We start from the raw sequence: 115063 nt of genomic DNA on the forward strand, positions 1-115063 counted from the left end.
TATTATGAATATGCCTCTTTGTCCTTTTTTACATCCTCATCAAAAGATTGTTTCTGATACTTATCTGGTTAATTAAAGTTTGTAAATTATTTCCTTTAACGTATTGAGTTCTTCAAAGATTCATGTTGTCCTACCTCTTAATTCATTGTGATTGTTGCAAACAAGATACATCAAATATCTTCACCTTTATCCAAAGCCACTTAACTAAAAATTACAAGAATTACATAATAGCAAGTTTGTAAGCCGATGAGTAATGGACAAGTTGAGTTTGTAACAGATAATGTCATCTACCACATTTTCACTGGATCATCTTTAACATAACAAGTGGTTGTAAAATGGACGAGACACAAATATTATTGGGGGAGTTAATCTAAGAATGGTGTTGCATTGTCAATTATTTTGCTATGAAACTTTGCTATTTTGCATTTTCTTTTTGGATTGCATCTCATTTTTTTTTAGTGAAACATGTCTTTTCTACCTCTTTATTATCGAAGAAAGCAAATCACAAAAAAAAATAAAGATGAAGCTCAATTTCTAATAAACTCAATGTTAAAGGAAAAAACTAAAAAAATCAATTACAAAAAAGAACTTAAAAAAATAACTCGAGTCAACTTGAATTAACCTACTAAATCCGTAACCCGGATCATAAGACCGGAATAACCCAACGGAATGCAAATTAAAAAAAATTATAAAATTCAATTCTCAATCAACCTAGTATTGAAAGATGAAATAAAACAGTCAATTAGAATAGGTGCACAAAAAAACAACTTGAGACAACCAGGGTTAATTCACCAAACTTATGACCCAAGTTATAAGATTAGAATAACCTCATAAAAAGTAGCCAAAACAAATCACAAAGTCTAATTCTCAATCAAACTAATGTTGAAAGATAAAATTAAGAAGAAAAAAGTCAATTAGAAAAAAAAAAACTTGAGTCAACTGAATTAACCCATCAAACTTACGATTCAGGTCATAAGTCTGGAATAATTTTATAAAAAGTAAATTGAAAAAAATAATGAAGTTTAATCCTCAATAAATCTCACATTAAATGATAAAATTGAAATTGAAAAAAAAATTATTCAAGTAAATAGTGTAATGTGAGGAGAAGTACAATAAAACCTCTTCTCCTTTAATTTTTTGTTAATGAAACTATAAAACATAAAGTTAATTAGAAAAAAAAATGATTTAATCAATTAAACTCCTGATCCGGATCACGAGTTTAAAAGAATAAAAATTATTAAGTTTCATAACTAATAAAGTTTAATATTAAATGATAAAAATATATATATAATGGGAAGAAGAGTTTGGTAAAACCCTAGTTTTCTGTTAATGCCAATTAAGTTTGCTGTTCTTGTAGGCCTGCCACGTCTCTAACAATCCACTCCTAGTTCTACATTCCCTTGCTCTGCTGTGACCAAAATCTGTATATTAACATACAAGCTCCAACGCTATATGAGCAAACAACCGTGGATTACAGGACTGTAATTGCTAATTCTATGCCATATCATCATCCCCGCTTCTCCAGAACAACATTCAAAAGCTCCAGACAAAGTCGAGTTTGATGATCTCTTCCTTTCTATTCCCCCATTCAAATACATCTTTCAAAAAAATGTGGAGTGATAATTATTAAGCACCAAGGATACTCTGCATCCCAACCTTAGAGAGCAAAAAGCACAAATTGCAGAGAACTACGAGAGTGAATACACAGACAAGAATGATTTGAAAGAAGCCTCAAGCAAAAGTGAAAAATGGAATAGTTTAAGCATGTATAAATTCGAACGGGTGCTCTTCAAGCATGATTTTACAATGAAAGCAAGAAACTCTGCCATTCTACAGCTTTTGAGACTCAGGGTAAAAGATACTTAAGAACTGAAATAAAAGAATATACTTCCACCCCACAAAACCCTTACAAATTGAGGGTGTAAAACTGGGGATCAACGGAACAACATACAAGTAACTACAAATACAACTGACGATACATCCCTGTACGAATTGCACATTCCCAAACGCCTTCCTTACTTTCCAAACCAGCAGAACCTCACCAAAGCGCCATTAGAGACATACTTTACACATTAGTTGAGGATGGAAACAATCACGAATCCATGACCCAGCTCAGTCCCTTTGGCAAACAAAAGCAGCTGAATTCAACAACAACCTCGCTCGCTAAGAGATTTTTGGTAAAACCACCAGCTTAGAGACAGTGGATTGCCAGGTACACAACATGTGATTAGCCTAAGATACACGTTATGATGCTTCTATTATGGAAAATCAATGCTATGTATCAAAGCTCTTTAATATACACAGGCGAGTGAGAGGGGTACCTTACCAACCCCCACCACGAGTTCCACCGGATCCCAAGAGCTCCTTCGCCTCTTGCGAGGTAAAAGAAATGCTATATATCAACAATCTGCCAATTTCATTCACTCTATCGTTCTGGAAAGCTTACACTTGGAAATAAATATAGTAGCCGTGTAATTTAGACTACACAGTTTCAGGAGCTCAACTGACCGCTGCTTCAACACAGGATTGCAGCCACTCTGTATTACAAGAAGTAGTTTCGCTGCCAAACCTGCCTCCACAGCAAGTGCTGCACATTCTTCTGGTGCAAGATTGCAAACCGCCCACAGTATTGATAATGCAAGCTGAGTACAGCTCTCTGATTTGCTCATCAAAAACTTGACCACATTAGGGATTGTGTTGGCACAGTCCTTCAAAGCCAATCTACCCTCCGGAATGGTCGACAGAACCTCCAAAATATGAAGTGCTAATTCCAAGCACTCATTATTCAAACCGGGCAATAGCTCCACTAATGGAGGAACTGCCCCAATGCTCACAACTGAGTTCCTAACGGATTCATCTAAACATATGGTATTTAACAAACCGAGTCCAGCCAATACTCCATTGGGGTGTCTCTTATCTTTCACCAACCTCAACAAACCCGCCAAAAGACTCAAACTTGACACATTTTCTGATCCCAAATCTTTTCTTCCCATCAACATTTCGATCAATTTCGTACAATTAATCTTGGTCTCAATCGAACCCTCATTCAACATATCCACAACTAAGGAAATCTTTGCAGGCTGCCTCAAATTTGCCTTGGATGGCAAATCAAGATCCAAATTCACAAGAATACCAATTACCTCAGACCCCACAGCATGAGTCGTAAAAGGACCCAATAAAGTAGAAATCAAGGCAACTCCACCCTTATCCATCACTGTTTTCTTCGCCATTGAATGGGCAACCACAACATGCCTTAGCTCCTTCAAAGTTTGCACTCTAGCTTGACCCTTAACCTTCTTTAAAGAATCCAAAAGCTCAGTGGCCCTCCCTAACACGTCCTCTGATCTCTTCTTCATAGCCAAATACTTCTGCGAGAACCAGCTATAAATCAGCTGCTGCAAAGTCCTGTTTGGCGTCACCGTATCATCCCAAAGCTCTTGCATTGTAGTGGGGCACGTGCAATGACCCAAAGAGAACCATTTGAGAATGTTGGATCTCTCGTAAGTCTGTCCAGTGCAGAGAGTCACTGGGTCTTGCATAGGGTCCAATGAAATTGGACATATAAACACGGATGGCACTTCTATTGATTCAAGCTCCTCAATCATCTTCTTCAGATCCAATTTCTCCGTCACGCCAGCACAAACTAAACCGCCGCCGCCGCCCAAAATGCCATCTTTAATGGCTGTTTCTAGATCCAGGATTTGTCCACCAGCACCCACATCTAGCCTTAAATTTCTATGGCTATTTGGCTGATACATCGGCATTTTGCGATACCCTTTTGGAAAGAAAACACTACCCACTATCCAACAAAAGAAGCTAAATCTAAATCTAATTCAAGAGGAAAAGAATAATAGTAGAAGAAGACCCGTCAAATCCACGGGACAAGCAACGTGCGGGAAAGGAAAAGAGAAAAGGAGAGAAGGCATAAAGAGTCTCTGGTCAAAACAGTAACAGTCTTTCCCATCATTATCATCATCAACATGTAATCCTCTTCTCTAATACCAAAGTGGTGAGTAAACTAACTTCATCTTTAAGTTCAAAGAAAAGGGTGGAATCATCAACAACCCAACTTCACATAAAAAGTGAGGAAAGAGCAATCAAAACGGAGTGAAAAAAAACAATGATGATGAACAGAGCCTCCACAACTCAAATCCACCGCATAGATAAAATAAAAAATATTTGAAAAGAGAAATTTGGACATGAACATACCTAGCAGAGTACGAGCATTTGAGGTCGAGAAAAATGAAAGAGTTATCTAGCAAGTATGGAGTCTCTTCTAATGGAGGCCCCAGAAAAGAGAAAGGAAAAAAAAGTGTGTGTTGAATGGAATGGAATGGAATCATTCATGTACTGTTGTCATTAAGATGAGATGCCTGATTTTTATTTACTTTTTAGACGAGGAAGGAAAAAAAAAAAGATAAAGAGAGGAGCTTAGTGGGAGTGACCGGCTATAGCCAGTGTTTCAAACCATTGGCAACTGTGCACCACACGTGCAGTCGTATAGTCAATCACCTTAATATCCGGTCTCTGGATCATGGAAATCCAAAGAAATGGGTATCTGAGAATTTGTAGATAAAAAAATAAAAAAAAATGATTAAATATTTAGCAATTATCTGGTAATTTCAATTGAGTGAAATATTGCATAAATAAAGTATCTGCAGTTCTTCTTTCTGAAAATAGAATAACTAATATCTTTTCAAAATACTTCATGGTAACTTATTCAATTATTAATCTCTGTAATAAATTAAGAACTAGATGGATCAGGGAACTGGAAGTCCCGTGGGGGCGGGGCCCGCTGAGAGCGTGCCTTTCGTAAAGTGCCAGCTCAACTCTTGACCGGTTATCTTGGGTCTTGACTGTATACGTACGCCTTGGGTTGCCTTTCCGGTCTCTTGTTTGACCACTTTGATGCACTTTTGCTTGCTTTTTGGGCGAACTAGAAAGTGACACGTGCCCGATGGGAATCGTGCGTCCCCTCTCTCCGTGCCATCCTCTACCTCGAAGTTAATTATTGCTTGTTTAATTAATTGTTTAAACTCTGTCTAAAACAAAAGTTAATGCAAGCAGCAGCTGTAGCAATGGTAGCAGTGGAAGAATTGGCAAGTAGAGATTTGACCATTATTCTTTTGAGGCGGTGTACAGGTTGTCTTTTCTGTTGTTGCCTCCTCGCTTTTATTTATTTTTTTTAATTAATGGATCAGAAATTCAGAATTCAGAGCTAAATTATTGTTCCCAAGTGTTGCACAGGGAATAGAGATCCTGCTATTTTCATTAAAAAAGAAAAATACCGCAAGGGAAACGCCATGTATTTCTACCCCCATTTACATTCTCCATGGAAGAAGACATGACGTTGGACAAGGTGACCACACAAATCACATCACATCAGGCGGAATCAGGGATTTCAAGCGCTCTGAAAACTCACCTATGTAATCTATCCATGATAATAAAACTCTCTACACAACTGTGCTGATAGCATCAGAATTAATACTAGAAATTTCTCGTGTTATTTCACCAAGTGCCGTATCATTCTGGAGAATTGACGTGTGAGAAATCCCACCAATTCTTTCTGCCCTTGAGAGGTTGATTTTTTTCCATAATTTCTCCATTGCTACAATGCTTGCCATCCTCGCTGTGCCATCTCTGTCCCCATAAACAATATCTAGTTGCTCGTCAAAACCATTTTCCCCATGGAATGAAGTTTCTGGTGTCCTAATAGCACCCCCAATTATACAAGTGATAGGAAACTCTGGCGCCATCAGCTGTTCAATTAGAGGTAAAAGCCGGGTAGGATAAGGATTGATGACGTAAGGTGCTCAGGAGCAAGGCTCTTATAGGAGGGTAAATTGGTTAGTCATTTGGTCCTCCACCATGCTCCCTTCTTCGTGGCTAGGATGGCCAAAATAAGCGTGGTTTGATGTAGAAAGCCAAGTACATATAAAATGAATTTCATAGTATGTTAGGGAACACTCAGGTATTTAAAAAAATATTTTTATAGTGAGAGAAAATACAATAATATTTAAAAAAATATTAAAAAAATATGTATGTAATAGAGTATAAAAATAGTGAATTATTTACCTTAGTAGTCCAAGGTGTATTTATACTCCTTAAACCTTGTCTTTTTGTTGGGGATAGAGGGATTGTAGAGTAATTTCTATTTTAGTGAGTTGTGGGTTATGTTCTACTCAGCTAGGGGTAAGCAAAACAACCAAAAAACTGATAAAATCAAAAAAATATAACCGAGAAAAAAAACAAATTAACCGATTAGAAAAATAAAAAAAATTCAGTTTGGTTTGGTTTGGTTTTGTTTTTCAAAGTTTGAAATCGATTAAACCGGACTAAACCAGTTCAAATACAACTGGACCAAGTTGAAAATTAGGTATAAATACTAACTTTTCTTCTAACCTTAAAGCCTAAATCAAACCAGACGCCCCTAAGCTTTCTCTCAATCTCTTTGTCAACCCTAAGCTTTTCCATCCTTAAATCATAAATATTTCATTTGTTTTGTATCTTCATTATTCTGGCTACATTCAAATGGATAATAACATTTTCCTTTATCATTTTTCATCCTTGTAAGATAGTATCTTGAAGCTGCTTCTCGCTTATCTTTAGCAACTTCAAGCCATCATTGGTTTTAATGAAGAAAGCTTAAGGTCTTAAACACCAAGCCCCAAATACTCTGAACAAAATCTCTATATCATAATTAAACATTTCAACATCAACATTATGAAACTTCACAGTGCTCATAAGAAGGCCATTAAAAAGCAAATGGTCCACCTTTGCTGTCAAAGTTCTTCGAACACCAACAAAATCTATTTGGTTCAAATTTTCTTTTTCTACTACCATCTTTCCTTGTAAACAATCTAGAGCCCCAACTAAATTTTTAGAGATTGTCCAATTTTCTTTATATTTTTCTTGTTAATGCCTCGTCTTCTTCATATATTCTCAACACCTAGCATCAAATCCCTTCAAAACAACAACTGATATCCTTTAAACCCATTCTTTCTAATTTTTTCCAACATTTTTATACCCTTATAAAAAATGCAACAACCAGATCCATCAATTCACCCTTCAATTGATTCTTTTTTATTTCAGTTTTTATTTTTAAAAAAACAAATTTAGTTTGGTTATTCGTTTAGGAGAAAATCGAAACGAACAAAAATGCTCACCCCTACACTCAATACACCTAGGACACCATGGCCATACACCTGTCTTCCATTAAAATTATTTAGTTGAGAGATAGAGATGTGGTAGGCCATAAGAGACTTTAATGCACTTAATGGTGCCGGTGTGTATATTTGTTAAATTAAATTTAATTATTAAGAAATAATCCATTTTAAGATTTATGTAAAAATATGTGGTGTGGCATTAGATTTGGGCATTATGTTTGAATCTATAGGTGTAGTGGACTCTGCCATGCGTTAGGTCACGGCGAGCAAAGAGTGCCCGACCATGCCGGGGGTACGATTGAAAAAAATCCTCGGGCTCGACACCCCTAGACAATGCATGTCAGGCCTAATTGTTGGGTCTGATAACTCTTGTCAAACCCAAGCATTGGGTTTGGTAGGGGCCGAACCTAGTTGCTTCTGGGCCTAGTGATGTGTTAAGCCTAACATGCCTGTTTGAGGCTTGTTTTTTAGCTGGTGCATACCAACCCAGCATAATCGAGGGTTCAGAAAAATTATACTAGCGTGTTTGCTTTGATCATGATATTTTTAGAATATATATATAGTTAATAATAAAATATCAGTCCATTAATAGCCCTTGGTCTTTGCAATATAATAATACATGAAGACTTTAAATAATTACCCTTTAAGCATAATGATAAGTTTTACTCGTATAAAAAAAAGGGTGTATATATTGGGGCATATAGCTGGAAACAAAATACGCAGAAAGATAAAGAGATTTGGGAGGCACGCGTGAAGCCCAAGAGCCCCATTAGGAGCTGTGCCAATCTAAGACTACTCTAGAGAAGGGGAGGCTCGTGGTCATCACTGGAGATTTCATGAGGCTTGGGAGTCCCACTAGAGAGTCATGCAAGTTTGAGACTGCATTTGAGAGATAGGAGACTCATGGTCATCCTTAGAAATAGTAAAGGCCTAAGAGCCCCACCAGAGAGTCGCGTCAGTTTAAAACTGCACTGAAGACATAGAAGGTTTATGGTCATCCTTTGAAATAGTATGAGGTCCGAAGGCCCCACTAGAAAGTCGTGTTAATTTAAGAATGCACAGGAGAAACTAAAATAGAAAATTTATTTCAGAGATATAAATTGTACTTTAATTATTTTTTGTTTAATTAATTATTTAAACTTTGTCTAAAACAAAAGTTAATATGAACAATAATTGTAGCAATGGTAGTAGTGGAAGAATTGACAAGTAGAGATTTGACCATTATTCTTTTAAGGTGGTGTATAAGTTTTCTTTAATCTTTACATCTTTTAGAAAAAATGTATACATAAGATCAATGATAAAATATTGGTTCATCGAGGATAAACCGCTTCCGAGAGTCCAATATCCTTAAGGATTTGAATAATTCATGTGCTGAATAAGTAGAAGCATCTGGAGTCATAACAAGTTTTCTTTCACCAAATATTTTTGCATTAGGCAAAAGCAACGACTTGCTTTTTCAAGTTCATTTCTCTCCTCTTACAAGCGATGGATCAATAATGTAGCCACGCCATATCGAAAAATGTATGAAGCTCCAAATAGTGTTTTCTCATCAATGTATCAAATTTCTTCTAAAGATTCCATTACTAGAGCCATATATTATATGCCATACCTCTAATGTGAAGCATTGTAAATGAATGATACTTATTTAATTTATGAACAATACATATAGAATTTATGTGTATTAAGCAAATCATATTGCATGAATATATTAATTATAAAGCCAAAAGGTGTGATATCAAGTAAAACATTGTTTTCTCGCACTCATTAATATTAATATTGTAGACTACAATAATAATTCATAATGTTTATTTTATTTTGCATTTTGATTCTTTTTGTCTTTAGTTATTGATTTTTGTAATATAGTTTTATATGATGTATTTATAGGGATTTAATGTTGAAAATTTATTTTAATTTGTCTTTTATATGATCAATGTGATATCAAAAAAATATCTCAATATTAGGTTAGTATTAGACAAATATAAAGCTAAAAGGTGGAGGGAAAACATTGTTTCCCCACACCCATTAGCATTGTGGATTACAATAATAATCCGTAATGGTTTTTTTTTTTTTTTGATGCATTTTGGCTCCTTTTTTCCCTTGGTTATTGATATTTTTTTTTATTTAGCCCTTATATGATGTGTTTATAGGTATCTAGAGTTAATAGTTTATTTTAATTTGCTTTTTATATGGTTATCGTGAAATCAAAAAAATATCTCAGCATCAGATTTGTATAAAAAAAATACCCCAGCATCATTGCATGATTTATTTTTTTTTTTTAAATTATTAAAAAAAACTAGGATATTAAACCATGTAGAGTCAATGATCCCGATTTACAAGTTTATCCTACAATTTTGGCATTAACTTCCAGATTTTTCCTCCAATAAATAAAAAAACTTGCCAAATTTCGTTAGAGCACGCTCCCACATTGTAATCTCGGTCCATTGAAGGCCCGACCCAAACTAACCATGGCCTGGACCAATCCACAACCAGCTATTGTTTGGGCATCATCTAGTTCTGTTTATGGGCTTAATACTAAAGTGCCTTTCTCTGAGAAAGATAGAACTGATCAACCTGCTAGTTTATACGCTGCTACTAAGAAAGCTGGTGAGGAAATTGCACACTTACAATCATATTTACGGACTTTCCCTTACTGGGTTGCGATGTTTTACGGTCTATGGACCCTGGGGGAGGCCGGATATGGCATATTTCTTTTTTACCAAGGATATTTGGAAAGGGAAGAGTATTCCGATTTTTGAGGCTGCGAATCACGGGATTGTTGCTAGGGATTTTACCTACATTGATGATATTGTGAAGGGTTGTTTGGGTTCGTTGGATACAGCAGAGAAGAGTACCGGGAGTGGAGGGAAGAAGAAAGGGCCGGCACAATTGAGGGTTTTCAATTTGGGGAATACATCTTCTGTGCCAGTTACTGATCTTGTCAGTATTTTGGAAAGGCTTTTGAAGGTTAAGGCTAAAAGGAATGTTATGAAGTTTCCACGCAACGGGGATGTTCCATATACACACGCAAATATTAGTTATGCTCAGAAGGAATTTGGATATAAGCCTACCACGGATCTACAGACAGGGTTGAAGAAATTCGTGCGGTGCTACCTCAGTTACTATGGAGACAAGAAGGCTGTTGCAAGATGAGTTTAATTTTTTTTGGTTCAGTACTTGTAAAACATTCCTTGTTCATTATGATTCTTATAATTGCTTTCTTAACATTTCTGTGTTGTTCACTGCATGAAAATTGTCTTTCATGTATGTTTAATTGATGCTGTACAAGGAGGAATATCGTGTCCTATGTTGAATATTGTTTGGTCGGTGGATTTTGTTTTGTTGGGCACTTCCTGCACTGTATCAAAACAAAGCCAGAACCATCTTTCTCTTTTGTTTCCTATTTTTTGGAATATGTAATTGTTGTAGTTTCGGCATTGTAGAATTCATGACCGATAGAGCATATGCTGATTGTTGGAATTTGTATCATTTAATAAAATAGCACACGTGAATTTCACATTTATTTCTTCGTACTGAACCAATTGAATTCATTTGACTACTGTATAGTTGTGTTTTTTTTGTACAAAGGCTCGGTGTGGTAATGATATCCATGACAATTTCAGCTGCAGCTATTTCTTTCTTGCTTGTTGTGAATGATCTTGATGGTTAGTTTCTATTAGACCAGCTTGTGTCTGTGTTGTGGCATATATTCTTGATTCAGAAGTCCACCATGCCCCTCACTTTGTTTTTGCTGTTCTGAGTGAACAATGGATATTAGTTATGCGTTGCATTTGACCTAGAGTTTTATCCTTTCTTCTCCATACATGATATATTCCAGGATGTTGTAACGTTCTGTTGATGAATGTGATGCTGAAGGACACATTTCTGCCAGAGCTGATTAAATTTATTAAGCTCCCAACTCTCCGAAACTAAATTTTGCCACTGTGGTCTTGGCCCAACCTTCTGTTCCTTTTTTCATTTCTGGATATGCAATTTTTGGTAATTTCTAGTTCAATGCATGTTTGTCGGGTTTCTTCATTGGAATTTGATTTTTACTCATCAGACAGAATATGCAAGAGTTAGTTATTAAGCAATGAATTTGGAGGAGGTAAACCATCATTGTTTATTTTGATCTTTCCCTGAGACTTTGAAGTATTTTCTTGAAAACATGGCAATTTTACTCTCCATTTCCATTGCTGTGTTCTGTCTATATCTTCTCATCATGCAGGGGACTTGTTTTGGTTCCTTGACTTAAACTTCGAGAATTGCTCTCTGTGCAATTATATTCCATTCCATATAATCCTAACTTATGCGCTGGAATAGCCTTTATTCCCTTTCTGGAAAGTTTATAATTTAATATTATTCCAAATGGCATGGATGATCTCAGCTTGTTGGATATGATTCTTTGAGTTGGAAGGCAAGAAACTTTCTTGGATGCCAATGAAAGGTATCCCGGCTTGTGCGTGTGCGTGTCTGTATAGATGCACTTGCTTTGTGTTTGAAGCATATGCTTTGCTGATTAGTTTGATTCCCCATTTCATCTTCTATAAATCCTTACTGTCTGCTGTAAATTGCTCAGTGATTAATAGTTTCTTCTCATCAAATATTTGAGCATTTTGGATAAACTAGCATGCAGTAAGCTGTTGCAATTAGCTGTTTTTTTTCTATCTTCCAATTCTAGAAGAGCTACTTCTCGATGACACCCTCGTTTGTTACGTGGTTTCAGGGATTGTAGAAGACTGCAATCCCTGGTGGCATCCCAGCAAAGAGAAATCATCAACTCGATGTCCATGGGATTAAATGTAACCTTTTCAGGACAAGGCATGGTTGGATTCCTAGACCATACTGAACGATGAATCGTAGCAGTGATCCAGCCATAAAATTGAAATGGAGGTGGCAGTGTCAGCTTCATAAGTTGAGGTCGAGGAGGGTAACCCCAACTTGAACACCGCTCACTGCAGCGCGGAAGCCCCCTTGGCTCCAACTCTGGACTCGCTTAAGCTAACAGCCGAAAACTGGACTGCACAAACTCCAATTGTGAAATAACTCTTTACTCGCTGGACACTGCCAGGACATTCAATTCCATTCTAACAGCTAGGTGCAAAGAAAGCATCGACACATCTTGCACGTGACTCGCATTTAAATTCCTCTTGAAGCATATTGCATCTTCTGCAAAAACATCATCCATATATACTAATTTCTTGTTTTCAAATGCAGGGAGCTGGAATATACATGCTGCATACTGACAAAAGCAGTAAATGAACATGACCCTTTTTGCCTCCATCTCGTTCTATTCTTTGAATCGCTAAATGCTCTTCTCGAAAAGGGAAGGAAAAAATAAAATTACTAAAATGTAAGAGGTTAAATCCTTTTTTTTTCTTTTGTTCACTCCCTTCTCTGTAGGCTCTAGCAAAAAGTTGAAAAGGGCTTGGTCTTTGACAACTTGGGGTAATTGAGGCAGTAAATATAGAGTCAATAACCAGAAAGACGAAGTGTAAACAAGCTATATATACATGCTAATAACTTAAATTGAAAACCGACTGTTCAAATTAATTATATTTCTCATAAAATGATTTAACGTGGCTAACAATTCCGCTAGGAGTTTGAATGCAAAATGCTTTCACCCATTTTTGGAGAACCTGGTGCAAGTTTCAAAAGGCCCTAGGAATTTGAGAGCAATTAAATCTAGAGATTGTCATGAAGGAGACTAGCTGTAAATATAAATACATCCCACGCACCCTTAAAATTTCTGTCAAAATCCCATCCATCATGATAAACAAAGCTGATAAAAATCAACAGAAATATGGCATAATTTGAAAGGAAAAAAAAACCCTTCAAGATTCACCAAATAGTTCATCGAAGAGAACAATTAAATATAGGAAATTGAAATCCAATGTAGCTAATCAAACTTGTTCCAAAAAGAAACAAAAAACCATTGCAAGAACCAGAATTTCTAGACTTCATTCTGCAATTCATAAGAAAATCATTAATAAAAAACAGATCCTTTAGCTTGCAAGTGTAACCTCAACCTCCACGCCAGGTTCAATGGTAATGGAAGTTATCTGTTTCACCACATCAGTTGAGCTGAAAAGATCAATCACTCGTTTATGAATACGGAGCTCAAACCTATCCCAAGTGTTTGTTCCTGAAAATTAATAAATAAAATTATTGAACATTTATATACACATTGATCCTGTCATGATCGATCCAATATAAAGAAACAAATTTTATTTTTAAAATTCTAATGGCAATTAACATACAAACTACTCAATTAAATCTGAATTTTGAATCAATACCTTCACCACATGGAGCTTTTCTAGTGGTAATTCGGAGAACTTTGGTTGGTATCCTCACAGGTCCTTTGATTTTCAAGCTTTTATCCTTAGCACCACGGATTAAATCAGCACACACTACATAAAATAATAAAAATTTCACCCAATAAAATAAGAATAAGCAAACAAAAATAAACAAAACATCATAAAACCTTAATTGATAAAAAAGAACACACCTTTCTCAAGGTTTTTGACATTCTTTGAAGAAAGAGTAATCCTAACACGGTGAACTTGATCATGATATTCCTCTAAACCAATTTTCATAGGTTTCATTGCAGCCAAAGCCATGATTTTAGCTAGTGTTGCTAGGGTTGAACGACTGATGTTGCTGTTAAAGCAGAGGAGGTAAAAAAAAGAGTGATGTGTTTTTTATTAGGGTTTCGTGTTTAACAAACTATATATAAGTTTTGGGTTTTTTTTTAGGTTTTCATAAATACCCTTAACTCTTAAGGTACTCTCCCACTCGGAAACATATTTTTTTAAATAATAATAATAATAATAATAATAATAATAAATAAAACCATATTTTCCAGTATTTTATGCCATGCAATCCCTCAACTATTTTTATTTAAAATTTATTGTTGAAAAACATAAATGAGGAAAACTTGATTATAAAGGGCACAAAATTTCTTGTATTTAGTCTGGCCTACCAGAACAGAGAAGAAACCTAGAATAGAAGAACTGAAACTAGCAACAGGAGATAAAAACAGACCACCAACATAAAGCACAAACTGAGGAGATCCTAGGAAGCCAACCGGGAGATCAAAATAACGCGGATCAGGGCGGAAGCCGTCGGTAACCCAAGGCGGAGCAAACACGAAAGCAAGACAACAGGGACAGGGCAGGAGAAAAAAGGCGACAAAACAAATTTGCATTTGGACAATAGTAAATATTTTGATCATATTTTTTTTTCCTTTGCTTGACCATCACCTTAAACAAACTTCATCAAGCCTTAAGGACACTCTTGCATAATAATGGTTCTTCAATGAACAAAAATTGAAGTGGTTTAAGAATTTCGTGGAATAACGGTGAACCATAATAATAATGGTTCTTACCAAGTCGACTATTTTGGCTTCTATGCGATAAACATCTTTAGTTATCTCATGGAATAAAGGTTCAACAGGGCCGGTAACGGTGATCCATCCATAAGTCCATTGACAAAGGACACGACTGCTCCGTTCTGCCTGCTAGTCATCATAATTGACTGAGACTGAGAGTAACGGTGATCTCGCGGGCTGACGGGCATCGCTCTTGGAGGGTGAGATAACTGTTCATCACCAACATAAAGGCTTATGATCTTTGCCGCTCACTGTCCATCATTGTTTGACGCTGGATGTACTGTTGATCACCAACATAATAGGCCGATTCCTGTTGCCCACTGAACATCATTGACTGGGGATAAGAGAAGCGGCAATCACCAAACTGTGACCGTGGAACTGAGGGTAGCGGTGATCTCCACAAGATAAGAACAGTTCCCGTTGCTCGCAGTTTATTACTGGCTAAGATTGAGGGTGTTGCTCCACACTGACTGGTTCCAGCCGCCAGCTTGATTGTCTTGTAATTGTTGCAAGATCAACCATTTGCCAAGAATTAGCATTGAGATCAACAAATGCTTTCAGATTGTAGATCTAGACCCTAGCAGTTGCTCACAATACAAGAGATTAAAGAAAGCTCTCATCACTAACCAATCTTTCCTTCCACCCCATTATTTATTTTGGATTCAATGGAAGGAATTAGGGTTTTTAACTATAGACAATGGGGCAAGGCAAGAGACTTGTTCTTTATTGTTGGGTTCTGGCTTTTCTACTCTCCATCGCATTGAGAGGCTTTTAGAGGTTGGTTTGGGCTGAGAAGAATCTCAATTAATGCCGATTCAAACCTAATTATCAATCTGAAATAACTAAGCAATTCAGTTCCAGTTCAGTTTGGTTAAAAATTGATTTTTTTTTTAATTTTCATTGTGTATTTATATGACATGATAATTCAAATTGTCGTTTGAAGGTTTACAATTCCTGTTTTTGTCTAAAAACAATTAGCATATCATTCATCACAGTTTCATACCATTGACAAGCAAATATAAACATAACACAATACCTCACATTCACATTTAAATGATGAGAATGTTTAGAATTGGAGTAGATATTTTTTAAAATATTTTTTATTTCAGAATATATTAAAATAGTATATATTTTTTATTTTAAAAAAATTATTTTTAATATAAACACATTAAAATGATCTTAAAAAATAAAAAAATTAAAATTTTGCCTAATCACATTTGAAGCGCAATTCCAATTCCAAATAGGGCGAAAGCTTCAGCTTGGTATTTTTCATCACCTTCCTTGCAACATACTAACTTACAATAGCGTCAGCTGAATATGTGCCAAGCTTGCATGCCATGGCAGCTGAAGAACCACGCCTCATCAAATGTAAACTACCATCTTTATGGGTCAAAAGGAGGACCACCTACAATCAAATTTAGGTCGTCTGGAAGGGTATAGGCCGTCTATCAGGCCAAGATTCTATTCTTTCAAAATACTTGACAGGTACGGTGCCGTCAAAACCTTCTGTCAAAATCACCCTATTGTCTGAAATGTAAAGCTTCATTCCCTCTGAAATCAAACATAATTGCAAACACAGAACAAGGAATCAGTTATCACCCATGCTTGTCCGCCATTATACTAAATTTTGTACTCAAGATGTATACATATTTTATCCAACTTGTTATCTGGTTGAAAAGATCAGAGGTGTTGATGTTTATACCTTCAAGTGCTTTTCTGACATCAAGAAATATCAAAACATTAACATCCCGTCTCATACCTGAAAGATGAAAAGTCAAATATATCATACAAAGCCATCAACAATCTTAAAAAGTATGCTAAGTGATATATCAATTAGAAAGCCTTGCTTCATTGAACATGAGCTAATCAAGGTTCAGATTTGAGAAACAATTGCAAAAGGCACCAACAAAAGATACTCCCAGCTGGCAACTAAAGCACTCCCTCCCTTCTTCCATCATTGGCTTTCTTTCAAATTAGGGCTACAAAAAGGTGTTCTTGTAAACATTGGAGCACTCAAGTAAAATCTATTGAAATGACCTGCTATTCGTTACCATGGGCAATTTTTCTTTCTAGTCATGTAGATGCTGACGAGTAAAATTCAGATCCACAAAATTTTGGTAAAGGCTTGCTATTTTGGGAAGAGTTCTTACTAAACAGATAAGCAGACTCTATTGTCCCCCAACCCCCAACCCATAGAAAAAAAACATGCACTCTACATTTTGACTCTTCCTTCAAATCTTAAAAGACAATGATCGCATGATATCTCTAGAACATGAAGCCATGAATGTCAAAAGAACAACTTAAAAGCAAGTTTCCTTATGTATCATACCACTAATCACTTCAACATCTGTTGGCAAACCACTGGAGAAGTGAACATGCAATCTTTGCATTCTCTTTAAACCAGATTCCAAAATTGAGTCTAGATTCTTCTTATAGGTCCCATGTACACACACTGCATTAGGGAAGGAGGTAATGAACCAAATAATAAACTAAAAAAAGAGGGGAAATAGAAAAGTCCTATTTGAGAGGATGGAAATATAGCATAGTAGTAACTTTTACCTGTAATTTCCTCGGGCGAAAGAATTGCTTTTAACAGACTTTCAGATTCAACTGTCTGCACAAGCATAAGAAACCCGTTCAGACTAAACTAATGCACATCCTTCTTCTTTTGAGAAAACATCATAGTGAATGACACAACACCCTAGTATACAGAGAACTGAGACGTAGACTAGTTTTAACATAAATTCAAGTGGTACAAAGAAAAATGGTGAGACCTGTGTAGTTCTGTAACAAACAGTTTGATGGTCACAAGTATAAGGAACATATATGTCAAAGTTAACAAAGCATAAAATTTGTAAGTAAACATAAATTTCATAAACAGCATAAAATCTTCTCATTTTCTGTTTCTTTAATCCTGAAGTGAATATTACAAATACATCAAAGTTTCTAACTTGACAAGATTAAAATTTTCATCCAGATTGATATTCAGATATTTTCCAGATAAGTTAAGCTAATTATTTTGCTTTGCTACTAGTGCCCTAAGCAATCATTAAAGGCATAAATATATCAAGAATTATCAAACATGTTGGGGCAGCAAAAGCATGAGAACCAATTTTGTTATGTTATTATTGCAAAATCTCACTCTTAAGACACAGTTGAATGTCCAAGTTTTACTCATAATCACAAAGATAACCTACTGGGATGAATAGATTGTTGCTTCACAGTAAATATCTATCACCTTTATCGAGTGGCCTTGGTTAGCACGTATCAGAAGCTCCTCGCCTTCTTCCAGGAGGCTAAGTCGCTGCTTATTATCTTTTCTAACAGCCTGAATTTGCAATAAAAAAAGATGTTATCTCTAGGAAGTTTATTCATAAACAAAAATAAATAAAGGTATAGAACTTCATTGTGCAGAGTGACGACAAGTTTCAATAATATGAGCTCCAGGTGTGAGTAAGTTTTACAGAGAAGCCAAACCTTTTGTTATAAATTTAGCAATTTTAAAAATCATATTTCATTAACAGCCAGATAAGAACATGGTGAAATAGAATATAAATACATGTATCTTTTATCCATCATAAATGTTCTTACCTTGTACATAGACATACATTAGCCATCAACATTGTAGGAGTAAGAAAGTAAATAAACATGCCCCCAAACATCACAACTTACTATTTAATGGTACTTCTATGGTTGGAAAATGTGTATTCCAGAAGAAGTATGATAAGAAACCAAGTCTAAAAAGGGAAATAAAGTTATAAGATCATGTCCTACAAATTTACAAACATCCTTGGCAATCATTCGTCAATCTCTGTCAGACAGTCTTTGAAACATCAAAGCAAGTAAGTTTTCTATCAATGCAGGAAAAAAATGATGCAATACGCATAACGTGAGCTATATTCTCCCTCACCCCACATTGCTTTCCTAGAGAAATCAATGCTCAATCAAATAGTACCAGGAAAATCATTTGCCTAACAGGAACAAAGATGCAAATGTATATAAAGAAAAGTATTTACTGAACCAACCTCTTTAACATCATCATCAGTATGTGATCTTAACGGAACATTAGCAAATGTTTTCATATTGAGCTTTAGTAAATCCTCAACTTTGACAAACCCATCACTTCGCATATTCAAGTTCAACTCTGAAGCCTTGTGACGCAAGATCCGCGTCCTGAAAATATTCAATTATGTCAAAAAAATTATTTTAACCTAAAAACTTAAACAGTTAAGAAAAATCTTAAAATATGATTTACATTATTCTCTAACATATCTTTTTTTAACTTGAAACTTGTACAGGTTAACACTAATTTGTGCTTAAATTTATTAGTTATAAAGGGATAATAAGATTCAAAACCGTTACCGGTTGGTTAACAAGTCACTAATAATATGTCAAAAAACAATATAAACCCAAAAACTTAAGTTAACACCTAGATATCATTTATATTATTACGTGACAAATTAGACACAAAATCAACAAAATTGTTTCACATCATTCATAAAATGCTTCAACTAAAAATTAATAATATCAACAAAAATTCAAAACATAACGACAAAAAAAAGTGTAATGTTCAAGGTTGTGCTTACAATAATCTGCCAAGTGCATCAATTTTATCCTTACTAGATCCCCCTCTGCCACGGCCTCGGCCTCCAGACCCTTCTCTATCGTTTTGCATCTCCAAACCTCTTCCTCTGCCATCAAAGCCCAATTTTGTATTTCAGAAAAAAATCAAACAAAACCAAGTGAAAAGGGGAAATTATATCAGGTGAGAAGAATAAGAAACGTACCCTCTATTGGAATGAGAAAAAGAAGAGCTCATGTTGTTGTTTGTATTGTTTTTTATGGAAGCAGCAAAAGCAAAAGGAGGAGACCCCTTATGGAAAGTAGAGGAGGTCGCAAGATAGACACGACAGCAGCCTGGAATTCGAACACTACTTATAAAAGCCCACATATGTCATATCATATGGAACTCTGAAACCTATAAACGAAACAAAATATGATTCGGTCCTCCTCCAAGAAAAGAATCGGTACACAGATATATATAGTATTTCAAAAAAATATCAAACAAAACCAAATGAAAAGGGGAAATTATATTAGGTGAGAAGAATAAGAAACGTACCCTCTATTGGAATGAGAAAAAGAAGAGCTCATGTTGTTGTTTGTATTGTTTTTTTATGGAAGCAGCAAAAGCAAAAGGAGGAGACCGTTTATGTAAAGTACAGGAGGTTGCAAGATAGACACGACAGCAGCCCAGAATTCGAACACTGCTTATAAAAGCCCACGTATCAAGGTTGTTAAAAACTTTTTTTTTAACGGAATATATAATATAAATTCAAATTCTAAACTTAAATTATAAAATGGTAAATAAAATATTTTAACTAATTATATATTAATAATTATAGTAAAGTATTAATTAATAATATAACATAATTAAAATAAAAATAAAATAAAAAATAAAAAAATCCAAACATCTTAAAATATATAATTCAAATAAAAATTTATACATGATTTAAATAACTTAAATTCATAAAAATGTTTTAACTAATTACTTAGAATTGATGACACCCTGTAACTGCAAGTTTAGACCACAGTGACAACAGAGAGCACCAATCATACAAAGTATGTCATAAATCATAGTTTTGTCATGTGTTACAATTAGTATTGTATTGTTTCATAAATCCTTGTTCTCGACTAAGAGCATCCAAAATTCCATCTTACAAGGACATTTGTCAGGAATATTTCCACATAAAGAAGGTAAAAAGTTGTTTTGATAATTCTATAACCTAGCATCATTTCTATTAAGTAAGATAGTGATACTATATACAAGTAACAATTAGGTGAACATACATTTAATACAGTGCTGTTTAAATGCTTCAAATCATATTATTGTACACAAGTTACATTTGAAACTTTTTTAAAATGTCTGTTGCATGTGATGAACTATAATAAAGTGATATCACTGCCATAAGATTGTTCATGTTGGCATATGAAAGCATCAGCCTCCAGGAAAAAAAAAAGGATACAGATATCAGAGTAGCTTGGCCAAGCTATACGGTTGTACCAGGAAAAGGACTTTGATTTATTAGCATGTAAATGTCAAAAACATGGAAAAGAAACTTCTACTGGAACAAAAATACACACCATTCCAGAACAATTTTGAATGTAGGCACTTCAACTCAGAGACTTGAGTTCTTTTGATGCAGAATGAAGCATTTTTTGGCATAATTTACATTGCATTTCAAGATAATAAAGCAGTGACATAAAAGACAATCCAAAAAATCACAACTTGATTCGATTTGCAGCACAGTAAAGGCCAACTTAGTGCAAGCACTAAGCATTCTAAAAAGATTGTCATTGACTTATTAGAGCGGCTAAAGCCAATGTTTTATAGAGGGTTCACTATGGGCGCCTGCAGATTTAGGTAAACTGACAAGTCGTTACTTTTCCTTCTTAAATCCATAGGCTCCTCTCTGGACCCAACTCAAAACAATTGGGCTTGCAAAATTTCATTAAAATAATCTATGCAGGTGGTAGGGCACCGCCCCATAACTAGCCACTTCGGTTTCTTCGGTAATTCAGTTTCCGGCTTTGGAAGTAAATCCAGCTATTTGACATTCCTTTTTAATAATAATAATAATAATAATAAGCTTTATTTATTCAGCACCAATGCTCTCCCCATCGTTTACAAGGTTTTCTAACCCTGTGTGCTAGTTGAAAAACTAAAAAAAGACGTCCAAATCCAACGACTGCCTGCCTTGTTTTAGTTCATACCTATAACCTAATCGGCGTCATTTTCTCCTCTACTTATAACCCACAAACCTAACCCCATCACCTCATCTCCTTCTTTCTGTCTCTCAACAGTAGTATCGAATTTCTTATTTTCAAATATCCCATTTCAATTCACACTCTTGATCACTTTCCAAAACCCTCTTTTGTTAGCTAGCCAGCTAGAATCCAGCATGAAGACAAAAGCACACAACCAAAGCAAGTTCATGCGAGTCGTTGCAATCCCAGTAAGACTTTTGTGTAAAGCAAGGGACGTTTATGTTAAAAGCATAATAGACTGCTCGACGAGGATAGGTTATGGCCACTCCATGGCCTGGCCAACAGGACAATACCCTCCCTTGCCCTGGAGTTTCAGTATTGACTCGTCAAGGTGCAACGACAATGAAGATTACAGAAAGCTTGTTAGAGCTGCTTCTGCCAGGAGCTTAGGTCAAAGAAATGAAATTGAGATGTTCATACAGCAATTGAGGCAGCAGCAATCATCGATAATGGTGGTATCCAAAGTGTTTTTGCCAAAGAGTTGCGGTTTTGGAATGGGTGTCATGGGAAGGATTGATGGAGACAAAACATGTGATTTTTTGAAACGGGCGCAGCTGCCGTTGTAAAGCCACAGTTGGGGCCAAGAAGCAGAAGCTTTGCTGTTGGAAGGAATGGTTAATTAATTGAAATTCATAGAGAGAGAGAGAGAGAGAGAGAGAGAGGCTGCCTTCTGATTTTTTGAGAGAGATTCACCATGGGGAGAGTTAAGGAAAGAGCCCTCCCTCGTGGTTAATTTGGTTTAATTCTTTCTGTTGTTCTTGGATAATGGTTGGGCTGTAATGGAGCTTAGTTTGGGAATCTTTGATTTCTGTGCTTAAGGCGTTTAGGCTTTTGGAGTGTGATAATATATACTTAATGAGAGCATTTGCATATTTGGATATCAAATATTGGAGTTAAGATAGCAAATTATTTGTTTCAATAGATAGTTAACAAAACCTGATCTAATCACGGTAGTTATATTAAGATGTTTCCCTTTTAATAGAAACACATGGAGAAAATATAATCATGGATTATATTTTTAGTTCTAAAAAAATCAAATAAGAATTTAGTTTTAAAACTTTTTTTGAACTAGTATATAAATATTATTCAAGGAATAAATTAATCTTTTAATAATTTATAGATTTTTTAGATTTTTCTATAAATAATACATCGTGGCTTTTATTTTTGTGTAGTTGTTTGTTATATAAAAAAATTACATAAGTCATAAAACATAAAGTTGATAATTTAGATATGAAAATTCTTTTCTATTAAGTAAGGATTTAGAAGATTTTTCACTCGAGATTCGTGTAGGTTACCGTTACAGACCAAACAATTGAGTGACTTGTAATTTGTAACAACTCAATCTTTAAAGTATTATTTAAAGTCGAAAAAGATTAGATCTTTAAGTAAGAAATCTTTAGACAACTCTAAATCTATCTAACAGGATTTTAAAAACTCTTGAATAATTTTTTTTATTATTTTCACTACATATATGATATTTGGGAACCAACAATGATATTAGAGTCATCGTTAGATAATTAGAGTTATTGTTTACATGTTTTAATTGTTCAAAATGATTTTATGTGTATGAAATATTTTCTTAAAAATTGATTTTTCTCCTGATTTATTTTTTAAATTTGGCTACTGTTATGGCATATTTAACATTGGTACACCAACACTTTTTCATGTAATTATTTCTTAACTATTATTTTTCATTTTTATTTTCATTATAACTCCTTGAAATTAATTTTTCATTCTCAAAACATGTTTATTTTAAATTTCTATGACTTTTTTATTCATCAAAACCCATTACTGATTTTGTCCTCGTTATAAATTTTAAACTAAAATTATAAATCATGTTGAAACCTCATCCATACTTGAAGACTATTTTCTCCATTTCACATTATATTCCCTATTATTTATATAGTTTACTCATTTTTCTTTTCATCCCAAGTTCCTATTACTCCATTTATTTCTACACTTGTCCTACATTTACATTTACGCAGGGGTTTATATTTTCTATCAACGAGTCACATGGCACAACAGTAACTACCATTTCTTAATCATGGCAATAAATCCTATTTAAATAAAAATATCAGTATTAATAGCAAAACCAACCCGAAAAGGTAAAATCATGGCTTAAAAGTAAGAAACTAGCAGAGAAGAAAAATAATGAAAAAATAAATAAATCTAAAGCAATAAACAAAAAACATCAGAAAGAGATAAATTTGATTTACCTCTAGAGAGATTGAGAGTGTTGTTGGGTTTCGTTTTGGCTTATTGGTGTGGTTTTCATTGGAATGGGTTGCGGGCCGCTACTGTGATGTGGAGGAGGAGGTTATTATCGTGTCTGTGGTGGTAGAGGATGGAGAGAAAGGTTTTTCGTGTGAGGGATTTGGTGGTGGAAGAAGGAGATCGAGAGAGAATGAGAGAGTAGTGATTTGAATGACGGAGAGAGGTTGCTAGCTATGTATGGCTTTGTTGGATTTTAGGTGGAGAATTGGTGATCAAGAAAGAACGAAAGAGCAGTGAGAAAGGAGAGGAGAAAATTGTGATTTGGGAGAGAGGGGGCGGGTTTGTGAGGAGTGAGGACTAAGGAGAGGCTTAGTTTTAAGGTTTTTCATTTATACTTGTAACCTTTTCATAGTAGAATTTAATGTTCGGTTTGAGGGTTTTTTTTTAATGAGTTTTCAAATGTTTTTTATTTGAAAATATATTAAAATATTATTTTTTATTTTTTAAAAATTATTTTTATATTAACATATTAAAATAATAAAAAAATATTAATTTAAAACAAATAAAAATTAAAAAAAATTAAAATTTTTTAAAAGCACTTTTAAAACATAAAAATAAAAAGAATTTAAAATTTTGAGACTGAAATTGAACCAAACTATCAATTTTTTAGGATTTTTCAATTGAATAATTTTTTTTTTCAATTTGATTTTTTTAGTTAAATTATTTTAATTTTCTTAATTTAATTGATTTTTTTCTCACGCCTACACATAATTCATTTTAAATATTTATGTGCAAAATTTTACTTTTGAAAACAAATCCATTTAAAAAACATAATTCACATATATACTGATTGGTTGAAATGCATATGTAAAATACGACGCTTGACATTTTTAAAAAGATTTTGACCATTAAAGTATTTGATACAAAGCCAACTTTGCTTGAAATTCAATCAACAAAATATTCTTTATATAATTTTTCCATTTTAGAAAAATAAAATAAAATAAACAAAGTCAACACATTAAATAAGTTAACTTTATTTGATTTGGTTGCAACGAGTAAGTAAGAAAGGTTGAGTTGAGAGTTGATAACGTGAGAGGCATCGAGTTTTGTTATGGGTTGTATACATTACTAGCTATTTGATACATGTTTTGTTATGAGTTGAATAGTTTTATTTTTTTAGAAAAAAAAAAGCTCTTTTAATGTGTTTTTTATTATAAAAAAATTATCAATAAAAATAAAAAAAATTTATTCATGTATTTAATTAAATAAATTAATAACTATTTATATCAATATTTCCCCCCATGTTTTAGAATGTTTTTATAATATTGATTTTCAATCAATAAGATTAGACGTGTTAGCTTTTATATTCATATGATGATAATACCAAAAAAATAAAATTATACTAAACAAAATGCAACAAAGAAGGTAAAAGAACAGAACAAAGCATGTGCATATAGATTTTGTTTTGACATTACTTTTTTTTCAATGTGTAAAAATTAGTTTATTTAGCAAGTTGATATTTTTCTTCTTATTTTTTTTAAATTAAATTAAATGAAACATATGTATTTTTTTTCACTAATTGGATTTTAAGGGAATCTCACATTGTATTATTCACACTTTTATTTTTATGTTTTTATTGATTCAAATTGTTTTAGTTTTCTTTTTAAGAGAACTTGGCTTTATATTTTTTTTATTACATTTCATATTTATTATATTTTTATAGATTAAAAAAATTCAATCGTTAAATCACGCGAAAACTTTTTTTTATTGAAGCTTACAAAATATAAAAGCATGGATAATAAAACTTTTTTTTTAAGTACACGATGGTAATATTTAAAGTAATTTGCAAGGAAAAAATAATTATATTTTAGATCGTTTTAATATGTTAATTTTAAAAATAATTTTTAAAAAATAAAAAAATATTATTTTAATATAAAAAATATTTCAAACAGGATGGAAGTGTGAGCTCAAGACATTCAATTTTGCCTACACATATACGTATTTAATTTATAAAATAAATAAATAAATAAAAGGTAAAAACAGATTTACCTGGCCTATCAGAGGCCATGTTTCAAATTAGAGTCCAAACCCATTCCAAGACAAGATCCTAGAGAGAGATCACGTAAGAATATACGATGGACCTCGAAGGTGACGTGGCAGAAAACAGAATTCGAACTCTGTCAACGAATTCTCACCATAGAGCTGTGCCACATCTACCATCTTTTCTTAAGAAGACCGTATATATATATATATATATAACAACATGCAATTTTATTGTTTGAAATCTACTGTTCACGCTCTCGTAAAAAATAAAATCTTCATTCACAAAGCTTTTTTGTCCCTGAAAATTTGCATGTTTTTCAATTTGATCACTTATACTTTATTTGTTTTTAAATGACATTCTTTAAAGTTGTGTTTTCATTGTTTTATAAGTTCAAATTTGTTTTGTTCTCTCTTCTCTTGCGTTTTTTTTTATGTGTATTTAAATATTTCAATGTTAAATTAGCTACTGATTTTAAAAAATGCAATATAAAGATATTGAGATCAAGATTAATATATATAAAAAATAAGTCCTTTTTTCATAATTAGCATGCAAAAATTCAATTCCATTTCTAGAGTTTTAAAATTTTCCTTTTCCATTTTTATTCTTTTAAATTATTGTATTTTAATTTTAAATTTCATTATTGTAATATTTCAATTACTAGAAGTTTAGGGAGGAGAGGAAAAGTAGTAAAAAAAGTTGAGAAGAGTGAAAGATATAGTGTTCGAGAACTTGTTCTACACCGCATTTTTTAAAATTTTAATTTTTTTTAATTATTATTTGAATAAAATTAATAAAATTTGTCTTCGGTGAATCAATGGCATGCTTGTACATCCCTTCTTCTTGCTTTTCCCTGAACCCCAAACAATCACTTCAGCCTCTATTTCCCGCTTGATGATAATGATTTGTGGATGGTGGAGACTGGAGAGGATGAGATAAAAAAAGGTTTATACGGAATTTTGGGTGTTGATTTCAGACTGTCGATCTTTGGTGATTTGTGATTATAAAAGCTGAATCATGGTCGGTGATTGAGCTTTAAAAAAAATATATATAAAAAAATAAAGAAATAAAATTGTTTAGAAATAGAAGAAAAGATGAGGTGAGGTTAATTGATTTGAAACAGAAAGCGGAAATAAATTTATGGTTGTTTCAGAGAGAGAGAGAGAGAGATCAAACTAAGAGCATTTTTTAATTTTTAATTATTCATATATTTTTATTTTTCTAAAATACACTTTTCTTTAAATACCAGACACATCTCAAATGTCAGGACTGCAATAATTGAATTAGTGTGTATTTAGTCTCTTGCTGTATATTACTTTCTAAAAATGAATCAAAATATTTTTTAAAATTTTTTAAATTTTTTATATCAATATATTAAAATCATCAAAAAAAAAAAATAACAATTTAATATTTTTTTAAAACACATACACACTCAAATACAGCGCACTGCCGAAGAAGCAAGTAAAAGCATCCAACTAATCAAAGCTCCGGACATCAAACAAAGTAAACCTTCTCAGCCACTAATTTGGAACTTCAAATCATGTCTTGCAGTACATTATCAATTTCGAATCTAAAACATGGTATGAAGAACGGGAACAAAAATAGAAGGAAAAGAAAACATAGAGCACGCAGGAAACTGGAAAAAATAATTCCTCATTGGTGTCCAAATGTTGCATTCCCTGTACGGTTAATATTATAATGCAAAGATGAGCAGCGAAGGAGATTTGTTATCTCACAGTAGACAATAATTCTATTGCATCTGTGCGTGCATTTTCCCTCTTGGTTGTTAGGTTATTATGATACATACGTTTTCTTTAACAAAGATGCTAACAGGAATCAACAGCCTTTGCATTGTCAGGTGGATATGAACTATCAGCAACATTTTCCATTTCCATTGCCACAGCCTCTCCATTTTTCATGTCATCCTCTGCTCTCTCGACTTTCAATTTCTGTCAGAATATGATTGACAATCAGCTTTACCATCCTACTCAAAAGTGGTAGAAACTAGTTCCATGAAAGTTGGTAAAATAATCCAATCATAAAATAAATAGTATTTGACACCATTTCACAGCATTTCCTCCGAATGCTGGAAAAGCACCTCAAACGTTTCAGCTTTAAAATTTAAGGCGTGTTTGACATGGTTAGTGTCTTTTTTACCTTGGTTATGGCAGATGTTTGCTTTGTCATACCCACAAACATGTTGGAATAGAGCTTTGCATCTCTCTTGTTACTTTCTGCTTGAAGTTGTTTCAATGTCTTCTGAATTAACTTCACCTCCCTGAAAAAGACACGGAACACACATGAGAAAATCTTAGCTATAAACGTATAAAAAAGTGCTCTGTCCTCTAGTACCTGTTTTGAGGATCAACTTCAAGAGCTTTCTTAATGTCCATGTCAGCTGAGACCAAATCTGTAGTTTGGATCAGTGCTTGTGCCCGCCTATAAAGGGCTTTTATGTTGTAGAACTCAATATCCAGTACCTATAACGGATCAAAACACAGAATACAACATGTCATCTTGTCTTGTATCATCCCTATCTAGCCTTATACAATGCTGAAGGCCGAGAGAATTTGCTCCTCTCTATCCATTTTAAATAGAAGCTTCATTCTTCAACCCATAACCAATTAAAATGCGGAGATCATTTTTACTGAACACTGAACAGCCTAGAGTCATCATTTCAACAAGAGCGAAGGACATTTGTAGCATCTAGCCATTGTCCCTTTCAATGAAATTATGAAAATACTGCATAGCAATTAGAACCCTTTTCTCAGGGGTGCCAACGGAAAAACCTGTTACACCATCAAATTTCTACTCACTTGTAAAAGCTTATGGGACTGGAATGACAAACTCGAGCTTACATTTTTCCAACCCAGTAATTAACTTTTATATCTCAGAATTAACTTTAGAGATCCCATACCTCACACTCAATTCTTATGTTTATTATTTTATCATCAATTTTCCTCCTTCCAAATATAATCTCTCACTGAAAAACGATTTTTCAAGTAATCTGATTTTTTAAATTTGACAGCATTTGGCGACTACTTTCCTTGATGCATCTTACCTTTGAACATAACTTGATTGCTCCCTGAAAATCATTAAGTTTGAGGCTACATGCTGCCTTGTTCAGCCAGCAAGTTACTCTCATTGCTGTAACCAGCTTTTGCTCATCATCCCCAAAAACTTCCTCTTCACCAACATAACTTGCAGCCTGATGGGATGGGACATGCAGTTAAAAATAAATCAAAATCTCTAGATCAGACCATAAGCAATGAAATATGGGAGAAATCAAGTGCTGAGCTACCTTATCATACTTTTTCCCAGCTCTTAGATACTTCCCACTTTTAAATAGCAGATTTCCTTCTTCTTTCTTTCTCTCGGCAGCCTTAATTTTCTCCTGATTATTCATCTCCCATGGTGTTTTCTCCTATTTGTTAGACAGCAGAAAGTATTAGGTCAACAATCCTAAACCAGAAAGTAAAAGGAGACTTTGGGGAGGGGGATGCAGCTTAACAAATAGCCATCTCTGACTGTGTGGTTTATCATGTCTTATTATATTGACAATAGCCAGTAGTATCTCAACTGTAGCTCTACAATACAATCACTGAACTGACTACCTTAATAAAATCTAACATTTCAACTTCATAGACTAAGATTGATGATGGGGGTACAATAGCAAGATCCCTCTTTGTTTCAATGTTTCCAAAGCCGTATTCTGGCTTTACTGTTAATATTGCATGTTCCCCCTTCTTCATTGTTGCCACAGCTCGGTCTAAACCAGTGATCACTTGCTCTGGATACAGAAAATGCAATATTATTCTAATAGCAATTCTCAGAAACAGTAAATGATATACCATAACGAAGAGATCAAACCAGATCAGAGTTAAACTAACCTTCATCTGTTATAAATTGCAAAGGCTGCCCATCATCAATTCCTTTTCTTTCAAACACAGTTCCATCCTCTAGCCTAGCTGTATAGCTAACTGCATGAAGAATTTTGTAAAGATTAATATCTCCAGAGCATACATTTACGCAATGCCATGGTTAAGAAATCTATGGGCTGGAAAGGATGTTTTGCTCTCTGGATCAATCAGTTCTTAAGTAAGTAAATAGTTTATGCAGTATTGGAAGAGTCATGCTGTTGTCATTTCTGAATGCCTGTTATTCGTGGCATAAATGGATTCACAGAGAAAAGAAGAGAGAGGGGGATTCAATGTCAAATATACATATATATTCCTATCAAACTAAGCAGGTATTTGTACACGAAGCTGGAACTATTTAAGCAATCCCCATTCACTAAGGTTTTCCTGGACAGGTTTACATATCTGGCACACTAATTTCATTTTAGACCCAAGTGAGATGTCACTTTGCAAAAAACTCCTTACCTAAATTGATTTTACCAATATCGGAATACTTACTAGTTACTGTTGCACCTTCATTTGCAATAAGGGAGCCCTCCCCCTCTTTCAGGATCTTCTTGAAGACCTTAGCATCACCAGTAACATCAATAACAGGCTTAAAGGATGTTAGCTCAAGATCAATGTACAGAGTAGAATTTGGTGGGACTGGACAGATTGCATCACTAGCATCTTTTCCTTCCTGTCCAAAAGCATCTGCAAAAATCATTTTTCCTGATGAAGGCCTAAAATTAAAATTTAAAAGAAGGGAGCCTATGAGATACACAACTAAAAAAGCATGAAGTTTGGACTCAATATCAAGATGAACAATGCCATAACCTCTCATGAAACAATTTGTAACAGTGGTGAAAGACATACATTGAGGTTGAACAACTAGTTTGACTTTCTCTCCCCTTTTCATGGTCATGGTTGCTTTTGGCAATGCTGGACATAAATGACCTGAATAAAAGCACAAGTTTTATTAAACAAAAATAGGCATCATCAAGAAATAATTGATATTCCCAGACAAGAACCACAAAATTCCAATTGATCAACATTACCATCTTTTACATAAAACTCAATTCCTTCTTCTAATGTTTTTGCCACAATAGTGCCATCAGCAAGGGCCACCTGATACTTCACTGCATTTTATACAGAAACCCACCCACATCATCCCACTCATGCATTCCAAATGATTAACAGAAAGGAACAAAAGTACATCACAAAATGAGCAACTGAGGTACCAAGGACTTCATCTAAATCACCAGGACGCTCGTGCTTATCTCCCTTCTCCACAATTTTCTTTATAATTCCACCATCTTTGCTCACATCCACCACCTTAATCCACGAAACAAGCTCGACCTCATATCGAACAAAAGAATTCGTCGGCACTGCATCACGCCCTGCCACTCCAAAGCCCAATTCAGGAGGCAACGTGAACAATGCACATTCGCCCTTTTTCATGGTAATGATCCCATGATCCAATCCAGCCACCACTTCCCCTATTAGACCCACAAACATAAGAATCAATCAATCAATCTAAAAACACAAATTAAGCAACTCCGAGCAGGAAAAAAAAACTTTTTTTCTTAAAAGGGACTTACCTTGACCAAGTTTCATAATCACAGATGAATCCCTATCTCTTGTGGAATCAAACTTAGTACCATCAAGTAATGTGCCCACATAATGAACTGCATTCAGATCACACGAACAGCAATTTCTCTCAAAATTCATCACAAAAAACCGCACTGGTATCTCTAAAACAAGCAAATGCTGTAGTAAACAATAAATTAGTACCAGTGACTTCATCATTGAATTCTGGAGTTTCCCAGCCAAGGCCACGCTTGAGGAGCTTCTTCTTTATACCAGAACTACCAAGCTCTCTCTCTTCGCCAACCTTGAGAGGAGGAGCTGATTCGATCACCTCCCCTGGTTCTTCATCGAGGTCTTCCTCGTGTTCAATGTCTGAATCGCGAGTCCCTTTCTCTACACCCATATGATAACTCCGTCGACTTCAACTTCTCGGCCTCCGATCAGTCGCACAATGTTTTTGTGTTTTCCGAGGTGATAAAGGAGAGATGTTGACGGTGTTAGTAGCAGCAGCAGTGATCCTTTCGATAGTAGTAGCTTCTGGAGTCTGTAATGTGGCGGGACGGGGACGCGAGGAGTCCGAGGTAATTTTGATGATTACGGCATAGTAGCATGCTTTGTGGATTGTGATTTTGCTTGGAGAATTACGATATTTAGGCATTTGAAATTTGCATTAATTTTCATTATTATTATTATTATTATTATTATATCATCATTTATATTTCTAACTTGTCTTGCTTAGACAATTAAATAATTTATAGATAAGGAAGAAGTCTGTTAAATTCTTTGTTCTGCTTCAATACATAAAATTCAATTAAATTTATTTTTTATTATAAATTTTGTGTTTTATCTTTCTGTCTTTTTTTTTTTAGTTTCGTATGCTTTATTTATAGTTTTTTTAGTGTACTCATCCTTGATTTTCCATGGTTTATTATTTTTTAATTAAAAATCTTAATTGTATTTGCTTCTAAAATACAATTACTATTATTGAATCAACCTTACTATTTATCGTCATGTCTCGGTGACGACAACGAATCTTGACCATATTTATTATTTTATTTATGAGACTTGACCGTCTAAAAATTTTAAAATCATCACCAATCATTGATAATGGTGTGATTAGTTATCTAAATCCATTTATTTTAACTAATTATTAGTAATTTTTTTTCTTAGTTAAAGACAAGTATAGCCTGTTACGCAACCAATCATTTTAATTTTTTTAAATTAATATAATAAATTAAAAATATTAGTAGAATAAAATGATTGAAAAAAATAGTAAAATAATATATTTTATACATGTTATGATTAAAAAACGCAATATTTATAAATTATCACTATTTAAAATAACAATATTAAAAAAATATTAAATGAGCCAAAAATAAGAGAGAAAATAAAAGAGAAAAAGACTCTAAAGATACATCGAAACTCTGATTATGACACCATCAATATCGTTAGAAATATTTTGACGGAATGAATCCAACAACATTAGAAAAGGTCATCAACTATGACTCAAGTATGCCACATTTGCCCCTCAAATATGGTGAGTGACTCACTTATTTTTTGCGGCAAGTGTGATCCACTTAAGTTATTGTTGATAACCTTTTTTGATGTAATTAGATTTATCTTATTGATATTTTTTTTATGGTTCCAATGATATTATAATTGGAGATTCCGATATGTTTTAAAAGTCCTTTTTGTTCTTTCTTTTCTCTTGTTTATTTAATTTTTTTTAGATATTACTGCTTTAAATAATAATAAGCTATAAATATTTTATTTTTTAAATGTATAGACTGTGATACTTTATCTATTTATTTTTTTAATTATATTATTTCATCAATATTTTTAAAAAAGTTTCTAATAAGTAAAAATAGCCAATTATTTTTAGGCTGAGGAGTTCAGTTACACGCATGGAAGTTTCTCACCCCCTTGCAATGCCCTAAGTTATTTTTAAAGCACTTTAAAATTATTGACTTCCCAACTACTTGTTGAATTTATTTTTTTTCGTTTCAGCATTTACCAAACTTTTTGACTTTCTTAAAAAAAAAGCTTATAATCTTTATAGAAAAGAATAATCTGATTAATATTAAAAGTATTTTTTTCATTTTCTTAGCATAAAAGACTTAAGAAACCTTTAGCCCCAACGCCTTATATTTTTTTTTATTTGTTTAGGAAAACATTTTTTTGTCGAATGGATAAGATACTCATTAACTATGTAATTACTTGCCCCGCATTTCTTTTAATCATCATCATGGATTATAATTTTTAATTTACTGGATTTTTCCAATAATTCTGTAACAAAAATTCTATAATTCATTGCTAATATTGTTGTTTATTATTATAAAAATATATTTTTTTAAAAAACTCATTAGGCTTTCTCAATTATCTTATTAAGAACTAATCTAATATTCTCATCTATTTTTTAAAAAAATAATTTCAATATTCGATATTCTAACAATAAAAGTCATAATAGTAAAAACAACATGTAATGAATTTTACCATCTATTTGACTTTCAAGATGAATTCAATAACAAGAAGCTTGATAGTTTTTGTTGCTAAAATATGATAACCAAACTTTTCTTTCTCCTCCCTTTATTCCACTATTCTCTCCTCTCTATAGACAAGGATTAAAATGCAAGATAAAGTAAGTACAGGAATCGAAATGTAAATATGCTGAAGTATGAATACCTGATTTCAAATTGTGTGTGAACAAATGACAGCCATTAGTGATACGCGTATGTATGAACAGTAAATGAGTAAATGATGAACGTTAAAACACCATTGTATTTCAGTAAACTAGTTAAAGTTAATTGAAGTTAATAATTACAGTTCAATGCCTCTTGGATGTACAAAATTGATTAGAAATTTAACCACGCAAGGATACAACAAACTCCGAGTTCATAAAACAAGAGAATAATAACATTTCTTTGGAACCTGATGATGAAACTAAACATGACTGTGCCTCATTTGCTGTTTGTGACAACTTACAAGGCATCTGGCGTGACGAGAAGTAACAATTTAAGGCGAGTTGTGTAGAGTTCTCTCTATAACTTCCACCCTTGCAGACAAATAAATGCAAAGGGAAACCAGATGAAGGTCCATTCAACTTTAATGTATTGAAGGGAGGAAAATTTGTGTACAGTATGACTTGGTGTAGGAACAAAATTTGACTGCACAAGGCTTCCCTGTCACTTATCACGCAATTCTCTTTTTGGAAGTAAATCAGGCCTTCTGAATCTCAAACCAAACATGAAGCCTGCAACCAAGGAGCATGAAACTCTTAGCAATTTGTTTGATAACTGTTTTACTCACCATATATTTTGGCACCAGAATTAAGTTCATGACCATTGCCAGCATCTGTGTGTGTCTCTGTGCCCATATAAATAAATAAAATATCCATGCATTTTTATGCTCCCCCACATGTTATCCTCCAAAATATTGAACCAGTTCAATGATGTGAATATCTAATCATCTAAACTACAAGCAGTTTAAGGTTCAAAACTATTGACATACCTCCCCAATAACCAGAGACAGAAACAACACTTTACATTGAAAAGGGGGAAAAAATTCAGATAGGAGCAATTGTTACAGTTAACTTCCACCCTCCTTCCGTTTCAATCATACTCAACACCAGTGCATGTCTCCCAGTCTCCAACCACCTAACTGTACCTTTCACCCTCCTCCCAGTCCCCCAACCACTTCATCCGGAGCAAGTTTGAAGCCCCCTCTTCATTCCCCTGTCCCAACCTTAAGACAATCCACCCACCAACTCACACCACCCCTCACTCCACTCCACGTCTTTCTCGTCATTCTATTAATAAGGGCTTAGCACTCCTATCCCCAGTGAGATAATCCCGTCAGTAAGAGACCTCCCTCAAGCATGTAATTGGTGACATTTTTGTGTTCAGGGTATTGAGTGAAACAGGTAGATGCTTCAAGGATGCGGCAGCCATGATGGAGAAACTGAACAGGATGTGGGTTAAAAGTGAACAAAACTTGAACTATAACGCAGTGTATAGCGAAGATAAAACTAGGGTTCTCAAGCCCTAGGATTATAGACCTAATTGTAGAGAGATCTAAAGATTCTTTCTGGTATTTTTATTAATTCTGAATAATAGTCTTCCTCTCCATAAAATAAATCAGACATCCTTATCTATATCAATTCAAAAATCCTTTATAGAAAATAAATCAATATTAAAACTTAATTAATAAAATCAATCTAGTATTAGGATTCTTAAATAGTAAAATACTAATTAAATTAAAAGTCATAAGCTAAGTAGGAAATGAATAATTAAAATGAAAAATTAGCTAGAAAAGTAATTAAAATGAAAAAACAATAATTTCATGCTTCAATCTGGTCCATAAACTCTTGAGATAATTATTTTACAGCAGTCTCTCCTACTTTAGAAAAACCAATCTCCCCCACTTTAGAAAAACTCGTCATCGAGTTGAGTTCAGTATCTGGAAAGTACTTATAAAGATCAGCAACATTGAAGGTTTTCGATATGCCTATTTTATCTGGAAGATCTATAACATAAGCATTGTCACTGATTTTGTTCAGCACCTTGTACAAACTATACTTCTTCATCTTTAATTTATTATAGGTGCCTGTTGGAAACCTTTCATTGCGCAAGAAAATCATGACCATGTCTCCTTGAAACAATTTAACTTGCCTATGCTTGTCTGTTGCGTACTTATTTTAGGCAATTGATACTTCTAGTTTTCTCCTCACCTTTTGATGTAGAATTTGCACCTATTCAACCAAATTCTCTATTGACTTGCTAAATCTAGCAACTTTGGGCAGTTAATGTAAATCAAGTACATGATTTGGAGACTTCATGTATACGTTCTCAAATGTTGTTGTGATAGTAGCATTATGCTTGGAACTGTTGTAAGCATATTTTGTCCGAGCTGATGCAACATCCAACTGTTTAGGCTTGTCTCCACACATGCTACGAATTAAATTGCCTATTGTTCTATTTAGAGACTATGTTTGGCCATCGATTTATCTATGAGCAGTACTCCTGAACTTCAAAGAGAAATTAAACATTTTCCACAAAGTTAGCTAAAAGTGACTAAGGAACCTGGAATCTCCATCATACATGATGAATTTGAAACACCATACAACCTCATTATCTCTCTGAAATATAGTCTAGCGATGTTGATCGTATTTGTAGTCTTCTTACAAGGTATTAAGTGTGTCATCTTTGAATATTTTTCCACAACAACAAAAACAAAATCCATTCCTCACCGAGTTCATGAAAGACCTAACACAAAATCCATTGAAATATCTTCCAAAATATGTTCAGGTAAAGATGTTCAGGTAAAGGCATGTATAAACCAATGTTTTATGATTGCCCCTTAGCTGTTTGACAAGTAAGACAATGTTGAACAAATTTGTTTGCATTATGCTTGGGCTGAGGTCAGTAATACTTGTCCTCCAAAGCTGATATTGTTTTATCTTTTTTTCTATGACCCTTTAATTTGTCACCATGCAAGTCTCGAATCAATTTCTCATGTAGGGATGTGTTAGGGATACATAATCGATTACTTTTCATTAAGTAACCATCTTATATATGGAAATCTCCATCAGCTCGACCATTAGAAAACTTTTTCCATATCTTTTGAAAATAAGGATCTCCAGCGTTTAGCTCCTTCAGACACTCAAAACCTAAAACCTAGCTATAAAAAGTGATTAGCAGGGCATCTCGCCTACTTAATACACCAGCCACTTTGTTATGAACTCTAGCTTTATGCTTCATACTAAAACTGAACTTCCTAAGGAATGTAATCCACTTGACCATCATATCTGTTCCAATTTTCTTCTGACTATTCAGAGACTTTAAGGCTTTATAATCTGAATATAAGATAAAAAACCTCTATTAATCAAATAATGCTCTTAAATTTTCAAAGTTCTTACCACAACATAAAGTTCTTTATCATAGGTAGTCCATTTCAAGCGAGCTTCATTTAACTTCTCACTGAAAGAGGCTATAGGACACTTCTCTTGGGAAATAACTCCAATACCCACTTCACGAATATCACATATAATCTCAAACAACTTGTCAAAGTTGGGTAAAGCAAGCACTGAAGCATTGCATAACTTCTCTTTTATTATGGCAAAACTCTATTCTTCTTCCTCACCCCACTTAAACTTTCCCTTCAAACATTTAGTGATCGGTGCCACAATACAACTGAAATCCCGAATAAATCTCTTATAAAAAGTAGTTAAACCATGAAAACTCCACACATCACTAACTGTCTTAGGCATGGGCCAATCACGAATTGCCCTCACTTCTTCCTCATCAACTTCAACTCCTACTACAAAACCCAAGAATAACATGTTGGTCATGAAGCTACATTTCTTCAGATTCACGTACGACTTGTTTTTCAGCAACACCTCCAAAACACTCCTTAAGTGCTCAATATGATCTATTTCATTGTGATTGAACACAAGAATATCATTAAAATAAACCACAATAAATTTATTTATGAAAGGTCACAAAACCCGATTCATCAGCCTTATAAATGTGATTGGTGCATTCGTTAACCTAAATAGCATGACTAACCATTCATACAACCTATCATTTGTCTTGAAAGCCATTTTCCACTCATCCCCTGGTCAAATTCAAATTTGATGAAACTCACTTCTCAAGTCAATCTTTGAAAAAATTGTTGCTTCACACAACTAATCTAGTATGTCATCCAATAGTGCAATTAAAAAATCGCATCCCACAGTGATTTTGATGATGGCACGACAATCAACACACAGTCAGTAAAGCTCAATAGGAAATAAATAATTAAAATCTAAAATTAAATAAAAAAATAATAACTTCATGCTTCAATTTGGTCCATAAACTCTTGGATAATTGTTTTATATCAACATAATGCATATTTTGGAGAGAATACAGACACCCTCAAACTAAGGATAGGAGGAGGGATGTTAAGGGTTGCAAGTGGGAAAAAATGGGTTTAGTTTACAACCATTACATGATTGTTAGTATGTTGATGTGGTGAAAAAAAAGGAGGAGAAAGCAAAGCGACATACATACATCAATACAAAAATATTACTTGTGACATACAAAGGGCATTGGTTGAAGATGTATGTTTTTGGATAGTCAGGAACCAAACAAGCCACCTTGATTGGAGACCTTTTTGTTGACAAAGGATTCTCATATTGGGAAAATAAAATTATGGGGCAAGCAAGCTAGTTTTTGCAACATGTCAAGAGATGGAATACTGAGTGATGGACATGATAGGCTAGATGTTTAGCTAATGTGCCTAAAAGCTTGCTAACCTATGGATCTTGTTACCAATGTCTGATATGGGTAATGATCCCCACCAAGAACTCTAAACTTCTCTCATATTAGAGGCTTGTCTAAGAAGTTGTTGCGTTGTGTTGTCACGCAAATGTTTGGGTTCTCATTTCAACCCCTCGTAGAGATACATCAATCAGAAGCATAAGGTGTGTATGAGGAGAGAAACATTTGAAATTTATGTCTAGAGTAAAGAGACGTCTTCTCATCATGGTCCAAGTTTGATTTCTAATTGTTAATTATTCTCTCTAAATAAAATCTCTCACTAAAGAATAAGATGTTGAAAAAAAGGAAGATGAAGCAAAATAGTGAACTTACCCTTGGAATTTCTCGCAAAGAACTTTAAAACTTCGTCAATAATTATGACCTACACAAAAAACACTATATTAGAAGTGCCATGGGAGGAAACTGGGCTTAAGATATTTGAAATGCATTCACCAAGGCAATACTTGCTTCCAACTAAAAAAAAACAATCAAAGATGCAAATGGCTTTACATTGACTAAAACTCAGGAAAGGTAACCTTTCCCTATTTTACTTCACCTAGGATAGAATATATAGATAAAAAGGTTATAGAAGTGGCATAAAGTTCATGAGAAAACAAGCTAAGAGGTTGTCATGATCGGGGTTGGAATAAGAAATTTAGGATTAGGGAGGAAAAAAGAAAACAAGTGACTTTTAGGGATTCAAAACATGTAAAATTGAAAGGTATAAATAAAAGTTTTCAAAATGTAAAGACTAAAATATATTTATTTCCAAAATTTAGGGGTGCCAACCCCCACCCCCAAAATAAATGAATAAATAAATAAAAAATCATGATCCTAGCTTACATACAATATTCATAAAACATACAGAATCCCAACCCAACTGCAATTAAAACTCAGTCCAAGGGTGCTTGAACAACATCTATAAAAAAGAAAAAAAAGAAGAAGAAGACAAAAGCATGAAAGACTAAAACATATCTTCACAATGGAACCTTGAGACTTACATTGTTGTTTTTACCATATTAGAGGTAAAACCGCTACAAGGAAACAGTTCTAAGCTAAATTCCAGCAACTACATTCAACTCTCAAGAATCTCATTGCACTAAAAAATGATTATCAAAACACAAATACAAGACAAAATTAAAATTAGTAAATTGGGAAAGTTAAGATTCACAACATACAGGGAAGGAGAGATATAAGACAACTTTCCACTCACTCCAAGATAACGGCATTACCTGAAACAAGATACGTTGCAAATTGTTCTATTAAGTACTAATGGTTATGGGGAAAAGTAAAATTATTACCTCATAATATCACATGGGATGCAAAGGAAAGAGAACTTACAGAGAATAGAATAGATAGAGGGTGCGCATACAAGATCAGTATGTGAAGGAGCATAGTCAGGACAATTGAAGCAACAAGCCATAAATTACTCCAGGGAGGGATAACACTGGAAAAAAAAAAAAGGGGACAGCATTACAGCTCCAAGTCTGTCCTAATGTAACTTTTAGTTTATTTTTTTCTATGAAAACTCCATAGGCAAAAGGGAAAAATAATCACTTATAGCCTGTTTAAAATTGTGGTAGCGGTTGTGGTTTAAAGTGCTTTTCGCTTAGAAATGCATCAAAATGATGTTTTTTTATTTTTTTAAAATCATTTTTGAGATCAGCAAAACGATTTGAAAATATTAAAAAAAATAGCAAAAAAAAAATTGAAATTTGAGGGAAACCACGTTCCCAAATGGAGTCTAAATGAGAAAAACGAGTTATTGTAGTGAAATCTAATGACAAAATGTCGAAACTAAATCTCATGCATCTAACTACCATTAAACTACATGCAAAGCATTCTAAGCAATTGAGCAAATTGATTCGGCAAAAAGCACTAAATATTCAATAACTTTGAAATCAAACAGAATACTCACAGAAGCGATTGATTCTCACTGAGATTATTCAAAGCATTAAACATCTCAACAACAACAAGCACTGTCATGGATACAGTTGATGGATGCCTATCATCAAATATACTACATGGGTAATTTGTCTCCCTTGTCGAGCAACTGTCAAAATTCATCTGCAATAAATGAAAAAATAAAAGTTCTGGTGTAGAATTTGAAGAACATGCTCAGTAACAGTACTAGTGAAATATATTTATCCATGCTGGGCACAAAGAAACCAAAACCCAGTCATTGCATGCTAACTGGTCATTTAGGTTTTTTCTTTTCATTTCTTTCCACCTGAAAGGGTCCCAATCGATTATTATAAGCACAAAACTTGACTAAACAAATTCAGCATCAACTTCATGTTTGGTACCATTAGTTTTCAAGGATGAATTAATAATGTTAATCTCAAAACAATGGATAATAACACAAGAAAAGGAGATGTGGAAGGCTGGGAATGTTCAGGACTGCTAGAAAGGAACTCAAAAGACTCTGAAAGTCACAACAAGCAACTCCAGTGTACTAATCATGGAACCATCTCAACACAGAACTGCACCTTCACTTTTATTAGCCTTTGCCTTGCAGATCAGATCTCCAGGTCAAAATACACAAGGAGAATGTGCCCAGAAAAGAATCAACTCTGGCCTATCAGAAAGCACACCCACTAACAGAATAAAACCTTACCAGTTCCTTGAATGGTAGTTTGGGACCGCTATCAGAGTACACAAACCACCACACGAACCCAGCAACAGTTGCAAGGCCCACATAAGCTGCATCAACCAGATACTGCATCAAACACCTCTAGAATTCGAAGAGCATTCAGCACTAGGTTGATTATAAATTCAAAAGAGGCAACTCATGATCAGAAGGAATGATAAATTATTTCTCCCTTTTCAAAAGAGGCACATCATGATGAGGATTCCTGCATGGTACATTATGATGCTGGGAATTTAATGCAGAAAATCCCTAATCATATATCATATGGATCTCAGGTGTCACATTTTTCAGACAAAAGAATCCTTTTACATTTTATTAATTTTCTTTTTAGAATTACCCTTAATTACCTGTACTAAAATAGTTTTCTCGAACACTTGATTGAATTATTTGAAGAAAAGTTTTTATCATAAATAACTTGTTCACTATAATATGAATATCTGCATGAATGGCACTACGAGGGCAAGGTATTTATGGCATATGCAGGTAAAATACCACCTCGAATCAATCACATTGCAAGGAACATGAAATTGCCAAATTATACCGAGGTAATGCATTTGTTCCGCATGATAGAAATCCACATGAAATAGGTTTATCATTATTTATTACCTCCAATTACCAAATAACGAAAAAACAGCCACCCACTAACAACTGCTTCATTCACCTGCATGTAATATTGAAAAAGTTGATATTCAACATTGATGACTGGAAATTGTGATGAGCTATGAGAGTAGAACTTACTGCTCAATAATAAAAATCATATAACATGGAATCTTTGCATAGTGAACAACTTTAAAAAAAGTTATGCACGCAGAAAAGGAAAATGTCAGCCCAAACTATCTAGCCCTTTCACTCTGTTTATTCTTTTCCCTTTTTTTTGAGAGAGTTATTTAGCTCTTTATTTATTCTCAAAGGTAATTAAATCTGGTTAAAGAGGTCAAGAGGCACGGCCCTATCTACAAGAAGTCTACAGCAGAGACCAATCTCAGAAACAGGTGAAGAGATGAAAAACAAGTATAAGTCTGACCATCTAACATGCAGGTCGGACCATATCAATGAATGTCTCTCCTTCAAAGAACCATTAAGTCAATCTCCACGGGCATCAGGCCAAACCTAACGTAGTTTCCCACCTACCTGTAATACTTATTCATGCTTGCTACTGGCTATTTCAAAGCTTAGTGAAGAACACCACGAACAAGGAAAACATAAAACAATAAATGAAACTCTAAACAATCCAGAAATCCAAGAAAATGGCAATTCACAAAAAAACCATGGGTTCCAATTGTGATAAGAAATTAAGAATATCTGTGGGGAACCTTTTGGCACATAGCATCTTAACCCTAGCTATATTGTTTGGCATTTTACCACCCAATAAGCCCCAAGCATAAACACAGCCTATCATCCAGCCCACCTAATGTTTCTGACTTCATTATGCCTGTCGAGCCATTCATCTTCTTGTTTTTGTTTTAGGGTTGGGTTGTGTTTCAAAATGCACCAATGAGTGCTGGCAACCATTTACACACACAAACCAACCATTTAGACAGACCTATTAGATAAACTAACATGTCCAAATCATTGAATAAATACCTTGCGAGGTTTAGCCTTCATCACATCAGAATCTTGCTTGTTGAAACTAATAGCAATTGCGGGCAATCCATCAGTAACCAAATTGACCCAGAGCAGTTGGACCTAAATGTGATAAACAAAAAATAAATTCCAGCTCTTCTAATTGACCAGCATTGAATTGTAGGAAAGCAACAAAATGATATGACCAGCATCTTCTCCCTATCTCAATGTCGACGTATTTAATCCCAAATGAGTATTTTTCTGGTACAAAATAATTCTAGTATTTCCTCTCTTTTCTGCAAAATGAGTTCACTATTGATACATTAAAGTGGTACACTAAAGTACTCACAGGAGCAAGGGTATCAGGTATTCCAATTACAGCTGCCACAAAGATACAAACAACTTCACCAATATTTGATGAGATCATGTATCTGATGAATTGCTTTGTGTTATTGTAAATAGCCCTTCCCTCCGCAACAGCCTGCTAAGTAATCAACTTGTTAAGAAATAGAATAGCACAAACCATATCTGAAAGCATAGGTACTTATTTATGGGGATCCACATACAAGTTACAATTGGTGCAAGACAAACAACTCTTACACCTCCAAGAAATTTTTTGTATAATCTAATTTTTCCTGACTAACTATTAAATTCAATCTGTCATTTTTTTAAGTTAATTGGACACAACAGATACTCCACACTGTGATGTGATAATTTGTTTATGATCATAGAATATCAAGTTCAGTTTGAAGAGATATATCAATGGAATAGTTGTCATATCCTGATAACTGGAAACTTGTCAGCATTATATCCTTTGACATGTATATGTTATATTCTATCATATGCCTTTTTGGAGAACAAAAACAATTGCCAAACAATAACCAGCAGGCAGTACAGACATAGCAAGAAGTAATGAAATTACAGCAGATAAGAGGGGGAGAGTCCTATACCGCTACAATGGAAGCAAAATTGTCATCTGCCAAAACCATATCCGAAGCACTCTGGAACAAAGGATAAAGATGGTCAGAAACTTAAGGGGTCTATGCATTTACACTAAATAATAATATTGGAAAAAATAACAGAAACTGATAAAGTGTGCGCCTGCTGATAACAATTTATCATGTTTTACACTTTTAACTGGATCATCTGACACAAATCTTCTGATATTATTCATGTAAAACCATGAAGCTGACTATTAAAGTTGCACCACAGCATATAGCTTCCCCATCATATTAACTGAAAAAAATCTTTGCACTGGATCTTTAAGGTTAAGATTCTACATAAAACATTTTTTTCTTAATAATGAAATAAGTTCATTCAGGTAACTCAGGCAACAAATCAATTGGTTAAGTTCCATTGGTTTGCTAAAATTTGCAACCATACATAAATGTGTAAGTGTGTTTGAATAGAGAGATCGTAAAGAAGAGACATGTTTTTATGTACACGGCATAGAAACAGACTCATCCATGAATGTACTATGAAATGCATCCTTGGAAGGTTGCCTACCTTTGCAACTGCTGTTCCAGATCCCATTGCAATTCCTATATCTGCTTTCTTTAGTGCAGGTGCATCATTAACCCCATCGCCAGTCATTGCCACCTAAACAAGTCAAGATCAATGATTTCCATGGGGAAGTATTACCGCAAGAAAACCTAAAGGCAGAGAACACCACACTACATGTTTGAAACAATACACGTGTAAATACATAAAAAAAGGTTCTATGGTCACTCAAAAGAACCTTATACAGACAATTTTAGTCAGTTGAAGCACCATAACAAAACATACACTTAACCAAGGGGAACTATTTTTTTTATGTAAATATCAAAGTTAATGTCTCATCCAATCCTCAGCTTTACATTTCTATTCCAAAGCAACTGTCATTTTAATGCGTCTGCTTCAAGCCCCAGATCCCATGCCTTGCATTTTAGATGCGCACATGCTTTCTTGTCATGAATTCTCAACATCATACTCTTTTCTATTGTTTTATCAGTGCCTTTTAACCGTAAATGTTAATCAAACAGCTTCATACATTACAGTAACCATTCTTTGCTGCACAATGGAAACCAGTTCTTGTCATCCTTTATAATTTTTCTCAGTAACTGCTAGCACAAGCTTTCACAAATAAATTATTTCTCAGATCTCCTCTTTATATGACAAAAGCTATTGACCTAATATTGCATACAAAAAGCTGGACCTTGCCAAACCTATTCTGGAAAATGACAGTTTTTAGAATTATAAAATGTCCTTAATGATTCGCCTTTGATAGATTACTAGCATTATATCCTCACGTGGAACCCCACATTACCTTCTTAGATTAACCCATCAAGATATTCCATGATAATTTTGTTCATGGTATGAATCTTACAAAGATCATTGTTTCCTTATTTTTATTATAATTCAAACTTTACAATCTAAAACTTCCAACCCATAAAGACAAACAAGTGTTTGTTTCAATAATAGCATAATATTGTCCAAAACTTAGTTCATGCATTGCATGTATATATTTGCAGGTATAAATACAGATATAACAACTCTGCTGAAAAGAAATACTAGAGCTACCACTTCATTTTGATGTTGTAAGGCCTCCACCAGCATCCTTTTATGACTAGGTTCAACTCTAACAAGACAGAAAAGAGGATGTCACCAACAAGTAACTAAAATTCCAACAAATAACATACATTTACGTGTATAGGAAAGAATGGAAAGGTTAAAACAATAGGAAGATGGCATGATGCTTGACAGTCTATCAGAATTTATTAAGGCTATAAAATGCAGAATTAACCATACCTGGTAAAAAGTGTCATGCGTTGCAAAGCCAGTGTTCGCTGCAAAGCAGGAAGCTCTTCAAACTCAGAAGCAGTGTATGAGTGTCCAGCAAAATCTTCCAAATGATCAAAAGCACCAATCTTATTACAAAGTGATTCTGCTGTTGACTGAAGAAGCAATTGTATTAGAAAGGCAAACAGAGAGATGGGAAACTGTAGCTTATACCATATAACAGAAAAATATACATCACTTAATTTAAGTTACCTTGTTATCCCCAGTGACAACTATTACACGTATTCCAGCAGTCATACATGAGAGCATAGCATTTCTCACTTCCTCTCTAGGAGGATCAAGCATTCCAACCTTTTATTGAAGTAAAGAAGCAGATGCAAAGAAAATGTGAGAAGTGGAAGAATCAACCTCATACTTGGAAGGTGCAGGAATTCTGAGCCACAAATACAAACAAGCTGAGGAGGAAGGTGCACAAGTGCACACTGACACGTGAATATAAAAGGGTACATGCAAACAGTCATGAACCCACAAACACATAACATGCAGTGCAAAAAAAAAAACTGGAAATAAGAGAAGGTTCATAGAACATAAAAGCAAAAACGGATGATTGGAAACTAAGATTTCAGAGTGTGGTCACAAAGTTTCAGAACTATAGGTCTAGTTTCCCAACTCATTTTTTGTAGTTAAACAAAAATAATAAGAACAAGAAGAACAGATTCAGCTCTTCCTTATTTATTCACTCCGATTTATTTTCCTTCCAAAAAAACCTTTATTCACCGTGAAATTTATTTTTATACAAGTTGCTTCATCGCCTCATAGTATAAATGAAGGTATCTAAGATAATTGCATATAGATAAACATAAATGATTAAATGGAAGGGCATTAAGTATAGAGAGCACTTAATCTAGTGTTCCATTTCGAAAAGAAAGCATACCAACCCAATAAATGTAAGGTCCTTCTCATCTTCAAATGAGAGAGTCTGTTGACCAATGGGCATCTGTTTGAAAGCTAGAGCCAGGCATCTCAATGTTTCTTTTCCTGCAAAACTGACCAATAAATATGGCATTAATACTGCAAACAAAAATGTAGAGTTTTAGAGACAATACTAATATAACATGCCTACACGAATCTTAAATATGATAGTCAAGACAATGGTTCATCTTAGAAGGATTTACAAGAGCAGAAATGGTTGTGAAGAAAATTAGTAAGCATACAAAGTAAAAGGAGTGAAAGTCAAACTTTGCATAAAAGCACCGCCTTGGCAGAAGAGACAACGTGGATGATTTAGCTCTATGGAAACTCAGGGAAGATAAATATATAAATATAGAAGGGTAGTGAAGAGAAGAGAACCTAAGGAAAATGAATATTAGGGGAACATAACCCCACCTGGGTGAAAGGTGATTCCATATACAGCCAGTTAGATCAACCCTTCTAAGTAAAGCCATGTATATATGTTCATCTTCTGTTATGTCAAGAACCATCTCAACCCAATAGTTTAAGCTGTTAGGTGAGGTCCTAGGATATGATTTATATTATTATCTAACACACCCCCTCAAGTGAAAGCCCTTTGAGCTTGAAACTTTTACAGGTCCATTGTGCTTAATTTTTATCAAATAAATGGGGATGGTGAGATTCAAACTCGTGACCACTTAGTCATCAAGGCTCTGATACCATGTCAAGAACCATCTCAACCCAATAGCTTAAACTGTTAGGTGAGGTCCTAGGATATGACTTATATTATTCTCTAACATGTTAGACAACTCGAGCTTCCATAAATCAACCAAGTACATGCATGATTTAATTAAAAAGTTACATGGACTAAATTCAAAGTTATCCAAAATGAATGCTAACCACATATCTCCCAGAATGAAACATGTTTACTTCAATTCTTGCACAATGAAAATTCACCATATTGTGCCAAAACATTGAGGCTCAAGTAACATCCAGTAAAATTTTAGCATCATTTCTAACCTGCGGAACCTTGACTCTAACTCATCTTGGACTGCGGCAGAAAACAGAACAGTGGAACCATCATCGTTGCAAAGAATATTGGAGCATCTAGAAAAAATACTTTCTGGAGCACCTTTTGAAAACATAATCTCTTTTTGCTTCTGACTACATAAGACAGACATCATCTTTCGATCACGAGAGAATTCCAAAACAGAAACCTATAAAGCATCAAAATGGTAAAGCTTGCATCAGCAGTCAGTTTTTTTTTTTTTTTAATGAACAACTGAAGAGTAAATGCTGAAATACAGAAGAATCTATTTCTCAAGGATTTATGAAATCACTTCCTTACAGCCCAATTTAAAATGCGAACGAAAATTTTATAAAACCAATTGGCCTTAAATAACTTGTAATATTTGAAACAGAATATTAAAGAAAGCATATGTTAATACATGAGAAATGGTACACAATATATCTTGAAAACTAAATACATGTGGATGAGAAGACATCTACCATAGCAAGTAAAAAATTATAAGGAAAAGAAAAGTAATAAAGTGCAAAAAGTACTGGACATATGGTGTATGAAGTCAATTGCGTCAAAAATGCAATCTCAAAATGAAGAACAATCTGAAACAACAGATAGACTAGTAGCTCATAGGTATTCTTACAAAGTAAGAGAAGATAGATCTGATCACACACAAAAAAAAAGGAAACAAAACAAAACAATCTAGAGCCATATAATGCTATATAAAATATATCTATCTTTCATGTCCTTCATTGCCATTCATGTTCAACATTCTTATACTATATAACAGAACCTGAATTAACTTGCTAACTCTACGTAAGGAAGAATTACACAGCATCCAGTATACAAAAAACAAACCTTTTTGAATTGGCTTTCCCAATAGTGATTACAGTACGAAGCACGCTCATGCTTGCTCAGCATATGCAGTGCAGAAGGCATGGAATCAAAACCAGGAAGGCCAACCTGGAAAGATGTGGTGAAAATAAACAAGTTCACACATTAAATTGAGGAGGGGTCATAAATGGAGAAGAGAAGGAAGGGAAAAACTGAACAGCTATGGTAATATTGAGCTGCTCTATATAAGGCCAAGCTACATAAGTCAACCTTCTCCGCCAGAACACGTAGCGCTACTTCAGTGGACTCCCCAATTTTTTCATAGCTTCCCTTGTCTGGATTGTACTGTAAGATAGACTCATTGCAAATGGCTGAACACATAGCCACATGAAGAAGAGAAGGAAACTGAGCTGGAAACTGAATCTGCAAAAAGAAAAATCGAGGTTAAAAGGATGCGGCACTAACAAGGAATCCTAAGGGACCATGTGAACCAACTAATAGCATGTTTCCATAAGAAATAAACAATCAAAAGAACATTTTTCCTATGTAAGGGAAATTGACTAAACAGGCATCGAGAAGCCATAATCTAAAGATGTGGAAGAAACGAAGAATCAATTCTGCACCAAAGACTTAATTTTCAATTGAATTATCTGACAAAAAGAACAGGGAAGAGTGAACCTTCCCCGCAGCCACTTTTAGCTTGCTGCACAAAGCATACTCAATATCTTGTCATGGTGAGTCAAAAAAATGTGATAAAATACTTAAGCTTCCATATATAATCTTCAAAACTCATTGAAAAGACCTAACACTCTGAAGAGTCATACCATCATTCCAACCATAATTCAAAAGCAGCAGTGGTATAAGGGATCCGGGCAGCATTGTGCTCAAGTTTGTAGCTTAAATTACAGGTAATTACCGCTAGTAATGGTGGTAGTGAATCTGGTGATCGTTACTAGAAAAAACCAGAGGAAAATCAAGATCAAATGGATGAGCTAAGAAAATCCCACTACATGTTCTTTCCCTAGCCTGAAACATCTGCTCATACAATCTGATATAATTATAAAAGCTTAGATCAAAATTCAATCAACCTAGATTCTGTCTCCTGATATAATTCTTCCGTATATGGGCCTAAAATCCATGTATGCCAAAATCATGCAATTCGGATCTAAACCAGAAGGCAAGCTAGAATACCAGAATCGTTCATGCCTCTACATGGAATACATTCCAAGTACTTGCAACATTTGACTTGTCCCACTATTCTCTCAAATACCTACTTAATGACAACTATTTCTCTTGCCACATTGGTTAAAAAAAACTTGAAAAAACACTCTGAAGATGGCTCTACTCCATGGCATTTAAAAAGAAAAAAAAAACGGGTGTTCAGAGGCCTCAATCCTGTAGCCAAGAGGTTACAAGACCAAGGCAGACATGATTATCAAAGCAAAGGGAATAAGTGAAAAGGCTAAAGTAAAACAAGACAAAGATGGAAGGAATTAATGGATTGAGATTAAGAAAAACCACCAACTTTTGTTTTTCTTCCCTTTTTTCCAAATGAACAGAAAAGGAGAACAGAAAACAGAAACCACAACTACAAAAAGTCTTCATGAATTGATTACAGACTTCTATACTGAACTTTTGGTATAATCCCAACAGCCTGAAACAAAATAAGTACCTGCATGCCAGAACTGCCAAAAATAATGCCTTCTGGAGCATAGCTTGTCCCACTCACACTGTATTCAGCAATTGTTGGACCATGATGAACGGAATGAACAACACATATCTGGTAAAACAAAATAACAAGAAATTTATTTTTTATTAATCAAGGTATCTAACTATGACCCCAAAAGAAGGTGCTGTCAAAAGGTGTCTTGAATCAAATGCTCTGACCAAGAAATGAATGTCATTGGTTTCTCTCACTGAGCTTCAGATAATAAAGAAACCTTTAATCTCTACAGGTCCCAGAGATCATGGCTGTTGAAAAATTATAAATAATGACAAAAAAGGATGGCTTAGGTTTCCTGTTAGCCTCTGACTAGTTCAAAGATCACTATTGTCCCTCAGACTCATAACTTTGCATTCAGTATTTACAAGTTTTGAGGTGATCACCTTTGAAACAGACATCATATTAGTTGTCAATGTTCCGGTCTTGTCACTGCAGATTACTGTAGTGCAGCCTAAAGTTTCAACGGATGGCAAAGACCGCACAATGGCATTCAAACGAGCCATACGTTTTGTTCCAAGAGCCAAACACCTAAATGAATAGAGAGAGATGATGAAGCAAAATATGGGAACTAAGATTCCAATAAGATACATTCATATTATACTGAAAACATAAAAAAGAAATGGCTTTGGAAAAGCATTCAGAATTTCAATTATCCAGAAATGGTTTCATCGTGTACTTGGATAGCCATAGAACTTTCAGATTAAGCAATTACCTTTCCTTCTTACTATGGATAAATTAGTTTTTCTGGCTTCACCATGGTGCTCTGTTTCAGGCGTTTTCAAGGTGCCTTCTTAGTGGATATGCAGGAGGATCAGAAAGCTCTTTCATTTAATTATTTGTTTATTTCTTCATTCTTTCCTCTATTTAGATTTACATTCTTTTTTTTTTATTACATACATGTGCAACACCCATCATCAGAACCACTCAGCAAGCAAATTCCTAAATTATATTGGTTAAAATCATAACAGCCACATAATTTCCATGATGTAAAATACAAAGCACTCACGTTGTAACAACTGCTGGAAGCCCTTCAGGAATTGCTGCAACCGCAAGAGCAACTGCAATCTAGGCAGGCACAGCAAGTAGTTCAGATTAAACAGCAGTGGTAGTAATGAATCATAAAACAGCAAAGTAGTCCAAAGAAGGCCACTAAAAGAGTAATTCAGCCAGCCAGATACAAACTCGAGTATGGATTGTGGAATAATAAAAAATAATATGCCGGGTATAATTCACTTATTTTTCACACAATAGAAGTGAAATTTCAACCAGAACCCCTGTGCGCATGCATGTCTAAGAAGACATTATATTCATCTAATTCATAACAGGGCATGATACCTTCAAGCAACTAAGTATCTAGAGGTTTCAGGGACCATTACTATTTAATTATCAACGAATACCATAAAGCAGTTGATTACAGATTTTATTGAAGTGGAGCAGAAGAGGCACAAAATCAGAAATGGTTTGTATTCTGACAGTAAAGAAACAGATTGGACTCATCCACAGAACAATACCTTGAAATAGTGGATTGCACCGCGCAAAAACCCACCATGAGAAGGGTCGTGGAAGTGACCAATGTTTACAATCCACACAAGAATACAAATCCCTGTAATAACCTAAATTTGCACCAAATAATCGGTAATTTACTTCATAGCATAATACTTAAAAGGTATCAGCTTATGTTTGCAAAGAAAAAAGAGTTCCACGTGTGTCAATTAATAAATAAGCCAAAACTAGACCAAGCTTTCAGAGAATTGTTCAGTTCAACTCAACATATCCAACTTTAAGACATATGGAAGAGGGAAAATTTTCTGTTTTTTTCCTTTTCTTGACAAGTATGGGATGGAACTTTCATTTGCCATTCCTTTTTACAAGCATGGAGTTACTTAGCCAAAAAATCTCCATGCTGTTTTAATCCCGCTGAAGTAAAAGCAAATTGCATGTATAACATTGCCACGCACAAAATGGGAGAGTGGCCGATGAGCAATACCTTAGCCAAAAAAGTGCCAAATTCATCCAGCTTCTTCTTTAATGGAGTCACCTCCTGAATAGCATTGCAGAAACACATCGTTATACACAACACTGCATGTGTGCAGTATAATTCAACCAAGGAGTTTTCTTCTAGATGGGAGCATTAAACCATTAGACACAGACCTGTTATAACCCGAATTATGATGTCTCCATAAAATGCATGCCATGAAACAAGAACTCACATGCATCAAGAGAAAACCTAGCTTACAATAAGTATTGCCAAAAGCTCACCCCTCTTACTATGAAACCTCATCCTGTCTATTTATAGCTCGTCAGCAAGCAGCATAAATAGGATTCAATCCAATTACATGAAGCACAAACTTAAGGACTCTAGAGAAAGTTGTAGAGAGAAAAGGTAAGATAAAATGGGAAAAACAGGGAAAGATCAAAACAGAGTTAACAATTTACTTGCAGATTAGAATTTATACAAAGACTTGGAAAATTGATAATGCTTACATCATCTGTATGCAACATGGAATCACGGATGCTCCCCATGGCAGTATTAGCTCCAACTCCAACAACAACAGCTCTTGCCCTACCCGCAACCACTACTGTACCCTGGCAGTCAATATACATTTATTCAATGGCTCTATAGGAAAAGCAAATACCGGTTGAAATTTTCTGGTGAAAAAAAAGAAGAAGAGCAAACTATGGTTCCTAAAAGATTAAGGAGACAGCCAAATACTCTGGATATAAAGTATTTCCAACAGGTATACACAATTAGTATAAGGGGAGCCAAGTTCAGTCCATCTAATCAAACCAAAGGCAGTAGTAGAAGTCATAATCAATATACCCAATTTACAGGAAATAGTTATCACAAGGGAAACAACAGTTACATCCTCTATGTAAATTTGATGAAAGATTGCAACAAAGTTCAGAATAAATACCGAGAAGAGAATATTCGTTTTGTCCTGGTATACAGCATTTGTTGCTATGGTGACCTCAAGCTCTTTTTCAACAGAACAGCTCTCACCTGAAGGAGTCAAACAAAATCATCAGTTGGATGGAACCTTAACATGCTTCAAAAATAAATAATTAAAGAGAATCCAAAACACCACATAGAAGATAAACATTCCCCAGTCAATTGGTAATGTAATTCACCAAATTCATCCATGTAAATGCAAAAAAAAGTAAACTCCAAATTGTACAGGCCATGAGTATCTGCAGTAAATAAAATGGAAACACTGAATGCAGCACTTGTGAAACATTGGGGTACAAAGAGACATGCCTTGGATGCTTAGCCTATGGAAGAACGATCATGGGAGAGTGAGGTGTATGACCTTTTCCACAACAAAATGTTAGGGAAAGTAATATATCAACTAGTCCACAAGAGTGGCAATGGAGTGTGGTACATGACCTGGTCTAAATTGAAAAGGATTGTTGTGTGTCAATGCATGGCCTACTCCATATAAGAGTCACCATGTGAATGCTAAGTATGTGAGGCAGTCAAAAGAGTGGCTGTTAGAATGGGAGATCTATAGCCTAGTGGCATGAGATGTAAATCCACACTAGAATGGCAAGGGCAGCAAAAAATCACATTCATTCATTTATGAAGAAGCCTATAGTGGCTTTCTTGGTTGGAAAAAAAATAATCATTCTCATCTGAGCTAGATGACTGTAATCTAACAAATAGTTAGCATTATCCAAAGAAAAGGCTGCTGTACCAGTAAGGATTGCTTGATCAGCACGTAGCTGATTACTTAACATTTCAATCATTCTCATGTCAGCTGGAACCTTGCATCCCACTATATCACAACACAAAACAGCCTAATGTCATATCCTTGGCATTATCATTCATGATAATAAATAAATAACCTTGATCACTCAAACCACATGATTAACATACCACTGACTTCCACAATATCACCTGGAACAAGCTCGGTAGCAGGAAGGATGGAAAAACAACCTGTGACAATAGATGGACAGGAAGTGATAAAAATCCAACATGTCTAAAGAATCAATATATAATTTGCGAGCTTACACCTGAATGGATGGAAAAAACATATAGCATGGGTTTAAAGGAACATTTGCAAGCAATATAACTACCAACCCATATAAGTAAACAATTGTTAAATCAAGAAGTCTAGGTTCAGATTTCAGTGGGACTTGCATAGTTCAGGCCAATAAAAAGAAAATAAAAGGGATGTTAAGGATATACAGAAATTGGCGTGCCTTGAACAACATATGCATAGTCAAAATGCCTCAAAAGTGAAAGAACCACAAATACTCAGCACTCTGGGGAAATAAAAGGACCTGGAGACTTGCACAAGTTCAACCAGGAAGAACAATCCCCTAAAGCAAACAAAAACAAGGATAAACGTTCTTTATTGGGATACTTGACTACAGGAAACCCTTACTCAATGAAAGGGCAACAAGAATTTGGCACAGCTTCAATAGTTTTTATTAATCCCTCATCAGCAAAACATACACCTAGCAACTAACCAAATCCTTCCCTACCCATTAAATAGTTAAGCAAAGGCCAAAAGCTAAAGCAGCTAATAATATTACAGGAATATAATATCATAGAGGGACTCACTGTAGCATCCCCATAGATAAAGGGCAAACTGCAAAATAAAACTTTATACAAAGCTAATAATCTCAAAATAAAAATTGACAGGAAAAGCTCCTCAACGGCAACAAAAGAGAACACGCAATGAACCAAGATATTGATATCACAATTACAAGGTCATCATCACAACCATCTGGTTATTTCTTTAAAAAAAAAATTACCATTTCGCAGCACGGTAGCAATATCAGCTTGATAGGCACGTAATTCCTGCACGCAAGACGGGAGAGAACCATCATCAACACAAGATGAACCTCTGTAGACCAAAACCGTAACTGTTGCAGAATAATGTCATTTTCTATATCAGATGTCAAAACTATAGTACTTCCACTTTTGAGGGGTGCATTTAGATTTATCAAAGTAACCAAAAGGCAACCAAATTTGTTAGGTGAAAAACAAGAGACGCATACAGGTACATTGCATCCATACAACTTCCTTCAAATCTTAAACAGGCAGCTGCTACAAAACTGTTTATAAGGATAAGAAAGTGTAGAGAATTATGTAGATTGAATTGTTAATGGATTGTTATTTACGAGAACAATTAAAGAACATCATCTATATTTTCCATAACCAGATGTCAGCTACTGTTTATGTGAACCATAAGAACTCCAGAACTTACCTCAAGAGCCCTCTCAGCATTTGTTTCTGTAATTACACCAACAGCTGCATTGGCAGCCAAAATCAACAAGATGACCTAAGCATATAACAAAATCAACATAGAAAAATGTTATGACCATGTGTGCTTGTGATAGAAAAACCATCGAACAAAAAACAAGCAAATAGATTTGGAGAACCATATATGAGAATTGCATGTTGTACCAACTACTACATACCATGCATAGAAAGAAATAAGGAAGAAAGGTATAGATGGAACACCAAAATAAATCCCAGATCACGTCAACCAGTTTCTTTGCATGAAGCACTTTAAATATTTCCATATCCTTTTAATCAATAAAAATCAGTTTGGCCCACAATGCCTCACTTAAATTGGATAAACCTCTCATAATCAATGATGGGCCTAGCAATGCCAGCCCAGCAACATTAGCACAAATCATTTATTGTATACTTTGGCAAACTTTCATACCAAGTCAACAATAGGCTAGCCCAACTGACCATACCATCCTAAACCTAAAAAATTGCACAATCCCATTACCAATAAAGATGTTGCCATTTTCATCATTGATAGAAAACTCATGATGATTTGTCCATAATAGCATCTATTTATACCAACTTTGAAAGCAGATATCTAACTTTCATATTTTATAAGAGAAAAAACCAACTTTTGTTTGATCCACGCAAATAAAATTTTGGGTTTTGTCATGCCCTGTAGCAGGTAGCTAAAGCTTCTAAGATTTCAAATATAAAGTCACTTTATAAATGAAACTAAAAAAATGATGAGATGAAAGGTTGTTTAAATCATGCATTCAAAGTAAAACAACAAAAGACCTTTTAAGGTAGGTATGAAAAGCAGGGATCCTCATATTCACCTTTTATCAAACAGCAAGGAACAAAGTTGAAGTGTTTGATTAAAATGTCTGATTTTATCATTAATGAAAAGTGTTCAATGCATTTCAATACTGAAAAGATATGTCACGTATGCAACCTAACTTTAATTTGATCCTGACATGGATGACACTTTTGGTGTGTCATTGCCCATGTAGCATCCAGTTTAAATCTTACATAAGTTTAGAATCTAAAATACAAGTCATGGAATTAAGAAAATTAAAAGAAAAGGGTTAGTTGAAAAATAAGAACAAAAACAATAAAAGTAGAAAAACAAAAGACTTTGTTTTTTGAAGAGAAGATCTGCTTTCCAAGGACAAAAAATGCTAGACAATAAGAAAGAAACCATGGTTGTAACAAAAGGTTTTCCATGAAAAAGTACAGGATAGTTCCTTGCACAAAATTCATAAATTGTGCTGCCAAATAACCAATGTGTTCCTCAAGCAAAAGAAGAATTTGAAGATCAACTATGATTCATGAACACACGGTGACTTCTACAAAAACTTCAAGTCATTGTTGCAGGCACCACATGAAGGGCTGTTGATTCATATGGTAGTGATGTCATAAGCTTCGCAGTCATTCATAGAGCAGGCAACCAACATTAGAGAACCCTACCAGCTCTCTAAGAGCAAAACCCCATTCTTAAATATTAGCAAAAGACGACATTGAGGAGGAGGAGGAGGAGCAAAGATTCAGAGCATCAAATCAATAGACATTGAGGAGGAGGAGGAGGAGCAAAGATTCAGAGCATCAAATCAATATAAGTCCATGTATCTACAAACCAACAAAAGGGAAGGAACACAAAAGGTTGTGGCTGCAATAAAAATCTTTCTGTGAAGAAGTACAGAATAATGAATGCGCACAGATTCCTAAATTGCCCCACCAAATAATTGAAGTATTCCTTAATAATATCTGATTTTTTTTACTGAAACTATCACCACACCCTCATTATATTCAGCTTCATAGGCAGAATGAAGAAGCAACAACAAAGATTTAGTGAATAAAATCCGCTAACATAGCGCGCGCGCGCACATAGACAGATGAATTTTGACAAAACTTGAAGTCATTGTAGCAAGCACAGGGCTGTCTATTCATATGGTTGTGAAATCACAGGCTTTGCAATCATTTAGAGAGTGGCCAACCACCCTAAAAGAACTTTATCAGCTCCCTGAGAGCAAAGCCTCATTCTTGAAAAGACAGAAAAAAATTAAAATAGAAAAGAGAATAGTAGATATGGAAAATAATAAAAGAATAGAAGCAATAAGATAGTTTTAAGTGTATGAGACATAACAATCTCATGAAGCCGGTCACCGTACACCTATTCTTTTTCATAAAGTATATAAGATAAAACTAATAATAGGAACTCTCAAATCGCCTTTTATGAAACAATATGGAACACAATGACCATGGCTGCAACAAATAGGTCCCTGTGAAAAAAGTTGAGAATAATACTTTTTACACTAACCCCTAAATTACATTGCATTATCATGGTTAGGAAATATATCTTCAGCTTCACAATCATTCAAAGAGGGGAAACGACATCAAAAGAACCTTATCAGCTCTCTGAGAGTGATGCCTTATTAGTGAATTGTGACTATAAAAGGAGGAGAGACATTGAAAAGATTAAAACAAATTTTGTAAATTAGAATAATTAGATATATATTAAATAAGCAACACATTAATACAAAAGGAACGAAAGCATTGAGATATTGAATTTATATAAGGTGTAAAAACAATTCATATCATTATATAGAAGGAGTTGAGAGAAAGTAGTTGTTTAACTTTGATAATAAGCGACTTTGATAGTCAATACATAAAAGCTGGAATAACTTTAGTGGAGAATGCTCGATGCATTTCAGCATTAAAAATACATAAATATCCATTAATTTTGTTAGTGAAAAAGCTAATAAAGTTGTAGCTGGAAAGGATGGAAGTTTATTTATTAATTAAAGGAAAGACAGATGAATTATTCATGAAATTTAAGTATCAGTACAGTAGCTCAATATTTTGTTGGCATGTAAAAACAACCAATTCTTATGAAACAAGGAAGAAAGCATATCTTACAAAAGGCTCCAAAAAAGCTGTCAAGCCAGTTTCCCCATTAATCAAAGCCAAAACAAGAGAAACAGCAGCAGCAGCAATCAATATTTTAACAAGCAAATCATCGAACTGTTTTAGAACTAATTTCCAAAAGGGAGTCCCTGCATATAGAGAAATGTGGAACACATAAGACTCGAGTTCTAAATAACAACATCCATCATCATAGATAGCTTAAACAAAATAAGAAGCAGAATTATAGACCCTCAATTTATGTCAATTTATCAAAAAGAAACAGGTTTAATTATCCAAAAAAATTCTCAATCAAGAATCTACAACAGGATTGCATCCATAAAAAAGGCATTGAGGAGAGCCACACATATAGAATTTCAAGAAACCCATCTCACTGTCTTTGAATAGATACTCCCAACATCTCAAAATTCTATTTTTTCCCTCCCTAGAACTCACGCCTTCAAAAAGCAAGAAAATTGCCTAAACAGCACCCAGAGCCTTAATGAGCACCAATATCACCATTCAGAGCTTATCCTTGACCCATTTGTAAAAGTCTCTTGCAATTAACTTCAAACTAATTCTACATCAAACCATTAAGAAACATAAGACCCAACCTAACATACTTCGACCACATCTGATGAAGTTAAAAGACAATGAAGCAACTGTATTTACACTGAAGGTGGCAATGAGATATGGGCAGGTTTAGAAGCAAGGCTGTTGCAGGTCAACCCAACCAACCTCCAGGTTCAACATGCAACCATATAAATTTTCAAACTTTTAAATTAGGAAGCTAATAATGAACTACAATTTTTTAAATTTCCATTCAAAAAGTAGGTATTTAAGCATTTAGATGAGTCCAAGACAATCATTAACAAAATTAAGAACCATGAATTGCTGGAAAATAATCTACTTAGAAACACCTCAAAGAAATATTTTTGACAAGATGCAGTCCAAGAATCTAGCAATCCCTCTCCTTTTTTTTTTCTCTACCTCCTCTCCGTGCCTTCGGCAGTCCTCATGGGACAACTTCGAGTTCCCTTGACAGAACATCAATATTTACCAAATGCAGTCAAACCTTCAACCACCACTAGAAAAAGTCATGTGAGGCCAAGTATGCAGATCAATTTGCATACTTTTCTTCCCCTCGTTCCTCCCATCGAAATCAATTTACATATTTTAGTTTGATTGGTTCAGATTCCATATTAACCTAAGCATCCTGAACACATGGTACCTAAACTATATTAACAAACTCAACTCAACTAAGCCTTAAACCCAACTAAGGTCAATGATAAAACATAAAAATCAGACAGAAAGAGAGGAGTGAGCAACTGTACCAAATGCACGTGACTAGCATATTAGATAATAGACACATGGATGACCCAAGAAATTTCATGTGATTAACATAAAGGCATTGTACGCATACAAAATCTTGGGAGACCAGAGACATGTGCCATGTACTTACTTGTCTCTTCAGGCAGCACTGCAGACCACGAGTGAAGCATATAGCCAAATGACACAAATCATTAGATGCAAAAGAAAAAAAGGTTAAAAACGATAATATATATATATATAGTGGAACAGAAACCAATGGCTCAAAGATGGAGATAATTGGTGAAATGGAACATCAAAATCAGTTTAGATTCTTTGTAGCACTAAATGGAGATATCAAAATACAAGCATATTGCAAGCAATAGAGCAAATAACCAGCAAACATTTTAAACATAAATGAAAAAGAAACGCCTACAGGGAAACGAGCAAAGAAATCACGATAACAAGATGGCAAATTAGGACATCAGCTATCTCTGTTTTCTCTGTTTCCTGGTGCCCTTGGATAAACAACACCACTCACTGCTCCACAAATTATCCATAAAAAAGGTCTCCAAACTACTATCCTAAGATATCACATTCCAGAAGGACCGAACTTAATTCCGTGGCGACTGAGAATGAAAAAAAAAACTAAGTAGAAGAAAGAACTGGAAGACAGACAAGGGAGAGAGATATAGCGAGTTTGAAGGAAAACAATCTGGAAGTGGAGATTAAGTAAATGAAAATGTCAGAATTTGAACATACCGTTTTTACCGTGAATTTTTGAATGTAGCGTCACCTGTAACATCACCGACAATAAATCTTAAATAACCAATTAGAAAGGAAAAAAAAATCCCAAGGAAGTTGGTTTTCACTTGTACGCCAAAAATATTTAGTTCTGTTTCCTGATAAGCAAAACTGAAACACACGCATACCTGAGAATCGCTGAGCCCTTTCACAGGGTCTACCCCAAAAAAATCCAAAACCTAAGCAAAAGGCAGTCATAACTTGTTAAAAATTGATCCCTGCGAATCTTGTAGTGTAAAAGAAGCGAGAGAAGGCGATTACCTCGGCGATGGATCTGGCGTACGCGTCTTCCATTGAGAACCGGAGAAATTGAATCGGAAGGAGAGAGGAGACTGAAAATTTTATTATAGCGAACCTTTTGACATTCTAGTGAATTTCGCTTCAGTCCGGCATCTGGAGGGGGGGTGTTTTATGTTCTTCGTTTGGTTTCAAAATCTGAGCATTTAATTCTTCGGGACGTTGTGCTTAAGCAACCTCACGCTGGGCCGTGGGAGTGGTAGTCGAAAAACGCGGGGTGCTTAATGAGGTTGGACGTGAGCAGACTTGAGTCCTGAACCTACAATTGGGCTTCGATTCCGGCCCTTAAATTGAGATATGTGACGATAACGGGCAGCGTTCTGAATGTTTATTTATCAGCCACCTCGTCAGGCAGAGAACGCAGCGAGTCACCTTATGCCAGTTATGTTTCAAGTTTTTTTCAAAATAATTCCCCCGCTATGCTACGGGACAAAGATTTTTTTTTTCAAGAAAAATAAAATAAAGGGAGTTGGCAAGAAAAATTTTAATTTCATATTAAAAAATTGATATATTCGTATAATTAAAAATATATATATTTTTTAAATTAAAAAGTTGATATATTCATATAATAAAATAAATTAAAAATTATATATGTCAATAAATTATAACAAATTAGTTAATTTAAATTAAAAAAAATCAAACTACCAAAATAAATCAAATGAAAAAAAAACTAATTTGTTTCACTATTCATGTGAATAGCATCCTGAACCCCCAATATTTTGAAGTTTTTAGTAATATTTGGATTAATATTTTTTTAGATTGTTTTTTACTAGCCACCTAGCCTGTACTTAATCATGAGTCGAATATATATAAAAAAAAAACAACTATTATTGACGTGATTTGTAATAGTGAGAAAAATCACGGTAGTGAATTCAAAATTTAAAGCATAAACTTAATAAGATTTACTAAGGTTTTTATGTGATTATACACTTAAAAAAAAAGTTTATCATTAAATGAGACTCGTTAGCATAAAAACCAACCATTTTCTATCACCTTGTAGTGGAAACTCAATAGACATCTCTATCTATCATTGTAACCAATGACTTATCTCTCCTCTCTTATATCATAAATTAAAAAATAAAAAATAAAAAAAATAAAATTTAAGATGAAAATGAAACTTTTAAAAATCAAAGAGGGTGAAAAATGAAAATAGAAGGATCAAAAAGAACTTTTTCATGCTAATTTTAGATTGATCAACACATTTTGCAGCCTTTTACACGTTGGTCTTGTATTTTTTAATGTTTTTTTCCTATAACAATTTATCATAAATCAATAACTCATTTGATAAAAGTAGGGTATAATTAAAGAAAAATAAATTGAGAAGGAAAAAACAAAACTATTCATTCACATTCCTTTTCCTTTTTTTTAGTGTATATTAATTAAAGCAAATTCGTTGCTGATGTGTTTCCTGATAGAAAAATAATTTAATCATGAAAAAAAATCTAATGCATATTGGATGATACCTTCATTAAGTACTAAGATAGTAACATACTGGCAACATCGTTTTTTTCTAAATATTGAGACGGAGATATACTAGATTGACCTCGATCAACCCTTGTCAAGCTATAAAATATATGAATCGGGTCATAAGACCGTAATAACTCATATAAAGGGGAAAAATCATTAAAAAAACCGAGGCTTAATTCCTAAACAAGCAATGCTAAATGAACAAATTAAAAAAATAAAATAAATCATAAAAAGAACAACTCGAGTCAACCTGAGTAAACCAGTCTAACCCGTATCGTAGGTCATAAGAATAGGATAACCCTGTAAAAAGCAAAATGAAAAAATTGCATAAAGCTAAAAGTTTATGGTCAATCAGGGGTGTAATAGAAAGAAATTAAAAGACGAGTGACCAAATTGAACTTTGGTCAGATCCCTGAATTAAAACCCTAAAAGTCAAAACGACGTCCTTTCATTTAAATGAAACGACGTGTTTTGACCAAAACAGTTTTGTTACTGAATAGTAAAAAAAAAGACAAATTATATGATTTGTCTTCTAGTTACTGTTCATCTTCTTCTTCTTTTCACTTGAAAAACTGCTTAGGTGGCCATATTTTTAGAGCATTCAATGCTTCATCTCTTAACCAAATCAGATAAACCATACATCAACATAATGGTCTGACATGAAACGATGTGTTTTGACCAAAATAGTGTTGTTACTGGATAGTAAAAAAAAAGATAAATCAGATGATTTGTATTCTAGTTATTGTTCATCATCTTCTTCTTTTCACCTGAAAAACTGCTTGGGTGGCCACATTTTTAGAGCATTTAATGCTTTATCTCTTAATCAAATCAGATAAATCATACATCAACATAATGGTCTAACACTTGACCATACTCGATATGATTTTTTCTAGCCAATTGACACTATAACGGCCTCGACGTCTCCCCAAAGAAGCCAGCTCAGATAGCCTTGAGTTGTGAAAATCTGACAGTTCACGATGACAACTTTGAACCAACAGTTGAGATCCTTATGGTTAGAATCAAGGGTCAGGATTTGTCTTAAAGAAAGACATACTGTCCATCTTCCACCTCCTATAAATAGGAGTGGATTCCATACCCTAAAGATCAAGAAGTCAGAAGCTAAAGTTTGGGAAAAATCCGCTTTCTCCCTAGTTTTCTATTTTTCTTCTCTCAACTGGTTTTCCTCCACTTCCTCTGTCATGTTTTTGCTACCTTCATCATCACCAATTTTGATATGAAAATAAATTAAAACCTAATGCTCGTGGATTAAATTGAAAAAACAATAATTATAAAAATGGTAAAAAAATAAAGATCAAATTTAATATGAAAAATAAATTAAACTTAACGTGAATGATGAAATTGTAAGGCATAACATGTGATGGGCGTTCGTGCCCTTTGGGTAACTTGTGAGAGGTGCTCGTGCCCTATTAGCAACGCCTTCTGGTGTCCAAAATGCCTTTTCGTTGTGCAGTTTAAAGCGTTGTTGTGTCTTTTATTTGTTGATGCAACACGTTCCTTCGATAAACCTTTTTTTTCCCATTCTTCTCTCTCTCCTCCTTGTAAACCATAGCTTGACCCTCTTGATTGTTGGTATTTCAACTCCAGTCTTTATTCTTCTGATTTCTCATTTTTTGTCTTAACCCTTTTACATAAGTTTTATTTATTTTCAATTTTATCCTTAAATCTCAACTCACCAAATATTATATTCTCCAATTTAATCCTTATTTTTTGAATTTTGAATTTTTTGGCCTTAGTTCTTTTGTAAAAGTCTTATTGGTTTTTAATTTCATCATTCAATTCAAATTGATAGTATTATGTTTTTCAACTTGGTCTTTATTGTTTTGATTTCTATTTTTTTCTTGACCCATTTGTAAAAGTCATTATCCTTTTCAATTTCACCATTTAATTAAAATATTGTTTTCATCTTTTTTTGTCAATTTTGAGTCTCATTCTTTTAAATTTTTATTGTGCCTTTATTAAATTGTTTATTTTTTCAATTTCATCATTCAATATATGATTGATTAGGAATTGCAATTCATATTTTTTCTAGTTTGGGTGTTCCGGGGTCAAAACTTGGGTCATGAGTTTAAAAGGTTGGCACAAGTCTTTTTACAGGAAAAAAAAGGCTTGTATTTTATTTTTATCACGTTAATTTAATCATATGATCTAGATTACGAGTTTGACAAGATATATGGATTAGCTTAACTTGGTTACATATTTGTCCCAGATAGTTTTTTATATTTTTTGAAAACCTGAACATGATATTTTTTTTACATTATCTATCTCTTGACAATGTACGACAAGGTTGTTAAAATTGTGAGTTAACTTGTAAAATCTTACGATTTTACGAGTTAACATGTATCTAACGTGCTAAATTTGACTAGAAACTCGAAACCAGTAAAATCAGACTTAACTCATGCAAAATTAGTAAACTTGGTACAATTTTACGAGTTCACTAAATTTGTGATATGAAGCAAGTCAGGTCCAAATTTGACCTTAAAATGTTTGTTGACTAGTTTTACGAGATTGAACATATCTTTTAAACCGTATATTGGATAAAGCTGAAATTTTACTGGAAAATATTAGATACATGAAAATATATTGTGGTAAATTTTCAGGTCAAATGGAGTTAGAGAACATAATATTTTAGAGGGTAAAATTTAGTAACTAATATTGTCAAATATGTCAAACAATACATTCGTGTACTGTTTGGGACATATTTAGAGCTATTGGTGGATTTTTGCTTCTATTAAAGTTGGGATAGAAACTATATATATGAAAATGTCTGATTATATATCTTAGGCCCAATAATTCATCCAAATGAGAAAGAACTACATGTTTGAAATCAAGACTCAAATCTGCTAAGAATATACAAAAATTAGAGATTCAGGCTACATGGATGAATTTTAACATGAAGATTTTTTTTATTATTTTATTTATTTTTTTATTTTTAAATAATTATTTTTATTTTGAATTTTTTCTAGCATATTAAACATTGTTTAGGAGTTTATTTCATTCTTGAATTTATGTTAGTTAATTACCAATGTAAACTCACTAGCTTGCAACTCAAAAGAGATCTATCAAGACTTATTGTGATGGGAATAACCAGGTTGTCACTAGGTTTATGTGTGCTTCCTATCTTTTAATGATTCCCCTGCATTGAGAAATTTTATTCTGAGAATTTTTATTTCTCAAAGTCATTAATTTATTAATTCATGCTATCTATCTCTCTTATTTTATTTAGATTACTCATTGATTATAATATTTTTAACTTATTTTATTAGATTTTAATGTAATTTAATTTTTTAACTAGAATTATCAATATTTAATTAGTTAAAAAATTAACTTATAATTTTATAATCTAAATTTATAATCTAAATTTATATTATATTTTTTATATTATATGAAAAAAAATATTTTTAACAATATTGAAGCACGGTTACCAGGCTAGTGAACACTACCTAAGCAAACACAATTCAACATAGTATTTAAATGTAAAATACCAACAGTTGAAAGTACACCTTAAAGGCCCAATTAGGGTCAACCGTGGACATTTGATATTTATTCTTTCTAATTCTCTTTCATAGAGAGAGGCCTCGGCCCAACCGTAGAAACCCTAGAAACACTGTCGTTCGACAGATAAACCGGTCCAACAAGGGTCCGGTTCAGGCATAAACAATGTACAGGAATCAATCACGCGCTTTAACCCTCATAAGAAACCCAACACGCACCGTGTCGCCTTCTTGCACGTCGCTCTCCCTCCCCCCCTCCCTCCGCACCTCATAAAATCATCACTCCCTAACTACTTAAACCCTAGGTAACATAGCTCGCCGATTTCTCCTTTTGGCTTTGAGTTTAGCCAAGCAGAAATGCTAGGAGCTGTTTATAGGAACAGCTCAATCGAGTGGAGGCCGTCTCCAGTTGTATCTCTAGCCACCAGCGCCGACGAGTCTCAGGTCGCTGCCGCTCGTGAAGACGGCTCACTCGAGATTTGGCTCGTGTCTCCTGGCTCCGTCGGTTGGCACTGCCAGCTGGTACTTAATTGTAACACTTTTAGTCTTATTTATTTTATGAAACTAATTTAATTAAGTAGTTAGAGTTTTTTCTTAATCATTTTGCGAATTCTTATGCGCAGACAATTCACGGGGACCCTAACTCGCGAGTTTCGTCGCTTGTGTGGTGTCGTGCTGGCTCGAAAGGGTTACCTTGTGGTAGATTGTTTTCGTCTAGCATTGATGGTTCAGTTTCGGAGTGGGATATTTTTCACTTAAAGCAGAAGGTGAAATTATTGCTTGCATTTGGTTTACTGTTAAGAATTTGTATGGAATATTCTGCTGCCTATTTTTTACAGTCGCAAATATACTCTCTGAACGTGGTGCTACATAATACTGAGAATTGATTAAATTTCTTTAACCTTTCCATATGCTGTTGAATACACTGGCAGAATGTGTTGGAGTCAACTGGGGTCTCAATTTGGCAGATGGCGGTGGCACCATCTACCAATTCAGAAATTCATACAGAGCACAAGTCACAGCACCTTGGAAATGGATATTTAAATAATAGATACAAAGGTGGTGAAGCCTCTGAAGACACTAGCGAGAGTGAAGATGATTCAGGATCGGATGAACAACATGAGCAAATAGTTGTCGAGGATCCACGTCTGGCAATTGCTTGTGATGATGGGTGTGTGCGGATATACACTATTCCTGCTTCGGATGAGTTAATATACAATAGAACATTGCCTAGGGTCAGTGGTGAGACATCTGCACCTCTGTGAATCCTCTGTTGAGTTGTTGCTTTCCCAATTGTGAAGAACTATTTGCTCATGTGATTGCTTGCAGGGCGTGTTTTAAGTGTGACGTGGAGTCCTGATGCGAGTAGAATATATTCAGGCACTAGCGATGGGTGAGTTTTCCTTGCAATATTCTATTCACATGTAGCTTAGTGATTTTGACTTCAAAACCCTCAGATTTAATCATAACATTAGCTAACAGTTCTGGAATATTGTTGTTTTTTTGCCTCGAAGCATTTTTTAATGATTTTCATTTTCAATTATATACTATCTTATGCATGTCAGCATTCTTGCAGGTTTGTAAGGTGCTGGGATGCTAAGCTGGGTAATGAGATATACAGGATTACAGCTGGGCTTGGTGGTTTGGGTAGCGGACCTGACCTTTGTATTTGGTCTTTACTCGCACTGAGGTAGATGCACAAGCATTCCTGTTTGTTTGTTCTTTGTGGCAAAGTATGTGTAGGAAGCAGGTTTACAGTGTACTTTAGGTCATGCTGTAGTTTTTCAGCACATCTGATAATTCATTCTTATTTCAGATGTGGGACCCTTGTTAGTGCAGACAGTACTGGTGCTGTTCAGTTTTGGGACTCTGAACATGGGACACTTTTGCAGGCACACACTTCTCACAAGGGTGATGTGAATGCTCTGGCAGCTGCACCTTCTCATAACAGGGTGTTCTCTGCAGGATCCGATGGTCAGGTACAGACACTTCGCATATGTGGAGCTTAAACTCGCTATAATTTTCTAACTGTATCTGTCCATTATGAGATGTAAATAGTAAATTCAATCCTCGAGAAAACCTGATGTTATTCTACCATATGATACTCATTTCTGCATTTGCCTGACAAAAATGTCATTTGCTATCCATTTGGGAATGGAGTTTACTGTTTGGCTAATGTTCTCTACGCTTTTGTTTCCAGGTTATTCTTTATAAGCTTTCTAGTGAGACAGTTGAATCTGTTTACGACACATCATCTAAAATGTTGAAGAAATGGATATATGTCGGTTATGTAAGAGCTCATACACATGATGTTAGAGCCTTGACAGTGGCAGTACCAATTAGTCGAGAAGGTGTGTATAGTATCTTTTACCCTGTGCTGTACTTTTCATGGCACTTTAGTATGCATATATGTAATGTATATTGCAAATACTTGTGTATGATTTTTGTTGCCTTAGATTCTGCATTTTGATGTTTCTCACTTACTGAAACTGTGTGCTTCTGAATGAAGATCCTATGCCTGATGATAAAGTTAAAAGAATTCGTCATAAGAAGAAGCCCATCGAGTTTAGTTACCATAAATGGGCGCATTTGGGAGTTCCTATGCTTATCTCTGCTGGTGATGACACAAAGCTCTTTGCCTATTCTGCTCAGGAATTCACTAAGTTCTCGCCCCATGATATCTGCCCTGCACCCCAAAGAGTGCCAATTCAGTTGGCTCTTAATACCGTATTCAACCAAAATTGTTTGCTTCTAGTCCAATCATCTTCCTGGTTGGATATTCTTTGTGTTAAAACAAAAAGTGGATCCATGACTGATACTGGTCCTAGCCCATCAAGGGGCCGTGCAACAACGGATATTCTAGCTCGAATTAAGACTAAGAGATCTCGGAAAATTATTTGCAGCACCATTTCTAATGCAGGGGTTTTATTTGCTTACTCAGACCATGTTAAACCCAGCCTTTTTGAATTGAAGAAGGAAGTCAGAAGAAGTGCATGGACTGTTAATAAAAAGCCTCTCCCTCAGAACTTGCCATATGCACATTCCATGGTTTTCAGTGCTGATTCATCTCGATTGATGATAGCAGGACATGATAGAAAGATATATGTAAGTATTTTCAATGATGATCTTTTTTCTTTAAATTATGTCACTGGAAATTTCACTGAGGTCTTCTGCATTGAGTCAAGATTTAAATAAAACCATTCAAACACCTATTTTCAATTAGGTAGTGTAAAACTGTAGGTGCAATATTTTATTGCAGGCCATACTGCTTAGTCTGCCACCTCATAAAAAATCTAGTTTTGCGTCATGAAATAGGTCCTATAATTCTAGCTTTTGTTGGGTGGTAAAGAAAATTCTACTGTGATTGTATTACCCAATAATTATTTTTGAAAGACACCACCCCCCCACCCCCCCCCCCCCCAAAAAAAAAAAAAAAAAAACCTCACCTCAAGCTTTTCTCTTTAACATGTGGAAAAATATTTAATAAATATTGCTCACTGCTGTTACAACCATTTGTCTGTCCTATCAAAACTCAAAAATCAAAATAATAGGATGTACTCCAATTATGAGCAATCCCGCTTCTCACCAAGTAATTCATTAGGTCGATTATGCTACGCTCTTGAAACCATGCTTTTATTGGGCCTTTCAAATTTTTGTTTGGCTGAAGGGAAGTGGTTTTAGCTGGTAAAAAATAAATAGATGTTGTACAACGGATTCACAGTAACTTGGCTGGCCTTTCATCTATGGTGGTGGCAAAAACGTTTTTTGAAATCATGGTGCAGGTGAAAAATTATGCTTGTTTCTTTTGCAAATTTATTTATTACCCTCCTTTCTTATTAGATCAAGTTTCTGAGGTGGATGAAGCTTGAACAAATGATATTGTTATTGGCCTTTTTTAATTCTCCTACTTGCTTTTGTTGCTGCTGCAGGTGGTGGATGTGGGTAGCTCAGAGCTAGTACATACCTTCACACCATGTCGTGAGGAATTTGATGAGGAATTACCCCCTCGTGAGCCTCCCATAACAAAAATGTTTACTAGTTGTGATGGGCAATGGTTAGCTGCCATCAACTGCTTTGGAGACACATATGTATTTAATCTGGAGACCCAAAGGTTTGGAATCTAGCTTCTTGATACTACTTTACTTGCATCTTGAGCCATTCTTAACTGCATGTTTAAAGCATGTTTAACAGCCCAAGTATGAGCCACCCATTGTTACTTATAATTTACTTGAAACCCTTGATGTTCAAGAAAGCTGTTTAGAATGTGGTCCATGGTTTCTGATGGTCCAGGAACCTAATTTGATTGGCTATTCTAATTGGATTTAAGTCACCTGACGAGTCTCATGCCTTGTAGATTGCAAGTCTCCCTGTTTTCTTCCACAGGACTAACTGTATTTTGCTCCTATAAAACAGGCAGCACTGGTTCATAGCTAGACTGGATGGTGCCTCTGTAACAGCTGGTGGTTTCCCCCCTCAAAATAACAACGTGCTTGTAATCACAACCTCATCAAATCAAGTCTATGCATTCGATGTGGAGGCAAAACAGCTAGGAGAATGGTCAATCCGGCATTCATTTGTTCTACCAAAGAGATACCAAGAATTTCCCGGGGAGGTCATCGGGCTCTCTTTTCTGCCTCTGTCAAGTCCTCCTTCTGTTATCATTTACAGTGCCAGGTGCTGCTCCTATCTCCTTATTTGTTATCATTATAGTGTGTAAATTTGTCCATCTGTAGTCCCCCATTTATATTTTTAGGAGTGAATGGACTTCATTCTCATCTATTCATTCCAATACTTGGTTTTCTAAGGAAGGTTTTCCAAAAATTATATTTGAGAGGGGTAAATCTCAACTATTTATGAAACACTGGTTTCATAGAAGATTTCTGAAGTTTGGTAGAAGAATGCTAGAGAGAAAGCATTTATGATCCCCCCTCCCTTTTGGTCCATGTTCATTCCCCATCCTGGGATATAAACAGGATGTAATGGAGGGAACGAATTAACATAGTGGCGGTTCCCATCTAGTATGTAATTAGGGCTAAGATAAATGGATTTGAGTGTGTTTAAGGGGTAAAACAGCCGGCTCGGAACTCGTGATTTGTGATTGATTGAACTTCAATCCTTGGATAGTCTTTAGAAGCGTATATGGAAGCATTCTTTGCTATCTTTTTCAATGTTAAATATAATGTTTGAGATTTTGTCTGATGTAGGGCAATGTGCTTAATTGACTTTGGGATGCCAGTTGATCGAGAGGAAGATGGTGATTTGGTAAACAGTCAGCATTCTTCACTGAAGAAGTTACAGGCTACTACCTTGAATGGGGGACTGAAACGTAAATTGAAAGAATATCAACCAGAGGCTAAACATAGAAAAAATTTTGAACTTCTTGCTTTCAGAGATCCTGTTTTATTTATTGGCCACCTTTCTGAAAATTCTATCTTGATCCTGGACAAACCATGGATGGATGTGGTTAAAACTTTTGATGCGCAACCTGTCCACAGACATATATTTGGGACATGACTGCTAAGTCAAGGGTTCTTTACAGGCATGATAGGGAATGAAGACATGGCAATTCGATCCATATTATTGACATCACAATTTTGTTATCTTACTGGTGAGTGGGGTGGGGTGGGGATTATGGGTTTCCAAGGCATGCTGTGCATTGTATTTCCTAAAATAATTGCTGTTAACACGTTAAAATAGCAATCTTGTCTTCACCATATTTTAGCCTTGTCCAATACGTGTTTGATGTGTCAGTTTATAGATTCAATTCAGTAGTGATTTTTTGACTGGAGCTGACCGCTGCAGTCAGCTCTGAAGAATCAAAGTTGTAAATCTTGCTCTAAATGAAATGGAGAAATGGACTTCGCTTACCGAGTCTGCCTGCCTACTTGTTTTTTGTATTGTCTACGAACTGTTTCTTTATTCTGGATTAGTCTGTGCTAACATCGAACCTCGTTGGTTTTGCATGTAAAGTTAGATTAGAGACCTTTAAATGTGTGTTTGGAAATTTTTTGTTTCAAAATGTATGGAAATAATTTTTTTATTTTTTAAAAATTATTTTTGATATAGTATATTAAAATATTAAAAAAAATATTAATTTGAAGTAAAAAAAATAATTTTTTTTTAATTTTTTTCAATAATGTTTTTAAAACATTAAAAATCAACAGGGAGTAATGCATGTAGCAGTGGCAGGGGTGGAGTGGATGGCAACTTGGCCAAATTTTTAGTATTTGTTCATACCCTATCAGGGTGATAGCCGTTGTTCCAGTTTAACTTCTAGCGACAGAGTCGCCTTCAGTAAAATATTTGTCATTTTCTTATTTTTCTCTCTCTCTAATCTCCGGTGGAAGTCACCGTATGTTAATATCCACTCGGTGCTGAAACCAGAACTCTCTAGTTACCTCCTTAAGATAGTACATGTAAAAAAAACAAAATCTTTCACACTTTCTCTCTCTTCCTCTCCTTTCTTCTCCCTCCTTTCTGCAATAAAACTCCTCACAACCCACGCTTGTTGAACCAGTTAATTTATTCACATGCTGTCCTATAATAGCTTTGTGAGTTGACAGGCAGAGCGTGTCATATCGATTAGGCAGTTGTAAATTGGGGAGACTGGTTATTTTGGAAAGGAGGTAACTTTATCAAATTTCCACAAATTCTTCGTGGAGTTCAAATTGCAGTAGTCTCCTTTTTAACTTAAGTTATTTCTATTGGACGACTTCAATTTTTTCAGTAGTTAAGTCCTTGCTTGAATGCTAAAGCTCACGCGGCTGTAACAAATAACTTCAGTTATTTCTATTGGATGACTTCAATTTATCAAGGTATCTGTAATGTTTTTTAGGTTTTTTTTAATAAAAAATTAGGTTGGAAAATAGTGGTTTTTTTAAAAGTATTTTGTATATATTTAATTTTTTCTAATTCATATATAATATTTTTATGTTTTATATAATTGATATTTATTTTTGGATGGTGCTTCTAATAAGTGCAATATTGAAAGATATTTTTTTTCCATTTGATTTTGCTTAATGAATTTTATACGTGTGTTTATTGTTATTATTATTTCATTAAGTAAAAAAATAATTTTATTAAATAGAGTTATTAAACATAATCAGGTGAATAGATTGTAGCCTCTTGGTTTTTATAAATACATATTTAATTATAATTAATGTTTTTTTTATTTGTTGACGCATATGATTCTTGATTTATTTAATTAGGCGTGTCCATAAATTTTTTGAATTACACTTATGTTTTTTAAGTAAAAAAATGTGTTGAAAAAGCCTACTTGTTTATTTTTTTATTGGAAAAAAAATATTCGACTCACAGAAAAATACGGATTAAATAACTAGTTATAAACTACATTATATTTTCAAAATTAATCATAATTTGTTAAGTTCTTAATTCTCTTAAATCAGGTATAAAAACCTATATTGTAAAGGGACATAATAAATAAATCTTTTTTTTAAAAAAAAACATATGCTTGTGCGAAACTCTTAGAATTGAAATTTTTTTAAAAGTATTAATTTGAATTCTAAATAAAATTCAATTGATAAAAAAAATAAAAATAAAAAAAGACCATTTGACTAGCCACGGTAATTCTCTTGAAATTAACATTAAAAATAATATTTCAAAAATTCACTTTAAAGCACCAACCTTTTTAGTTTTTACAAAACCTCCCCCTGTTTCTTTCATTCTCTTTTTCTAGCCCCACCGTCTCTGCTCACCAATATTTAATTTAACCCAACCTCTTCCAAACTATCTCTAGAGTCTAGCCCTATTTAATTTAACCCAACCTCTTCTTTGTGAAGCCACAAAACGCCCCATGCAATCTCAAATCTAACCACCCGCTCAAAGAAGTCATGGGTCGCCCTTGTGAGCACCATCGATGTTTAATTTAACCCAATCTTCTCTGGGTGGAGAACAAAAAAATATATATCTAGTTCCAATTGTAACTGCCAGTTCTTTTTTCTAAGCATCTGTGATCTCAGTAACATACTGGATGACCTGTGTGTGATGATTTAGAGAGGGATTTGAAGTCGAAGGCCCCTTCGTTTCTCCATATCAAGAAGAACCAGGTTCACCACTTCAAAAGGATGCTCTGGGTTTACTATTTCAGTTATTGGAGATTTTGATATTTTCTTTTGATTTTTATTTTCATGAGAGCTTGACAAGTGCGTCCAAGAAGTTGCCTGGCCAACATCTGTTGATTTATCACAATAGCTTGTATACTTCTATGGTGAGTGTAGGGTCTAAATTCCATCTGAAAGATCCCTGTACTCTTTCTTATTTCTTCTTCATCACAATTACCTGCGGCAACAGGATCTGACTGCTGAGGATAATTATCTATTAAGCTAAAATATTGGTATCTGTCTCCAATTATCTATCCTTATTTCTTCAGTTATTTGACCATACAATAATACTATAGTTGGTATGACATTAATCCCAATACATCAACTTATTTTTTATGAAGTAGAAACTGCATTATAGGAGGTTTGACAGGACACCAGTGAGGGTTTTGTCCTTTTCCTAAAATCCGAGTCTTTTTCCGAGACATGAGTTGCTAATTCTGAGGATAGGAGCCCCTTCAGTAGAGATTTAGAAGGAAACCACAAAAAAAAATTCAATAATTGCAACCAATATTATGTATGGATCACATTCTTAGCAGGTTGCTATCAGGGGTGGTGGGGCGCTCTTCTTTTGGTCCTTTTTTGTTGAAATTGTGGCTTACCTTTTGGTTCCTTCCATCTGGAAAAATTGTCTGGCTCGAGTCCAGAAGGGCATCAATTGCCAAATTTTACCAACTCTTACCTCTTTTTAATCCAGGCTAGCAGTTACAGAAGAGGGAAAAAATAGGTCACTTGTTATGCTTTGTCAAGGCCCTTTCTCCTCAATCTCTGCATATGGGTGGTTGGGTGGGTTGCAAATGGATACCTTGTTGGAAAACATTTTTAACGCGGTCTTTATGACATGCAATGTAGATTTTAAATTAAATTATAATTAAGATTTAGAGTATGTTGAACTCTAAATATTGGGCAAAGCACTGTTCATGATAGATATAGGTGTAAAAGTTATATATTAATATTATACATAAAGAATTTCTAATCTAGTCAAAATAGGATAATGAAAAATCTGTTTTTTATCCATACAAAACAACACAAAGTTTTGGTATAAATTAGGAAACTTTTTATTCTTGAGATTTCTGTACAATTGCTCGGGATAGGAAATATATATCCTGTTCATTTTTGGCTGCGTTTATACGCTTTTCATATTGAAATTATCTTACATGCCTCGCTCATCAATGCCAAATGTTGAGACACTCTGTTCTTCAGAGAACCGCAACCTCTTTTTTTTTTACCAAGCTTCTCTTGTTTTTTCCACTTTTCTTACCTGAATTCCTGAGTAGCCCTCGTTAATTGACTTCTTTTAACAATGCAACTAGATATTGACAACAACTACAGCCCGAGCCTCCAAATGAGACATATTGCTTTCTGCTATTTTTTTTCTTATATTACTCCGAGCAAGTTGATAAATTTGATTCTGCACCGGTAAAAGTAGAGGAGGCAAGACTCCACAGGAGACCTACTAGTTTCCTTGTGTGATCGCCGCAATGGTGACAAAAGAAGAAGAAGAAGAAGAAAAAGGGGTGTCTTAAAGCAGATAACTAGTTTATTTTTTTTATGTACGCATGTTGTTTCCCACTGCTTTGACAAGAAGAAATAAAAAAAGGAGTAGAACTGGAAAAAACAAAAATAAAAACAAAGGAACAAAATCTATTTGAGATCCAATGACCTTTTATACACTCCTTCCATTTCTCTCTCCAGAGTCTAGAGCAACTGCAGTGGCAGAGACAAAAGATGCTAATCATTACAATTTGTCATTTCCATTTTCTTGCCTGACAATCACCTGCAATCATCACAAATCTCAGACAATAGAAGTACTAATGAATCCTTAAAGCTTGTAGTTTTAGATAAAAGATTACCAACCAGACACCGAACAAAGTCTAACCTGGTTCTTTTGAAGCTGCCTTTTCAGAATGGGAGGATTGAAAGAAACCAAGGTGCTTCTTGAGTGAGGATTTCCCCTGAAATGGCATTTGGTCATATTTAGTGGTCAATTTAGAAATGTTTATTAATAAAAGTAAATTGATTTAATAGAAAATTATATTTTTATATAATTGCAGTGATTGGCTGGATCAAAAAACACTACAGATAAAAAGTTACAATATGGTGTAATAATCCGTAGAACTTGTATATGTGTTGATATATCCGTAACACATGGAAAAGCATACGGGCAAACGATATGTGCAGGAAAAAACTAAGGGGGTAACTGCCTCCTTTTGCTCTATGCAGATTCGCTCCTAGTCACATTCAGATTTATCAAGAGTTGGAGAGATCGATAAGAAGAAATGCGGAAAAAATCTGGAAAAAAATGCCTAACACTGACAAATACCTTAAAATGTGTTGCAGAGAAACCTTGGGAGAATTCCAGGACATGTTCCGTTGTGCCTTCATTGTTCACTTTCTGCATATATTTCCAGGAGCCATTTTTTCAATATATAAAAATGTTTTTCCATCAATATATGGAAGATGAAGATTATATCATTTCTTTTGAACAACTTGCCTTGCCCAACGCAGGAGAGCTAGCAGTGTCGTCAAGATATGAATGCTGTTTGCTTCTACCATATTCTTGGCTCTTCTTTTTGCTTTTGCTCTTCTTGGCCAATTTATCACAGCCGTATTCATCACCTTCACAATACTGAGGAGGCCAAGAGGATGCATCAGAAACCATAGACAAATCCTCCTCTTGGTCTTCCTCTACTCTTGCATAATCTCCATCAACAAACCCACCAAAACCCTGATATTGATGTTTTGAATTAGACGATTGGTTCAGGTATGTTGTCCAACCAGATTCACAGCCACCACCACTATATTCAGAAGCTGATACATTCATCTTCAGTCTTCTCTTTTTGAAGCCAGCCTCAAATGGCTTTCTTACAAAGGCTACTTATTACTAATTACAGTTACAGTGATAGAGAGAGAAAGAATGACAACGCAATTCTGCTCTCTTAGTTGACGGTTCTTTTCAATATAAATAGAGAAGAGAGTGGAAAAGAGCTGCGAAAAAACCAAATGAATCACATTCAAATCCTAGACTATTTTTGTCTTTTGCCCTATCCTTTCGCACCCCTCTTATTTTATCTGTATGCGGAGCTCCCAGAATTGCCAGCATGTAGGAGACTGCACCAACTGGTAAACATCTGTGACAAGGGAAACGATAAATTTCCAGCTTACTCTACTAGTGACCCTATGGGGGACCTTGAATGGGGTCAATAATTAGGCATTATCTGAGTGCCATTTTCCTCTCCTTTCCTTTTCTTTTTATTTGTTTGATAATTTGAAAATTGAAAGTAATTTGACCAACATATCCTTAAATAATAGGATAGGACAGTATCTACTCTACCCTCTTTCCAGTAAGAAAATCAGTATTATCTCGACTCTTTAAAGCACCGGTTAGTTATTATCTCAGAATAGAAAAAATAAATATAGTTAAGATTCGTTTGTTTGCTAATTTTTTTTATTTTTTAGAAGTGAATTATTCTTTGATATTTGATAATGTAATGAAAATAAATTGAAAAATATTTTTCAGTTTTTGGTTATGTCATAGAAAATGAGCTGGAAAATAACTTATTAATATTTTTTTTCAAGTTTATTAAAATAATAAGAAATAAATCTTACAAATTAAAAAGTTAAATGAGAATGAAATTTGACAAAATATAATTTCATAAATTATCTCAAATAAAATAAATAATAATCAAAATAACAGAGATCAAATCTAAAAAATTAAAAAAATTAAAAGATGAATAAATTAAAATAATAATAATTAACATTTCATAAATTATTTCAAATAAAATAATTAACAATAAAAAAATGAGGACCAAATTTGATAGATAAAAAATTTCAATTAAAAAATGATAAGGGAAAAATAAATAACAATTATAAAAATGAGAACCAAAATTAATATAAAAATTAAATTCTAAGGGATGAAATTGAAAAACAAATATTCAAAACAAAATATATATAGCAATCAAAAGTTTAAGAATCAAATTTGATATAATCAGCAAATAATATGACATTTCTAATTTTTTCACAACTTTCAGAAAGTATTTTCAATCAAATACATTTTTGTATTTACTGTATTCGTCTTTTCTGTTATAAGATGGTAACCAAACACTACCAATATTTGTTAAATCGATTAAAAACATATTCAAAATACATGTAGCCTATATTAATGATAAAAAAAAATACACATAATTTGAATAAAATCTTAAAAAAACTTAAAACTAAGCCAATAAAATGAAACTAAAAAAAATGAAAATCAAACCCAAAAACTATATTAAAAATTAAAAGGTGATTAGAAATTTCTAGAATCCTCACCAGACTTAAATAAAAAAAAATGAAATGAAAAAGTTTTTAAAAATAAAAAGGGATCAATATTATGGTTGGTTTTGACCCATGAGTTATTTCCCCCCTTTTTTATACGGATGAATGTTTCGTAACAAAGAATAAATTGGAATATGTAACGGATTTAAGTTTTATTTTATTTTATTTTTATTCTAATCTTAGGTTTTATTTTGTCATTAATGTGGGTTATAAGGGGGCCTTTTGGATATTTTATTAATAGATTTACTAGAATTAAAAAAAAATCATTAACATAAAACCCTATTGAAGACTGTAATCAAACTTGAGGCTCTATTGATTTGATTAATGTTTTTTCCATGATATTGGGATGCAATTATCGAAAAAATAAATAAATTATATGGGGACGCATTTGGCGCGTGCAAGCTTTCTGAAGACACCCGCTATTCAAATTCAACACTAGCGGACGGTGCGGAGTCATATGTTTTTCTGACTGGCTGGCAGTGTCTCTAACTAATGACTCAAGTGTCTAATTACTATAGTTTCTTTATCCCATTTGAACATAAATATTATTAAAGCATATAATTCCATGAGTGTACACAACAAATTAGATTCTTTCCCCTTGTCCGCACGCATGGTAGTCGCCCATGTTGCTTTAATCACTTGCTGACCCATCACCAAACTGGATGAAGTAATATTTATTTTTTTAAAGTATTTTGTAGTTGAAAAATATATGAAAATAAATTATTTTTAATATCAATATATGAAGATAATTTAAATAAAAAAATTAATTTGTTTTTAATTTATTTACCTAACCTTCTTTTAAAACGCAATAAATACCAAAACATAAGCTAGCTAGGAATTTCACCTTCTGTTGTTCACTTCTCTAGTTAATTAGAATTTAGAAGGCTTGGGCGACCTTGTGCCTGGCCACAAGATTCGTTCTTTCACTAGAGAAACATTAATCCCAAAACTCTAATTCTATTTGATTTGTTGATGTCAAGTGTCTAAAAACCTCCCCTCTTCAAGCTTCCACGTGAATTCTTGCATGAGATCAATGATGAATTTGTCCGTGTAGAGATGGGAAAACAGCGAATGATGCACGCCTAGCTTTCCATGGTTCCACCAAATATATGGTGTTGTTTGCTTAATGACAAAAAACTATATCTCGTTTTCAGGTAGAAAATCCCCCCTGGTACGTTCAAGTTTAGCTGGTTATGGGGCCTTACCAATAATTTTGCGATTCTTTTTTTTTTTAATCGGTGCCACTAAATAATGTCTAAACTAATTCGTACCATTCAATATATATATATATATATATATATATATATATATATAATTTTTTTAATAGAAAATAGCCTTCTAATTTGCATTTCTGTTGAGATTTTCTCTGGAATCACCTGATGGGCTAGTTTTGGGGTCTAAATTTTCTCCGAAATCGACCTTATTACGTACGGTTTTTACCAGGGATTTACCTTGACGCGGCCACAAAATAAAAGAATGCCCAGAGACATGAAATGGATGAAAAAAATATTATATAAACCTTAGTATATAAATGGATCAAACCACGAGTAAAAAATCCTCAAGATCCATTGTATCAACCAATCCTTCACCCAGAAGTCAAGACCGACGCCTGTAATACTTTTTTCTGAAGAAAATTATCTGTAGGGGGGTGCTTAATCATTAATTACAGGTATCAAAATCAGGGACCTTTAAATAATACATCAAAGGCTGATTTTTGATACAATGATCGGGAAATGTGACTAGTTGAAAAGATCAATCATGGGGCCAAGCTAAGATCTTCGTCTGATTCAAAATTGTCCCACGCACCTACGGTGCACATGCCCTTTGTTAGTTTGTGGCCCTTTGCCAGTCCATGATCCGTAATTCATGTGTATGGACTCCGTCGGTTTAAAATATTTACTGTTTTTCATTTTGATTTAGTTGTTATTTTTTACTATTGAGAAGAACCAAGGCTCTCTCCTTTTTACCCCGCCAATAATTGAGATGAGCTTCAAACCTGGTTTCACAGCCAAACTCTGTCGAGCCATAGTCGACCTGTATTTCGTTCATCATGAAACTCAACGGGTTCATCCAGAATAAATTCATATTCTGCCCACGTGAAAACCAAGTATAATTGTTTTATCTTTTTCTCTTAAAGGACGGACAATGTGTCATGTCTATCTGCCACCACTTTAGGTCTCTAAAGTTGGCTCTAGTGATAAAATAATAATAATAATAATAATAATAATAATAATAATAATAAAATCCAAGTTTTTGGATAAAAATCCTCTAAATATCAACAAATTTTTAACTTGAAAACATGGAAACAAAAAACCAACATCACATGAACTTCTACAATACTATTTCTAATAACAAAATACATTATAATCAATCTAAAAATTTAAAATAAAATCATATATAAAAAACTTTTTAATTTTTTATTTATTTTTTTGACATTATTAAAGGTGAAAACTAACTCTATTCAGCTGGTCTTTCAAAGTCAAATCTATAAACATTAAAATCAAAATTATTGGTAGTTGAAATCTAGTCTTCTGAAAGCTTTCTCTCTTCTCAAAATTTTAAGTAACTTTCCCTGTTTTCTTTGAAGATTAAGGACTGAAACACATTAAAAAACAAAAGAGTAAAATCTTAAACTTAAATGAAGAATCTAAAAATAAAAGGAACCAAACATATAATAATAAAATATTGAGCAACTAAATTGTATATTTACACGCCTCTTAACAATTTAACATGAAAGAAAGAAGTCTATTTATTTTTGTCAATATCAATTTTAATCATTGTTCTTTTAATTCACAATCACTAAAAATCTTGTTATACAAAATTGATATTTCATTTAATCATGGAACAACCTTAGATACCTTAGACATACGGTAACGTGCAGTCCGAAGAGAAATGAAAGAAAATTAGGACAATTATAACAAAACTTTAAGGACAAAATTGAACATTGCTATAAATAATAAAATGTGAGAGACCGTGTTCTTTTTAATGGTATGTCTGAAATCTAATTAGAGGAAAATGACTAAAAATTACCCAATTAACAAAAAAAAAAAAGTCATCATTGGTTCGACTAATTTTATTGAGCAAATGAATTGAGCTTTATATATATATATATATTGGTAGACCTTGAGATATTTGATAGGCTTCAATTATAATGGTTTTATGCCTGAAATCCTTGCTTACACGACAGCATCTCACTGTAGATTCCTGTGATATATGAAACCATTGAAGTATGGGCTTCTGGTTGCGGCTTGAGATTTGTCGAGATGGTCCCCAACAACGGCACGGTCAAAACTTGCTACCCATTATTGTGTCGTGGAAACACCACCATTTTTCACATTCAGACTCTCCCTCCCTCCCTCCCTCCCTTCCCAGATGATAAGCGTCTGGCTACTTCCTTTCTTTTTCATTGCTAAAAGCAAACGAACCCAAGTCTCCATCCATAAAAACGAAAGTCAAATCTCCATCCATTAATGCCTTTTGTCCTTCACAGAAAATTTAAACCATTGTTACAAGAAAGTCGTCCCCTGTGCATGCTCATAATAAACTCCTCCGATCATTTTACTCTGTTAGTCTGCATCACTCTGTCACATTTTATTTATTTATTTATTTATCTGCCCGCAAAATGCTTGGAGAGAAAATAAGAATTCAAAGTCCACAAATTCCACCGGAAATCTCCGAACGCTTGCATATCCTAATCAATGCTGCGGTGCACACTTATAATCATATTCATTCGTGTGTTTTGTTCAGCGGTTGATCTGTAAGGTATCAATTAGGATCTCGAGGCGTTAAGAATTTGACAAGAATGTGTCTCCAAGAAGTACGCCAAAGATGTCCTCACGCGTACAAGGATGCCAGCCTGATGATAGTCTCGTTGCTCTGATCATTTTCTTAGGAAGTCGCATTTGAGGAATGCGACCCATGAGTCCTGGACGAGGTTTGCCAGCTATTCATCAAACTCTTTATTTTCTAAAATATCTTTTAGACTGTAATATTCTAACTTTTATATATATATATATATATATATATATATATATATATATATATATATATATATATATCAGTGTTACCCGAACATGTTGAGAAACTAAATAATTCGGGTGGATGCAGTGAATTTACATTATTGGAGTTATGGTCACAGCCACATCAAGCATTAAAAAGCAGGATACTGGATACGTTTTGAAATCTTCCTTCAAATTGAAAAATTGACAGGGTCTGAATTTGCAAGTGTAAGCTGGTTTGAAAGTGTGATTATAGTTTTTTTTTAAAATATTTTTTATTTAAAATATATTAAAATAATTTTTTTATTTTTTAAAAGTTATTTTTGATATTAGCATATCAAAATACATTAATATTAAAAATGCATCAAAACATTTTTGAAACACAAAAATAAACAGGATTTTATCTAGTTTCCTGCTCCATATTAAGATTTTAAAAAAAATACTATAAAAAAAACATTTATCACACTTAAAATGTGAACATCTTGAATATTAATATTAGATAGAAGACATCTATAGTGAAGAGAAGAGGGTTTGGTTTCTTGATACGATGTTTCTAAATGGAAGGCTGATCAAGATATGGAATGGAGTCATTCGATTTTATACTTTACTAGCCTACTTCTACATGCCTAGAGGAAACATTTTCGTAACTGTTAAATTCAAATTTCACCATTTTTTTCAATGTACACGTATATACGGACAAATTAATTTTATTCGAAAAAAATAAATTTTGGTCCCACAACCTATCTTTTCTTGTTGAAATGTATATATTTATTATGTTTCTTGATATTATTCACTAAACAATATCTCCTTTAAGGAATAATATAATAGTTTAATTCTTTAAAAACTCACTTTATATATATATATATATATATATATATATATATATATATATATTGCTTCTTAAACTTTAAATAATCTGTATATATCCGTGATTCATTCAAAATAAAATAAAAGGGTAGCGTTGTTTATTAATAAAAACTTTAAGAAATAAAGAGCGGGAGGAACACAATAAAAAATAAAATAAAATAAAATAGAAATGCTCATTTTACCACAAAGGACATATTCTAACTGCGAGTGCATAAGAAAGCTCACATATATTTAAAAATGGACGTTGCCAGACCACCACCTCACTAAGCTTGGTCCATTTCCAAACACAAAGAATAACATATCTATAATACATATTAGAAAACCTTATCAGAAAGCTTTCATAGCTCAGTTGGTTAGAGCACCCGTTTAGTAAGCGGGAGGTCTTGAGTTCAACTCTCAATGAAAGCAGGAAAGTGATTTTTAACTTTTTGGATTTAATTAATTCGGTACCCCCTTAATTAAGCGCCATTTTGCTCCTTAATTTCGGTACCCCCTTAATTAAGCGCCATATCAGCTCTCAAGCAGTGGGATATCGAAAATATTAGTTTAAGGATGTCGATCAGCACTTACAATTTAACTAACAAATGAGCAGTAGCTTTCTTTCCAATTATTCCAACCTTATAATACTTAAAGCCATTTTGCTCCTTAATTTCTAACAATCATTCAAGTCCCGCCATCTGATGTAGATTAGCCCAGCTTGACAGCGTGTATAAAGGCACCTCAACCATCAACAAGTGAAAAGGCTGGTGACTATGCCCGGCAACGCCGAACTTGCCTGGCTTCCATCGCTCAGGAATTCTTGTGGCGTACGTATATCAATTCTCCGAATTCCATGCAAGATTCCCATCAGGATCTCAAAACCTGTGGTTTGGAGGGCCTCAGGTTGGTTCTTGTAATGTATCAGCTATGATAAAATAGATGCCACACCTGACAGGCCCATCCCGAGGAAGAGCGCAGCAGGAAAGCTCCTAAAGTCTGGCCTCGGAAAAATTGGAAGGAGAGTGAAGATGACGGCAACAAAACCCAATACTGTTATGAACCCCATATAAACGCCTTAGAGGATGCGGCTACGCGTGAAGGAGTAGTCGCCGGGAGGGTAAAAGGATGTTGAGGTTAGAGCATCAATGCCACATCCGCTCTGAGCAGCAGGACAACAGGAGGCATGAGCTGCTTGCTAGCAAGCAGAACATGGCCCCTCCGAAGAAGGCCAAGATGGTCTATCTTGTGATTGGATGAAATGCTACCGAAGCTATAATGTACATCTCATCATCTTCTACAACTTGCTATGCTAGATGGAGCTTTCTTCTTCTTCTTTTTTGCAGTGTCATTGGATAGTTTTCAAAAACAAATTTTATTTATCAAGTTTTATCATAATTAAAATAGATATTTGTAAAAACAAAATCAATTTAAATTCTTAAAACATATATATCGACATTAACTATTTATGACATCAAAGCTACTAAATCTTGAAACATAGTTGTGCGCTCCTTCATCCATCCACTCTCGAGGAATACAGATCCTACTTCAAAAACAAGCCATGATTTGTCAATGACTTGTAAGCATAAATACTCTTCAGCCTTTTCCATATACCTCAAGTTGCCTAGGAATACATATACCCGACGTTTTTTTGTGGGCTTATTCGCACACCCGAGCCCGACCCTCAAATAATGTATCTTGACTTACTTTTTAAAGCCCAACACATGTGCTAAGTTGTTTTTTTTTTCTTTTCCTATTAATTTTTATGTAAGAAATATCCTTTATTGTTAATAATTGTATAAGAGATATTATTTTCTATCAATGATGATTGTGTAAAAAATATTTTATTTTTCATAAATGTTATCATGGTGAAATTATTCTTCAGCTCATCCAGTTAAGAAAAAGACAAGGATTGAGGACTATAAATACTCCTTATACTACCAGGTAAATGACAAGTTTTTCTTACATTAAAAAGATACAAATTCAACACAAGAACAACATAATATTAGAATTTAAAGCTATTTAAGTATATTTATCACTTTTTTTCCATACAAAGTTGGTGACTTTATTATTGGAGAGTTCTTAAACACCTTACAAAAGGATTTTTTCGCAAGTATCCAAAGGCAAAGGCATTCATCAATAAAATTGACCTTAACATTGAAGAAATGAGAAATTTTAAAAAGTACTTGACCAATTTACTATTCAATCACTAAAAAAAATTATTTTATAAATACTTTTAATTTTAACACTTCATTAATTCATATGAGCAACTAAACAACTTGATATATTATTTTAAACATTAAGTTAATGAATTCATGTTGTAACTTATTGGTTGAAGCGCACATGGCTTAAACTCAATGGAAGTAATTAAATCCCTTAAATGATAGATGACATGTTACATGTTTTTTTAAAAGAAAAAAGAGAGCCCTGGTAAAATAAATAAATAAAAGCTTAGGAGTGCGGACTTTCTTTAGGACCGCGCACTTGGGCTTCTTTTAACAGGTATTTTTATTTGAGTTTTTTTATTTATTTTTTAATTTCATCGGTTAATATAAAAATTATATTTTCTTTAATTTTTGGCTATTTTTTATCTTTATTTTTTTTTAATTTTATCATTTAACATGAAGTTTTGTTTAATTTTATACTTCGATATTAAATAAATAGTAAATCAATTTTGTATTTTTTTATAATATAATAAAAGCTTCCCTCTTTTCTTTGATATTTTATTCTTTTTTTTTTAATTTTATCATCTAATATGAAATTTTTATTTAATTTTATCTTTTAATATTATATTAATTTTTATTCTTTAGATTTATATAATGAAGAAGACCATGCGAGACAATTCCTATATTATTTCTTTTAAAACTCATACTTGTAAAAACAATTGTATAGAGATTTTCTAAGTATTTTCAAGTCTAAATCATCGTCATATCGAGTTTGATAATAACATCAAAACTTTTTAATAATTAAATTTTTTTTTTCAAACTATGGAGACCACGACCGATAAACTAGTGTAAACTATATTTTAACATGGAAGACAAGCCTAGTCCCTCTCACGATGTCTTCCTGTCAATCCTTGTGGACAATCGTAGTGTTGATAAAAGGAACTCTTGATTAAAACGTTTGGTACTGTGTTTGTACCTGCGTTTCGTCAAAATTTGAAATTATTTTTTTTTTTGTTAAAATTGAATGCGGTTTGTACTTATTGGATCGTTTTAATGTGCTGATATTAAAAATAATTTTTTAAAAATAAAAAAACATCATTGACATGCATTTCAACACGAACAGCTATTTGAAAAACACACGCAACCACACTGCCAAACACGCTTGTCCACACAGCTACAGACACCCCTACCATGCACAGGCGAACGGTCCTCGACATCGTTCTCTAATTTTTATTCCCGTTCGAAACATTTTATAACATTTCTCTCACCTGGGGAGCTGGATTCTATTGGGGCCCAGCGGCCACGACTAACTTTACGAAGAATCGTTTTGATAATGCTGCGTGTTTTGTTAAAAATTATATTATTTTTAAAATATTTTTGTATTATTTTAATATAGCATTATGAAAATAAATTTTAAAAAATAAAAAAATATTTTTTTAATATTTTATTTTTAAATATCTACTGGCATACAGAAAAGGCGATCGCTACGGGGTTAACAGGAAAAGCAGCACACTTTCCAAGGGCAAACAAAACGATTTAGCAGCATTCTTGCTCAAAAGCCACGTGTGATTTTTATTTGCCTTTTTTTTTCGAAATTAATATATTAAAATTAAAATTTTAAAAATAAAGAAATATTATTTCAATATAAGGATGTAAAACGGCCATTTCACTCGTCCTGCCATCAGAATTTAACCCGTCCCTTTGCATGCGGTACAAAATTGTAATGCGCTGACACATGTATGGCAGCCAAAAATAACCGACCCATATAAGAGGCCTTATTGGTAAAACCGATACCGAAAACAAAAATGGCCAAACCAATCCTGATAGGTGTATCCACGCATGGCAGCCAACCACACACGCGTTATAATGAGAAGGGCTCTAATTGGTGTGTGAGAGGGAAAACCCAGAAGTCTTTAAAACTGACTTTGGTGCTCAGTTGTCAACAACCATTGTCTATCCATGATATGTGTAAGCATGCATGGAGCCCACTAACATACCCTAATCCCACATGTCCCTTTCTCTGAACTTCACAAACACGTACCCACAGTCCAATTTCCAAGTGTCAACTTCCCTGCCTCTTCGATTCATGCTGCCTCTTCGCTTCATTGGCCAAAACCCACCCTTAAAACTGCCCAAAGCCCATCAATCCCTCTGTAAACAGAATACCCCCCTCCCTCTAAACTCTACGCATCTCTGCTAGTAAGAAAATCATTCTGCATTTTCTTCTAAATCACCCAGGCTTCTTGGCTCCTCTCGCTTGAGAAGCCGCGGTAACCGTCAGTGAAGCACATCGTGAACCTAGCCACCATGATCAAGACCCTGAGCCCTTGCTCCAACACAGCAAAAACAGCTGAAATTATGTCTAGGTATAGGCCCATAGCTCCAAGGCCTGAGGGTTCTGCGAGTTCAATGGATGAGAGTTCATCCGTGTCTCAGAAAATCCGAGAATCTCCTTATTTAAGGACCCTTTGGCCACAAATGCAGGCTAGGCCTACCAGAACCAGGAAGAGAGGTAGAGCTGTCGTATCACCACCTAACATCAAAAGGCCAAGAACCCATTTGCTGGGCCTTTCTTCTCCTAGTCATGTAACATCCCCAGCCAAACATCTCTCCTTGCAGGGTTTCGTTCATGGAATTCCCCAGCTTCCTGTTCCAAACCTGGTTGGGGTCAATAGCGGCTTGGAAAATTCAGTTACTATGTCATCAAATCTAGTAACACTTCCACTTCTCCAGAGTCCTACAACAGGTACTGTTGTTGCAAACCAAGCAGCAGTTCCTGAGCTTAGTTGCCTGGAACCAAATAGAGAGAAGGTCATAGATTTAAACACCGTGGCTGAATTTCCGGAAGAGAAGGATCTCCTGCAACAATTACAGGTACCTCCCACCAACAATGTTATAGCACCTCAACCGGTTCGACTGGTAGGCTCAAGCATAAGTATAGCCTGCATCAGTGAAGACCCAAGCTTCATCCCACTGGTGAGAGTTCCAAAGAAGCCAGAGGAAGTCGAGGAAGAAGTTGAGTCTGAGGTCTTGCCGACAGTGATATCTGATTCCAACAACAAAGTGAGGCTAGCAAATTCTGCTTACAAAGAAATGGTGGGTCAGCCAGAATGTTCCTGGCTTGACTCGATGATGACTGGCGATGGAAGTTTTGCAGGCAGGTCATGCAAGAGGATATGTGGGGAGGTGGAGCTTCACCTTTCTGATTTAAGAGTGCCAGCATCTTCAAATGGGTTTTCATGCTGGGTGAGGATAGAATGGTGCAACAAGGGGACAAAGAATGTGATCATTACTTTCTGTGATGTTATCAGATTATCCTGCGCGTCCAAGGATTACCTCTTTAGTTGGAGGTTCCACACTCGTGGCAGAAAGGATTTTCAGTCCAAAACCAATGCTTGAATGTTTTGTTGTATACAGTAGCTTACTAGACAGCGCACTAATGGTAGATGTACACATAAGACGTCAAATACAAGTAGATTTGGTCAGCTCTTCAATGAATGTCTAAAGTGTATATAAGATCTTCTCTTCCCCTTCGGTTTGTCTCTTCTAGGACAAGTGGTGGTTAAATATCACTGCCAGAATCTCATCTAAGCAAAGAAGATACTTACAACACAAGCATAAGAATTGTATCTTCCAAACAGAAAGTTCGATAGTTTTAATTCGCAGAGACAGCAACATATATGAATACATATACACAGATATTAGACATAATAATAATTAGGATATGCTTACATCTTTTCAAGTGTCAATATGAAGAACTGTGGTAATTTCGCTCTTAATTTGCTGGGCCCTTCCACTTGAAATTGTCAGCGTACGATTTAGGCTGCAATGGGGTAAAGAAAACAATCATAAATGGAGAGAAATAGTGAAAAAGGGTTCACAACTGGTTAATCCTGGACTATCATTCTTAAATATCCTAACACGCAAGAAAGTCAACTGGATGTCAAGTTGTCAAATCTAGAAAAGGATGATTGATATTTATATATATCCACCAGCTCTGGAGGTTGTATGATAGCCTTTATTTTTTAGTATTTATTGTGTTTAGGAATTGAGGTGTTATACATATAAATTGTAGAAAATAAGAGTAGGGGAGAAAGGTAAAGGATAGAACAGGGCTGTGGTAATAAATCACATGCAACTTTCAAAACAAGTTAATGGCTGCTGTGAAATATCCCTCTCCATCCTTTGATAAATTATACGACTAAGTTAAGATTTCTCAGTAGAAGGGTCTTAAAATTTACATAAATAGGAAAAGATTTAAACCACCCCTGGTTTTCTATAGAACGCAGCTATTCATCCTAGGGAATACGGAAATGGGGGGATACAAACCTTTAGAAGAGGGGTGTGACGTTTCTTGACCTGTACATGATTCAAATGTTTCAGAGATAGGCCGAATGGAATCAATAAACTGAAAACATTGTCGTTAAGATACAATAATCATATAGGAATCAAGATAATGTAAAATGCGGTACCATTGTGATTTGAACATATTTATTAGGAACCTCCATACAGAACGAAATCACTAATAGTGAATGCACAATGAAAAAATTAGAAAAATTATAAATGCACAGCAGAAGTACAGGCTAAGGAGGAAATTACCTCATATTCCCAACCATGTTTCTCAGCAAATGCCTTTGCAGCTTCTTCACTGTCAAAACTGAGCCCTGCCTCACCTACATTGGCATATGGATCTCCCGTAGAAGTCCAGCCCATCAAAGGATTTTCCCACCTGGATAAAATATGATAACTAGTTAATATTATACGATGCACATACCGTATGATGCTTACAATAATTGGCCGCAAACAAATCATTAATTACACGGGTAAAATGTCTGCCAATAAATCGAGAAAATACTTAAAGATAATTTACTCGCATCCTAGAATTGTCAAATTTACAGCTAAAAATATGGGGTGTGTGAAAAGAATTCACCACGACGTATCTCAAACGGCTCTTTATATGAGGGACTAAAAGAGATCAACTGAAGTCAGAATCCAAGAACTTCATCCCTATAATTTATTTAGTAGAAGAAAGATATGTAAAGCAGGAAACTGAGTAATTGACAAAGCATGCATACTTTTGTGTAGACAGGAAATTAATTTTCCATCTGCCAACTTTCCCTGAGCCCTGTTGCGTTGCCGTTCGAGCAGGTGAATAGATTATTACCTGAAATTCATCAACCCCATAGCAAGCCAATAAGCTCAAATTCTATGAGGGTCAAAAAGAAGGGAAACCCAATTTCAACAATGAAAAAATAAATAAAGCACATAGCAATAATGGTAGTCATTGTATATTCACTTCATTCATCTTAAATTCTTAAAAATTTAAGTTCCTCTTTGCGATTGTTAACTAGGAGCTAATTAGGGTTTAGTGATTCAACTTCTTGCGGAAGCTGAGAAGAAATTCTGTTTGACAAAACAGTCTCTTGTTCTATATTGTATTTGTAAGAAACAGGGTTTAGTGAAGAAGACAAGTCGTCCATTGCTCAGTATCGCAATGAACTTGGAACTGCAGAGTCGCAGACACGCTGATGCCAACTAATCCGCTATGTTAAACGACACGTCACTTGAATTTGGCTATCTTGGATAAACCGCATCGTATGGAATATTAACTCACAGAGCTGACAACACCACTGATATCAACAGCTATAATCGTCTTCCTTTCTTCCAATTGCAAGTTCCCAATAGCAGAGATTCATGAATTCGATTCATTGAGTAGTTTTTTTTTTCCTCTACATGAATTCGATTGCTTTCTTTAGGTATTCTCCACAGCCAACAAACAACTAAATCAGAAATACAAATGTCAATGAAAAACAAATAATCCAAATACACAAGGAGAGCGAAATAGTAAACAAAACATAAACTCACCCTTCTACGAAGGTGTTGCTCCGGAATGCCAGAGATCATGCCGACCTCCCCGGGATTGACCTCAACCAAGGCGGATGAAGATAACCATCTTCGTGAAGATAAAAGGGCCAATCGATGAGCTCTAGTAAGATTTAGAACACGAGAACTCGCCATTTCTTGGAGCTTGCTTGATCAGATTTCTTCAATGCTAAAAGAGCATAGATGCCTTCTACAGACTGGCCTGTTATATTTTTGTGGAATGTTTATGAGAGGCTCATAAAATAAAATTATTTTAGAAGTTTCGCGTTTTCTCTGCTGGCGCGTCTCCAAGCTGCCACGTCCGGCTTGAATTTTATTCATACAATTATTTTTATTCAGAAAAGTGGGTAAATTATATTTTCATCCCTGTAAATTTTGTTATTATACATTTCACCTACCACAGCTTTGTTATTATACATTTTACCTAATATTTTTCAAACAATTCCAATTTGACATTCACTTTCAAAAATTAAGGTGTGAGCTAGCTTTTTCAGATTTAAGTTTTTAGCATTTTTATTAAATATTAACCTGTGAATAAATATTTTAATTTTCCACTATTAAATGTTTAATTATGTAAGTATATTCTCAAAATTTCTCCATCTTGAATAATATACAAGCCCAATTATCTTGAAATATAGTTATAACGGAGAACTATTCATAATGATATTAGAAATAAAATTATAGTTTTGCTTTGTATGGTTGTTATAAATTAATTTAATTTTAATTTTTTTAAACTCCAAGTAAAGTTACAAAGGTTTTTTTTATATAAATAACTTTTGATTGACATGAAAAAAAAGGTTTAATTGTTTAGTCAATTTTTCCCTTTTAGGTATTTAAAATTTTTATTTTTTACACTATGCTCATTAAACGAAAATTATTTTTAATTTCTTCCTTCAAAATTATGTCTTCATTGTTCTATGTTTTAAAAATTGTTTTGATTTGCATACTCTAACATGTACGATGTGTCGTTTTAGTGTATCTAATGTGTCATAAAATATTCCAACATTAAATTAAATATCAATATCACAATTTTAAAAATATTGTAAGAGCAAGGACCAAAATGAACATAAAATACACGATTGTTTTTTTATTTTGACTATTCAAATGGCAAGGAAAACTTCAATTTACATTGTAGATTGTAAGGTCACAAACTTATTCATAAAAGCATTCATAAAAAATATTTAATCTACTGTGAATGATAACAAAATTAGTTTATTGATACGAGTTAATTGTATAGACATCCATCATGTTAACATGTGAGACAAGACTTTCAAGTAGGTGTTGTGGTAATAACTTGAAGAATTTAAGTAGGATTCATATTAATAACATGTATGATGAAAATTTAGACATGTGCCAATAATGATAACTTGTAAAATAAAGAATCTAGGATGATGCTAGTAAACCGGGCATGCCTTGAACCTCGTGTCATGTCTAATATGATAACGAATAGGTGTACTTATCAATTTAGGTTGTCTTTTTTCTTTCTTCTTTTTTTTTTTTATCTCATAATTTTTGATAGGTTTATTTAGATCAAGGTTATCATTTTTTTTATTAGTCTCGATTGGGCTGAGTTAGGAACTGAATTAAAGAGTCATTAAACATCTTCTCACATGTTTTGGTAGGTTAAGGTTGTTATTTTTTTTATTCGTCTTAATTGGACCGAGTTATGAACTGAATTAAAAAGTCATTAAAGAATCAAAAATTAAATTAAAAATCAATAAAATAATTTTTTTTTGATGCATGTATGAGGCGTTAACTAGCCTATCATCTTCTAATGGCATGTGCAATGGATCTCGATCTTCGATGATGATCTTTGTTGGAAGCATTGGCATTGTCTGTACAAGGAAAATCCTTTTGTATGGCGCGTGTTCACAAGAAATCTACGGGTTCTTGCTGCTCAAGTAAAGTAATCAAAATAATAGGCCTTCTTTTTTCAACATAACAATGTTGTTTCGAATTCTCATTGAAATATCGAGGAACAATCAATAAAATAAGTGTATAAACATTTTATTTGTTTGCAAAAACAGTCAAAAAGTCTCGTAATTGAGCTGTCATATACACCAAACAACCCCTAAATCCCCTCAAATTTGCGAACTTAACCACCTTAAATTTATCGACAAAGTATCACGAAACGTTTATAGCTTGTAAACAACTTTGTCTGTTCGAGTAATTTAAAAAACAATGAACAAAGATATACTTGGAGGGATTATTCTTAACAGCTCTGGCTAATACGTTAATCATCAATTTATCATTTGAATTGATCATTAAAGCAGTGGTTGATGGTTGGATTGATCTCTACTTGCTGTCATTTCTCTTGAATTTGTTTTTTAAATCATCTGTGAAGTTTGAATAAATCAATTTATACAGTCGGGATTTATTTTTTTCATCTATTTTTTGTCTTAAAATTCACTGTTCAGAATCATATTCTAACCTCTACACATTCCATATACATTGAATTTATTATTTTAAAATTAAATTCTCAATCTTCTATTAAGTTAATTTTTTTATAAGGGTGTTTGAGAGTGTGATAATTTTTTTTTCAAAGTGTTTTTTATTTAAAATATATTAAAATAATTTTTTTTAATTTTTAAAAATTATTTTTAACATCGAATTAAAATATTTCAAAAACATTAAAAAAATAATTTAAAATAAAAAAATTAATTTTTTTTAAAAAGATTAAATATCAATAACAAACAACCTCATAAAGTAGTGATTTTATTATTACGGAGATTTGATAATCCTGATATTTTTTTTTAAAAGATTAGGATATAGAAAAAGTGTTTAAACTTATATTATGTGTTAGCTTGAAAATAAAGAAAAAAACTATATGCATTCAAAAAATATATATTTAAACTTTAAATAAAATTTTATATTTAATTATCACCTTTTTTCAATTACTAATTTTCATGGTTAAGACTAAGCTAAGCTGTCATACTTAATTTTACCATGCTTCAATGACTTGCTAAGCACAAGTCTTGGCCTTTTATGGGTTTGGATAAATTCACAATTTCAGATAATGACTTGGCGTGTTTGAAGACCGGAAGAAATATCAAGTGCCTGCCTGCTCGCTCTCTAAGGCTATGTTTTGTTTCCAGAATTTATTTTTCGAGAAATTATTTTTCAAACTTTCCTGTGTTTGTTTATCACTAGAAAAGTTGGTCAACGGAAAACACTTTCCAGTCAACGGAAAACACTTTCTGGTCAACGGAAACACTTTTCGGTCAACAAAAAACACTTTTCAGTCAAAGAAAAATTTGGTTTGGTTTCTAGAAAAGTGTTTTCTCTTTTGGCTGTGTTTGTTTTCCGGAAAATGGTTTCCGGGAAACCACTTTCCAAACTTTCTTGTGTTTGTTTGCCATTGGAAAAGTTGGTAAACGGAAAACACTTTCCAGTCAAAGGAAAATTTGGCTTGGTTTTCAGGAAAGTGTTTTCCTGAAAAATTTGGGCGGAAAACACTTTCCGGAAGTTGTGAAAAATTTAGAAATGTCATTATTTGCTGATTATATCAAATTTGATCCTCAAACTTTTGATTGCTATATATAATTTGTTTTGAATATTTATTTTTCAATTTCATCGCTTAAAATTTAATTTTTATATTAATTTTGGTCATTATTTTTATAATTGCTATTTGCTTTTTTCTTATCATTTTTTTATTGAAATTTTTTTTCTATCAAATTTGGTTCTCATTCTTTTGATTTTTACTTACTATATTTGAAATAATTTATGAAATGTTAATTATTATTATTTTAATTTCTTCACCTTTCATTTTTTTTAATTTTTTAGATTTGATCTCTATTATTTTGATTATTATTTATTTTATTTGAGATAATTTATGAATTTTTTTTTTCAATTTCATTCTTATTCAACTTTTTAATTTGTAAGATTTGTTCCTCATTATTTTAATAAACTTGAAAAAATAAAACATTAATAAGTTATTTTCCAGCTCATTTTCCATAACATAATCAAACACTGGAAAGTGTTTTCCAACTTATTTTCCATTACACTACCAAACATCGAAAAATACTTTCCCAAAATTCACTTTTCTGGAATTCACTTTTCCAGGAATTCACTTTCCAAAAAGAAACTACTTTCCTGAAAACAAACGGGGCCTAAATTTCCTCCATTGCAAGGGCCATTAGGTCAATTAACTCACCAGAATAATTCCCTGCTCTCCAAGCATCTGCCGAGTGCCGAGTCCTAATATTTTCCGCTTCCTTCCTTATTTGCCCCGAGTCCCCCACAAAATCCCAACTTTAATCCAAACGCAACCTTCCCATCTTTCCTAGAAAATTCTCCAATTTTCCCGAGAAAATCAAATCTCGCATGGCAGAACCAAACCTCAATTCCTTCTCTGATTTTCCTGAAGACGTCCAATTCTGCATCCTCTCGTTCCTAAGCCCAACAGAAATCGCCAATTTCGCCTGCACTTCAAAACGGTACGCCCCTCTCTGTCAAAGTGACAGCAAACTCTGGCACTCACTTTGCGACCGGAGGTGGGGCTCAAAGACCCAAATCAATAAATGGGGTAACGGTCAAATCTCCTATAAATTGCTCTACAAAACGCTTAACAAATGGGAAAATCTGATCGGTTTCTGGCGTCGTTGCGGTCAAAGTCAACAGAAAGAAACGGTGAAGCCGCCGTCGTTAGTTTTCTTCGAGTGGGGCTCTTCGTTTCTCTCCGGTTGGAGAGTCTCTCCGTCTCAAAACGCCTATAGCGTCATAAAGTCTCCATTCTTGTGGATAAGTATTTCGCCCGAGGGTGAAATTGTGAATTATTTGGATCCAGAGGGGCAAAACAAGAATAAATTATTTGGTGAATTGGGGTATTTAGATATGGATGTAGTTCCCGTTAACGTGAATTTTATCGGGGACTCACATTTTAGCGTGGAGGAGAATGTGAATTTTGCTTACAGAAGGAGTTTGAGTTCCGGGAATTTGAAAGGAGAGGATAACGGAGAAGATATTGTTAGTGTTGAAAGTGGATCTACAGGGAGTTTACCGGAAACATTTGAGATTTATCAGTATTATGCAAACAGGATGAGTCCAGGCGCGGACAGAGCGATAAGGAGGCAGCGGAGGCGAGAAAAGGAGAAGCAGGGGAAGAAGAGGTGGGAGACTGAGCATTTTTTGAAGATTGTTGATTCATCACCCACGCTTGATCGGCCTTTGCAGGGTCTGTGGAAGGTGGGTGATTCTTCTGTTTCTACTCTGTTTTTTTGAAGCTTGAAGATTAGTTCATGTTAGTTAGTTTTGTCCTGAGCAGCCTTTTATTGTTCATTTTAGACAGAATTTGAGCATAAGGCATTGGACTCTGATGTATTTCCATGTTGGCTAGTTTAACGTTCATTGTTTTGCTTCTCGTTCTTACATTGAGAGATTGGAATAAATTTTTGAGCACTTACAGTGACACTGTTCTCTCCTCCAACATTCATGTGGTGACTAGTAACTGTCCCACATGAATGCGAGGGAGGACTGTACGAGAGTATTGAATCATCTTTCAAGAAATTGGTCAGTTTGTTGATGTGCATTGTGAATGTGGGTCCAATGCAAGGAATAACAATGCCATGTTTCAACAAAAGCACCAATCTATCATCCATCGCCATGTCAAGTAAAAAACTTGCCATCACATAAACTTTGATTCTGGAATCAAATTCGAGGGAATTGCTCTTTTTCTGGGAAACTTAATTCAATTTGGTGTCGGTGGTTAGCCAATTTTTAACTCTTTTAAGAATTGCTGTGATTTTGGTGTGACCAATTGTCTCCTGTCTCGGCATCCTTTCAATTTGTTTACTGGCATATCGCCTGGAAGATAATGGAGACATAAAGGCTTTTCTCATATTCTCCTCCCTCCTCACGTTCTTTCCTGCTTCTTGTTGCAGGGAATCTGTGAGGACATGAAGTTGGAATTTTATCTTGTGGCATATGATGAATTTGGCATCTCCTGCAGAAGAGTTGGCGACTTGTCTGAGCGTCGCTCTAGTTCTACACCAGTGTTTTGGACGTCAGATCCTACTTTTGTAGAGTCCCCTTTTCCAACTGAGGAAGAATATATATATGATTCTCGGATTCATATTCAGCCACCTGAAGCTGCAAACTTGGATTGGAAATTCCCTTTAGAAAATGATGAGGTCTCTCGCATTATGTATATTAACTCAAGTTATGATTTAGTAATCCTGGGAGTGGAAGGAGCTTCTGTGAATCCTTGGCGAGTTAAAGGAAGAGTTTGGCAGTACAGGAATGGGACGTTTGGATATGGCTTTCTTGGGGACCATTTTATTGTGGACCTGAAGCACATTGCCAAAAATGGTTGTCTTCTTGATGTCCCCGTAGACTTGTAGTGATTGATATCCTTGTACAGATCTTCTGCTCACGAGTAGATTTATAGCCATATGCCATAATGCTCATTGGACCTGTACTCTGTTGTGGAAAATTAATTTATTGTAATGACCACATTTATTCAGGGTTGATTTGTTTCCTTTGGTTCGCTCCTTTCCTAAATGCCCAATTACACATTAAATTGGTAGGGTTTTATTAGGATTTAGACTGCTGAATGATGCCGAAATTCAATCCCTTTTCCAGTAAGATTGCTTCCCTGATGGCTTCATTCAATGGAAACATGTTGAAGAAGCTCTATTTGAAGCCTGGCAATTCCTCAGTTTCCTTTTCACGTATTTGGAACGTGAGCTCTGTTTGAAGCCAAAGCGTTGTTTCCCAATCCTATCACTGGAATGGGAGGTCTGCTGTGAGGATTGAGGAGCCAGATGGGTGCATGGCCTTGCCATTTCGCTGGAGTTTCTTAATTTCGGAACGTATTACATTTATTACTGGTGCTGCAGATGTTAACAATCACGAATTTTCATGGTATTGATAGTGCTGTAGAAGGCTGACGTAGTGTACGACCAAAATAGGAAGATGCTGCCTCGAGAATAAAAGCGCAGGTAAAGAAGCTGACAACGCCGGAGAAGTGCTCCTAGCTGAAGGGTTAGGTTGCTAGTCAAATCCGTCTTTGCTAGATTAAAAGCTTGATACCGCTGTCTTTGATGTTAGTTTGTCCTTGCTTGTGTGGCTGTGACCCCTAATTTAAAGTGATGAGACCTGCATAATTGCAGGTGTTCAGTCGAGTCCAGCCTGCCTTAGGAATCTTGCATTTAAAAGGGAAAAAAACCAGCAATAATTGAAAGACTCCAGAGGGTAAAACATTCTTGAACCGTGATATGGAGACTGACGGCAATGTTAGAGAGTTTAGAGACACCAGCAAGAGTCTCGAGAAGAGTTACTTTTTAACAGCCCACTTATCTTAGAAATGACTTAGTCAGATATAGGATTCATCAGCTAGAAGAGCAGTTCACGTTGCGTGGTGTTTGGTGCGTTCTTAACAGCTCTTGAAAATCCAGAGAATCGAGTGCCTCCCACATTTGAGTGTACTTATAACTAGGGGTGTTTACGGTTCGGTTCGATTCGGTTCAGTTTAGACTAAAAATACCAACCGAACCGAATTTCATTATTTTGGAGAAATATTAACCGAACCGGACCGGAAACCGGTTCAAACCGAGCCGGTCCGGTCTGGTTAAATCCGTTTTTTTTGGAAAAAATTGGGAAACCTAATCCCTTCATTAAATCCGGTTTTTTTTTGAAAAAAACCGGGAAACCAAAATCTCTTCATTTTTGGGTTTTTTTTCTGGTTTTTTTAAAATTAGCTTAACCTTACAGTAAATTGAGTTTTAAAATTTATAGAAACCTGAATTAAAATTGGCTTAGCCATCTGCAAGCCTTTCTTTTCCTGGTCACTCCGAACTTTTCTTCTCCTTTCAGGTTAAGGCATATGCAGACAACTTCAAATTCAAGGGGCATCCCAAGACTGATGACAAGCATTCAATTAATTCACAGCATTCAATTAAACATCTCAAATGAATTAAATCAGATGCAAATTGGCTGACTTTTAGTTTTAATATGCTTCCCAAAATGATAAATCAATGCAAGATGCATGATCAAATTTAAACATCTCAAATTAAAAGTTTGTTCGCACTAGAAAAGTAAAAATTAACAAGCGAATACATTAGCAACCAGCAATAAAATATCATAAACATCCGGGAAAAATCCAGCAACACCAGCATCCAAAAATTCCAGCAATGGCAACATCCAAAAATTCCAGCAATGATAATGCTATAAAAAAACACTAGCAAATTAGCAAATTAATTAGAGTTCAACTATTGAAAGAATTAAGTATGCAAAATGTTAAGGGGAATTAACAAGGTAAAGTAAATTAATTACCCAAAACAATTATATTCCAAGATTGCAGTAGTTACAAACAATCAGTTGAGATTTTTAAACTCTCACCAAATTCTGCAAAAACATAAATTAAAATGTTAGATTAAACATGTAAATAAACAATATCATAAAATAACTATATTTAAATTTATAAGAGAATTACCTGACTCAATCATCTCAGAATTTTCAATATAATCCATGTAGTTGTTGATGTTGATAGGAATTGATGCTAAATTCAACCAATTCTGACAACAAACTAGTGCTTGCACTGTTGATGAAGATAAAGAGCTTCGAAATGGATCTAAAATACGACCACCAGTACTAAAAGCTGCTTTAGAAACAACTGTAGATATCGGAATAGCTAACACGTGTTGTGCCACCTTAGAAAGAATCTTGTATTTTGTAGCATTACACCTCCACCAACCCAAAATATCTAATTTAAAATTATTAGGATCCTCACAATCATCACCCAAATACCTCTCAACCTCATTTTTTTTTTGTATACCGCCGTCTTCCTCTAAATGTTTTTTGAATTGAGAAGCTAAGTCATCCAACATATCATCATTTACCACCATTAAATCAACATCAACATTTTCATTTATACTAGTTCCAACACCATGAACAACCTGAACATTCTCATCAACATTCATATAATGCTCAAACAACCTTAGCAAAGTATCTTTAACCTTAATTGTAAACTTTTCAGCCTCTTCAACATCATACAATCTTCCAAAACAAAATCTCACATACTTCAATTTGAAACGTGGATCTAACACAACTGCCACATACAACAAAAAGTTTTGTGTATCTTGATCCCCCCAATATTTTTTATACTTTGTCATCATATTCTTGGCCATTTTACTTACATAAACATCTTCACTTCTACAAAGTTGAGATATGATTGTATGCATGGAAATCAATTCATGAAAGAAAGAATTAGATGTCACATACAACGAGCCAGAAAATTTCAATGTAACCGTGTAAAATAGTTTCAAGAACTTGACAGAAGATCTAGCCTTTTCCCAATCTTCTAAAGCAGGAGGACCTAAGTTTTTTTGTTTTCCTTTTGAATCAACCTCAAAGTAACTCAAATACCTAGGATCGGTTTCTTCTAACCTCATAAAAACCACATCAAATTTATCAGCCGCATCTAGCATCATATATGTAGAGTTCCATCTAGTTGCAACATCCAAGCAAACAGATTTTTTACTCCCAATTTTCAACCTCTCCGCACATTGGTTAAAAACAAGTTGTCTAGAAGGAGAAGATCTAACAAACCTCACTGCATTCCTAATCTTAACAACTGAATCATCAATATCTTTCAATCCCGCACATACAATAAGATTAACAATATGTGCACAACATCTAACATGCATGAAGTCATTTGACAATATATTAGTTGCCCAATTACTTGTTACTCTCGTCAAATATTTTATTGTCAAATTATTGGAACTTGCATTGTCAACTGTAACTGTTAAAATGTTATCAATTCCCCATTCCAACAAACAACTCTCGATTGCTTGGCCAATTGTTTCACCTTTATGATTAGAAACTTGACAAAAGTTTAGAATTCTTTTATTCAAGTTCCAACCTTCATCAATCCAATGGGCAGTCAAACACATATAATTAATATTTTGGATTGATGTCCAAGTATCGGTTGTTAAACATACACGTTGATCCTTAAGAGCTTTCTTTAATTTTTCCTTCTCAACTACATAAATTTTTAAACAATCTCTCCAAATCGTCAAACGAGAAGGAACATCAAATCCAGGTTGCTTTACTTGACAAAATGATTTAAATCCTTGGTTTTCAACAAAGTTGAAAGGTAGCTCATCAAGTATAATCATTCTTCCTAGGGCTTTCCTACACTCTTCATAACTATAACCCACCGCCTTAATAGTCACCAGATTTTCCTCTCCACTATTACCCCCTTTTATTGTAGGCTTAGGTTGTAAGACTAAAGTTTTTTGTTTTCGATCAATCACAAAAGGAAACTTTTTGCATACACCTAGATGACTCCACATGTTACTAGTCCCATTAAGTATAGTATGGCATGCATAGTCTTTTCCACAATACATACATGCAGCCCTAGGAGACTTAACATTACCATCTAGTTTCTTAAAGTGATCCCAAATTTGAGATGTTTTTATTTTATTAGATCTAGAAGCTGGATTACCTTCACTTTCAGTGTTGCTATTTGTACTAGAAGTAGCAACTGGAACTGGAACTGGAATAGGCACAGAATTAGGTTCTGAACTTGAAGGATTTGATTCAATTGGTGTAGGATCTTCCCGATTATCCATCTGAAATTAAAAAAAAAACATGAATCAACATCTGACTACAATTGACTAATTGAGAATCAAGCAGAAATATTGTAATGGACTAGGCAAAAAACAGATTGAGAATCAAGCAGAAATATTGTAATGGACTAGGCAAAAAACAGATTGAGAATCAATTCATTGCAGAAATACTGTAACCATATACTAATTTTCCATGTTAACCAATAACCATATTAACCAATACCATATACACTGTAATGAACTATGCAAAAAACAGATTGAATATCAATTCATTTCAGAAATACTATAACCAGATTGAATAAAGCTATGAACATTGTTCAAATCCATTTTGATAAAGCAAATATATAACTTTTCACCAACCATCATAAGCCATAACTTTTTTTTTTTTTTAAAAAGGCTCTTTAAAATACATAATGACTTTAACAACTGAAATTGTTTCCTAGAGAACTGAAGACGAAAGAGGAAATATATTCTTTTATGATTGATATCCTCAGCAGGAGATGTAAAGATATCCATGTATATTGACTGAAATATATCTCAGGCATTATTAGTAGAAAGCACATACCAGTTGTGGTGGTGCTGTCAGCTGTAAAACTATTTGGCGAATCTCCCTGAGAGCACTCAACTCTTCTCTTAAGTTTTTCTTCAACAGTTGCAACTTATTGGCCACTTCCTGCTAGTAAAAAAGAGGGGGAGACAGAGAGAGAATCAGGCAAAAAATTCCTAAAAAACTCAAGAGTGCATGCTAAAAAATCAGATATCTTCTGAAGCTGACAAAAACTAAATCTCGGCTGACCATTGTGCAACTTCAACTCATCCTCGTTTAGACAGTGAGAATATTTAATTGAAGTAAAAGTTCATTTTGCACATTCAGGAATATCTTACTATTTTCTCAAAGGTATCAACGAAGGATAACAGAAAGAACACATCGAAGAGGGGTTCTCTTCCACATTTAAGACTTTCAAGACCAATACAGTAACATCCCCTGGTCATCAAGAGGTTTCACAGTAACTAATCTGGACACCTAGCACAAAATGTTAACTGGTGGACGGATCATAGATATGCATCATACAAATGTCCTCTCATTGCTTTCAGGTTAGGCCTATGTTTTACTCAAATTCTATTTTGTCAAAAATAATTCATTTGCAAGTCAGTTGATAAATTTTGTGCCTTCCAATTGAATTTCTACATTAGCTGAGCATGCATCCATTACACAACAGAAATGGTGTTCACCCCATCATGCAATCATTCTCTGAATTGATTTGGACAAACTAATCAAGAACCGTAACAACAGGAAAAAGGATTCTGGCAAAAAAACTGTTCCCTTACCTTGACAGGGCAAGCCAAAGGCAACAACAACGTAGGTCCTGAAAGTTGAGATGGATCACAAACAACGGCGAAACCTGAGGAAGATAAAAATAAAGCAGAAAATTAAGAGGAGTGAAAAAGGTCCAAGCCTTGCGAAGCCAATGGCAAGAAACGTCAGAGAAGCATCAAAGTTTGAAACAAAAAGTTGAACTTACAAGCACATGAAAATAAACCTTACGTTGCCGCCTTTTCGCTAATAGAGGAGTCCTCTCTTTCTGCTGCAAGTGAAGAGAGAAGCCAAGGGGCAAGAGCAAGACGCAGGGACGATGAAAATTCAAGGGGTAAGAGTCAAGATGCAAGGGTAGAGGGCAAAAGCAAGACAGATGCAGAAGGGAGAAGAGGGAGGATGAAAATTGAAGGGCGGCGGCTTTAGAATGTCAATTAGGGTTAGGCAGCTTAGTGGTTTACTCTTTATTTATACTACCGGTTCGGTTCACCGGTTTAAGTGGTCAAACCGGAATCGAACCGAACCGGCAAGATTTTATGGTTTTAAAAATCGGTTTAATCGGTTTTCTATCTCGGTTCGATTTTCTCGGTTAATTTTTTATCGGTTCTCTCGGTTTTTTCGGTTAATCGGTTTTTTTGAACACCCCTACTTATAACCACATCAACTTGTGGTAGATGAAACAATGTAGCCAAGGAAAGTCGGTAAAATAAATTTGTAACTTCAGGAAATGGATTGGCTTTGAGGGTTGGTCTCGGGGGTTTCAGTCCTAAACCCATCAGCTGTTGGTGGATTGCTCGAGCTGTTCCTGTGGAGAGAGTGGGTCATCGCGTGTTGGCCGAGGGATGGACTAGGAACGACCCCTTCGAGGGTCTTCTCCGGGCGTTGAACAGTCGACTCAGAACTCGTACGGACAAAGAGAATCCAACTATTTAATTAAAACAAAGCATTGCGATGGTTCTTGGAGATGCTCATGCAATGTGATTTATGTCCAGTGCTCTGAATGTCAAAGTGAAAAAATTCAACTAAGCATTGTAAACGGCAGGAGTAACTATGACTTTTTTAAGATAGCTAAATGTCTCGCTATCTAATTAGTGATATACATGAATGGATTAATGAGATTTTCAATGTTTATATCTACTATCCAGTAAAACCACAACTAAGAAAATGGGTTTGGTGGAATCAACGGAGAAAAAAGACCCTGTTGAACTTGACTCTAGTTCGATTTTGTGGAATGACTTGAAAAGTGTAGGATAAGCAGGAGTTTTGATGAACCATTATTTTTAATGTTATTTTACTTACTTCGTGAACTGAAGACGGGCACAGTAGATCATAATAAGCATTCCCAGAATACACGAGTTTAGCTCATCATATGATCACATGCTAGAATCAAATAGGTCTTCTCATCTCACGCGAGCATCCATAGTCGCAGAACAAAATCCAAATACAACAAACAAAATCCCACACATTTCGGTGATAAATATCATGATTTCAATCTAACTCGTAGGCATAAAGCCATTTGAACTGCAGGAAGTGTAAATAAACCATGAGGGCGACAACAACATTGTAAGGCAGGAAAATACACTCGTTCAGCATTTTATGATTCAGCAGAAACTTCTCTTCCATTAGTTTTGTCATTCATGGAATCCTTCTCAACATCACCCTCAAGTTGGCTCAGATTACCCTTTTCCTTGATAAGTTGGTTGTGGTGGTGTTTGCAGTAGAGGCGACCTTCATGTGCAATGTAGTTGGATGGGCTAATTGTACATCCTCCATGAATGCATTTGAAGCAGCTTTTGTGGTAAGGAGTTCCATTCACCGAAACCTTTTAACAGAGAAATATTAATAGTTTCAAATCAATGATAGGTGTCAAGATCCTTTACAGCTCAGTATCTTTTTGAAATTTAGTATATGATGATTAAAAAAAACATAGAACATGGAAACGAGCAGTGTCTGCTCTTAGTGTGTTGGATGTTTTTCAAATGTTGCAGTCTTTACCTTCTCAGTAGGATAGACAGTGTTCTTGCAGCCGAAACACTTGTCTCTGGTTCCAGCGAACATGGTCGAGACTTTAGTTGATATAGGTTTCTGTTCAAAACAAATCATGGTTATAGAACAAAAGAGAGGGGTTAAAGACTCAATTGAAAGTCATAAGAAAGCATCTAAATGCCAGGAATACAGGGGATTTTTTTTTTACCTCCCCATCAACAGGTTTCTCTGGTTTTACAATTTTTGGTGTCCCTGGAAAGGAAATTGAATGCAAGTAAATCAGTTGGAATTCGAAAAGAAAATGAATGACTTGTGCAACACTGGCTTCATATTAGTTTTTCTTTATTTTTACCCTCAAAGCTTTTGTCAAGACTTCCAGTTCTTTTGAAGAGTTGATCAAAATGTGGCCTGCAGTAGAGTACCCCTTCAAAGGAATTGTAGTTGCCAAGCTGCAAATAAGAGCTGAAACTTGATAAATTATCTTTTATTATCTCTAGCTCAATACATATTGCTGAAAAAGTCCAAGATTGCATTAAGAAGCTGATGCGGGACGTTATTACATTTCATGGGCTCCCAACCAATTTAAATTGGTTAGTTAGGATCATAAATTCGATCAATCAGGATTGTTCTACGACTTAAAGCTGGAAGGAGCTAGTCTTCGTTTAACAGTGAATAGACCAGTGAGAATGTCATCAGAAGAAAGAGATGAAAAAAATCATGTCACTACGGAATATCAACACAATGTACCCTAAGGGAGCTCCTCCACCTGAAATGTTTGCTTCAGTGCCGGTATTATTGAAATTTGTATCTTATTGACTGATGTATTTCATGGCACTGTTAGTTTCTGGAGGGTTTCAGTATCCAAAAGGTGATATCGTTCTGCTCATAATACTGAATTCGAAATTAACTTGAGAATCCAATCATCCATGAAACGTGACAAATCCAGGCATATGCTATTATGAAAGTTATATAGCTAAGACTAAGAGGACAAAATTTGAACCAGGAAGCTAAGCAATACTGGGAATACATGGAGCTCAATCTGTATTTACTAGAAAACGTCTAGGAATTCAACTTTAACATGTGCTAAAATATATGGATCTACCGAGTTTTTTATCTCTTGTTAAAACTCTTGCATTTATATAGAGCATACCTTGAGGGTTCCTCTGCAATGATGGCACCGGAAGCAAGCCTTGTGGTACACACGGTTATCAGCTGCTAACCTGTCCACAAGATAGACAGTCTTGTCACATGCCATACATTTCTGGGTTGTTCCTGCAAATGCCATGGCCTCAAAATTCTCAGCTTAGAAAATGCAACTGTAATCTCCTATGCTCCTATCGCCTCCCTTTGTTTGCTTTGTTTCTGAGGAGGACTAATGAGAAAAGTAATGGGGGGAAGATAAGGAAGAGAAATGATGGACAAATGTGTGCAGCAGGTTATTGCGGAGACCAAAGCAGAGTTGTACAATTGAAGTTAGTGGCAAATGGCAATCATTTTGTCCAACTTTGTAGCGCCTAACTAGGGTTGTCAATATATATTTTATCTTCTATTTTTCCCCTGTAATCCCAACTTTTATAAATACTATACATATAAAAATAGAAAATTTTAGCTTTAGTTTGGTAATGTGGTTGGATTTTCATGAGAGACATTTACCTTGCTTTGGTGCAATGTCTTATCAAAAAGTTCCTTTACTGTTTGCTACAAACTGAAAACAATAGGAACTGGTATGATTAGGCATGGCTGTAAGTGGGGTGTCATAAACTTGTTCTACGATATACCTGGCTGGCTACATAATGGAAAATGTTATATGCAAATTCAACCAGGCACGTTGTATATGGATACCAAGTACCCACCTGCTTCGATTACTTTTATTATTTGTTAGATGAATCCATAAATGTTATAGTTGGACATCTGCCCTGCTAATATTATCCTACAAAAATATCTCTGGTTTCATACAAATATGGGCCACGGGATTAGGGTTAGTTCTATGGCTAAACTTTGAAAGAAGAAGGCGGGCACCATGAGACCTGGAGTCCTGGACTGATCCTGCAGGGAAGCTTAGTTAGATTTCTGTCAAGGTTGAGCAACTGTATATGCCACGTATACTGAATTTCAAATTGATCACAGAATTCAGGAGCCTAATTTGCATGATTTCCCAGTGCTTTTGACATTTGACCAAACAGCAAAAAACAGAAGAGTGCGAATGGCTTTGCACTCTTGTTGAAACAAGATCCTCAACTCGAAAAAGAATATGATGGGGAAATAGCTAGAAGGAAAAGGATGTCTTAATAAAAGGTTCGATGTTCTCTTCAAATGTAAGCATTGAGGATGTTTGAGCTTACTGGTAAGGTAAGATTAAAGAAAAGATCCTGTACAGTTTGTACAAATCTCTCCACCATAACCGTGTATAGAGGTGGTTAAATCACAAATGTAGGTTGTTATGGGTCCATCCTTAGATTTCGACAATGTGCAAATACTGGAAAAGGCACTACAAACCCCACACAGGGAAGACAAAAGAGTCTAAAATGATGGATTTACTCTCTTTATTGGGACTCTCTATGCTACTCAATGATGAAGAACATTGATCCCCACATCCATTGATGACAACATTGCGTCTTCCCAAAATTCTGCTTCAAACTTGTAGTCCTACCAAGCCAAAACGAGAGAAGCCTGAACTGTACTGCCAGGCGGGTAAAGTGGGCTAAAGACCTAAACGGTAGCCCAGTTTTCTATTTGGAGTAGACCTGTTTCTCCTTTTCTTTTTGAGAATTTTAGAATAGACTCCTTGGGTGTGCCCTCATGATTCATGAATTATGATGGTCCAGCTAAGCTTGGTCCTCTCAAAATAATTCCCATGTGAAATACTTATCAAATATTTTTGTTTTCTTCGGTACAGATGGAAAGAAAAAAGCAACAACACTTGCCTTTTTTGTCACGTTTGGGAACGCGGCTGTAATTATATTTCTAAAAAATTTAAAATTTTTTTTGGTTAAAATTTAATATGATTTATATGTTTTGGATCGTTTTGATGTGCTGATGTCAAAAATAATTTTTTAAAAATAAAAAAATATCATTAACATGTATTTTAACACAAAAAATTATTTAAAACACATCCGTAACCATACTGCCAAACACGCTCTTAGAGTAGCAAACACTAGCGGCATCCCCTTGAATAATGCGCAGCACTTGCATCAGTCTAGAAAAAGCAAGGATTTGTACCAGCAGATATGCCAAGGATTAGCATGTCATGTTTAAATCATATTTCCCCAAGCTAGAACCGTGTGCCCTAAATAATCAGGTGGATCGCTTTGATCTAAAATTGAAGTTTAAACCTGGTCCAAGTTGGTTTGGGGACCACATGCAGCATGTCTTTTAAAAATTTTACTATCCGTAGTTGTAATTACTAATTTGTAAACAAGCTACCATGGATTCATTGAATCATAGTCACCGGGAAAATGCAGATATAGTGAAAAACACACAATTATCGACGATCATATATATGGTTCCGCATAGCCCTATCCATTTTGCATCCTAGAAAACGTATTTGTAAATATTTTTCGGTCGAAGATCGTAGCAGGGCATTTGGTCTTTTCGAAAGCTTCTCGTTTTGTGTGTGAGAGGCCCCAGGTTCGATTTTCGGAATGCTCCTACTTATATTACGGAATGGTGGTGTTTGGCCTACCAGAACCGGGAAAAACCACCTGCTGCAACGCAACATCCTCCAATTCATAAGCCTAATCGGAAGGTGATTTACAAGATCAACGAAAATGCTGATAATAGTAATTTATTCATGTTAATGGCTTCATTCAGGAACGTTACAGTTATCAATTTGGATCCTGCAAACGATGCATTGCCGTAAGCTTTCTTTCTTTCAAAACCCATTTGGCAATATTTGTTTGGTCATTGCGAAAGATTGTCCTTTACAAGCATGTAGGTATGATTTTGCTACTAACATTGAAGATCTCATCAAACTAATTGATGTAATGAACGAGCATTCCCTTGGTCCCAATGGAGGTCAGCCTACCTGCCTGCCTACTATTTCATATCACTCTTTATCGTTGCTCTCTGCTATTACTTAGTTGCTTAATGCAAAAATATTATCTGGTGTTTCTTTAGGTCTTGTTTATTGCATGGATTATTTGGAGAAGAATATCGGCTGGTTGCTATCTAATTTGGAACCTCTATTGAAAGGTTGTACTAGGTTGTTCTGTTTTGAAGTCTTAAAACCCACTAGTTGATACTGGAATTATAATTCTCAAACACTCTGACTATCTTGCAGATCACTACCTTCTTTTCGATTTTCCATTCAAATGTCAAGAATGTTATCATGAAACTCATTAAGAAGTTGAATCTTAGGGTATGCTTTGCTTCCTTAAGGCTTCTATATGATTTTAACCTGTTAATTACTATGTGATCTTGATATTATGATTGAATTTCTCAATTTATGCAGTTGATTGCCTTGCACTTAGTTGATGCCCATCTTTGCAGTGATCCTGGAAAATATGTTGGTGCATTGCTTTTGTCACTATCCACAGTGCTTCATCTGGAACTCCCACGCATCAATGTCTTGTCTAAGATCGATCTAATTGAGAGCTATGGCAAAGCTAGGTTTGGTTCCTTTCCTTTCTTTCCTGTTTTGAGGATTATGTTATCTTGACGAAATATTTTAAGTACTTGTCATAAATGTCTTTCGATGTGTGCAGCTTTTAACCTTGATTTCTATACAGACGCGCAATGTATACTTACCATATTTGCAGCACCATCTCGATCAGGATCCTCGTGCTGCTAAGCACTGGTCTTTATTCATTCCTGAATTCTTCAAACCAATCTTTGTTCTATACTCCATGCATGGTATGTTGAATGCTTGAGTTTTACCTTTATCAATTCTACCCTTTTGCTCTTTTATCCATGTACAACATTGTGGGAAATAGGATGTGATTCTGTTGATGACATTAATTTCAAATATAAGATCATACCCATCGCAAAGTTTGATTCAACAAGTGGTCATATGGTAAAAGATGTAAAACGGTGCTTTGCAGAAACGATGGTTCTGAATGTGAGATCGTCATCAGTCTATGTTGGGTTGTTTGAAGGTCCATAATTAAACTGATGTACCATTGACTGGAGAATGATATCAATTCTGATAAACATATTGGTGTAAATACCCATTCAGTTGTAGAATATTTTTCATTTGAAAGCTGCTAAAGCTTCTTTTTGCAGAAAGCTTGCAAAGGAGACAAAGTAAAAGACTTCAGCTTTGTCGTTCTTACAACTTTAGACATTCAGGCTTGTGAATTTCTTCCCGCTTCTTTCTCAAAGTTTGTATAAAACGTTTATGGATGTGTTTTTAGATAGACATTCAAAGAGAGTGTAGGGAATCTTGTGAAATTGATAGACAAGATCAATGGTTACTTCTTTGCTGGCATCGAAGACAGTGCAGTTGAATTCAGCAAGATTGCAGTTCGCCCTGTTGGTCGGGATTACTACCGTTATCCTTACTGTTGTTAATGTTTATTGTGTTTCGATGCAGTCAGGTGACTTAAGGTATTATTCTTGTTTAATGGTTCTCTTTATTAAGCATGAGTGATCCTACCTTGTTTCTACTTACTGAAGCTCATGCACTTGTGTAGTTGTGTGCTCCAGTAGATCTCACGCATGTTCATTATGTATATAATGGTGCTTATCTATTTTAATAGTTCTTAGGAAATTTTCATATTTTGTCAGAAACTAAGATCCGGCTGTCTCAATAATAGATTTGTTTTCATTATGGCCTCAGTAATTGGTAAGTTATTGACATAGAATTAGCTTTTTCCTTGACCAAGCAGTCCACAGCTGCAGCAGTGCAAGAGAAGGACATGCATGAAGGGTGATGAAAAATTTGATTATGCTGACTGGAAATCTAGTCTGTTGAGACAATTCTGTAGTTTACTGGTAGATGATACATAGAACACAGATCCAGGAAGTTCGCATCGTCCTCCCTCCACTTGCATTCATGTATGATGTATATAATGAAAGATTGGAAGCTGAGCTTTTCTCAGTGATTATGGATTGAGGCTCATTCCTGCACGCGGAATTTAGCCCACAACCTCCCCTTCCCTTTGAAGGAGTAAGTTGCTACCAGTGGAGCCCCGTTGGTCGACCTATTCAATGTTGAACGGCATCTCGGCATTGCGAAATGATCTGCATAAGGGGCACTCGCCCTTAGCAACTGCCCTGACACTCGCTCTCCGATGAAACCACGTGAACTTAAAAGCATAATTAAGCAACCGGTAATCTTTCTTCTTCTTTTTTCCTCTCGTTTCCTCATCCCTCTCAATCTCACTTGCAACTTTCCTGTTCTTTCACAAGAAGAATCGCGGTGGATTTGTTTTACAAAGCTTGATGACAAAGGCGTCGGCAGACCTAATCACACTATATAGGGCCGGGGGGCTCAAATTGTTAGCATCAACTTTCAATGGCCTCCGGCACACACTCCATCAAATTAATTAATGAATTCTCATGGTTCCAGAAACTAAATATCTAATTCTTACAGTTTATATACAATTTAATATTTTCATTTATTTCATGATCTTTTACATTTTAATTTTTTAAAATAAAAATAAAAAGACAAGATGGCAATATAGAAAGATTCATAAGAAAATAGAACATTTATTCAAAACTAAATATGATAAATCAAGCTTGGTCAACGCTGGTCAAGTAACTGTTTAGTTATTTCTTTATATTATAGGGATTAGTCGATTTATTTTGATAGACTAGAGGGACCAAGTTACAACTCACTTAAAACGTAGGCATCGTTGTAACCAAACAGATCAGGGTATTTATTATAAAGGAGCGGAAGAGAAAAAAGAAAAGAAAAAACTCTATGTATCCGTGAGGAGTTTTATATTATTTCTGAATTAAAAATTATTAGTTATTTTATGAATTTATTTCAAAGATATAAATATAAATATGAAAGAAAATATATATACATGATCCAATTTTTTTATTTTTTTAAATTTTTTTCTTTCCTCCTGGTATCATTTCTTTTATCGAGTAATTGTCTCTAATTATTTTTAGAATAATATAAAATTTCTTGTGTCGAACATTGATATATACATCTGGATCATATGTATATATATGATGCATGGGGTGTAGCGAAAAAAAATAAATAATAAATTCAATTTCGAATAAGGAGAGGATACTATAGAATATGCAGTGCAGGGGATACGGTGAGGTGTTAAACTTGCAACTTTTTTTTTTGAGAAAAAAAAACATTTATATTTTTAATTCTTATGGTTTTTTAAAATCAAACATTTACCGTACTTCATGATAATAAATTAATTATTTTTAAGTCATAAATTTTTATAACAATAAAACTTAATTCAATATTATGATTATGTAAGAGTCATTTAAAGTTAAAACATAAGCAACATAATTTTTTTTTATATAGATTTCATTACGAGACATGGTCTTGACATCATTATTTGTAAATTGAAAAATTATTAATTTATTGTTTTCATAAATAACAAATTTAAGAAAGGTGAGAGGTTCTAATTTAATATGAAAGAGAAAAAATGAAAAAAATGATTGATATTAATTTTATGATTATTATACTCATTTTCCATATAATTTAATTGTTAGACATCTATTTATAATTGTAAAAGAATATAAATAAACCCCGATAAGTGTAATTTAACTGGTCAGATTCTAAGTTTGCTCTTTAGATATCACCTGTTCTAGTCTTACAAATCTCAGGATCACTGAAGGTTTACATGGTCTTTAACTTTAGAATTCGTAAAATTAATTGAGGTGCATACAAGCTGACTCGGACAATCACGATAATAATAAAAAAAAAAGAATATAAATAACATGATACCTCATTTTATTGGTTTTTAGTGCTGAATTCTTATTACTTGTAAAGTAATTTTCTTATAAAAAATTAACGTACCCTTCACGTATCTGATTTTTATATGTTTGTATAATATATAATTTTTGGGTATGTTTATACGAACTATTTAAGCAAACCAATCTTCTTCCTGAAGTAGCTATCAAAATCAGTTGATGGTGCTCATGAAAGAAACGAGCAAAGAAAAATATATGAAGAGACTCTTTTTTTCAAACTTGCAGAAAAGTGTACAGAGAATACATTAACTAAATGGCGATGCATGCGAACATATCTACAAAGGTCAACGCAGTCTGCATTGCTGCTAATTACCATCTAGAAGAGATCATTTCTATTTATTTAGGTACAGATCAGGAGATACATGATCATATCTGGAAGAAGAAGTTTCTGCCTTGTAATACAAGCAAAGGGGGGAATGTGAAATCTGTATTTTTTGGAAATGAATCAGAACAACATCCCTGATTCTAGCTAGATTCTCAAGTACAAGGCTGTGATTGAAATTAAAAAGAAAAAAAAAACATTATTAATGTGAATGATGTTTTGTGAGAATTAAGGGGTACCCTCTCCTCTTTTATTTTTTATTTTCTAGAGAGAGAGTGACTGTCTATGCAGGAATTTTCCTATGACTTGAGATATTGAAGGAACAAGCTAGGAGTAAACTTAATTACAGCGCGTTCAATGGACGTGATTTAGATCTGCTATCTTGCAAGAGTCAAGAGTACTATAGTGCACAGCGACACCTCCATTGAATGCGAAAGCAAGATCATACATATATGGACTTAAAGATTCCAAAGTTAGGAGATAAAATACCAAATAATTTCATAATTCGTTGGTCTCTGTTTCGACGAAAGGAAAGGAAAGGAAAGGAAGCACATGTTGGGTTGAAATTTGTCATTGGAGCTAACCACTTCCTTGTTTTCCTTGGGAAAGTCATTTCCGTCTTGTGACCGGCTTTTCGATAACCCTTCATCTTAACTTGATTATATTGGATATTTTTATTTGTTAATTTTATTTTTTTAAAAAAAAATCTGTTTTTTATTAAATTAAATATAAGAATAAGATGTTTTCTATATGATATTTTATCTGATTTGTTTTTTAGATTATTTCTATTTTTTTTTATGATGAAACGGTATTGTCTATGATATAGTGACGATAAATCTTCAATAAATTTTTTGTTGTTTTTGCTCGAAGTATTATACTACTTATTTTTTTATAATGAATTAATATTATTTTTTTATTATTAGTATTTTTTAATTTATATTATTAAATTAACTAAATTTATTAAATTAAATTAAACTAATGACTCGAGTATGTTGCTTGTTTTTTAAAATAAACTATTGTCGCTGAACATTTGTTTTATATATATTTTTTAAAAAAATTTTGAAGCCACCTTTCTAGTAGTTGACTAATTAACTTGCCTCCATCCAGGATTACGAGCCTAGCTAGCTGCAAATTGCTCACGAGGATCATGTATGATCTTTGTTAATTCTACGGCATTTTGACGCTCCTGATCACACCAACGCAGCAAATATTATATGAGAGTGATTAAAACAAATATATTTTTTTTAACTAAACATAAATAAAAAGTTTCAGATCCTTTCCTTAGCACTTAATTCTGCAACCTGATCATGTCCATGAAGCCAACTTTTTATCAGATCGATTCTTTTTTTAATTAATTTCTTTTCGATTTCTATCAGACATAATTATGTATCTTAATCAACATTAAGAGTGTGATTAAAATTACCCTAAATGAGATTTCAAGAAAATTACATGGAGCATCCCCAGGTGGCTGTAATAATCCCATAAAATAAATCGAGCTATAAGAATTAATCAATTTATATATTATATTTGATATTGTAATAATAATTATTTTAACTTTTTGTTTAGAAATTTAATCGAAATAGTATTTTTTTTATTTTTAAAAAATTATTTTTGATATCATAAAGTTAAAATAATATAAAAAAATAAAAAAATTAATTTTAAATAAAAAATTAATTTTAAAACATAAAAACAAACAGTAAAGCAATAAGCGTCGCTTGTTTACCCTTCCCTCCTGGTTGCTTTTGTTTATCAAGGGCTGATTACATTCTCACGTACTTATCACTAACACGGACTTCAAAGTTTGAAAATTTCAAAGATTATTTATTTATAAACCGTACGTACACACACACACACATGAAGAAGCTGAGTCCAACTCGGTGACTCTTATAATATTGACATTTATGATATCTACAGAAGCACAATAATTCTTATTTGACATGTACAAACCATATGTGCTTGTTTCTCAAGAAATCCATCTTAATTTGTTAGTTTTCAGATCATGACATGTCATCATGAGATGGGGGATCTGACCTTGAAATTCTCTAGCGAATTTCCGAATTAAGTTTTATAATAATGATATTAGCATGTTTATTTTTATGTTAAAAAATATTATTAAAAAAATTAAAAATTTTTATTTTTTTTCTTCGAATTAACATTTTTTTGTATTTTTATATTATTTTGATGTGCTGAAATTAAAAATAAA

The 115063-nt window shown here is 34.3% G+C and overlaps 12 protein-coding genes, 1 non-coding gene and 2 pseudogenes across 20 annotated transcripts; 6 read left to right on the forward strand and 9 right to left on the reverse strand.

The window, feature by feature from the left end:
* Window positions 1-1742: 1742 nt before the first annotated feature.
* On the reverse strand, window positions 1743-4390 carry LOC133692690 (U-box domain-containing protein 30-like). The gene has a single exon (XM_062113797.1). The coding sequence runs from the start codon at window positions 3762-3764 to the stop codon at window positions 2421-2423; it is 1344 nt and encodes a 447-aa protein (XP_061969781.1). The 5' UTR covers window positions 3765-4390; the 3' UTR covers window positions 1743-2420.
* A 5327-nt stretch (window positions 4391-9717) lies between these two features.
* Window positions 9718-10686, forward strand: LOC133691655 (UDP-glucuronate 4-epimerase 4-like). The gene has a single exon (XM_062112256.1). It carries the CDS (start codon window positions 9864-9866, stop codon window positions 10314-10316), a length of 453 nt encoding a protein of 150 aa, XP_061968240.1. The 5' UTR covers window positions 9718-9863; the 3' UTR covers window positions 10317-10686.
* Window positions 10687-12877: 2191 nt separating this feature from the next.
* LOC133690624 (small ribosomal subunit protein uS10y-like) lies at window positions 12878-13967 on the reverse strand. Its single transcript, XM_062110856.1, has 3 exons — window positions 13672-13967; window positions 13460-13573; window positions 12878-13308 (listed from the first exon to the last, which is right to left on the reverse strand). The coding sequence occupies exons 1-3, from the start codon at window positions 13781-13783 to the stop codon at window positions 13169-13171; spliced, it is 366 nt and encodes a 121-aa protein (XP_061966840.1). The 5' UTR covers window positions 13784-13967; the 3' UTR covers window positions 12878-13168.
* A 1765-nt stretch (window positions 13968-15732) lies between these two features.
* LOC133690623 (uncharacterized) lies at window positions 15733-23965 on the reverse strand. Of its 4 annotated transcripts, none has more exons than XM_062110854.1 (10): window positions 23595-23965; window positions 19673-19817; window positions 19341-19470; window positions 19140-19244; window positions 18579-18726; window positions 17792-17881; window positions 17113-17167; window positions 16883-17005; window positions 16256-16312; window positions 15733-16104 (listed from the first exon to the last, which is right to left on the reverse strand). In XM_062110854.1, exons 3-10 carry the CDS (start codon window positions 19370-19372, stop codon window positions 15971-15973), a joined length of 744 nt encoding a protein of 247 aa, XP_061966838.1. In that variant the 5' UTR covers window positions 19373-19470; window positions 19673-19817; window positions 23595-23965; the 3' UTR covers window positions 15733-15970. The 4 variants fall into 4 exon arrangements, with proteins under 4 accessions (XP_061966838.1, XP_061966836.1, XP_061966839.1 ...); XM_062110852.1 differs by having other exon boundaries at window positions 19341-19531; XM_062110855.1 differs by lacking the exon at window positions 19673-19817.
* Window positions 23966-27270: 3305 nt separating this feature from the next.
* LOC133690853 (70 kDa peptidyl-prolyl isomerase-like) lies at window positions 27271-31750 on the reverse strand. The gene is made up of 13 exons (XM_062111121.1): window positions 31324-31750; window positions 31131-31217; window positions 30771-31028; window positions 30588-30668; window positions 30406-30486; window positions 30049-30243; window positions 29524-29613; window positions 29248-29423; window positions 28935-29057; window positions 28695-28841; window positions 27986-28113; window positions 27791-27911; window positions 27271-27582 (listed from the first exon to the last, which is right to left on the reverse strand). Exons 1-13 carry the CDS (start codon window positions 31520-31522, stop codon window positions 27460-27462), a joined length of 1809 nt encoding a protein of 602 aa, XP_061967105.1. The 5' UTR covers window positions 31523-31750; the 3' UTR covers window positions 27271-27459.
* Window positions 31751-33874: 2124 nt separating this feature from the next.
* Window positions 33875-60640, reverse strand: LOC133692408 (calcium-transporting ATPase 3, endoplasmic reticulum-type-like). Of its 3 annotated transcripts, XM_062113317.1 has the most exons (34): window positions 60454-60640; window positions 60321-60371; window positions 60151-60184; window positions 59543-59560; window positions 58096-58232; window positions 55148-55222; window positions 54693-54738; window positions 53809-53868; window positions 53627-53707; window positions 52850-52935; window positions 52419-52520; window positions 51922-51975; window positions 51446-51547; window positions 50941-50999; window positions 50318-50462; window positions 49884-49991; window positions 48482-48634; window positions 48236-48340; window positions 47377-47573; window positions 46340-46451; window positions 45658-45756; window positions 45415-45560; window positions 45187-45244; window positions 44134-44226; window positions 43578-43628; window positions 42977-43108; window positions 42649-42750; window positions 41671-41725; window positions 41032-41117; window positions 40333-40481; window positions 39756-39861; window positions 39593-39646; window positions 38748-38796; window positions 33875-34369 (listed from the first exon to the last, which is right to left on the reverse strand). In XM_062113317.1, the coding sequence occupies exons 1-34, from the start codon at window positions 60484-60486 to the stop codon at window positions 34302-34304; spliced, it is 3006 nt and encodes a 1001-aa protein (XP_061969301.1). In that variant the 5' UTR covers window positions 60487-60640; the 3' UTR covers window positions 33875-34301. The 3 variants fall into 3 exon arrangements, with proteins under 3 accessions (XP_061969301.1, XP_061969303.1, XP_061969304.1); XM_062113319.1 differs by lacking the exon at window positions 59543-59560; XM_062113320.1 differs by lacking the exon at window positions 51446-51547.
* Window positions 60641-65695: 5055 nt separating this feature from the next.
* LOC133692423 (WD repeat-containing protein PCN-like) lies at window positions 65696-71335 on the forward strand. 2 transcript variants are annotated; one of them, XM_062113352.1, is made up of 11 exons: window positions 65696-65990; window positions 66092-66235; window positions 66401-66710; window positions 66798-66861; window positions 67045-67158; window positions 67285-67447; window positions 67669-67819; window positions 67978-68573; window positions 69398-69579; window positions 69882-70142; window positions 70673-71335. In XM_062113352.1, exons 1-11 carry the CDS (start codon window positions 65826-65828, stop codon window positions 70980-70982), a joined length of 2460 nt encoding a protein of 819 aa, XP_061969336.1. In that variant the 5' UTR covers window positions 65696-65825; the 3' UTR covers window positions 70983-71335. The 2 variants fall into 2 exon arrangements, with proteins under 2 accessions (XP_061969336.1, XP_061969337.1); XM_062113353.1 differs by having other exon boundaries at window positions 68410-68573.
* A 3768-nt stretch (window positions 71336-75103) lies between these two features.
* Window positions 75104-76650, reverse strand: LOC133691786 (protein SOB FIVE-LIKE 5-like). The gene is made up of 4 exons (XM_062112376.1): window positions 76080-76650; window positions 75909-75980; window positions 75465-75540; window positions 75104-75362 (listed from the first exon to the last, which is right to left on the reverse strand). The coding sequence occupies exons 1-4, from the start codon at window positions 76407-76409 to the stop codon at window positions 75334-75336; spliced, it is 507 nt and encodes a 168-aa protein (XP_061968360.1). The 5' UTR covers window positions 76410-76650; the 3' UTR covers window positions 75104-75333.
* A 6448-nt stretch (window positions 76651-83098) lies between these two features.
* TRNAT-AGU (transfer RNA threonine (anticodon AGU)) lies at window positions 83099-83172 on the forward strand. Its single transcript has one exon. It is a non-coding gene; the product is annotated as a tRNA-Thr (tRNA).
* Window positions 83173-83416: 244 nt separating this feature from the next.
* On the reverse strand, window positions 83417-84026 carry LOC133690619 (heptahelical transmembrane protein 4-like; annotated as a pseudogene).
* Window positions 84027-86604: 2578 nt separating this feature from the next.
* Window positions 86605-88403, forward strand: LOC133692901 (uncharacterized). Its single transcript, XM_062114068.1, has one exon. The coding sequence runs from the start codon at window positions 87213-87215 to the stop codon at window positions 88302-88304; it is 1092 nt and encodes a 363-aa protein (XP_061970052.1). The 5' UTR covers window positions 86605-87212; the 3' UTR covers window positions 88305-88403.
* A 106-nt stretch (window positions 88404-88509) lies between these two features.
* LOC133692902 (NADH dehydrogenase [ubiquinone] iron-sulfur protein 4, mitochondrial-like) lies at window positions 88510-91028 on the reverse strand. 2 transcript variants are annotated; one of them, XM_062114069.1, is made up of 5 exons: window positions 90771-91023; window positions 89981-90069; window positions 89505-89634; window positions 89235-89264; window positions 88510-88728 (listed from the first exon to the last, which is right to left on the reverse strand). In XM_062114069.1, exons 1-5 carry the CDS (start codon window positions 90921-90923, stop codon window positions 88681-88683), a joined length of 450 nt encoding a protein of 149 aa, XP_061970053.1. In that variant the 5' UTR covers window positions 90924-91023; the 3' UTR covers window positions 88510-88680. The 2 variants fall into 2 exon arrangements, with proteins under 2 accessions (XP_061970053.1, XP_061970055.1); XM_062114071.1 differs by lacking the exon at window positions 89235-89264 and having other exon boundaries at window positions 90771-91028.
* A 3885-nt stretch (window positions 91029-94913) lies between these two features.
* On the forward strand, window positions 94914-97263 carry LOC133691051 (F-box protein At3g12350). The gene is made up of 2 exons (XM_062111369.1): window positions 94914-95972; window positions 96668-97263. Exons 1-2 carry the CDS (start codon window positions 95112-95114, stop codon window positions 97124-97126), a joined length of 1320 nt encoding a protein of 439 aa, XP_061967353.1. The 5' UTR covers window positions 94914-95111; the 3' UTR covers window positions 97127-97263.
* Window positions 97264-104052: 6789 nt separating this feature from the next.
* Window positions 104053-106147, reverse strand: LOC133691498 (LIM domain-containing protein WLIM1-like). Its single transcript, XM_062112030.1, has 5 exons — window positions 105808-106147; window positions 105010-105106; window positions 104866-104909; window positions 104667-104756; window positions 104053-104493 (listed from the first exon to the last, which is right to left on the reverse strand). The coding sequence occupies exons 1-5, from the start codon at window positions 105940-105942 to the stop codon at window positions 104266-104268; spliced, it is 594 nt and encodes a 197-aa protein (XP_061968014.1). The 5' UTR covers window positions 105943-106147; the 3' UTR covers window positions 104053-104265.
* A 1843-nt stretch (window positions 106148-107990) lies between these two features.
* On the forward strand, window positions 107991-110260 carry LOC133691885 (GPN-loop GTPase QQT1-like; annotated as a pseudogene).
* Window positions 110261-115063: the final 4803 nt, after the last annotated feature.

This window comes from Populus nigra, chromosome 4, assembly GCF_951802175.1.
Source record: "Populus nigra chromosome 4, ddPopNigr1.1, whole genome shotgun sequence".
NCBI classification, from domain to species: domain Eukaryota; kingdom Viridiplantae; phylum Streptophyta; class Magnoliopsida; order Malpighiales; family Salicaceae; genus Populus; species Populus nigra.

Coding starts and splice junctions, on each gene's coding strand:
- LOC133691498 (XM_062112030.1), bottom strand. CDS start 105,942: ATGGCATTTGCAGGAACAACCCAGAAATGTATGGCATGTGACAAGACT. Junction 105,107..105,807: donor ATTGCAGAGGAACCCTCAAG/GTATGCTCTATA, acceptor TCTTATTTGCAG/CTTGGCAACTACAATTCCTT. Junction 104,494..104,666: donor CTGTCTATCCTACTGAGAAG/GTAAAGACTGCA, acceptor CTCTGTTAAAAG/GTTTCGGTGAATGGAACTCC.
- LOC133692902 (XM_062114069.1), bottom strand. CDS start 90,923: ATGGCGAGTTCTCGTGTTCTAAATCTTACTAGAGCTCATCGATTGGCC. Junction 90,070..90,770: donor AGCAACACCTTCGTAGAAGG/GTGAGTTTATGT, acceptor GATGAATTTCAG/GTAATAATCTATTCACCTGC. Junction 89,265..89,504: donor AACATGGTTGGGAATATGAG/GTAATTTCCTCC, acceptor AATCATGTACAG/GTCAAGAAACGTCACACCCC.
- LOC133691786 (XM_062112376.1), bottom strand. CDS start 76,409: ATGAATGTATCAGCTTCTGAATATAGTGGTGGTGGCTGTGAATCTGGT. Junction 75,541..75,908: donor TCTCTGCAACACATTTTAAG/GTATTTGTCAGT, acceptor ATGCCATTTCAG/GGGAAATCCTCACTCAAGAA. Junction 75,363..75,464: donor GGCAGCTTCAAAAGAACCAG/GTTAGACTTTGT, acceptor TGATGATTGCAG/GTGATTGTCAGGCAAGAAAA.
- LOC133690853 (XM_062111121.1), bottom strand. CDS start 31,522: ATGGGTGTAGAGAAAGGGACTCGCGATTCAGACATTGAACACGAGGAA. Junction 30,244..30,405: donor ACTAGTTGTTCAACCTCAAT/GTATGTCTTTCA, acceptor TGATTTTTGCAG/ATGCTTTTGGACAGGAAGGA. Junction 29,424..29,523: donor GCAATTTATAACAGATGAAG/GTTAGTTTAACT, acceptor TTCTGTATCCAG/AGCAAGTGATCACTGGTTTA.
- LOC133691655 (XM_062112256.1), top strand. CDS start 9,864: ATGGCATATTTCTTTTTTACCAAGGATATTTGGAAAGGGAAGAGTATT.
- LOC133692423 (XM_062113352.1), top strand. CDS start 65,826: ATGCTAGGAGCTGTTTATAGGAACAGCTCAATCGAGTGGAGGCCGTCT. Junction 66,236..66,400: donor TTTTTCACTTAAAGCAGAAG/GTGAAATTATTG, acceptor ATACACTGGCAG/AATGTGTTGGAGTCAACTGG. Junction 70,143..70,672: donor GTTATCATTTACAGTGCCAG/GTGCTGCTCCTA, acceptor TGTCTGATGTAG/GGCAATGTGCTTAATTGACT.
- LOC133690623 (XM_062110853.1), bottom strand. CDS start 19,504: ATGTGGGCTTTTATAAGTAGTGTTCGAATTCCAGGCTGCTGTCGTGTC. Junction 19,245..19,340: donor TTTTCTCATTCCAATAGAGG/GTACGTTTCTTA, acceptor CTTTGATGGCAG/AGGAAGAGGTTTGGAGATGC. Junction 17,006..17,112: donor TTCGCCCGAGGAAATTACAG/GTAAAAGTTACT, acceptor TCCCTAATGCAG/TGTGTGTACATGGGACCTAT.
- LOC133690624 (XM_062110856.1), bottom strand. CDS start 13,783: ATGGCTTTGGCTGCAATGAAACCTATGAAAATTGGTTTAGAGGAATAT. Junction 13,574..13,671: donor TGTCAAAAACCTTGAGAAAG/GTGTGTTCTTTT, acceptor TATTTTATGTAG/TGTGTGCTGATTTAATCCGT. Junction 13,309..13,459: donor AAAAGCTCCATGTGGTGAAG/GTATTGATTCAA, acceptor ATTAATTTTCAG/GAACAAACACTTGGGATAGG.
- LOC133692690 (XM_062113797.1), bottom strand. CDS start 3,764: ATGCCGATGTATCAGCCAAATAGCCATAGAAATTTAAGGCTAGATGTG.
- LOC133691051 (XM_062111369.1), top strand. CDS start 95,112: ATGGCAGAACCAAACCTCAATTCCTTCTCTGATTTTCCTGAAGACGTC. Junction 95,973..96,667: donor CTTTGCAGGGTCTGTGGAAG/GTGGGTGATTCT, acceptor TTCTTGTTGCAG/GGAATCTGTGAGGACATGAA.
- LOC133692901 (XM_062114068.1), top strand. CDS start 87,213: ATGATCAAGACCCTGAGCCCTTGCTCCAACACAGCAAAAACAGCTGAA.
- LOC133692408 (XM_062113317.1), bottom strand. CDS start 60,486: ATGGAAGACGCGTACGCCAGATCCATCGCCGAG. Junction 55,223..58,095: donor CAGCTTTTTTGGAGCCTTTT/GTAAGATATGCT, acceptor TTATATGCTTAG/GTCATCTTGTTGATTTTGGC. Junction 39,647..39,755: donor CTCTATCTATTCTATTCTCT/GTAAGTTCTCTT, acceptor ATCTTGTTTCAG/GTAATGCCGTTATCTTGGAG.